The following is a 144,179-nucleotide window of genomic DNA, read 5'->3' as shown; positions in this document are numbered from 1 at the left end:
ATACACTAAATCTCTTTATTCTCTCATCAACAGGGAATCCAAGTTGTGTCTGCGAAATAAGATTCTGATCTACAAACAGGTGTTCCGACCAGCGATAATGTATGCAGTTCCGACAAGGAAAAAAGCCATCCAGAGGATTCAGAACAAGGTTCTGAAAATGGTTTTGCGGCTTTCACCTTGGCACAGCACCGAAGAACTTCATCGGATTGCGGGCATTGAATCGATCGAATAGATGGTCAACAAAATTATCTCCAATTTCAGAGGCAAATCGATGCAGTCTTCCATCGCAGAGATTCGTTCTCTTTATAATTAGTTTAATTTTAGGATAGTTTTTAGTTTTAAGTTTAAAATATTTTTGACACTACAGGATTTTCTCCTACATAAAATTGTTTGATTGCGCTCAGCAAATTTAAGTCGAATAAATAAAGTTTACTGATTAGTAAACTAGAGGGCTCTGAAAGTTCATTATTGAACTGAACACCTAATTAAATGTAATAATGTAACATAAATGTAATGATGAATTGATACAAATAAAGATATATTTGATACGGTCAAAATTTGGCCAAGGGAAAACGCGTGTAAATCGGTAAAATCGTTTATTTAAAATATTAAATTAAATTTGTTTTTCAAGTTTAATTAGTATAAAATTCAGGAAAAATATTCAGTTAGGCTTCTGCTTTTCCAAATCCGAATTGCCGGGCCTTACGCTTAACCCCTGCCATCAGATTTTGTACAGCCACCTTGTCCACCTTCTTCGCCGCAGAAAGTCAGTTTGCCTTGAACTGCTGCTCGTCCTTAGCAGTTTTTTTGGTCTTCTTTAGGTTTCGCTTGACAATAGCCCAGTATTTATCAATTGAGCGGAGCTCTGGCATGTTGGGAGGGTTCTTGTCCTTGGGAACCACCTGCAGGTTGTTGGCGGCGTACCACTCCATGGCCTTTTTACCGTAATGGCAAGATGCCAAATCCGGCCAAAACAGTACGAAACAACCGTGTTTCTTCAGGAAAGGCAGCAGACGTTTATTCAAACACTCTTTCACGTAAATTTCTTGGTTGACAGTCCCGGAAACTATGAAAATGCTGCTTTTCAAGCCACAGGTACAGATGGCTTGCCAAACCAGATATTTCTTCGCGAACTTTGACAGTTTCATGTGCTTGAAAATATCTGCTACCTTTCCCCTTCCTTTTGCCGTATAAAACTCCTGTCCGGGAAGCTGCTTGTAGTCGGCTTTGACGTAGGTTTCGTCGTCCATTACCACGCAGTCAAACTTCGTCAGCATCGTCGTGTACAGCCTCCGGGATCGCGCTTTGGCCGTCGTACTTTGTTTATCATCGCGATTTGGAGCCACTACCTTCTTGTAAGTCGATAGTCCGGCTCGTTTTTTGGTGGGTTTCCCTTGAAACTACCGGAAACTCTCTATGTCGTCTCAGCGGCTTCCGGTTTTCGATTTCTCCCCGATCCAGACTTCCTGGCTGTCGAAAAACGTTCCCCAAACACTTTAATTACATTTGTTACGGTTGATTTGGCAACTTTTAGCGATCTTGCCAGCTTTGTGTGCGAGTAGCTCGGATTTTGGCGATGCGCGAGTGAAATTTTGATACGCTGCTCTTCTTCCTTGGACGGCATTTTGACAACTGAAGAGTGAATTCCAAAATCAAAATAGAAGTAACATTCTACACACACATACACCTTCAAAATGAGTGGTGTTTAGGTTTTTTAAAAGCAAAATTGAAAGAAATACGTCAAGTTGATATTGACCAAATTTTGACCGTATCACCCTTTAATTCTGAATTGAAGCGAGTGAGATTTTCTATATTTAATTCTTCCTATACTATAATTAGTACACTGCGGTTCGTTAAATTATTCAAAAATGCAAATATACTATTATGGAAAAGTAACCATAACTTCTTCAATTTTCAACCGATTTTGATAAATAACTACTTAAAATCTTTGTTTTGGATGGACATTTAAGGCCAATAGAAAATCCATCCATCCAAACATCCGCTAAAACAAAATTTTCTCTAAAAAAAATGCGATTTTAATAATTTTTTTCTACCATAAAGTTACGAAAATCAACAATACTGTTGATTATACACAAAAATGAAGTTTAATGATCGATAGAAAATTTATTCACCTTTAATATGCAAAAAAAACTCAAACACTGTTCTACTGAGAATGTTTTGAATTTCATTTTCGGATTCCTCGCCCAATTTCACATTAAAAATGACCTTCAGTTCCAAAGTTCAAAAATGCTGTAGACTAGTGTTATTTATGTAACAAGTTATAAGTAAACAATTGTTTCAGCAGGAGTCCCACATTTATCCGATGAAGCTTTTACACCAATACATGAAAGTTCATGGACAACAGGTATTTTGCCTGGGCGACAAATAAAGCTTAAATTAAGAAATTGCATGTCTGCTAACATACATATCTTTTGAGCCGAAAGAAATAGGATCAGAGCAGAGGTATGATAAACAAGAATTATTATCAGATTTCTTCGTTAGATCTTGATTTATTTTGCTGGTATCTGGATTATGGTGACCGAGGACAGGACAGAGAGTGGCAAAAGTAGTCAAATTTATGTCTGGCCCGGGAAAACTTCGGCTGGCTCCGTCAGGCATCGGGGAAACATCAGATATACCTATGGGAATACTTCACAGAGGACATGTCCGAAGCCAGTGCCAAAAATTCCATCCAATCCGTATCCTCACATTGTTGTCGACATTCTTGATTGAAGTTCACATACACCCGACAACATTATTCAATAAAGAAAAATGAGAAAATACGGAATGGCCCTATTTCCAGGAGCAAGAATTATATAACACTTCTGCAATAGATAGATACCGAGCATTCGACGATTTGGTGGAGCGAAGAGAGAAATCCCATTTGGACATACCTTTGAACTTTTGCTGCACACGTGTCAATCCCTTGCCTTACCGAGATCTGTGAAGCGTCCTACCTATAACGGATGGAATTTTGTGACCTGTCAGGAAGAAAAACGCCAACAAATATCGGCAGCAAACGTCTTGAGGCGCCATGTCCTCAGATCGAGCGGTGAATCGGAGAAAGCCCTGCGTCTCATTCATTCCTAGCTTCCACATAGGACAACACCTTTCGCAATGAACACACCATCCATATGTAGGGCGGAAATATTTCTTTGCACCATCCAGTACCTTACTAGAGTTTACCTTTCACATTCTGTTAAAGATGAAATGGTTTCCAGGAATTTACTCCAGTCGTCAGACCATCGTTGGATTCAAATGAAAGAAAACTTTTATCAAAGAAAATATTGTTTCTTGTTTTTTTTTTTGTTTGAGAGACTAACCAAGGAAGTTGACCCTTGACGAAAATTCAGGAGACGAAAACTTTGTATAAACTTTTCAACTTTGATTCATTCCACATACCTCAAGGTGCTTGGGAAATATTTGCGAGAAGTTTCCATATCCTAGTTTAACGAAAGACTTGTAGCACATTGAAAATCAGAGCTAGCATGTCTTTGTTTCCATCAAACATTATAATTTCATTTTGAAAAACACAACTTTCTGGAAAATGTTGTGCAGTAATAAGCCTACATTACTGATAGAGGTCAATGCCAAGCATAAGCTCCATAATTCATTTCCATATAAATGGGTGAATTTCTTTTGAAACCAGTATGCCTATAATGAAGAACCGATACCGGGAAATGGCATAATGTTAACTTATCGCATTATTAATCATGAAAGGCGATTCAATTAGCGTATGCAGATTCGCAAAAGTAAATTAGGTATGGACTTACTAATTAGCGGAAACGATTCATCTTAAGCACCAGGAAGCATTGATCTCCCTTCCCATGAGTGGACGCCTATTTCAATGAGACTTTCAAAATTGAAGCAGCAACGCTTCAAGAGATGAAAATTTATTGCGAAGTTGTAGAGTTTGAAAAAAACAGACTGTATTTTATTTAAACGAGTTTATTCATGAAAACAATTTAATTAACGACAAAACAGCGAAGAAAATATGATCAAAAATAAAAATTCAAAACTTAATCCAGACACAAATTTAAAGTCAAAATTCGACATAAAATCTCTAAATCAAAATGTTTCTCAAATAAACAAGCAAAAATAACAAAAATTTCATAATCCAGTATGATTAGAAGCAAGCAAGCAGACAGAAAAGCGAGCAGACAGAAAAGCAAGCAGACAGAAAAGCGAAAAAAATTCTTAAAAGGATGTTTCAAAGTCGGAATTGATATTCATTATTGAAAATAAAATTATAAACATCTCAAAAATGACAAAAATGAGGATAATTAAAATATGACAGAAATAAAGAAAAAAATGACAAATAAAACCAAAACGACAAAAATAACACTAATGAAAAAAGTAACATGAGCTATAGAAATGACAATGATTACAAAACCGAAAATACGAAATCGGCAAACCGATGAAAGGCAAAAATTATAAATGATTTTCCGTGACACTTTTATAACAAAAGACAATAAATCAAATTTAATAATTTTTTAAATTTTTATTTCTAATAACTTTATGATTTTTGTGATTCTCTTTTTTTTCATCCTTGTCATTTTTTTTTCACTTTATTCAATTCTGTCATTTTTATCACCTGTATTTTTAATTGTCATTTTTATCATTTTTATCATTTCTATCACTTTTATAATTTTTGTCATTTTTATCATGGAAAAAAACACAAATGATAACAATGATCAAAAAACAAAATTTTCAATAATAAAAAAATAGACAAAAAGAGCTAAATAAACAAAAAAAAAGTTACTACAATAAGGCAAATGATTCAAAAAAATCATATTTTCTCATAAATTTCAACGACAAAAATGACAAAAATATCAATAAAAACAATACTTCAAAATCGAACAAAAACAATAAAAAACAATATTTCGAAAATAATAAAAACCACAAAAATGACAAATACATTTTAAAAAAACATCAATGATGGTGGATAAAAATGATAGTGAATAAAAAAATAAAAACAAAAAAAAAACAAAATCGTAAAAAAGACAAAAATAAAAATAATAAAATGAATAACAGAATAAGAAAAAAAATTGACAAAAAAAAAACAGAAAAAAACGACCAAAATAAAGAAAAAGATAAAAATGACAAAATTGATCAAAATTGATTAAAAATGACAAAAAAACACAAAACAGAAAAATCTCAAAAATGATAATTAATATGAAAATGAATATGAAAAATGTAAAAATCGAAAAAAAGGTACAAAATTTTTGACAAATCCAACAAAAACAACGAACATGACAATATATGCTAAATACAATCTTTGTTATTCTTCATTTTTGTCATATTCATCACTTTTGTCATTTCTGTAATGTCGAAAATAACATGAATGACAAACATGGCACAAATGACAAAAATGTTAAAATTTACAGAATAACAGAATGGACAAAAATTGCAAAATTGTCAAAAAGTCAAAAAAATGACTAAATTTAGGCTTTTTGCCTGTCACATTTTTTAAAACAAAAATGCCAAAATGTCAATAAATATTTTTATTTTGCATTTTAGACAATTTTGTACTTTTGTCTTTCTTAAAATTTTGATATCCTTACCATTTTTATCCTTTTTGTCATTTTTGACACTTTGGCATTTTCGTCATTTTCATTGCTTGTTTCAATCTTTTTGATTGTTGTCATTTATGTAAGTTTTGTCCATTTTAAATTATTTTGTTTTTTTGTCAATTTCATTTTTTTTTTCATTTTTGTTATGTTTGTCTTTATTTCATTAGTTGTTTTTTAGTTTTTGGTCATTTGTATTTTTTTTTCATTTTCATACCCCGTTCGATTTCGATTCGACATTCGATTTTGAGTCAAGTGACCTACATATTCTCTACAAACATCATAGCATTGTTTTAATGTTCTTGAATTATGATAAAATATAACAAATTCAATTAAAATTTAAAAAAAATTAAAGTGCTCAAAAATGATGAAAATCATTTTTTTTATATTTTTGACATTTTTGTCTTTATATCATTACTAGCTGACCCGGTAAACTTCGTCTTACCATGTTTAACTTGGCGTCTCGCTTTCGTGAACATGTCCTAGTTTTTTTTACATACCCTTCTTCTCACGCTTAATTCTATCGGAATCAAACCTAAAAATTTAAACTCAATTCTACGGGTCTTTACATAGATTATCAAAACATTACCCTCAATCAATCTTACATGCATCTTACAGGAAAACTTTTAATCTACTTTTCTTTGATTCGGATGCTTTGAATATTGCCGAATGGTGTCAGGTATCAGCTTCCCGTTGAAAATTTGAGTTTTTCAGCACTCAACGTGACCATCAAACTTGGCAAGCCTCATGCAGCATGCTTAAAAAATCCACTCTTTGTAGCTTGTTCCATAAAAACTTTATGTTGATAATATCTATGTTTCATTTATTAAATACCATTTAGTTGATTTCAGAATGGGGGTGCCCAATATTATGCCTAACGCAGTACTTTCAACTCCCGAGTTTCTTCGGAGAGGAGATTTTTTACTAACCATTTTCAAGCAGCTTTTTGTTCACTTTTTTAACCCTTGGAAGCAGTGATAATTAAATAATATCCATATTTTCAACCAATGTCAAAAAAAAGTTCACCGTTTTATTATTAATTTCAGCAAAAAATGCTAATTAAATTCCTTTGAACATTTACCCAATTAATAAAAAAAAAAACAATCGGTTTTGAAAGGAGGAAAAAATATGTTTTATTTTTTTATATTCAACCAAATTCCAGCAATTTTATTTTCATTTTTATACTAATGGACATATCTGCCAGTTTGAACCATTGTTTTTTTTAGATTCTAACTGAAAAGGTTATTTAATTTTTAAAAACCGAAAAGAGCTAATCTGTTTAGGCTACAATGATTCCACGAGTTCATTCGTTTTTTCTGTATGTTTTCATGTAAATATACCTCGAAACCTTTCAAAACATATAAGTGTCTTTCGGCTATCATCACAATTCAACTTTCATATTCTTTCAAAAAGAAATATTTAAGTAAAGGTACATTTGTCCCATTTACTGATGCAAGTGAAAACACATTGCTCTTTTTCAGATGCGTCAGCGTAAAGACTTTGAAATAAATTTAATACTTTTTGTCTGTTTGTCTATTTTATCAACTTTCATTGATATATCTGCAGTTTTTTCCAGAATAAAATAATGCTTGGTACTTCAACTTCGCTGAACACTGTTTTATCATAAGACCTTCATTTACATAGACATTTAATAATTTTGAATATCCGCTTCAGATTTAACATTCAGCATACCTTTTCTGATCATTTTGGAGAAATAATTCTTAAAAGGTATATGTTTCATGACTAAAAGGCGCGTTGCCACCGTTGGTTTCACCGTGTGAAATGACAGGAGTTAATATCATTTTCGACACTTTCAGGTCATAATAAAAACTTATCAAAAAAAAATCTGCTTCTGCTATCAAAAAAATAATGCTTCTGGAATATCAATCACAGAAAAACTTTTCAACAAAAAAGCGGATCTAAAGTCTCTTCTGTAGCCAAAATATGTTAAACATAAACACACTTTCATGTTAAGTACGTACTTGAATACTGTGTAAACAAATAGGAACCTGTAAACAGTTTTTCGGTGAATGATTTAAAAAAAAAGTTGAGTTTATTTAGTCAGATTGTTTAATTGGGCTCAACGGTTTATAGATAAGGAAATAATGTGAACATGTATATATGAATAACGTATAAATTTTTTGTAAATGTTGAACGTTTGCACTTGCTTTAGTGTATTTTTTTACTGAAAATTCTCTCATTTTTATTGATAACTTTCACTTATGCTTGCAGAAAATCAAAAAGTTCTTTGCATTAGGCCTTAAAATAAACATCAATCCTATATAATCCTTTTTAAAGGACAGACTCTTGTTCAGTTCATATGTCTGTTCATCTTCAATGGATTTTGTTGTAGTTCTGTAAATTTAAAGGGACCCGAAACATTTTCAGTTAGACACATTTGTACATGTTCGAAAAATGTTTCTAGGGGTATTGGATTATAAAATTGTATGTAAATCTTCTCACTTTCTTTTTTTCAAATGTCCGCAAAAGTCATACCATAATTTTATATGCATCAGTACTAAGTTCATATTTTTCAGACAACAATTTCTGCTGAACTTAAAATAGTTTTTTTTTTAATCGTTGAAATGGTATTGATTTGATTGGCAAAATATCAAACTGGGCGTCATTCATTACTATGTGCTGTACAAATGATCTAGGAATCAAGAAGAAAAAAACACATCTAGGCTTCATATCGCTACCACATGCATTGAAATTATGCTTGGTTTAGAAATGCGCGCCCAAATATTTCAACTAATCAGTATGCTATGCCATCGTTACCATCCTCTCTCGACGTTTGTTTGCGACGCCTTGGACGACCATGGAGACGAAAAACAAATCGCCCGGCGCCCGAAGTAAAGAAAATCTCCAAAAATGGATGTCATGACTTTAATTTCATTCAAAAACTACAAATTTAATTATTACGGACAATTTATGCGACTTTCTGTTAATTTTATTCGATATAAACCGATTCGCATACCTACAGAATATTCTAAAAATAATTTCATTTCAATCGTTTGGGTAATTTCGGAGGAGTAGTACTACAAACACCGTTACAAGAGAATTTTATATAATAGAAGATTATTAATATTATACTTTTTCCATGTGTTTTGGGTTTTTAGTCGTATTTAATTTTTTTTTCATTATCAAATCCCGTTCGATTTTGGCAACATTCATTTTTGGCAACATTCGGTTTTGGCACAAGTGACCTACATAATTTTTACAAACACCATAATATTTTTTAAACGTTCTTCAATGTTCATAAAATATAACAACAATAAAAAAAATGGTAATAAATACCAAGAACTCAAAAATAATGATAATCGAAAAATATCATAGACGAAAAAAAACAGAAAAATAATATCCAAAAAAGATGTGAGATGACAAAAATTACAAGAATGATAAACATAACGAACTATCTAAATATAGCAAAATATGTTCTTATGTGTCTTATATATAATAAAAAATGTCTTATATATAATTAAGAAAAATATCCAAAAATGTCAAAAAATATCAAAAATTGATGAAAAAATGACGTTTATAACAATGGTATATTTTTAAAACAAATTGCAAAAAAAAATTGAAGAAAACTCGTTCGAAAACTCGTTCGAAACTCGATCGAGCATAAAGTTTTCAAGCGTGTTACTCATAGTTGGTCGGCACCTCCCAAACAACAAGAGCTGGGAGAAATCAACAAATTTCCCTGATTTTTGAAAATATGCCTTATTTTGCCTGATTTTTGCGAATGTGAAAAAAAATGGGTAGTAAGGAACTGGATTAGGTACCATTGCTGAAGTTAAAAATTGAAAATGTGGCTGAATCAAAGCAATCGAAAGATTCTCTTTAATTCTTATTTTAAAAAGGGAATTAAAGGGAATCTTTCGATTGCTTTGATTCAGTAGAATTATTAAACCAAGAAAGCTCACAACACATATTAGAGTGAAAATGTGTCCAAAAAAAAAGGTCATCACTTTGCATGAAATTTCCGCTAATTTAACGTAGCCTGATTTTTATTTCACCAGTTTTATGATTTTTGAAAAAAAAATTTGGCAACTCAGTTTTCAGTTCGGCTTTCGATCCGAGTGCAATCCTCTTTCGCTGATCGTGCTCCACTCGTTATCCGAGTTTACACGAGCTGTACGCATGGTTGCCACATGTACAGATTAATCTAGAAAGGTACAGATTTTTTTGGTACAGATTGTATATGTACGTACAGATGACATATTTTTAAAATTTGGTACAGATTTGTACAGATTTTGGCATTTGGTGTAATGTATAGCAGTGCGGCTTTAAATAAACCATGTAAGTGATAATGACTCAATGAAACATTTATAGTTTATAAGAGATATTGGTTTCAGACACTATAAAGGGTCAAAAATATTCGAAATTATATCTATTACAAACAATAGAGTTGTAAAACTGAAAAAAAATGTTTTCAAAGCACTAAGTTTTTATATATCGTTGATACAGATTTTGGTACAGATTTTTGTCAAAAAAAATACAGATGAAAAAGATTTTTTTGCTCGAAAGTACAGATTTGGATGTGGTAACACTAGCTGTAAGTGATTCGGACGGAAAGTGTAAGAGCTTTCGCATCTGAGTGGAAAAAAAAAAAGAATTCTTAAGCGGGCCATACAAATGGCAAGTGCAAATTCGATGATTCCACGATGATTGTTTTAATTTTATGCTCGCCCACACACGATACAAACATATTCACGCAAACACAAACAATTGCTGGCTAAAACAGCAACAAAAAAAACCACCTCAACCCCGGCTGGGACTGAGTAAATGGCTTGGATTTTGTACAAGTAGCACCATACACCATGCCACAGAGGGTGGTTTGTACAAAATATTTCGATCCCGACCGATTTTATTCAAACCGTTTGCGCGCCATGCAAATCGTATTCAAGGCGCCAGAATTTCATCGAATTTCATCGCATTTGCCCACATGTGGTGTAGTCTATGGCCCGCATTAAATCATTACTCATATTTAAAAAAATATAGACAATCAACTAAATGTGCACCAACAAAGAAAAACAACATCAGTGGAAAATGTTAGGAAAATCTGTAGTTATTTTTTAATTTTGTTTAACTGTTGATATCTTTTCTGTTCTCCCAATTTTTCAATAATCAAAATTATTTATTTTAACTAAAAGGTTTTTTAAAATCCCGAAGCTACTTTCAACTGTGTTATTATTTCTCATAATTTACGAATTTCACCTGAATTTGAATTCTGTCTTTATCTTAATGAAATGTTCAATCGATATAATTTCGTTTGTCTATTTCTAAACGTTTTTCTTGGTTTATTATTTGAAAAGGTAAATGAATCTTAACCAAATCCTTAAAATCTGTCTTCTATGCAGACAAAATCTGTGCCAAAAAATAATTAAAAAATAGTACTTTTTAAGATAAATCTTTATTTGTGGCTTCCACGCCAACTGTTGTTTGTTGTTTTGGATTTTTTTTCTCGCAAACATAACTGTCAATGGTGGCGTTCGAAGCAGAGCTGGCTGGTGATTTTGTCAAAAATCTCGACACCGCGAAGAAAAAAAACAAGATTTTTTAGGAGATTGGTAGTTTGGTGGAAATGAAATACAGCTATTATTAGATTGCATAAATGAAGTTGAAATAACGGTGCTGTATACGTCTTAATTTATGCAACAGATGAGATAGAAGAGATAAGAAGTTGGCTGTTCAAATATCACCTGAACCGAAGATTACCATCGGTTGAAGAGGTTAAAGTGTTTTATTACAAATTCAATTATAACTAAGATTTTTTTTCTTCCAAAAATCAGGACAATTCGAGAGTTCTTCAGGACGGCTTCTCAAAAATCAGGACAAATCCTAAAAAATCAGGACACCTCTGGTACCATTGGTTCCGAGAGCAGCTTCTTTTTTCGTGAACGTACGAAACTATGTTAGCTCTCTATTTAATTTCTCCTCAACACAATGCGCAATAGATTTCTTCGGAGAAGGGAATTCACTTCATCAGCGGATGTGAATGCTCTAGCTCACTCTTATGTCTTTACAATATCACTCTTGATTTCAGTGCGATTTATCTCTCCCCGCTCAGCTTGGGGGAGCACGAAAAAATAGCACTCTCTTTCACTGGACAAGCCGATCTGAGGAGTTTTGCCATCCATGGTGTTAATGAAATCGAAAGGTGAGTGTATTTCTTTTAACAGCACGATTTGTTTTCAGAATCAAAAATGAAATGTTGTAAAAATATTAATCTGAATTTGAATAGAAGCGATCATTCTAGTTATGACTGAATAAAGCAATTCAATCATAATTTGGAACTTACATTTAAAAATTGTTTCTTCAAAAATTCACATATTTCTAGTATGAATTCAGCTAGAAAAGACGAAAAAAAATGTCACAGTTTTCCATAGTCTGAGACCATCGACATCAAAACGTATGCTGGCTGGTGGATTAAAATTAATTAATTCCTTAGAATCCCCCCTCAGTGTCTACAGATCTCTTTCAAGCAAGCCAGGAAAGACGTGTTACCAGCAGTTATTTCTACCCTTGGAAGCTCTTCCATCCTTGACTCGGTGAATAAATTTACCCAGATGAAAGATAAGAAAGAAATTTGATGTTTCTTTTTGAGCCACTACTGTCTCGAGCATTTTTCTTTTTTCTTTCTCATTTTTTTAGTTGAAAAAAAAATAAGCGTACGTAACCAAGCCTGGAAGTGACGTTCGTCCGCCTATCAGGAATCAGATTATCCACCGGGTTTGAGTCGGAACGATTTGCTTATTTACCGAGAAAGTGGCTCGATTGCTGGACGGAAATTGACATCGTCTCTGAATTATGTTATCAGATAATGGGGCCTTTTTCACCAAATGGCAAATATTTTTCATCGGAATTGCCGGCGAATGCCGGGGAAAGATTTAGATACCTTCCTTTTCCAACTGGATTATTATCTGGACACTGGAATTGATTACCAAGACAAACAAAACAACAGCGCGCAACATTCCTGGATTCCTTTCCCCATTAGTTGTCCTTTTAAGTAATCCTAATTAAAAAGGGCAAATTAGATCAGTTCGACCAGTGGCATGTTTCATCGCTTTCGAAAGAGGGAAAATTTAAATAATTATTCATCTCTCAACCATTCTGGCTCGAATTCTTCAGGTAGTTCAAGATAAGAAGCGAAAAAAACCGCCCCAATCCAGAAATAACACGAAAAGCTACTCTGTAAATAATTTGCATAATTTCGAAAACCATCTGGGCCAATTTGGCTCATCGCGTTCTGTTGACTTTTGTGAAAGAGTTGTGCGAAAAAGCTAGCTCGTTGATGCTTACCTATACTGACAACAAGAAGCTGACTACCGGTTCCATTTCCCATCTGAATCTTTTGGCCCGGGAGGTCGTCCGGAGGAAAAGAAAAAGTAAGCAAGCCTTAGTCAGTAATTACCGCACCGCCCCGCGTTACCCCTCCCCCTTCCTTTTTCGAGCTCATCATCATCCTGGCATGGCGGGGCAGCGCGTTGAAGGTGGACTAATCTTCATTAATGCATCTCACCGCTCCGCAGATTATGAGTACCTACGCTCGGTATTTTGTCTGTAGCCACTTTTTCGGTTTGCTGAAGTTTATTCAACGATCGGACACCGCAGCACAACTACCCTGTTCAAGATTTAGGGGGGCCATTCGTAGATGATGTCATGAATATCTTGACGTCCATTATTTGGAGCACTTATTTTTCTCCCCCCGAATCTAGCATCAAACTTCTGAATATCAGCCAACCTATGTGACGAATAGAATTTTCATTTTCTGTTTACCCTCCCTATCTAATAAAAGCAATCCACCATCTATGAATGACATTGTAGCTAAACTGGGAAAGATTTGATGGAATAGATGCGACCAGCTGGCTCGAGCAGAAATGATAGGATTAAAACTATAAAGAAAATTTGCGTCGAAAAGTAAGGACTCTGAACACTTCTGCCCCAGTTCTTCTGTGCGTTTTCGGTATCATTCGGAGAATTTTGTTGCGTTACTGGAAGAAGTAATTTAAATTCATGGTTTTTCTGGCAGAAATCTCGTTGAGCATTTAGGGCTATTTAAGGTTTGAAAAAAAAAACCTTCGTAATAATGACTGCTTACCAAGAAGTGTGTAACAGTGCACAAAAATGAAGGTTTTTCTTGAAATTGCAAAATGGAAGTTTATTTCTACCTTTATTGACTCTTCTTGAGTGTCTCGAAAATAAGTTATAAACACATTTTATTTTCATTGTATTGATTTTATTGATGATTCAAACAAAGAAACAGTTCGGTAGTGTTTTAAAAAGCTTATTCTTACAGTTTTAAAGAAATACAAGTAAAAAAGTAATTATTGGTAATATTCTCGGACTTTCGACTTGACGCGTTTCATTAGGTTTTGTACAGCTGATTGATCATACTTTTTGGTCGCAGCATTTCAATTTTTCTTGAAGACCGTTATGGTCCTGTTGGCCTTACCATCCTTCTAGTTGCTTATGAAATTACCAATTGGTAAATTTTACGTTACATGAAAAACGGTGGCTCTAGAGAGTATATTCATTCTATTCTAGTGATTCTTTAAAACAAGAAAAAAATCGTCTATCAGATTTCAAATAATAAACATGAACATAAGTAATGAACTGGATAACACGTTTGTCACCATGAAACCCATATTCGGGTGACGGGTGTATTTCCTGGGAGGTGGAGAGGCTTGGCGTCACATACAAAACAGGTGACGCATTCTTACTCCAGTAGGAAGCTCAGTTTTGCCACGCGTTTTAAATCTTTAAGATTTTTATTTCAGTACTCTCCAGCTCCGGGAGTTTCTTGACCAAAATTCGCTTGGCGATCTTGTTAAATGCGTTAATTTTTTAAATTATGCAAATACTGATTAATTGTGGCTTTAAAGAGTACTTATTCCAGCAATGTTTTAAGTTCTTAAAATACATTTTAAGTTATGGCTCAGTTTAAAAAAACTTACACGCTTAGCTTAAGAGATTTGAATATTACACCTGCACAATGTTTATTCAAAAGAAAAATAACAAAGGTGGCTCCAGAGAGTGGGAAAAGTTGGAAAAGACGGACACTTTCAATATTTCGAAAATTACAATGTTTGGCATTAATCTGATGATGGGATTTTTTTTCTTGATTGTATCGATACTTCCAGGACCCATGCAGGGCTCGCAATAGTAAACAAAACAAACAAAAATTTACACCATTTGATGATGTGTCTATACTTAGAAAATTGTCCATAACTCGCATCCTTTTTCGCATAACCAGCGGGTTTTCGACGATGGTATTAAGCAATAAACGTTTAGAAAAATTGTTGCTAGGTCGGGTAAAAAGAACACATATGTTTCTCCAGGAATTTTAAATTTTCCATTGGTTTGATCCTTCAGATGCTTTCAAAAGACTTTGGCACGAGCAATTGTCGGTCGAAAAGCACTCAACATCTCGAAACCGCCTCTAACAGCCTGTTGAAAGAGGATCCCCGATGAAGGCATCGCCTATAAAAATGGGTTTCAAAACCACACTGTTTCGCACCTGGACCTTTTACCTTGGGGTGCCTGTCTTTCCCGACTTTCCCTGCTTATTCTTGTTTTTATTCGAAAGTTTACACTGAATGAGTCAAAATTATTCAACTTCAGATAAAAAAAAAAGCCGTCTGTAAGTAGAATACTGATTGACGTTATCCAGTTAGTTTCTCAAATGCATAAATGCATTACAAATAGAACCTATAAGCCGTACGACAGTCATCTTCTTCCATTGAACTCTTTGCATATGCAATGATTCTGTAAATTCATCTTGATCACATCATTCATTTTGCATAACCGCTTAATAAAGTTCCCCAATGAAAAGTGCACGAGGTGGATATTGGCTATAGCCAGCAGAAGGCTCCGGTTATTTTGATTCGCCAAGAACGAACCCGACGGCTAAAAGACCATCAAATCGGTACCAATTCGCTCCATTTTGTTTCATGCAGAATTCAGGTAAATCTCCCAATCGTCGATCGTTCGCGCCAAGCAGGGAAGGTGCCACTCACTGGTGAAAATGCATTACATAATGAATTTTTAAATCACTTCATTCTTCGAATCATTCGTGTTTCTTTCTGCAAGCTTTGCCGAACACTATCGTCATTGGCATATTTTCCCGCCGGCGAAGATGCTGTCGAGTGGGATGAAATTGAGTTGTATTCGACAAATCCGCGTTCGTTTTCATTCTTGGGCTATGGATGGGGTTCTTCGCCTTCTCCAAAACATACAGCCCCGATGACGATGAGCCATATACGGACGGATGTAGTTAGAGGAATGAGCAGAGAGGCCATCGAAACGTGAAAAAATAGAACGCCAACCGCCTCCAAACCGATTGAAACAGATTTGCGCCTTACTCGATTTTTCCATTATTAAATTCAATTTTCTTGCCACGGGTCCCAATGGGAAAAAAATACCAGTGGTTATTGAGAAAATCACTTCTTCTGCTGCACGTCCTTATTGGTTTTCGTGATTTCCGTGGACGCTGCCTCCATACATACGTATACCAGTCCAACGGTTTATTTTTAACTGGCTAAAATAGGTTGGAGATTTTCTTGGAAACGAGACAGTAATAAAAACGTATCCATAATGCTACCAGTGATATGATGTTATATAGAATATTTATCCACTTTACCAAATATTTATTTCGGTTTCGATTGAATGGTGAAAATTATATATTCAAACTAGCTCAGTTTACACGGTCTTTGCTCGAGTTCGCATATTTAAAATAACAAAGAAGCGCTTCTTATCTTCAAGTTTGTGAAATTTTTCACCTCATCCACAGAAAAATTTGATTATTGGAAGCATATGTTACCATGTCTGTTAGCAGTATAGACCAAACTAATAACACTAGTTTACAAAATTTAAAAAAAATCGTGAACTTGATTAACTGACCAAAATTTTTAATGTAAAATCGGGCGCTGAATCCGAAAATTAAATTCAAAAAAATCTCAGTAGAACCGTTTTTGAGTTATGCTCCAAATATGAAATTTTGGAAAAATAAAAAAAGTTCTTGTACTTAGATGAAAATATCTCAGACGGCATAACAGTAATTTGAAATCCCTCTTTTGCATATCGAAGGTGAATAAATTTTCTATCGATCATCTGAACACTGTTTTTGCGTATGATCAACAGTATTGTTGATATTAGAGACTTTATGATAGAAAAAATTAAAAAAAACGCATTTTTTTAGAGAAAATTTTGTTTCAGCGGAAGTTTTAGACTCGATGGTAACATTTAAAAAATTTGTTTTTATTCTGCGCCTAAATGTCAGTTAAAAACAAAGATTTCAAGTGGTTATTTATCGAAATCGGTTGAAAATTGAAGAAGTTATGGCTACTTTACCATAACAGTATTTTTGTAGTTTTTAATAATTTAACGAACCGCAGTACACTTATCATAGTATAGGAAGAATGAAACATGATAAATCTCACTCGCTCCAAGTCAAAATTATTTATTAGCTTACCAAAAGGTCACATGCCAAATTTCAGGAAGATCTGACCATAGGGAGGGGTTGCTTGAGTCTCAAACGTGAATAAAGTTTTAAGGTATTTTGCCCGGGAGGAACGAAAAATACTGGTTTTTCATCAATAACTTTTTTCATCACAAGCCGATTGCTTTTGAAGGTTGATTTTCTTACAGCCTAAGTTGAGACAAATATTTCACCCGAAGACTGCAACACGATTGGACTTGAAGTAATAAAGTTATTGCAATTCAAAGGCCGCAAATTTTGTCCAATGAGTACTTTTTACCCATTGCGTTTTATACGAGAATTTTCGACCAAAATACAATCTTGGAACCACAATAACTTCCCTGTTTCAAACCCAATCGAGTTACAGTCTTCGGGTGAAATATTTGTCTCAATTTAGGCTTTAATAAAATTAACCATAAAAAACAATCGGCTAGGGATGAAAAAAGTTATTGATGAAAAACCAGTATTTTTCGTTCCTCCCGGGCAAAATACCATAAAATTTTATTCACGTTTGAGACTCAAGCAACCCTTCCCTATGGTCAGATCTTCCTGAAATTTGGCATGTGGCCTTTTGGTAAGCTAATAAATAATTTTGGCTTGGAGCGAGTGAGATTTATCATGTTTCATTCTTCCTATACTATGATAAGTGTACTGCGGTTTGTTAAATTATTAAAAACTACAAAAATACTGTTATGGTAAAGTAGCCATAACTTCTTCAATGTTCAACCAATTTCGATAAATAACCACTTGAAATCTTTGTTTTTAACTGACATTTAGGCGCAAAAGAAAATCAGATTTTTTAAATGTTACCATCGAGTCTAAAACTTTCGCTGAAAAAAAAATTTCTCTAAAAAAATGCGTTTTTTACAATTTTTTCTATCTTAAAGTCACTAATATCAACAATACTGTTGATCATACGCAAAAACAATGTTCAAATGATCGATAGAAAATTTATTCACCTTCAATATGCAAAAGAGGGATTTCAAATTACTGTTATGCCGTCCGAGATATTTTAATCTAAGTACAAGAACTTTTTTTATTTTTCCAAAATTTCATATTTGGAGCATAACTCAAAAATGGTTCTACTGAGATTTTTTTGAATTTCATTTTCGGATTCAGCGCCCGATTTTACATTAAAAATGACCTTCAGTTTACTAAGTTCAAAAATGCTGTAAACTAGTGTAATTTATCAAGAGTATAAAGCGTTAGAATGCTCGAGTTGTAAAACTTTAGCGTGAACTTCGAAGTCTTCGATATCTTTCCACGGATTGAAATTTTTCTTAAAGCAAAAAAAACCTTTAATATGGCAGAGATAATCATGGAGTTGCTCCTAAATTTAGAAATTTATTTAATAATATTTTTAGTTTAATATTTTATTCGTGTCTTATACATTTTAAATTAGGAATCACTCAAGCATCAAAAAAGTTCTTTGCTCTTAGACCATAACACAATTTCATTGTAAATAAAAAAAAACATCGAAATTTTAAAAGTTCAATATGTTTTTGTTTGTTGAAATTTCTGTAACTTTTGTTAGAGTAAACTCCTTTTCTTTGTGATTAGTTGACAATCACTTTCTCTGGAAAAATTGCCTTAGCAACTTGAGGTTTTGGAGGTTTTATTAAACCACCTTAATATCTCGAAAGTATGTTGACATAAAATCTGATTATTTCATCGTCGTCTCTAAGCATAAGAATGTTTTTTTATTCGTTTTTAGTTTCAAGAATATTTGGAACCACTTTTGTAGAAAATAAATGGACCACCCTAGCGAAAATTAAATTTATGGTGCCTTATGAACATTTAAATGGTTTACATGCGGTTAGTTTATTTTCTGGGATCAATCAATCAGATGTATTAAGTCGTTATTTAACAAAAATAAAAGGTGGCTCCAGAGAGTGAACTCATCATTCAGAAAAATCATGTGTATCTTATTATTTCCCAATTCAACCACCATTTATTTTTTGGGTTTTATTGTATCCTGATTCAAACGTTCTACGTTCTGTAGTTAGTTTAAGTTCCTCCAGAAAAAAAGAATGAGCAAATGTAAGTTCATAGTCCGGCAAGAGTTCAACGTTCATCTTTCTCCTGTTTAAAGAAAAGTTTAATGATCATCTTTAGAATTCAATTAGCTGAAATGCCAAATACCTGCGCTGCAACCCGAAAAATAATCGGTATGCTCATAAAAAACCAACAATCAGGGTGGCCCCATCAAATTATACGACAAGCGTGGAGGGAAAAAACAGTTAGCAGAACCATCCCGTCGCATCGCATCGCATCGGGATTGGTTTTCAACTTTTCCAATTTAGCTACACACTTCCTGTGCTGCTGCTTCTGCACACTATTTTCTCGCTTTTATTTCACCTCTTGAGTTTGTTGAAATTGGTATGGCAGTGGCAGCACCTGGTGGATAATTTTAATTTCATTTGAAGTAACTGCATAAAGTCTCGCAGCTGCCGAGATATTAGAAGATATTATAGATGTGGGACTTTATTGGGTCGGGTTGAGTACCAATAGCAGCGTGGATTAGATGACTTTGTTTTCGCTACGCATATGCTTGTATTCTTCTGAGGGTATCTATTTTTCTACTAGGTATTTAAATTTTTTTGTGTTTTTTTTTAGTTTAGACGTATTATTCCAAAATAAAAATGTGTTTCAATATGTTGCAGAAATGTTTTTTTTAACTTACCATCAAACATTCAATCGGGTTATCAAAGATCCTATACCCGATTTTCGAATAACATAAAAAATAAAAAATTTTATGACCAAATAAGAATTAAAAAAAAAATTGTGCATTTTGTTAATTTAAATGCTGTTTGAGAAATCATTAAGTTTAAATCCTCTATGATTGTGTGTGCTTTTTTTGTTAAAAAAAATCCTTTTTATCACACAAATTTTGTAAACCAGACAGAACTGTATATCGATTATCATAAACAGAGTCAAGAGTCATCCCAGAATCATAATCTTGCACCAGAAATTTATTCTTTAACTTATGTTTGGAAAATAAAATCAAAATTCTAAGCTCAGCAGCTCAATAAATTAAATAGAATAAAAGAAATGAGTCCCAACAATATCTGAACTCATATTGAGAATTCAAAATAAAATCCAAATGTCAGGATTCATAACAATAGACCAAATCTTCAATTATTAGACATAACATTTTTTGGTAACGTAGTTCCAAATTCTTTTAAATATGCACTTAGTGAAAGTTTAATGTTATCATTTTAAGCTTTATTTTCGCAAACAATATGTTTTTTAAAGTGTGTTGGTGTTCCTAATTTGGCACTTATTGTAACTAAATATTAACATAGGGGGAAGCGCATATTGGGTAATATGCGCATTAGACTGAGTCGATTTTGGGTCATTTTTGAATTTCTCAAACCCTGGGGTCTAAAAAGCTGCGTCTTGGTCAAAAACTCATCCATGATTTTTTGCAGAATTTTTAAGTAACGTTTACATGAGTAAATTTGAACTTTTAGGTTTGTATGGGAAAATTGGATATTTTGTACTGAAAAATCAACATCGTTTTTGTTTCGTTTGTGGAACCGAGCCAGCTGATAGTTTTTGTGCCAATTTATAAAATTCCTAAGGGAAATTTTCCGCTGAACAACTTTGTCGAAGACCTTAACTTCGTATCTTATTAGGCAAAAAAAGTTATTGGCAGTTTAATAGGGGTATGTCTTTTCGCATTGATAAACATGAAATTGAATTGACATCACTGCAGGGTGCCTATCGAGGTATTGCATGACTACTTTTCTTGCAATACTTTGCGAGGCTCCAGCAGTGATGTCAATTGAATTTATGGTTTATCAATGCGAAAAGACATTTCCCTGTTAAACAGCTTATAACTTTGTTGCCCAATGAGATACCATCAAGCCACCATTCACCGCCCAGACACCATTTACCGCCCAAAATCACCCTTTTGTGTGTATTTCGAAAAAACTGGAATTTTTTCTCCAAAAATAAGACCTGTGTTCTGTGCGGCATCATTGTTCGACCATTTCACTGAAAAATCATCACTTAATTATGCTAACTATAGCCAGAAATAAAATATTTGGTTTTTCGTTTCCGGTCAAATTATTCAATTCGACGCTTGTTAGCGAACTAAGCATAACTGTGCTCCTAGGGAAAAAGGGGTTTTGTTTACTAAATAGTACCTATCTGTCCTACAATCGACTTGCAAACGGTAGTTTGATTTTTGTAGAATAGATTTGCATCGGAAAATTTTCGATTTTTTCAATAGTTGTTGTTTTTTGAAGCGTTTAGTGATGGGCGGTAATTGGTGTATAAATAAAAGTGTGGGTTCCTAATTACCGGTCACGCACAATTTCTTTGTTTTTAACGCATGTATTGTGTCAAAAGTGTAAATTGTAAGAAGCATTTAGTTTGATTACGTTAGAAAATGATGTTTTATCGCTGAAAGTAACCGATTACTTGAGGCTATTTGCCGGTAATCATCATTTTGTCAGTCAACGCACTTTGTTAAAATTTGTACAAAATTTGCGGGAAAGATTTCACAAAATGTATTCTCTCAAGATCCAAAATATGGTTTTGACAGCTCGTTACATGGACAATATTAAAAAGAACAGTTTCCGTGTTGTTAGATAGTTTTTCCTTAAGAAAACATTATCGATACCCGAAAAAGTCGAGTGGGCGGTAATAAGGCCAGTTGAACACCTCAACGTTTAGTTAATTATTTTTAAAAGCGTACATTTTTCGCATTCCACTAAATTTTTTATTTAAAGTAGAGCAGTTTTGAGATGTATTGGAAAAGAAAGCGAATAAAAATCTGCCGTCGTTTTCTTATTACACATGTTTGAAGTTGAAAAACCGCTTAACTGGGCGGTAGATGGTGACATGATGGTACGAATCGAAGTTATAGTCTTCCACAAAGTTGTTCACCGGAAAATTTCCCTTAGGAATTTTATAAATTGGCACAAAAACCATCAGCTGGCTTGGCTTCACAGAAGAAACAAAAACGATGTGGGTTTTTCAGTACAAAATATTCAATTTTCCCATACAAACCTAAAAGTTCGAATTTACTCATGTAAACGTTACTTAAAAATTCTGCAAAAAATCATGGATGAGTTTTGGACCAAGACGAAGCTTTTAAGACCCCAGGGTTTGGGAAATTCAAAAATGACCCCAAATCGACTCAGTCTAATGCGCATACAGCCGATTGACGATATGCCTTCATATTCAACATATCTAATCAGAGTAGATTGAGGTTAATACGCTTTTAACACATGGCATGAAAAAATTAAATTGTTATATAAAGTTGAAAAAATTTAAAAATTCGAACAAGATTTTTGTCAGTTTTGTTATAATTTATCGAACTTTAATTATTGTGCGTACAGATTCTGTGAACAAAAAAATTAATGGTTTTTCTTTCTTATTCATCTGGAAATCGGAAATTCAACAAATTGAAGCTTTTGGCAAAGTTGTAAATGATAAGATATTGGAATGAGAGACAGGTTCTGAATGCCCATATCAAGGCAGGTAAAATGCCTATGTCAAGAAAAATATATTAGTCTTATATTTTTTTTTTACTTTTTATCATTTAAACATTAAATCTACGCTCAAATCATGATCTTACAGCGAAAAAAGAAGAACTTCATACTGATCCGATAAAAATACGATATGACCAAAATATTGCCATGAAATATGGCCATATGGCATACCTAACTATGTTTCATGCAAAGGAACGAGTGATAACTAAAATTTCGACAAAATTTCAACCTTGACGTCTGCTTAACATCCGTTTCTACCATTTTCAATTCATTAATATCAAAATATTGCAAGCGTAAATGAAATATGGCTAAAAGCATAAATATGCGCATTTAGCCCGCCGTTTTCGGAAATCGGCTATTCTGACTTCTTTTATTATAAAACTAGCTGACCCGTTGTGCTTTGCTACACCTTCAGGAAATAAATGTAATTTGTAAAAATTTATTAAAATTTAGATTTTAGAGAGCATTTTTATAAATCAAACCTCATCATACTTCAGAACCAACAACTTTGAAATGAAAGCTGCAGCTGCAGTTCTGAATAGCAATTCAAAGATGGTATATATTATTTACAGAAACTTGATCTCTAAACTCGTTTTTCAAGATCTGAAATTTGTACTCTGTACCCAAAAAAACCTTTTAAAATATGGTCCCTTCTTTGAAAAGCTCTCTATCTTAAATTTACATGGGAGCTCTCCCATCTTTTTCAATTTTGTCCCTCACTGCTTGAAGAAGGTAGGCAAATTTAACCGGCTGAAAAATATAATAAATTAGTTATGTACCTAGTAAATACAGTGCAAATTTCTTTTTTTATTAATAAATTTACTACGGTAAACATACAAATATTTAAAAAAATATCATTTGCATCACTAAATAAGTTCTCAGCGGTTTTTTTTATTTTCTCTTTGAAAGTCAAATATTCAAAAATGTAGGCAAAAACAAATATCTAAGTTTACATTTGTCCCGTATATTGGGGCAAGTGTCAATGCAAAGCTTATTTACAGATGCGTCAGAGTAATGGCTTTAAAATGGATTTAATACGAATTCCTGTTTTTTGTTCTATCAAGTTTCACTGATATATTTGCAGTATTCCTGCAATATAAATTTATGTTTGTTACTCCACTTTTAACGAATGCTGTTCAAAGGGAATGACCTTCAAAGACATTTAAGATTTTTTAATATCCGCTGCAGTTTCAACATTCGGAATACCCCTTCTGGTCTTTCCAACATATTGAATCATTTTGAAGATGAATTTCTTAAAAGTTCGACGTTTGCCCTTGCCCCACCGTGTAAGTTGACAGAAGGGAATATTGTTTTTAACAATTTAAGGGTAAACTAAAAGTTTCCCTTAAAAATTTTGCGTCCAGTTAAATATCAGTTCTAAAGTCTCGCTTTTCAAAAACGAAGCGGATCAAAGGTCTCTTTTATGCAGCCATGTAACACAAAAACACTTTTCATGTTAGGTGCGTACTTGAATTGGTATGTAAGCAAAAAGTACGATGGTTTTTTCAGAATTATTTAAAATAAAAAGCTCCCATTTTCATTTCTAAATTCGTTTCACTTGTGTATTTGAACCGAAGTAACAATTTCTAGAAGAAAACATAATTTTTAATTTTGTTTAACAGAAAAAGTTGAACGTTTTAACATGTTCTAATGTTCCTTGAATGAAAAGTCGAATGCTACCTATATTAACACGAACTAAATATGGAAGTATTTTTGCCAATCTTTCAATTGGTTTTGATTCGATTGATAAAATACCAATCCGTGTCAAATCTAGGCGTCATATATTACCACGTGCTGTGTACAAATCAAATAAGCAAGAAAAAAACACATCTAGGTTGCATATCGCCCCACGTGTTTGAGAAACAGGCGCCTTATTGTGAAATTTCCAGCAATCAATGAACAGTGTGCTTTGGTTACTATCCTCTTGCGACGACGTTTGCTCGCCCATGGAGACGAAAAACAAACCCCAGGTTGAAAAATACGCGCCAAAATATTCCTACTGATCAGTATGCTATGCCTGGGTTACTTTCCTTTTGCGTCGTTGGCTCGCGACGCCTCGGCCATAGAGACGAAAAACAAACCGCCCAAAGGAAAAAAAATCTCAAGAAAATGGATGTCATGACTTTAATTTGTTTCGAAAAACTACAAATTTAGTATGGAAGCCTCTCCTTCCTTAAGTCGGATGGAGTTTTGACTATTACAGAAACCATCCCTGGCCTCAAAAACCCTCAGATGCCAGTTTTGACGATGATCGGTTCAGTAGTTTCCGAGTCTATAGGGAACAGACAGACAGACAAACATTCATTTTTATATATATAGATTATTTTCACAAAAACTGTAAGAGATTTTAACAGAAAAATTGCTCTAAGGCGTTGTACACAAATTACGTAACGCGAAAAATCTAGAATTTAGACCCCCTCCCTCCCCTATGTAACAATAAGTAACGTTTGATAGAACCCCCCTTCTACAGTTACGTGACGCTAAATACCCCCCCCCCCCTTTATTCAATTTTGAAATAAAAAGTAAAAGTACACAAAGTAACGGGGGTTCTCAACTGGGCCCCCGTCAACGGTAATAATAACAATGGGCTTGATCTCTCCTTAATAACGCATGATTTCATCGAACTCTGATAGTTCACACACCCTGTTGAAATCCAGTCCATGGTAAAAAGCTGTTGATGAACAGTGTTTCCTTGAACGCACCTACTTAACCATCATGAAAATGAGATTTCAAGGAGAACTTGCATTATGGTTATTTTTTAACCGATTTCCAAAAGTAGGATAACGGTTGAAAAATAACCGTTTTCTGGGAAAAAAACGAAAAGAGGTTCATGGGGTTCAATCCTTTAGGAACAAAAAGCAAATTTCGGAAGGAATTTCAATTTAATTGTTTAAACATGCTGCAACAAACATTATCTATAAAACAAACACGTAAAAAATAGAACATTTTATTGCTTTGATTTATCAATAAAGTTTAAATCCAGCCGGAAGTGGAGAAGTATCTGCATACTCTGACCATTTTGCATTTGTCATCTACCTTGACTGGAGCTAGCTTGGATTTGTACTTCGGTCAGTAAGAAAACCCGAATGTTTCGGAAAAAATTTGTACGTCTCGCACCATCCGATTAATTCCGTGATGACTTCCCGAGTACCGTAGCAGTTTGGGAGTCAAAAACTAGCTCGTTTTAAATCCACCGTCTTCGGAAGTTTTGCGGAAAACTGCCAGGTCGTTTCCTGAAATCTGGATCCAGTATCATCGTTCCTGAAATTAGAGCAAAAAAGTTTCTACTTTGAATCCGACAGTAATCTTTCCATTGCCTCCGGCCAACCGACCTACCTTGTACGCTCCGGAAACATCCTTAAATTATTATCCCGCATCCAGGTCGTCTCTATCCGTATCCGGGTCTTATTTTTAAGGTAACTAGACTTTCGTGTTACCTTCTTTCAATAACTTCTGTGCCGCGGAGGAGGAAATAACGCGATATTTTTCTTTCGAATCTCCATAGAAATCAGTTGCTCAGAATCGCTGTAAGCAGCTTTCGCCTGAGTGTCCAATTGCAAATAATTTTCCATCCAGTGATCGGAAGGTTCCTCTTGGATTTGTCCGGAACAACACTGAAAATACGGATCATAAATATTGCAAAACAGTTGAAGACAAAAATGTAAAAAGTTTCAATTTACCTGTTCTTGGCTACTGTTTTAGAGATTCTTTTTAGTCCTCGCAGTATCCCGGAGCATATTGCGGAAATTGCACCTATTTAGACTCCTGTGCAAATAATTTCCACGCAGAAATATTTTCGCACTGACGCACACATAGACAATCGATGACAGTTATTCAAATCAGCCGTTGCTCGCTTCTGATTTTCAAATCTCATTTCATAACAGCATAATCGTTGTTGTTTCAAATGAAATTAATTATGAATTGTGAACCAAAAAGTTTCATTATTTTTAATGCAATTTCATCTTAAGATGTAAAGCATATCGATATGCGTCTTTGTTTAGTGTCAGTGTCAGTAAGCAGAAAATATTAATTCGGAAGCAAGCAACTGAACTATTTATGACAAGAACGCATCAGCTGTTTTTAACATTGTCAACATTGATTGCAAGTTTGTTATTGTTTGAACGCGGACTCTTTTTTCGAGCCAAGTGAGTATTGAAATACGATTAGATTAAAAAGAAAATATTAATGTTCGCTATTGATGTTTCTAGGAGTTATAATGAGTGCCACGAATTTCAATGAACACTCCGATGAAATTGATTTCGAGGCGGCGGAATATCTCATGTCCGACGAAGATCCGGATGAATCCCAGGAAGTAGAATATGATGTGGACCTTCCTGACACCCAAGAAGAGCTTCCCGGACCATCCAATAAAGAAACGAGATACTCCCAGGAACACCTTCCGGTTGGAAGGTTCGGATGTTGGCTCTTGGTAGGTGAGAGAAATTTTAAAGGGCACAGTTCCGGGCGTGACCTTGGGAAATGGGGTGTTGCAGGAGACTCTGTCGAAGATTTCGTCCATAATTGTTGGCTGCTGTCTAAACCCTTCCTAAAGCGCGAAATTGAATTTTCGCATGACGGAAGCGGTTTAGGCAAGCCCATTTGGAGCAACGCAGCGGAACCGCAAGAAACGGACTTCATTAAATTTGCGTTATTTAACGACAAATCTAGCCATAGGACGTACACTCTCGATAAGTTATCCGAAATATTACTACAAAAATGGAGAACCAAAGAAATCAACTTATTTTTGCATGTTTTTTCCCTATCCGTGAGCAACAGAGCAGTTTATGCCATGGTTAAGGAAATGCTGTTACAGCCGAATGAGCGGGACAAATCTGGAGCAGCCACCAATAAAACAATAGTTGAATTGGCAGATAAACTACGTCAATCACATGGCCATTATTTGGAGGCTAAAGATGTTGCTTGGATGATGTGGGCGAACGCAATATATATCGTTGAACCACACTTACGTGACGACTTGATAAACGATTCCCCACCAACCCATTTAATCAAATTGTTTAGAGCAAAAGAGCAACGTCGAGTACAAACCATTAGGAGGAATTTTTCGATGGCCCATAACGTTAACACGGGATACCAAAGCGAAGTGGCACAACTCAGAAAAAATTTCGATCAAATGGAGAAAACTATCAAAGATTTGATGAGTCAAATGCAATTGGTGAAGAAGAATATCGAATCTCTAGAGACGCGCAGCCTCCTAGGAGAATCGTTCCTCTCAGCTGCTGAGGAAGCTGTTGGTGTCGAAGAAAATCCCTTCCAAGAGGAGTTGGCGAACCGAGTTTCGGATATGGATGATATAGACCATGTTTGAGTCACTTGTAAATAAGGTATAGATTGAGTGTAATTTATTTCGTATTGTTTTATGTTTATAACTTTTATGATCGTTAATTTGCCTTTTACAACGTGTTTTCATTAGAATTTATTTGAATTTGAAATCGTTTTTCTCTGTATCAATTTTAAAACAAATATACTTCTGTTTTTTCTTTAAACACAACTAAAGGCGTAGCATTAATTTAACTAAAACTGTCCGAATTACCTGTTTCGATTATATCAATTGAATTCTTTTTAAATTAACCAATAATCCTGGGGACTGTTACATTTTGATTCCTACCAGCTAGTGGGGTTCTTCTTAATTGACGATAGTCTTTTGTTTCTTTTGCTTGCAATGATTGCAACAATAGCCAGAAAATATTGGTTCGATGTTGCAGTGCAATTCAACGGGATACAGCTTCACGATCCACGGGTCTATGTTATTTCATTCTTCTTTTTTAAGTAAGAAAACTTCATGAAATATTTCAAGAATTAAATTAAATTTATTGAAATGAAAAACAAAAGTATTCTCCTAAAGGAAAAAAACAAACGTGAAAGTGTACAACACTTTTTTCCTTTTCGATTCTTATTCATATTTCTTGTCAGGATTTTTAGATTACTGTTGAGAATCCATTCCAGAGGCACTAGCATCTCAATTAATAAAATATGGTTGAAGTCGAATTTGTGATCCAAATAAACTCAGCAAAAGTTAATGAGAAGCGAATAGAGTGTTCGGTTGCAAAAAGCGAAAACTCACTTTCTCGAATCTCAAACTATTTGTAATACGATACGCTCGCTTTTCGCAGCGAATGAGAATTTCGCTGATTTAAGTCACCAAGAACTTTAGCTGTGACCAGTATCCGGCAAAGTATTTTCTGCACCATAGTTTCCGCATATCCAGCATACGAGTAGCTTCGTCTAGAACTGAAAATAGGACATCTTCGAAACTTATAATCCGTTGGGCAAGGACATCGAGGACCAACAAATGTTATAATGAGAACGAGGCATACCGTGATAATTTCTGTTCTATTCGGTTCGGCTCAGCAAAATCCGTTATACACAGCTAAAAACATAGAAAATTGGATTAATTTTAAATCACAAAGTAATCACATCGACTTACCCATAACAAGAAAAGATGTATTTTCTTTCTCACTCTTTTCCCATGTTTTGATTCTGGCCAATGCTCTATCATACCTACAGTAACAACGTTCCAATGGATAGTCATCGCCGTCATCTCAGAAGATTTCTCGTTTGGTTCTCTTCCTCACCGTTCACAACCTGGCAACTTTGAAGGCTTCACGAAGGCCAGGCGGTTCCGAAGAATCTTATTCAGCCAGCAATTCCGTATCCGGTTCTTCACTATTGGACAGAAAATGTCTCCTTAAATTGAAGAAAGCAAGCGTTGTAGATTCGACAGTTTTGTGTTGAAAATCGTTCATTATTTACCTGGTTTCACCGCTGCCGTTTACCACCGTTTGTTTATTTGTTTTGGTTTCGTTGATAAGTTGCGCCTACACGGTGGTGCATCGATACTTATTTTGATTTTTAATTAAGATTATCGTATTCATTTCAAAAATAAGTATTTGATAATCAAACAAAAGGGAATAAATTAACAAAGATAAATATTAAAAAATATGCATAAAACCACTCGATCACCATAACAAATAAGAAAAAATGGAAAGTCCTGAAAAAAAAATTTAATTAAAAATTTAATATTGATAAACAAAGTATTTATCTATTGAGAAAATTTTAGAGCTAGAATAAAAATATTTACCACTGAAGTGAAAATACTTGTACATTAATAAAAATTCGGAGTAACATGATGTATTCTGTAACGACTACGAGGCTTCTTACAGGTGGTATCTTTTCTCGCTATTTTCTTCGAATCCAAGCCTTATTACGTCATTTTCCAATGCAATTGTAGGATCAAAAAAGCCTCCTTTTATATATCCGCATTTTTTAAAAAGGTTATCCATCCGATAGTTTGTATAGCGGTCAATTGCCTCCATAACCAGTAATTGGAAGTTTTTGGAATTATCTTCCTTGTATGAAAACTTCATATATTGCTTGACTAAACCGAATACAAACTCTATTGGCATGAAAAACGGACAATAGGCAGGGAGAAATATTGGAATTATGCCCATAGATCTGAGGTACGAAACGATCATTGGATCACAATGAATACGAGCCCCATCAAGAATCCATATTGAATTGCGTCCAGGGTATTGAAAAACTTCTTTCCGAGTACAGAACTTTCGACAACAATCAAAAAACTTCGCTCTGTTAAATGTTCCTTCTGTACTGAATGTTTCTTCCATTCCTTCTTGTGATATGAAACATAGTAACGACATTCTGGGTTTTCGTACGTACTCACCTCGGCAAACCAATCTTTTACCCTTCATTCCATAACCACGACTTCTTAACATCGCTTTATTGTCGAAGCTTACTTCATCTAAGAAGATAAGATTGTGATAATCCCATCGAAAAGAGTTTATTTCTTCGTAGAATCTTATAATATCTTCCGTTCTGATCTGTATAGCCCTTCTTTCAAGAGTTTTCCAAGAGAATCCTTCTTGGTGAAGTATACGGCATATTGAGGCACATGATATTGGCATTCTGAAGTTTTTTTCGAATAGGTTTTTGGCTTCATTGAGATACAGAGTGGGTCTGCCCGAATAGAATTGTATGATGAAAAAACCATGAATTCCATATTCACAAACCATTAATTTCATGGTCTACACAATGCTTATTATCGTCCACGATACCGTGAATGCACATAGGAATTCATAGTTTCCGACCATACATTTCACTGTTTTGGCGAAAATAACCATGAAAAAGGGGTATTGTTATGCAGCGTGACCATGAAAAAAATGGCGATTTCCCATACATTCGGAAGCTCAAAAATATGAAATTCATGGTGATAACAGCTTCCACTTTTTCATAGTAAAACCATGGAAATCCGTTTATTTACATTGTTTTAACTAAGATGAAAATCAAGGTTTTTCTATGGTCTGTAAGCATTGTTTAACCGTGAAATTTCATGGTTTTCTTAAGTAAGATTATTTCTTTTTAATATTTTTTACACTTAAAAAATCAACTTGTTTTACTTTTATGGCACATTTTTTTTATTAATTTAAGGAAGTTTCGAAAAAGTTTTAAATAACTCGTCACTTTCCTCGTCACGGGAAGCACCCGCACTACAATAGCAGCAACTCGGCGAGCCCATCTGTCCATCAACCCATTTCCTAGGACACGGCTAGATTCCTGTCAGCACCAGATCCCGCAAATACCAAAACATCCGTTACGGGTTATTCCTTGGACCATCATTTTGTCCATTGTCATTTTGTGCGGCTCTCACTTGAAACAGGAGTAGGGGAATTATGCATATTCCGGTAGCTGCTGGAAAAAAGTGAGAATTCTTAATCAGTTTATTTGTCAGCAAATCAACCAATATGTACAATAAAAGTACTCACCATCATCCCAAAAGTTCGCCTTTCGCCTTCCAATCCGCATCTGGCCAGTTTAATAGCGAATTTTGTCAGGATTCACGGATTTTTAACGTGAAAACTGAAGCAAAATATTTATCCCGGAGAAAATGGCGCGCGCGTTGACACGAAAAATTTTCGCTACACGAAAAATTTCAAATGTGTAAAAAGAGCAAAAATTTACCAATTAGTTTTTTGGTTTGGATTTACATTTAACCATGAAGTACACTGTAACAATAATAATCACAAGAAAATTATTGTGATACCGTACTTCTGTCATTTTCGGCAACTATGAAATATTTTGAATTTACGATATACTTCACGGTGACTTTGAAAATTATGGTGATTTCATAATATAATGCGGTTGAAAGATATTTAGAAACTACGATGAAATTGATTGTTAAATTGAAAATCATTGTTCAGTTATCTTAATACCATGGTCTTTGCTATTCGGGTGGTCTGGTATAAACTCACAATCCATGACCGTTTCTCGGATCCAAATTTTTTCATATCTCTTGTATACTCCTGTCGCGAAAAAAACCCGTTTTTTTCGTAGGTAGATATCCAATTTGATATTGTCGATTTATGCTTATTGTAAATTTGACTAAGCTTAGCCTTTGGAATTCCCAAAAAGTAGTAACCGTAAATCGTGTGGTAGATAGTATTTTCAGAAGCGCGTTTGCATTTGATTTGCTGAAGAATATCAGCCATCCTGTAACAGAAACGGTTCAGTTTACATAAAAATATTGATTCAGTTTCTGTAAATGAAAAAAATTAACCTTTCTTTGTTTGTTCTGCTTTCACGGAAGTAATATATGTTGACAAGTAAACAGTTCTCACACTTTTTCTGATAAATCCTTCCTAAACTTGATATCAATTAAGGATATGAATTGCCTAAGTTATTCAAGTTTTTCATTTAAATACCGTTGCAAAATGTTGGAAAATGCTCAGCTCACAAAATTTTCGTTTGTTTATGTTATTTTTGCTTCACGTCTAAATAATTTTACGTAGGTATGATAGTATTAGTGAGTGCGAGATTTTAATCTGTCAAATCAGATTTTCGCAAGAGTCTAGAAATTAATGCAAAACGCAATATCTTTACACTTTTTTTTATACGAAAAACACTCGTTTCTGAACTGCAACAACTGAATATCTAGCACCGAAAAATGTATCAAACTTCGAGTCGGATTGAGAAAAAAACAATGGCGGTACATCACCAAATCATTTTTGAACGCTTGAATTTTTAACCATTTTTTCGGTTTTCCACCAGAACTTTGAAAATGGTTGAAATTTACAATTCATTCTGGTTGAAAAACAACAATAATCGAACTTATCGCAAGAAAACCATAAAACGGTTGAAAAAAACTCGAAAATGGTTATAAAAAAATTAGCGTGCAAGTCCTGTCAGTTCACTCACGGAACTCATGCGCCACTCAAATTACACACTCCAATCACGTTACAAAGTTTGCAATATCTTTAAATCATTTTACGCTGCCTTCTAGAATTAGCTGCACGCTAACTTTTGTTTTTACACATCTGAAAATTCAAGTGAAATGCATATCCTTCAAAAGATTATTCCCGGATATTTTACTGAGGTATGAAAGGTGTTGATTCTCTAATTGATTAATTTTTTTCAACATAAGTCTTTTCTCAGGACTTACCTACCACATTTAGGATATTTTTTATTTAATTTATCAAATTTGTCTTAATAAACTTTAACTTTAAAATCAAAATACCTACTTGCAAAAAAAGACTTGAATGGTTGAAGGAAGTCATCAGAAGGCTATATGCCAAATTTGAGCGGAATCGGACAACAGGAAAGGGTTGCACTGAATCTCAAGTGTGAAAGAGATTCTGAGACATAGTGTTCTAAAGAAGCATAAAAAACTGGTTTTTCATCATAAATTTTTTTTTCTTTACCAATCAATTGCTTGATTATTTAAATTTTATTAAAATTTAAATTAAGACTAACATTTCATCCGAAGACTGCAACTCGATTGGACTTATAACAAAAAAGTTATGGCTGTTCAAAGATTGTATTTTTGTGGCAAATTGTCCTGTAAAACGCAATGAGTAAAATGCACTCATTGTGTGTTGAACGACAATTTGCCACAAAAATACAATCTTTGAACAGCCATAACTTTTTTGTTATAAGTCCAATCGAGTTGCAGTCTTCAGATAAAATGTTAGTCTTAATTGAAATTTTAATAAAATTTAAATAATCAAGCGATCGATTGGTAAAGAAAAAAATTTATGATGAAAAACCAGTTTTTTATGCTTCTTTAGAACACTATGTCTCAGAATCCCTTTCACACTTGAGATTCAGTGCAACCTCTTCCTGTTGTCCGATTCCGCTCAAATTTGGCATATAGCCTTCTGATGACTTCCTTAAAACATCCAAGTCTTTTTTTGCAAGTATTTTGATTTTAAAGTAGGTATTTATTAAGACAAATTTGATAAATTAAATAAAAAATATCCTAAATTGTGATTTTTAGTACGGATTAAACCGTGAATAGCTCTTCACACGATGATACAAACAACATATTTTGTTCAGCAAAGCTTAAGTGCACAAAAATCCGCATCTTTTGATGGCATTGGTATCAAAAATATTTTACGCTTTGTACACATTTTGGTCAGTTGAATACAAAATTTTTGGATCAAAAAAATTTTTTTTCTTGGAAATAGCTTGCTTGTTTTACGTTTTGATTCAAATTTGGTAATTTTTTTTATTTTTTACGTGTAGTATTTAACCCTTTCCTTCCCACGAGGTTTTTCACGTTTTAAAAATAGAAATATTGCTTCACAGCTGAAGTTATAGAACAAAAGATGCATAATTTAAACCTACTTTAATGATCCATTTGATAAATTTGGGTTTTGAGGTGGATCATATGTGCTCCATTGGGAAGATAACAACACATAGGGTGCAAATGAAAAACAGGAAATAATTGCAAAAAAACATGGAATTTCATCACTTCATTGATCACAAACTAAAACGATCCTATTTGATAAAAAACTTCTTTGGTATACGCATCCCTCGAAAGTCTATTTATTGAAATATTTGACATTTTCATTTTTGCCTTGAACAATGGCCGCCATGACAGTTTGCGCAAGGAAAACAAAACATGCCGTTTTTCGAGAATATCACGAACTTTTACAAATATTTCGAGACATGTGGTCATTTAAGCAGATGAAATAACTATCCTGAAGCGATTTTTTTGTTGACGAAATGATTTTCATGAGTCTTGTGAGCTTCTTATCGAAGCTTCACAAGAAGAAAAGTACGTTTTGTTCCCAGTGTATCACCAGTAATCCACTTTACTTACTCAAAAATTTATATGTTTTAGTTGAAATCTAAGTAAACCATAATTTGATTCTGCTTGCATAAGCAACCTTCTTCACGTCAGTATTTTTATTTGAAGGAAATTATGAAAACTTATCAAGTTATTGAACAACAAATTCGAAAAAAAATCCGACTTTTATGCAGTTTTTGATCAGCCAAGCAAAACCTAGCGAACCGATTTTCTCCAAATTTTGTGCAATGTTTCTTCACTCATATCTACACATTCGGTTAAAAAATGGTGTTGATCCAACGCGCCCAGTTCAAATGCGAGCTGTGCAAAGTTGTGGATCACCTGTGCTACCATGGGAAGGAAAGGGTTAACTCAAACAAAAAAAAAAAAAAAATATAAATTTTATGAAAATTTTTGGACCCAGAATTTATTTTAAATCACATCTTTTGAAAGTGGACTTTTTTCAAAGATCGCGCTTGCGGAACCTCTAAACATAAATTTTTTTAGTCGGCCCCATACAAAAGTTTGTTCTGCACATCCTAATCTACCATTTGGAGGGTGAGCCCCCAGATTCTCAGAAGTTATGCAATTTTGGGACACCCTAATGCGCATATAGCCCGCCTCTCCACTATGTGTTTCTTATAACGGACACATAAAGGAAATGTGTATCGGCGTACCCTATATTATATTATCTGTTCCTGATTCTGCATTTGGTTATGCTTCTTGTTAGTTTGATGAGAAAATTCTTAAAACTCACCTCTTCATCAAAACTTTTAAAATATTTTTATTTTTTGGAATAATATCAGAAAAAACAGGCCTATTAAGATTCTACACGAAATTCGCTTATGTCAATTTTTAAGAAATAAGTGGATATTGAGCTTATTAAAAATGAAACTTTCAATTTTTCAATGAGGACTGTTGAAACTTGTTTTATTTTTTCTCAACTATTTTTTTTTTTTTTCATTTAAAATTTATGATATTTCAATAAGTAGAAAATTCAAAGTAATGGTCACAAATAAGTATGTAACGTATTTTATTCAGATTTTTTTTCAATGTTTCACTTCGATTCTGTTCTCGTTGAGAAGCTCTCTGTAACTTGATGGGCTGTTCTTATTTTGTTTTGAATCTTTCTTCAACTCATTGTTTTTCCCCTTTAAAACTCTTTGTTTTTCATCCTTTGCTTTTGTGATATCGTCTATGCGGGTCTCAGCTGTTACACGGAAAAATTGCGTTATTCATTAAATGTGTTGTGATTACACCTTCATCATAACTAATCGGTTGTTGCTCAAAAATTGTATATCCCGAATTCAATTTTGGGTAGTTTTGGGTTGCCAATATACAGATGTGAACTTAAATTCGATTAGTCATGCTCTGTATAAAAAGTTTGCTGTTGTTGGAAAGCTTTCGACGGGGATGTCAAAGCATTCAAGTTTTTCAATTTCGCTACGGGTGTCACGATAGTTTCAATGTTTCATCGTTAGAAAGTCGAAATCATCATAAGAATCTCACAAAAGGTATGTATTCTCACTATATAGCATCATTGTTTAACTTTGCTTTGCGATTTCAGAAATATTGTCCACACAATTGCTGAATAAGGGTGTTTCCCATAATCGGTCTTTACCGCAGCCGGAAAAAGCCATTGATTGGATTCGAAGGTAGCTAGTGCTTGAAAACGCCTGGATATGCTATTCCGGAAAGCTGAAATAGTGCTTCGGAAGGTGCGAGATTTTTTTTTAATTACTTAGAACCACTATATCCAACATTTTTTCATTTCAGGTTAGCATTTCCTTTGATCGGAATGATGCTCTGAAGAACCTATTGCTGCGTATTTCTTCAAAGCCCCTATCCGACAGAATGTAGTCAACGAAATTTTGCAGTTGATGAGCCGTCGCCGGAAAACGCATCTACAGAATTCCAGCTCTCCGGAAGTCAATAAGCTGAAGGTTAAAAGCTAGAGGGTTGATTTATTCACCGGCATAAAGGTTTGTTTTATTTTTCATCATATATTATCCTATTCGGTCGAAACCCTGAATTTAAGGTCTTCAGTTATAGTCTTAAATTTTAATTCTATCTTTCCTTTTCTGATCTCCTTTTTAAACTGATTCTATGATGCACCCTAATTCAAGTTATGGGTCTACTGTTCCACATTTTTTAAAAAGCTTTATCTTATTACTTTCAATCGACTTAAATATCTCATGCTATGGATAATATCACCTTTTAATGCAATATATGCGTTTTTATTTTATCAACAGGTGAATGTACTTTCTATGGACACAATTCGTCAGGTACACCCATCCAGGGTCACTCGAGAGGATGCCAGTAGAAGTACATGCGGAATGCCATTCAAATCTGCAGGCTTAAATCTGTTCAAAAGGTAGCTTGAAAAAGTAAGACAAAATGCTTTATTTTCCAAAACTCTGTTAATCTGGCAAAGTCATAGATAATAACGAAGACTGCTCTACTTATTTTGACTTGAAGTAAAGATTCAAATTTTGGATTATGATTGAATTATTTTAAATGTTGCGTTCAAATTTTTTTTTTCGAATTTACATTGAGTTATTGCAAATATCAAAATTCAATCCTTTTTTTCAGATATACTACATTCTCAGGTGACTGGATCGTACCGAAGCAATTCCGTGTCGGATGTTGGGACTGATGAGCTCCACTTTCAAATTAACAGCAGAATATGGCAACCGAATTTGGCAAACGGTGAAAAATTTCCCGAAACTTTGAGGAACAATCTTCGACGACGATCGCCTCAAAGAACTGCAAATGACGGCCAAACAGAAGCGCCTTCTTATACCGCACGTTAGATTGTATATAGTTACTGTGTTCTTAGATTGTTAATTTTATTGCCTTGAACGATATAAATAAAGAATTTTTTGTTAAAAAGATACTTTTTTTCGAAGAAATTTCTTGGACCTTTACTTTTTCAAAGAAATTTCCAAAACGCATGGGCATCCCCATGTCAAAATATACAGAATTGACTAACAGGCTGAAAGCTCAAAATGAATAAAAGCTTTTTGCTCACGCTCTGCGTAAAGCGACCAAACATAAAACTAAGTGGAGACACTTTTCCTGAAATTGTGTGGAATTTTATACAGAATAGAGTAACTTTGGTTACCGTGTAGAACAAGAATATTTTTTTTCTGCTGTTTCTATTTTTTTTTTCTTTGTGATGTCGAAGGTAACTTCGACTGTTTTGCAAGTTTGTTACTATTTAATGATTTAACAAAATGTTTTTAAAATGCGGAATAAGATATTTTGTTTTTGGATAAAAGAATTACCTTTGAGTGGTTTTTTATCGCGTGGAGGTTTCTTAAATTGCTTTTCGATTTGATGATGAGTTGAGGAGCTTTGGACTATCATCGCTCATTACATGTAACGAATTTTTATTTTCCTAGTTTGTGGCAGACTCCAAGAAATTTTCCTGTGGTTATGCAATTTAGGTCGTATGCAAGTTTGTTGTATGCAAGCTTTTGTTTAATTTGTTCCAATTTATTGAAAGTTTGTATAATTTTTTTTGTAGAGAAATGAATCCAACTTAGATGAAATTTCAGGGACTAGATAAGGGAAAATTGATGTTGAAAAAGTTTCGCTGACTGAATGTTAGAGTCAAGACCCATCTTTGGGTCACAGTTTAAAAATAGAAAATAAGGCGGTGCCAAACACCGAATTTGGTTGGATATCCAAATACGGCAAACGCATCATTTCTCATCATAACTGACAACCCGTGCAGTATATGAGAACCCGCATGGAGCAGTATCATACAATAACGATCACCATTATCTTCTTCCCAAGACACCCAAAAGATTCCCTCTATAGTTTTTGGATTATAAATGAACGATTATACTAATCGTTTTTTCATCAAATGGAATCGTTTAGACACAAATAACGATACAGGGAACGGGTTGTTAAGTAAATAAACGATTCATTTTTTTGATTTTTTCTAAAGAAATTTTTATAGAAATTGTAGCAAAACGATAGATATAATCGTTGTTATATCATCCATTTCAACTGTTTAGAACGATACAATGTATCTTTAGTAGATCTTTTTACGATTTATACAGCAAAAGAAAACGATTCGTGCTGAAATTCATTAAATATTATTTTATTTCTTAAAGTATGGCATTTTATACATTATTTCACTGTTACATTATTTTACTGTTACAGGCCCTAATTCCTCGCAGGTCAAAATATTGTGCATTTTGTTATTTCAACACATATTTCTCGATTTGATACATAAAAGTACATCAATCAACCAAGCAGATTGTTTGACTACATTCTTTCAATTTTAAGGTAAATCTATAAATGGTATAATGTGGTATTATTGTTATTAATATTATAAAAATATCTTGTTTTAGATCTTCTAAGATTCTGACGGAAAACAGATCTTGGAATTGATCCCTAAGGGGTCCTTTTTTCTTTTCTAAAAGTAGTTTGAATGCTAACAGTTGAGTCACCACGACTATAACGGTTCCTCGTCTTCCTAACATAGCATAATCACAGAGAAGAATAGAGTGGTATAATGAAATGGATAATAATTAGCAAAATTAAACTTTCAAAGTAAAATGCCTTAGTAAATAAACATATGAATAAAGAAAAATCTTCTAAAATGCACAGAATTAGGACTGTTGACAGTATGTCTTTTTTCACGTTCCTACATTGAAAAATTCCATGGCCCCATCCAATAGGATTCGTTTTCGTCATCCTGGTTGAAGTAGGTAATATGTTCGATCATAGATTCGGATCACATCTGCAAAAAAAAAGTTTTGTTATAAAATAATGGAATAATGTACTTATTATGTTTGATAGCTTACCCTAAAATCAGCCAACAAAGCTAGGTATACATAATCAGAATTTTCCATTTCGCTGAGTAATTTTGGTGCGCCATCAGGCGATGTTGACCGACGTCCCCTGACGTGATACCTGAAGCTCAAACGGAGTAATTGGTATGCGGAACATTTCCGGAAACATGTGTCCGACGTGTCTCTCAAGGTGTCGGGTTCACTGCTCAGTTTGATCATCATATCCCTTTTCTTCACCGTCATCATTTTTAACGCTGCGTTACGTTTCTTCTATTTATTGCTAGTTTAGAGGATTTTTCGTAAACGCTTACAAACTAAATTCGCGCACACCATTTTTTTCCAAAGTTGTCAGTGAAGACACACTCAGAGTTTTGTTTGAAGGATTATTACTCGTATCTTTTAAAAATATTTTTTTATCATTTCAAGCGAAGACGCATGAAAAATAAAAAAATTAGTTAAAAATTAGAAGATTTAAGGACGATTACAGGAATAATCACTATTTGTGTAATCAGATCAGAATAATATCAACGATAACGGGTATGATATTTGATTATGCGGGTTAAGGCAATGCAAATCTTGCCGTGCCTAAAATATCCAAATTTGAGTCCAACTACCGTAAGATGAAAAGATGGGAATAGAAATAGACCAAGAAAAATGATTATGATCACATGGGAGAACTATTCCCTTCATTCCGATAGACATCGACACTCAACCAGTATAATATTCATACGCCAGGTTGGTCTCCTGTAGTAGAATGTTAATACATGGGCGTCGGAGAGGCGCAAGATGTGGGTTCAAGTCTCACCGGGAGACAAGGCGAATTTTTTTCACATGTTTTTCAACATCAATTTTCCCTTATCTAGTCCCTGAAATTTCATCTAAGGTGGATTCATTTCTCTACAAAAAAAAAAGTTTCGCTGACTGAATGTTTGAGTCAAGACCCATCTTTGGGTCACTGTTTAAAAAAAAAGTTTGTATAATTTTTTATTATCAAAGCCCGCAAAATCTTTGTTTTTTATAATATTATAGAAAAATATTAAAAATTATAAAAAAATACAAAATAAACCTGTCCGTTTGAAAAAACTTAATCAAATCTGTTTTGAGGTATTTAAGTCGCTTTTCAGATTTAGATTCAAAGTTTAAATGATAAATCTATTCAAAAATATGTATTCAAAAACATGATACAACTTTGATACAGTGTCGTGTCCTGTAATACGTCGTGTGTTACTTGTGTAGTTAAAAGTTCTTACGTTGGCACAACCCACTAAAATGAGTGATCAGGTATCAGGTATCAGAAAAGGGTTAGGCTTAAAAGCGGCACGTTATCCAAACAAACGGGAAAATTGTGCCTAGCCTTTTTTGTAGATTGAATCATGTACTTGAGATATCTGAAAACCTATAAAAAGGATAAGAAAATTAATTCAATGTATTAAACATGAATGATTAAAAAAAAATTAAGTTTACATAGTCAGATTGTTTATTTCGGCCAAACGATTTATATATGAAGTAAAAATTTCTATAATTTTTGTATATGTTGAACATTTGCACTTGCTCTAATGTACCAACTCAACTCCCAAAATGTCGCGAATTAAAAAAGAAGTTAAAATTCGTGTGTTGGACACTTGGATGTGAAAAAAGAACGAAGTGGCGAAACGTTTTGGCATTCATCCGGCGAGCGTGAAATCTATCATCCAAAAGTTCGGGGAACCGGAATTCAACCGGAATCGATCGATGTCCATACGGGATTTGGCGAAAAAAGCTGGGACATCGATCGGAATGGTACAGCGGATCAAGAAGCGGAACAACCTGAAGACATACAAGAAGTAGAAAGTGTCCAAACAAACGGCTGAACAAAAATCACGAGCTAAAACAAGAGCCCGGAAGCTGTATCATCGGATTTTGCAGAAGCCAGATGCGTGCATTCTCATGGACGATGAAACTTATGTAAAAGAGGATTCCAGTACTCTTCCGTGACCACAATTCTACACTGCAGCTATTGGGGAGGATGTGAGTGACAACGAGAAGTCGATTGAGTTGGAAAAATTTGGCCAGAAAGTGCTTGTGTGGCAGCAAAGATATTATATTAAATTGGCAGGCAATCTTCTCCTGAGGATTGAAGTCGACGAGTTTCTTTACAAAAGGAACAATAAATGCCGATATCTACCAAAAGTAGTGTTTGCAGAAAAGGTTGCTACTATTATATGAGAAACATACGACTCCACCATTGTTCAGGCCGGATTTGGCGTCAGCTCACTACGCTAAATCCACTCTTAGATGGTTTGAGGATAACGATGTAGATTTCGTTGAGAAAGATATTAACCCACCAAACTGCCCCCAGCTTCGCCCCGTAGAACGAAACTGGGCTATTGTCAAGAGAGTTTTCAAGAAGGATGGTAAGGCCAACAGGACCATGGCGGTTTTCAAGAAAAATTGGAATGCTGCAACCAAGAAGTATGATCAATCAGCCGTACAAAACCTAATGAAACGCGTCAAGTCGAAAGTCCGAGAATATTACCAATAATTACTTTTTTACTTGTATTTCTTTATAAACTGTAAGAATAAGCTTTTTAAAACAATTCCGAACTGTTTCTTTGTTTGAATCATCGATAAAATCAATACAATAAAAAAAAATGTGTTTATAACTTATTATTAATGCTTTTTTTTTATTTTCATCATATGTGATGTAATTTTACAAAAAATTTTCGAAGTGTGTAGAGGATAACGTTCGTGTCTTTTAAGCCAACGGTCATGATATCGAAAATGGTCACAGTGGACTCTCTCCCCAACAGTAAAAAAGTGCTCTCTAGAGCCACCATTTATCATTTGTTTACTACTTGGAAGAATCATGAAGTCGAAGGTTTGAAAAAGGAATAAGTCGATAAATACCATTTTATTATCTTAGTTTTTCACTAGGCCTATGTCTTATACAGTGAGCGGCAGGTTGCTTCAGTCGTGCGATATTTAACCGAGGCGGGCGTCGGTTTCGTATGTTGTTCACTACGGAGAGTATTGGGCACATCTTCACCATCGCCAGATAGTGGTCTGACTCGATGTTGGCGCCTCGACTTGATCTGACGTCGATTATGTCCGAGAAGTGCCGGCTGTCTATCAAAACGTGGTAGATCTGTGATTGCGTTTGATACGGTAATCTCCAGGTGTACTTGTGTGGGAGGCGGTGCTGGAAAAAGGTTCTACGTACGGCTATTCGTTTAGAGGCGGCGAAATCTATGAGTCTTGGAGACACTGATTGTGGCCAGTTCAAAGCATCATTGAAATTCTCTTCTGCTTACTTTTGAATTTCTTTCTTTCACCCGAAAGGGATGAATCATCCGCGAGGATAAAAATCCCGGAAAAAAGAAAAAAAAGAAAACAATTCTTTCACCCGAGCAGTGAATAATGGATTCACTTTCATTCTAGTAATGATAGTAAACTCTTCAATAGTGAAATTTGTTGACTTGAGACGAATAAAACGAAATTTCCTTTTAATTCATTCCTTTCGACGATTCCATTGTTCGAGTGCGTTCGTAGGAATTGCATCGCAAACCTCGGGAGAAATAAAGCGTTTTGAGATTCGAGACTCCCCATCGATTTCGGACTCAATAAATTATATCTATTTAATCGAGAACAATTTATATTTGTGTTCCTAATCTAAACGTTATAAGAAATGCATATCTGTCGTCAACGGTCTAGCCCGAGTTTTTCCTACTACAGACATCCTTTTCGTGCCGGCGCAAAGAACTCTGATCCTGGAAGACCCGGCCACAGTGACAGGTAAAGGTTCGCCCGAAATGCCCGGCCGCCATGTGCCGGCTGAGTCCGGACGAGTATTTGAACGATTTGTCACAGAGATTACACTTGAAGGGTACCAGCGTGGTGTTCGGATTGTGTTCCTTCTCGATGTGCAGCTTTAGCGCGTTTTTCTGCCCGAACCGGCGATTGCAGTGCTCGCAGGGAAACGGTTTGTACTGTAAGACAGTTTTGTTATTACTATAGTTTTTTGGAAAACCGAAAGGTGTGAAAAGTGAGTCCGGATTTAGAGGGGAAGGGAATGGGAGGGTGAGAGAGGGTCCTGGAGGAAAACACGCTAAGATGTTAGAGCAAATCAAAACCAAAAATTCTGAATCAAAATTGAACTGTTCAGTTCAGGGAGGTTGCACAAGTCAACAAAGATAACATTTATTTTTCACTAGGTGTCAAGATTCTAATTATTTTTTAAAGGCGTTGAAAAGAAGGGAAAAAATCATTTTTTTTCGGCATCACTATAAACAATTACTAAAATATTAAAAATGTTGGTAAGTATAAAGTCAATGATCAACTTTTAAGACTAGTGAGAAAAAAAATTGTTTTATTTTTTTGTCAATATTTCCCTATGCTATAAAAAACGAAATTTTGATAAAATATGAAATGAATTTAAAAAAAAAATGGATCTTTGTTATTTTTCAAAGAATTAATCAAAACGTTAAAAATTGTCAAAAGATGTTAAACAAAAAAATTAAAGTCTTAAAAACCTTCCTTCTCGGTCCCTAACTGCACCTTTTAGATACGATATTCCAGAAAAGATAAAAGCATAACTATTTACACTTTTCCTGAAATGAGAAACTCTACAATCCTTTATTTTTCTATTTTTGAATAAGGTTTCTAGAGTCACTTAGCATGAAAAGAATAATCATCCGGTTATGGTCAATTAGACCAGGATTACTATATAGGTTTTGAAATCAAAACAAATCAACCAATGAATAAAAAAAGTAACAAATTTACAGGGAGCTTTTATTATTTTTGTACAAATTCAAAAAGATTGATTTATTTTGAAAATTTGTCATTTTTTGCTAAGTAATTTTGGGCATAAATCGATGTTTTTATAAGTCTGTTAGTTATTTTTGCATTTATAATACACGAGAGTTTGACTAACGAATAGTAACAAAAATTGTAAGAGCTTACAATACATGAAAACCATTATTGATCGGTTATAACTGAAAATATCATTGATTAGGATTAACAAGATATTTTGATGTAAGATCAAAAGAAAGCCCTATTAGACAAGGATATTTTTAAATGCTTACCCAACTCATAACTTTTCGTTTAATTTATTTCTATTCAAAACTTCAAAAACATTTAAAGTTAACAACTTGAGTTTTCAATAAAATATAAATTGAAAATGTTTTCACCAATAATTCAACGATTTTTGTTACAGTATGAAAGTTTACATATAATGGGTTAATGAGGTCTTTAAATTTAGGATTCTGTTAGTAGAATTTTGGATCAACTAACTTACTGATCACCGGTTACGCTCTGTTTCAATAAATTAATTCAAAACATAACAACAGGAAATTTTCAAGAGCTTACCCCAGTATGAATCATCATGTGTCGTTTGAGAACCTCCTTTTGGATAAAACCTCGGCCGCACTCTCCACAGAGGAACGGTTTTTCTCCGGTGTGAATCCTATAGTGGCGATCGATAGAGCTCTTGGTGGGGCACCATTTTCCGCATATATTGCAGATATGTCCACTAACCGGATGAGTGCTAGCGTGAGTCTTCAGCTGTTCGATAGTCTCGAAAACCTGCTCACAGTGTCGGCATCGGAAGGTTCCATCAGCTTTGAGGGCTGCCATAGATTCACGGCGTTTATTGGTACTTTCAGTGTTAAACTCCATACAAATGATGGACCCATCCTTACCCTGAACTTCAACCTTCGTTCGGTCCCTATCTTTTTCCACCTTCATGACACATTTGTCATCGATGTCAAATCCCGGTTGCTCAGCCAATTCTGCTTTAACTGCATTAGTAACTGCCTCTAGCACATCGTCGGAATCGTCGGATTGTCCGTACAGGTGCTGCTCTTCTAGATCTAACTCTTCATCCATTCCGTACGCATCTGGATCCGAAACCTCAGATATGATGTACTGATTGCTGTGATCTGGCTGGGACGTGTTGTATTTATTTTCCTCGTCTTCGTCCACTTCTAACATTTCCTCATCGTAATCGGGATATTCGGATCCTTCAGTCGCTTCTATTGTGAAAGAAGTGGAAGACTGACTGGACAAATGATTGGGAGGTTCAGAAATGAATTCTACAGAAATCAGTGATTTGCTTCCAGCAGCACTGTGCTGTTCGTTGAAATCATCTATATCATGTGTATTAGTTGCAACATTTCTGAGATTACGTTTGCGGTAAATTTCATTTCTTACTGAAGCTTCCAGGTTTCTCATTTCATCTTTAAGGGTTACAATTTTCTGCTCCCAAGGTTCTTGATTACGTTTCTGCTCGATTGCATCGATCTTACGAATGTAGCTGAGACTGGCTTCGTAATCATCATCGTCATCTTCCAGTTCGTCCAGAACTGAACTATTTTTCCCGGCTGCCAAAAGTTTAACGTGTCGTTTTAACCTGGATTCATTAACCCGACATCGATTACGGAAGACGTACGTTTTCTCCAGCTGGTAGTGACATGCTTGACACACTTTCTTGGGCAGATTATCCGAACGGTGAATCTGCACGGGCAAAAGAACATTCCAGTTAAAAGTCTTAACATTTAACATTTTGAAAAAAAAAACTTACCTCGAGCGATACGCTGGCCATAATCCGCATCACCAGCGAATTATCTTCGGAGGAATCGAAGATTTCATCGAGCACATCGGAGCTTTTCAGACACAACCGACAAAGATTCGAACAGCTCTCCTGCTTTATCATGTTGGCTGAATGTTTCTGGTTACCTGGATCAATAAGTTTTAACTTGAAAAACCGATGAAAATGAGAAATTCAAAAAATCCAAAAATTTTCTCGAAAGCAACAGCGAAATGCGATTTTTCTTCTTCTTCTTCTTCTCTTTCTGCTTACACGCTCGTTTTCATTTAACCAATTATGTTTATAGAATAACCATTTTATGGTGTTTGCTCTAAAACTATCAATATGGTTATTTTTTAAGAATTTTTCTATGTTAAAATTCAACCATTTATCAAGTTCTCGTGTATGAACCACAAAATGGTTGAAAAACTTGACGTTTTTTCTTCGCCATATTGGAAGCTACCGTGGAGCGAACCGAACGTGTTTTGTTTTTCATTTTGTCCGTACGAATAAAACAAGGCTGGAGAGATTCTAAAGGTAATTGTTTTATCATTTTGAATATCCAATTAAAAACCCAACCAATCAACAAAAAAATTAAATTGCAGTGCATCAAGTGGACGACTGCGGCAGTCCGGATTCAGTTCCAGTGAAACAACAGCACCGAACGCGGAACTACTTACTTCCGGAACGAGCAAACATGAAGTGCTTCAAAAACTGGCCACCCCGACCATTCTCCATAATATAAGGATGGACCTAAGATTGGTATACAGCCCAAAAAGCTCCACCCACCGGAGTGGAATTGCGGTCAGCAAAGATTCTGTGCTACAGCTGCCTCCCAGTTGCCTTTAGCACAAAGCGGCAGAAACGGAACCGGTAACTTTTTTTTGCGGACCGTTTTTGTTTTTCATTTATGCAATAATTTCATTTTTTCAGCCTGTCCAAATGCCGATTTTGGTTCTCTAGAAACATTCTCTGCACTAGAGACACTTTTCAAGGTTAACTTTGAAGCCACAGCTGAGGAGGTCTTGAAGTTGGCTATACACATTGTTGTTCCGGCGACCGAGATGAGCTATTTCCCTTGTTGCAGCTATTTCCTAGACAATGCTCATCTGTTCCTGACGAGCGAAATCGGCTTTTTGATTTTTCTGAATCACTAGCATCAGAGCCAAAAGATCGGAACTTTCATCGGGAAAGTGAAAGTAAGTAGCTCGATGCTGTTCCGATAGGCCCACACAACAAAAATCGTTGAAATTTCCCCCTGTATTTATCATCAAGAAAGCAGAACATCTAAAAAATAAATAAAAAGATGTAAAAACACAAAATTGTTTAAATTTTATTTTTTCTTCTCCCTCATTTTGCATTATGGTTTGAAAACATCCATATTTCAACTTCTCCTCGAGAATCTCATTCGGTTAAAAAATAACCATATTCGAACTTCTCCCCTAGAAGTCATTTTATGGCTTCTCATAGAGAACTCATAAAATGGCATTTCCCGGGAAAAGGTCAAAAATGGTTATTTTTGAATCGTAAATGGTTTAATAATTTCTAGCGTGTATGGCCAGTCTGTGTATTTTGGCTTTACAGACTATGTTGCCAAGTCTTGTCGATTTTGTGAAACCGTGAAGCTTCTGTACTGTGGGCTCAAGTGCCTCTTTAGTCTACTAATTCGATCGACTATAGTTGTTGTAATTTTTAATTAGTGCTCTGACAGTTTATGAATTTATTGTTTGACTCTTTTACGAAAAAGGAAAAGATTGTAGTATTATAATATTTTAATTAAATCTGGATTTTGTTTTGTTCCAAAAACTTTGATATTGCTTTGTACGTTTTTTCTTTGGAGTTTAAAAGTAGTGTTTCTATGTTGTCGTTTAAAATAAGGCAAGGAAAGTTGTTTCGAGATATAGTATATTTGTAGCATTTAAAAAGTAGATGGTCAATATTTTCTGTAGTTCCGCATATTTCACATTTGTCGTCTTCTATTAGTTTCCATTTGTACAGTTTTTCTTTAGTTATAGTGTGAAATGTTCTTAGGCCGATGACATAGTGAATACGATGCGATGCGATGCGGTGAATGCGGTTCAATGCGGTGAACCACATTTGATGAAAATGTATGTGAATCGCTTAAACCTGACATACTCAACGCGGCGAAGCAGATGTCAATTTGTTCCGCCGCTCGAGTTCGCGTAGGCTGCGTCCGTAAATTTTCCGCCAATTCGCATCGCATCGCTCTCACTATGTCATCGGCCTTAGTCTTCCTATTGTGATTGCTTGTTGTGTGTTGAGATTCATGTTAACGAACCAAGGTTTTAGTGTTGGTTTCTTGTATATTTTAAAGTGCAGTTTGCCTTTTTGTGTAGAGATATATTTGTATTCTTCCTGCCAGTGTTTAATAAATTCTGTTTTAGCTAGGTGGATTGAATCGTTTATAGGTATTTTTGTATCAAAGATTTCTAGATTTTCACAGCCTTTTTTTGAGAGTTCATCTGCAATTTCGTTGCCTAATACTCCTGCATGTCCAGGGACCCATTGCATTTTAATATTTTTGTTTGAATTCTGTATTTTATTTAGTAATTCTTGTACTATAAAATTATCTTTCCATTTTCTGTTTTTCAGCGTTATTAATCCAGATTTTGAATCTGAGTATATAACAAAATTTGTTTCGTTTTTAGACATTATTGTATCTATTGCGACACTAATGGCTAGTAATTCAACGTTCATAATAGATAGGTTTTTATTTACTTGATGGCATATTTTCTCTTCACTTGATTCAAAATAAATTCCTATTCCACAGTTCTTTTCTGTTTTTGATCCGTCCGTGAATACTTTTTCGTAATTTTCGTATTTTATCTTCATTATATCTTCTACCTTTTCTTTGATTTTTCTCTTATTTTTTTCTTTTTTGTTCAGGTTTTCGATTTTCTCTTCTATTTCCAGTGATTTCTCACATAGAATAATTTCTTCCTGATTTTTAATCGTATCCGTTTGATTTATAATGCTTTTTTGCGAGAAGCATGTAAGTTCTAAAAGTGTATATTGTTTTGGAAGTACCTCGATTTCCAAAAATTTTTCTATTATATCGGTTATAGGTTTTTGATTATTAAAGGCTTTAATAACTTCTTTTGTTGCTAGCCATTTCGCTCTAATTTTTATAGGCATCTCGCCTGCTTCAGCATAGAGGACGTTGATGGGTGTCGATTTCAATAGCCTTAGTGATGTTCTTAAAGAGTCATTAAATGTTGTATTGAGTTTATTTAAATTTGATTTTGCTGTGATACCATACAAAGTAATCCCATAATCGATTTGGGATCTTATTATTGCTTTGTTTATTTTTAAAGCTGTTTTTGGATTTGCTCCATTCTTCCTCTTACAAATAACTTTCATGACATTCAGTCTTTTTTTTATTTTTTGATTTAGATGGTTAATATGACTTTTATGGTTTAGTTTTTCATCGATAATGTATCCTAAGTATTTATGTTTTTCGACTTGTTTTATAATCGTATTTTTTATCTTTACTTCAATCTTGTCATTGATTTTCCTATTATACAAGATAGCTGCTGTTTTTTCAGCATTTATTTCAATTTTCAATATTTTTAGCTGTTCAACTAATTCATCAATTGCTATGTTACATTTTTCTTCTGCCTCTTGAATCGATTCTCCTGATACAGTTAGAACGAAATCGTCCGCAAATTGTAATAAGCTGATATTTTCTAAGTTGTTATTATGTAGTTGTCTCGTGTACATATTAAATAATGTTGGTGACAAGGGGCAACCTTGTGGTAAACCTTGGTTATTATCTTTTGAGATGAATTTGTCAGTTAGTTGGAGTGATACTTTTCTTTTAGTTAGATACTGTTCCAGCCAATTCAAAATTTTATTCGGAAATTTCATTTTATCTAATATTTCAAAAAGGATGTTAACTTCTACTGAATCAAACGCCTTGGTTAAGTCAATAAAGACAGAAATAGTTTTCATTTTATTTCTTTTCGCTTCTGTTACTATCGAGTTGAGATTGTTAATACAGTCGATTGATGAAAAATTAGCTCTGAAACCATATGAATGATTTGGCATAAGATTATTTTCATCTATAAATTTTTGAATTCTATTTTTTAATTCACAGTTAATAATTTTCAGGTTTGTGTTTATTAGCGCTATGGGTCTATATGATGATTCTAGGGTTTTGTCTTTGTTTGGTTTGCAGATCGGGATTATTTTTATATTTAGCCATTTTTCCGGAATGATTCCAGTCATCCAGACTTTATTTGTGATTTCTAATATTTTTATTTGTAGATCCGTTTTAATATTTTTTAACATGTAATAGGATAATTTGTTCTCTCCTGGAGCTGATCTATCTTTTTTTCCTTTCAGAATTTTTATCATATTATTGATGGGAATATTTCCAGAATATTTTTCCTGAGATACTTCATAATTGTTTGATACAAATTCCGGAATATTTCTTTTTTGAAAATTTAATTCCATGAACTTATTGGCGAGATTTTCATTTGATATTAATTCTAAATTTTCCTTATTTTTATAGTTTCCTTCAATTTTTTTAACAATTTGCCACATTTGAACTACATTTGTATCTTCATTTATTTGTTCTAACATGTTTGTTCGATATTCCTTAATTGCTTTATTTAGCGCTTTTTTAAATTTGTATTCTGCAGTTTTAAATTCTTTTTTATTCTCTAAAGTGAGGTTTTTTCTAAATTCAATGTGTTTTTTATTTTTAATTTTGTAAAGATTTTTTAAGTTTTCGTTCCAGTAAGGTTTAATTTTCTTATTGTGATTTGGATTTATTATGTAACTTGCACTATGAATTGCTTTCTCTATTTTTTCATCTAAGTCATTGACATCTACTATTTCCTTACATTCTATTTCATTTAGTTTTTGTATTGCTTTTGCTTTGTTTACTAATTCAATTGTAGCGTTTATATCAAATTTATTGTAATTAAATATTTCACATTCGATAAGTTTATGATCTGATCCTAAGTCTTTATCACTTATGTTCCAATTTACTTTACCTGCTAATTCCGGTGTTGTCAATGTTAAATCTAAAGCTGCAGGTGTTTGATTTATTTCTGGCCATGTAGTGGCACCCCCTGTGTTTAAGAATATAAGGTCATTATTATCTAAAAGGTCGCAAATATATTCCCCTCTACTGTCTTTTTTATTGGAGACGTTATCCCATATGGGATGGTGTGCATTTAGATCACCCCCAAGTAATACTGGTGATCTATTATTTTGTATGAAATCAAAAAGATTTTTCAAAGGCTGTTTTATACTATGAAGGTTTTCGTTTGGTGCTATATATATCGATATAAAAATGATTGGGGTTTTTATGTTTTTAATTTTAATTGCAATCATTTCCAAATCTACATTCGGAATATTTATTTCTTCAAAAATTAGAGTAGGGTGGACAAGAATGCATACCCCTCCATACCCTTCAGGTCTACATTTTTTAATGATTTTATAATTATCAAATTTATATTGTTCGGTTTGTTTTATCCAGATTTCTTGAAGCAGAAATATGTGTATAACATTTTGCTTGATATAATGTTTAATTGCTTCTCTTTTGTGAATTGCTCTTAAGCTCCTAATGTTCAATTGTGATATTTTTAAGTTGAATTTGAAATTATCCATGACGTTATATTTTATACTTGTTGTGTTGACTATTTGAGTAATGTTTCTATCTGAGTTATAAGAGCTCTTGTTTTATTTGTTTATGTTGTTTTTGTTAGTTTTTCAATAGCCTCATTTATAGTAGAGCCTATTTCAATTTCTATTAGGTCAGATGTTATTTCAGAAGTCTTGTTTTCATTGTTATTTTTTGTAAAAATACTCATAATTTGTTTTGTTAATGCTTGTATATACTCGATGTTCGTTTTTTCATTTTCTGTGGTTCTATGAGGATTGTATTCTATTGGTTTTTCTTTAATCTTGATAGGTTCCCCTATTACAAGTTGTTTTGAATTTATCTTCGTTTTTTGTTCGTTTTTGTTTGTTTTTTTGTAACTGTTTATTATATTATTGTATTGTAATACTTTTTGTTGTTGGGTTGGTCTGTAACCTGTATTTTTTAATATTGGAGGTTCCAGTGTCGGAAATTCTTCATGTGATTCTAATGCCGAAAAACGATTTTGTGTTTTTGGGTATAATCCCTTAGCTTCCGCAAATGTCAATTTATTGAGAACCATTGATTTGTTTATACTTTGTCTCCTGGCTCGTTCAGGACAATCTTTAAAATTGGAGAGATGATCTCCTTTACAGTTAATACATTTTGGTTTATTATTCGAACAATCTTTGTGGTCATCATTTAGTAACAAACCACAGTGATTGCAATTTTTCTTTCCGTTACATGCTGTCGCTTTGTGTCCAAAGCGCCAGCAGTTTTGGCAAATTCTTACTGGGTACACATACATTTCAGGGTTCGTAAAAACTCCGAAAATTTGCAAGGTCCTTGGGAGTTCAGGCCCTTCAAAAGTAATTTTTACTGATCTTGTATCTATCAATTTATTACCATCTTTTCTTTTAATTCTTTCCGCTTTTAGTATTTTCTTTTCCGAGAGAGCATATCTGAAAATTTCATCTTCAGAAATTGATATTGGTATTTCTTTGATTACTCCAATTGTTTCTTTAAAGATTTTAGGAATAAAGGCTATGTAGTTATTTGATTTTAAAATTTGTGTCGCATTTAGAATTTTTTCAGAGTCCTGTGGTTTTTTGTAAGTTAATTTATATCTAAACTGGCCTGCCCTTTTGATTTCGGCAAATTGGTTCAATTTTAGCTCAAATAAAAATTTCCCTACTTCCATAGGTTCTAGAAGCTTGTCCTCGTTTTTGGTAGAAATTGGTTCTAAGAAAATCACATTATATGAATCGTTTTTGATCCAAATTTCTTTTTTGGCAGCACTGCTACTTGCGGGGGTGTTTGTATCATCTGTGTAATTATTTACCTTTTTGGTTTGCGATCTAGTGTTATGTGCACGGTAAACAAAGTTACTCTATTCTGTATAAAAATCCATACAGTTTCAAGAAAAGTGTCTCCACATACTTTTAATTTTGGGCGTTTTAGGCAGAACGTGTCTAAGAAGCTTTTATACATTTGCGAGCTTTCGGTCAGTTGCTCAATTCTGTATATTTTGACATGGGGATGCCCATGCATTTCCAAGTTTTCTTCAGAAAAGTAAAAGTAAATGAATTTTTCGAAAAAAAAATCAAGAAAATAAATTCTTAATCGTAGCAATAAAATATTTATTGTCAATCCAATACAATCCTGGTTCCGAAATGTAGTTTTTCATTGCAGTTGGCAACAAATTCAATACCTCAATAATTCTTCTAAGAGGGCATCCGTCTCAACATCCGGTACTGATTCGTGCCTATATGACCAACCTGGATGTCAGGAGGGTACAAAGCATCTGCAAAAAGGATTATAGAACAATAATCAGTAATGAAAATGAAAATTATTCACAAATATGTTTAAGATACCTGTTGGAACAGTTTCGATGAGGTGACCAAAATAAAACATTCGTTCTCTCAAGCTTGCAAGGAATTTCCTGAAAATTAAAGTGAAGTCAATATTTCATCTAATAAGAAAAAATTGAAAAAGGCTTAAAATCTACGATTAAGAATATTGAGACGCAATAGCTGACCTACCCGTTTCGGCAGAAGTATCCGATGCACATCCGCCGAGGTTCTAAAGAAGGCGACCTCTTCGATGAGGTCTTCTGGGTTGATTTTTTAACCTGTTTCGATTGTCGGATTAACCATCCCGAACAATGAGTATGATCCGGGTAAAGTAATTTTGTTTCTCCACTCTGCTCAACAACACCGGTTCCTGATCAACGACACTAAGACTAGCTTCCAACCGTTTCCAGAAAACCTGATATGGAAATTTTCTCCAATGCCGATCTGTCCAGCTTGTCCAGTTTATCTAAACGGATGCAGTAGCGTCAATTAAAACGTAACGGATAGTTATGATTTCTCATTTCAATTGAGTTCCAAATATGTACCTAATCAACGGAAGTAGCCCATGCAGAACAAGATAACAGTAGCTCCTTTTCCGCCTTTTCCGTCGGTTATTTCCATATGCAAATCAGACAGCTCCACCATCCTGATGTGATTTTTATTTTGACGAACCTTTAACGTGCCGTGAGAATTAAACAAAAAGATCAAACAAACAAAAAATGCACATTAACTTACCAATTTCCGAAGCTCATACGACATATTCTACATCAAAAAGTTTCAGTTTATATCTCATTTTAATGGATTTCAATATAAATTGTTTGATTAATTTTTTTTTCTATTAGCAAAAAGTTTTTAATTTTTTTTCTTTTTCGCTTCCACATCCCTTGCAATAAAATTCCAACAACAGCAAACTTTTTACACAGAGTAGAGTAATTGAGTTTTAGTTCAATTCTGTATATTGGGAGCCCAAAATTACCCAAAATTGAATTGGGGATATACAAGTTTTGAGCAACAATCGAATAGTTGTGATGAAGGTATATTCGCAACACATTTTGAGACTAACTCAAATTTTCCGTGTGTTGTGTCTGATAATGTGATTTGTTTGTTTTTTTCGTTTGATGTTAGTGAGTTTTCCTCGATTTGTGTATCTGTGTTTTCGTTTTCTGTTGGTGTTTGTGTGTTATCCGGCTTGGTTTTTTTGTTGGCGTTTTCGATTTTTTCCATTGTACGTTTTCGAGAAAGTTCCGATGGCGTCGGATTTAGATTTTCCGGAAAACCATGAAATGTCTCCTCGTCCATGTCCTCATCAGTCGAAGGAATGTCAGGCAATTGGTCCGTCTCGTCCTTGTCCGGTGGGTCATTTGGAGGTCTTTTTTTCGTGGTATCGTCCATTTTAAAGAAACATTAATAAAAACTTAAACTTAAACTTACCTTACTTTAAACGAAATTTTTCTCTATGTCACTAAAAACTAATTCTTAATGCTATTTGATAATACTACTTCTCTATTTCTCTTTTTCTCTATTTAATATTATTATCTAAAATTGAAGAAACTGTCAGCACACTATATTAAAAATCAAAAAAACTATATTTTCCCAAATCTCGCGTCGCGTGTTAAAAGAAGCTTCACTACGTTCCACTTTAGAGACACTTGGTATTGTGGCCGTTTCGGATCACGGTTGAAAGCAGAATGAAATGCACGCTGGGCCACATTGAACCATTAATGTTTGAAAAATAACCATAATGGCAGTTTTGTGGATCAAGTCGTTTTATGAGTTTTTTGGGAAAACTCATAAAATGAGATAAGACTTAAAGACTAAAAGAGAAACGTCGTTCTTTAATGGTTTTTTTTTTCATTGTATTTAATTATAAGTTACAACATAATATATTTCTATTGAATACGTCAACCTAAAGATATTTTTCATCGGCCAAGTTGCGTGTTTGAATGAAATTATTAGAACTATTCTATCGTTCCAGAGTCAGGAAGGCTGGATGATGACATGCAGTGGTTGACGGAGCATTGAAAATCAAATAAGTGACAAGATTCGGAACCGCCATCGCATAAGCATCATAGCCATTTGGTTGAATTCGATGGGATGAAATAAAAATTGTCCACAATGTCCAGTCTGAACATTTTGGATCAGAGACGGTTCCTTGGAGCCCGAGACATTATGTTGGAGCACCACCAGAACTATTTCCTCTACGCTTTCGATAATGACATGCATGTTCGAATCTAAAACAAAAGATAAATAAACTGTTTGTATTACAGGCATTATGTTACTTAGATTCTAGCTAATGCTTGCAGAAATCCTACCTGTGTGTGCTGATAAATTTTGGTCTGATGAACAATCTTCCGGATAAATTAAATAACATTTTGTAGCCACGATATGTGCGTAAACTTCTTCTGAAAGTTTCGAATATTTTTTCTGGAATCAGCAAAGAAAACTCATTAAATTTCGTGTTAAAATCAGTGGTTTTAAATTTTTACCTATTCCGCCGTCCGGAAGAAAGATGAAATCAACTTGCACATCGCTCATTGCGGATTTTGCTTCAGAAAGATCATTATCGGCCCACCCAGCTGTATTTTTTTGATGCGGTCATATAGGTTCTCAGGAGGCAGCTTCCACCAGATAGTCTTCCCCCATTCGCCGGAATTGTCCATGGGATTACCATCATTGATACTGAAAAAACGAATTGAAAATTATCGCGAATGAATGGAGCACAACAATATTGAAAATGCAAATTATACTTACTCGTGGCGATTGTATTTAAAGTTTAATTTGCACCAAAAAATTATCGAACTATCGAATCGAAAATAAAACAATGGCGGAACAGTGAACACAAAAAACATTCGAGTCATCTCTGATTGTACTAAATTTTTAACCATTTTTTTGGTTTTCAACAAGAACTTAGAAAATGGTTAAATTTTAATAGTTGATGCTGGTTGAAAAACAACAATAATCGAAGTTTTCGAAAGAAAACCAAAAAACGGTTGAAAAAAACTCTAAATTGGTTATAAAAAAATGAGCGTGTGCGATTTTTGTTTTGGTTTTGCTACACGCTAAAAATGTTATACCAATTATACCAAATAAAATTCAACGTAGATTTTCAAAAAGTCCTAAATAGGGAAACAAAATGAAAATTTAATGAATATTTTAAAAATATTGAAATTTGATTTAATTTGTAATTTGTAATTTATTGATTATCAACTTCAACGGAGCCTGTTAGTTACAATTAACTTGATAGTCAGGTTAAGGAAAACAATTCTTGAAAACATTCTACTTATTGAGTGTTAATAATAAAATTATATCATTTTGGTAAATTTCGATTATGGATTTAAATCGCATACTACGCACATACTATACGCACTCATCTTTGAAAAATATTAAAATGGCTTGGTTTAGCGTTTTAAATGCAAAAGAAACGCACTATACGTTGATAACGATTAAATTTAATATCTTTGTAGGGGAGATGAGGGCATAATGGGCACCTTAAGGAAAATGCTTATTTAACCATAGAGAACAGCTGTAATATGTGAATTACATCATTGATTCGTGTTCCGACACTCAAATAGCCTATTGTCTAATTGGATGAAACTTGAAAAAGTAGATAAAAACGTTTAAAGATGCATTTTAAAAAAATTTGCCGAAAGCTGAAAACCAGTCACTGTAGAGGCATAATGAGAAACCCCCCGAGGCAGTATGAGCACCATTAGAGCAAACGCACCAATGAGTGAGTATACGCGGCCCGGTTTTGCTCATTTCAGCGGCCCGGTTTTAGGATACACACTCTTTCGCGCACCAGTTGGGTGAGCATCGCGGGCCAGTCTTAACTGTTACACTGAAAAAGGGAATTAAAAAATCATTCATATTAATAAATTCAAAGCGGCAGTTATTTATTCATTCGAAAATAAATTATTTTTTTCAATTGTATTCAAATATTGCACTGTGTTATGGTTAAAAGATACATTGAATGCTATGCATTGAATTTTTTTCATAGTTTAAAAAAAATTTTAAACAGTTGCCTGATAAATTTTTAAATTAGATTCTTACGAACTCGTTCTGTTTATTTTTAAGAAATTGTACAATATCGTACGTGGAATAATCATGAAATTCAACCTTATATCGATACTCCCTTCGGGCCCTAGAAAAAACCACCCTATGTTTCAGTGAGGGATGTGCTGGCCGTGACTTGGGCCCCATTTTCGAAATATACCTTTTCCTCTTCTAAAAAAAGTGATGAATAAAGAAGTTCCAAAAAACCTTATATCGATATACGTTCACAAATGGTTATAGTATTTTATAAACTGTTTAGGAAATCTTAACTGTTCTTAACTGTTAAGAGATCTTTTAAAAAATAATTCGCATATGGTGCCACCCAGACAGTCATCAAAAATCCCAAAGCACATTTCCAGTTAAGTTACCATGCGATCATTACTATTTTGTTATTTTAAATTGAATTTATCATGCATTTTATTCAACATTTTGTAAAATAAAGAATATCATCAATAAGCATTTAGTAGTCTATAATTTTTCAGTGCATGTTTGCTCTCGCCCCTTTCTTGTGAGCAAATTTGGTGACTTTGTCGGTCCCGACGGCAACGGCCCTATTTTGCTCACCCATATACTAACCCCCGGTGCGGTATAAAAGTGATTAAACTCGTGAGCATTTTCACTTTGCTCGCGATTGCTGCGGATGCTCTTAATGAAGGCATAATGAGCATTTTCTGCAGGGAATCTAGCAGCGAATTCGACTCGATGAAGTCAATTGAGCAATAGAGCTACAGCTCAACTTGTATCGTCTGACGATTTGGCCTATTGGTTAGATGTCGGAGAGATAATCAGTAGGCTCGAGTTCGATTCCTGGTGGAGGTGTTTTTTTTTCTTCTTTTATCATTTATGATCATGATTGCACTAAACGGTGAGGCGTAGATTCATCAAACAAAGCAAAAACAAAATAATCTAGGTCTGTTTGTAGAATTCAAAGAATTAACACATGTTCATACATTATGTTTCTGGTGTTTTGTTTGACGGATGATGCTTGGATGCTATTAGCCGTATAATGTAACAATAAAAAAAATCAATCATGAATGGTATGTGCAAAAAAAATCCCCTCGAACAGGAATCGAACTCGAGTCTACTGATTACCTCTCCGACATCTTACCAATAGGCCAAATCGTCAGACGATACAAGTTAAGCTGTAGCTCTATTACTCAATTGACTTCATCGAGTCGAATTCGCTGCTAGATTCCCCGGCAGAAAATGCTCAATATGCCTTCATTGAAAGTGCTCTGTTCGCCTCTAGTGAACAAATTAAAGTAAAAACGCGTTTTACAATTGATTAAAGTGAAAAATCAAAAATTTTATGATGCTGAAAATTGAAAAACAATGTGTAGATCATGTTGCAGTGCGTACATTTCAGATCAAGATGATTTAAAGGTCATAAAAGCTTATTTGGTGGTGCTCAAAAATTATAATATTTTCGTCACTTGAGAACCTTGCTGGTTATTATTTAATATTTCTGTAAATATGAAAAGGATATTTCTTTTTTGGTGAAAAATTAATACTATAGGTAGTACGAAACAAGTCCTCATGAAAATTTGTTTAAGAAAATACGTACTTATGTAGAAAAATGGACTTCTCATTATGCCTCGGCTGCTCGTTATGCCCTCATCTCCCCTACATTGAAAATAAACTTCAACTCTGTGACACATCCTATAAGGATTTTGCTTTTTCTATAGGTTTAAAAAGACAAAGCAACTGTTTTTTTTATCCTCAGCGTGTAAAACTTTCAAAATATTTTGGATTGTGTTGTTCCGTTCCGTTCTTCGATGCTTTTTTATATACGTAGTTTTCCGGTTCCAAGTGAATAAAAATGAGCTATCCAAGACCCAATACCGGTTACAGCAATCCGAATTATCGTCCCCGACCAATGTTTCCAGCCAACAGTCAGCGAGCGCCGTACTCTGATCCACTTCCGCCGGGAACGGAACCACCCGGAGTAGGTGAATACTATCCTGCTCCCGATTGGCAGGGAACTAGGCCACCGCATCCTGCTCCCACGATTAATCTATATCCTATGTCACCTGTCCCCTACGATGGCTATGGTTATCCCCGCTATCCACCTGTACCTTACGGAGGTGACCCGTACTATACACATTCCAGTTATTCTTCCGCGCCCTCGCGGTACTACGATTATCCCAGCAGAAACCCGGTTCCGAACGATCGTCGGGACATGAGGTATGGCTCGGAAGCTCGATACACCGAGAGTAATCGTAGAGACCCAACATATCGCAGTCGTTCTTCGCCACCGCCTGGGGAACGTGTTCCAAGTCATGGTGGCCGGGGATATTCGGTTCCAAGGCCTCGCAGTCGCGAAAAAGAACGCACCCGGGAACCAGATCGTGATCGTTCTGTGCGATCGTCTTCGGTTCGATCGGAATCTCGAAAACCGGATTCCACGAACACCGGAACCGAATCTCAAAAGGAGCGATTGCCCAGAAGTTCGCGATTCAAACCGGTAAGGATTTTTGGTCTTAGTTTTATAAAGAAAAAAATTCATTTGATTGCCCTTTTAGGATTCCGAGCGTGAGGCAATTCTGTCCAACTGGAGAAAGAATTACTGCGAAACCCCGGAAGACATCAGCAGGAAATTGGCTGAGCTTATGAACTCGGAGGAAAAAATAAGCTGGGTCAGATCATCACCGGCTGATCTGTACTATCGGCGTGTATCGGATAAAGTTGTAGAGGCCACTCCACGTTCCGAGGCTTTATGCACCCTCTTCGAGAGTGAATTAATCAATCGGGCGGAAAAGGTTCGCGCCACCCAACCACCCTATCAGCCACCGCCCAGAAAGCACAAAGTTCGCGTCTGTCGGCACAAGAACGACAAGTGTTCTTCGTCCGATTCCTCAGACGATGAACCGAACTTCGAAGAGGAGTGCAGCATGGAGGAGTTGACGGCCAAAATTAAGCATCCCTACCGGCTGCATGTGGATCTGTGGTTCAACGACCCCGGGGAGATGAACGATGGGCCGCTCTGTCGATGTTCGGCACGGTCCAGACGCACCGGAATCCGGCATGGTAAATACCCTGGGGAAACAGGTTTCACCCGGTGCTTACCCAGTAGCAACAATGCCGATAAACTGTACCATTACCGGTGAGTTGCACTTTAGAATTGGGACCTTAGAAACGAGGAAATATTGTTGATAATCACACAGCCCTTCTGTACCCAAAAGTTTTCATCGCGAGGAAAATCTAGGAGAATTGAAAAGAAGTGGCTCGAAATCCTAGTCGAATAGAAGATTAGAAAAAAATGACAGGTTGCTAAAAAGCCACCAGAATCGAAATTCTGAGTTTTTTCTGTTTTTATTTATACATTGTAAATCCGAATTGCCCTTTAGTATTTCTAATCGCAATTCTGAACTGTACTAAGGCCTGTTTAACAATAATTGATGTTTATGTTTTTATAAAACGTGCTATGTACCTCCACACACAGTTCTTCATAAAGTTGACTTAATCTATTCGTTTCAGCATAACGATTTCACCGCCGACAAATTTCCTTACGAAAACTCCAACAATCATCAAGCACGATCAGCACGAGTTTTTGTTCGAGGGTTTCTCGCTGCTGTCGCATCAGCCCATTGGGGAGCTGCCCACCTGTAAGGTGATCCGGTTTAACATCGAGTACACCATTCTGTACATCGAGGAGCAGCTGCCGGAGAATTTCACTATCAGGGAGCTGGATTTGTTCGAGCGGTTTTTGTTCCGAGAACTGCTGGAACTGGTGGATTTTAGCGTGTATCCATCGGGTGCCAGCATCGAGGACAGCTGTCCGTGCTACCATTTTTTGCCTCGGTTTGTGAGGGATTTGCCGGACAATGGAAAAGAGGTACTGGCGATGTGTGAGGTGTTGCGATATTTGTTGGATAATTCTGGTCCACTGGTGGCACCGGATATTTTGGCGGAAATGCCTGATATGAGTCAGATCGAGTGGCAGGACTACGTGGATTACGTGAAGGGAATGGTCGTGACAAATCCCGGTATGAAACCTTGCTCGGTGCGGGTTGATCAGTTGGATAGGAATGTGGGCGATGTTCCAACGGCTAACTTGAAGGACGATGACGGGCTGGTTCATCCAGTTATAGTACATTTTGGGATAAGACCACCTCAGTTGAGCTATGCAGGAAATCCGGAATATCAGAAGGCTTGGCGAGAGTACGTCAAGTTTCGACACTTGATTGCCAACATGTCGAAGCCTTCGTTTGACGATAAGCGAAAATTGGAGGTGAAGGAGAATCGATTGTTGGAAATGCGCACCCAAGGAAGAATGAAGCGAAACGTAACGGTGGCTGTCAGTGCGAAAGGTTTCCATCGAACCGGAATCATGTGCGATATGGTTCAGCACGCTATGGTTATTCCGGTGTTGACCGGGCATTTGCGATTCCACCGGTCATTGGATGTTTTGGAAAGTTTTATCGAGTACAAGTTTACCAACCGTTACACACTGCAGCTGGCATTGACTCATCCTTCGTATAAGGAAAATTTTGGAACCAATCCGGATCATGCTCGAAACAGTTTGACCAATTGTGGCATTCGGCAGCCGGAGTACGGAGATAGAAAGATACATTTCATGAACACTCGCAAGCGGGGTATTAATACTTTGATCAGTATTATGTCTCGTTTTGGCAAGGAACATGAAACTGACAGTAAAATAACTCACAACGAACGTTTGGAATTTCTGGGGGATGCAGTTGTTGAGTTCATCACGTCGATTCATTTGTTTCACATGTTTCCGGACTTGGAAGAAGGTGGTCTCGCAACATATCGTGCAGCGATTGTTCAGAATCAACATTTGGCGGTGCTGGCAAAGACTTTGCATTTAGAAGAGTTCATGTTGTATGCTCACGGATCTGATTTGTGCCACGAGCTGGAGTTGCGACACGCATTGGCCAATTGTTTCGAAGCTTTGATGGGAGCTTTACTACTAGACGGTGCCATTGAAACTGCTGATCGAGTCTTTGCCTATGCTCTGTTCCATGAGGATTTAAATTTGCGTAATATCTGGGTAAACTATCCACCACACCCACTGCAGGAACAGGAACCAACCGGCGATAGGCACCACATTGACTCGTACGAAATGCTGAAGACTTTAACCAAATTTGAGGAATCGATCGGAGTTACATTCAATCACATACGGCTGCTAGCGAGAGCATTTACCGATAGATCGATTGGATTCACCAACCTTACCTTGGGATCTAACCAAAGGTTGGAATTTCTTGGTGATACAGTTCTCCAGCTGATATGTTCCGAATATCTCTATCGGCATTTTCCAGAACATCATGAAGGTCATTTGTCTCTGCTGAGAAGTTCCCTAGTCAACAATCGAACTCAAGCGGTGGTTTGTGATGATTTGGGTATGACAGGTTATGCTGTATATTCAAATCCGAAAGCAGATTTGAAAACCAAGGACCGTGCTGATCTGCTGGAAGCTTTCCTTGGAGCGCTTTACGTCGACAAAGGTCTCGAGCATTGCGAAATGTTCTGTCATGTATGCCTATTCCCAAGGTTGCAGGACTTTATCATGAATCAAGACTGGAACGATCCGAAATCGAAACTTCAACAGTGCTGTCTGACACTTCGTACAATGGATGGTGGTGAACCGGACATTCCGATCTACAAAGTGATTGAATGCAATGGACCGACCAATACTCGAGTTTATACGGTGGCCGTCTATTTCCGCGGGAAGCGATTGGCTTGTTCTAGTGGACATAGCATTCAGCAGGCCGAAATGAACGCAGCTAAAAAGGCGCTAGAAAATTCCAAAGATCTGTTCCCTCAGTTAGATCATCAGAAGCGAGTCATAGCCCAAAGTTTGAAGAGACAAAAAGTGCGTCGATCTTCTGCAGATCCTGGAGACGATCAGTCACGTTATGGCCATTCCAGCGATTCTGAATCTTCCTCTAACAATGATTCCTCAAATCGTCGTCGGCGAAGGTGCGTTCCTGAATCGCCTAAACTCCCGAAACAATACCAGCAAGTGAAAAATGATTCCGATGACGAAGTTGAGTCAGTGAAATCATCGCGGACAAAAAAACTTGTCAAGAAGGAAAATACTGAAAAGTCAAAACCCGTTACCAGTTTGGTGGCTCAGTATGACTCTCTGTCGGATGAAGATGGTGATGATGACGATGTCGAAACTGGCGGCGACAATAAATTGCAGCTGGAAACCATCTCAGAATCCGAAGAAGATTTCAACGATAAACCAGTAGAAATCAAAACTGAAGCTGATAACCTTATGTCTGATGTGAGTGATGAAGAAAGTACCTTAGCTTCAATCAATGTTTCAAATGCCATCAAAATTGAAGGTGCCGATGATTTCTCTTCGGACCTGGAATCTGGCAAGACAGAGTAATCTTAAGGAATTGTGAAAAGTTCTTGAAAGTAAATTTGTTTAGTGAGTTATCAGAAAAGTATATTAAAACTAAGGCTTAGTAAAGAATGTTTTGTCAACACATTAACAAATCACATACCACTGTTAATTTGAATTTAAAAACTTACTATCGACGAGAGTTTTTCTGTTCACGATACATCGCGGAGCCTTCCCGTGCCAAAGCATCGGCCCTCTCGTTTCCTAGAATGCCACAATGTGCGTCGACGTGGTTCCACTTAACCTCTATCTTATTGTCTGCCAGCTCCCGGTCTAGTTCCTTGAAGTCAATCTCATTTTTCACCGGCTTTCCCGTGGCCAGTTTCCAGTTGTTCCTCTTCCAGCCTTTGACCCATTTGGTGATGGAATCGATCAGAAATTTGGAATCGGTATTGATCATCAGTCTTTTAACACCGTTTTCTTTGGCCAAACGAACTGCAAGCGACGCGGCTTGAATTTCACCACAATTATTGGTTGGTCTCCCGCTAACCGGTTTTGAAACGTTTCTGAAAAGTCAGAAGAGAAAAACTGTTTTTTGTGAAAGCTTTTAATTTAGTGGTCACTTACAGAGCATGTCCTTCGCCGAAGTAAACTCCCAAACCGGCACAAGCTGCTGCCGTTCCGTTTCCCTCACATGAACCGTCTGTATAGACATGAACGTATCCTTCATCGTCCTCCAGGAAGCTGTACCTACCGTATTTCTGCATTTTGGTGACTGGTTTTGGAAGACTTTCCCCCTTTAATCTTTTCGCCGGTCTAGGGCCGCTATTGCTTGTACCAGCCGCTACCGAAGATCCTCGTAGCTCGTCTAGTTCCCGCTTTAAACTTTCAATTCTGGAGCATGCTGCATTTATTTCGTCGTAATTGTCAATCTGGAAAAAGTTTGAAATGATTAAATAATTTAAATAACCGTTCGAGTCAGGCATTTCTCACCAACACCCTAACGGAATCTACGGGCGGAATCGAGGGATGTGAGTCCTGTGAATCAACCGATGAGTTGCTGGCACTGTCAGAGGATGCGGAAGTTAAACTGCTGCTGCTACTTCCGTCTTCCGAATCCCCATTATGAGTTCGTATAAAACCCTCGGCCTGCTGTCTGGTAGCAAATTTCTTAAACTTTGCACCATGAAATCCATTTACCTGTCGTTGGCATTCGGGCCTACGAAATAACAAATAATCAATATTTGGAAGTTTTTTTAGAGGGTAAAATTTTGTTTGGGATCAAGTTTTGTTTTGCTTACCATGTTAGGAAAACACCAACCGTTCTACCTTTGGCAACGGCATAGAAAGGCATATTTCGGAATAGCTGACGGAAAGCTGAGATCATGAGCGATCAACCGACCACGAAATGGAAACCAACCGACGAAATTAGAAAGCACAAAAATGAAATTCTTTCTGATCGAACTTTTATTCGATTCTGCACCCACACGGAAAATAATAAAAAGGTAAAATTTACCGAGACAGCAAAGGTGAACGCTCGCAAAAGCCAAAAAGGTAACTTCTACCTTTTCGAGGTGAAACTCACCTCACAGCGAGGTAAAATATACCTGAAACGAAGAATGAAAAAAGGTACAATTCACCGAGAAAAAATGTGAATCCAAAAAAGGTAAATTTTACCTCGTAGCGAGGTGAAGTTCACCTGAATTGAGCTGAATCAAAAAGTATAATCCACCTAGAAAGAAAGGTAAATCCAAATAAGGTAAAACTTACCTCGTAGCGAGGTGAAGTTGACCTGGATTGAGCTAAACAAATCGGTACAAATCATCTCGAAAAAAAGTAACTATTTGACGAATCCGTTTATTGAGGTTAAGCTGTTTTGCCGTTTAGGAACAAGTTTTGCTTCGTTCACAATATGTGAAAATCGGAACAAAATGGTAAGTGTTTTCTAAGATTTCATTTAGTTGTGCTGGTTCTCTTCATAATACTTTGCTTTTGTTTCAGATCGGCCCAAAGAGCTTCGTGTTGTATTCCCGTCAGCCTTCAGATATTATTCCGGAAAAGCCGGACCTGACAAGCTTGGCGAACAAAGGACTTGCCTCAACAATTTTTGAAGAACACGGTGATATATTTCAAAAATAAATATTAGGTAACAGTCCTTATTTATTTCAAATAAATACCATTTTTCATGAATTGTGTTTTTTTTTAAATTAATTTAATTGAAGAAACCAATCAAACAAACTAGCATTTACCTTTTAAATCAGTGAATGGGAAAACGGTATTATTTACTATTTAGCTAGGTGAATGAGAAAATGGTAAAATCTACCTTTTTGCTAGGTGAATGAAAAAAAGGTAAAATTTACCTCGAAAGAGGGGTGGAAAAAATTCACCTCGCAAAAAGGTAAATTTTACCTTTTTTTTATTTTCCGTGCAGCTGATGTATACACTTTATAAAGTGTATATTCATATATTAGATATTTTGAACAAAGTTAAACGATGACTGAAGAAAACTCAAATTTGAATAGTTTTTAAACACGTTGAAAAAGGAATTCAAAAGTATTCAGCGAGCTCTGCAATCAAAATGACTATTTAAAACCCATCGATTGGGTAAAGAAACATAATATAAAATAATGGGCAACTGCCTGGGTTTTTTGAGACATGGAAAAAAATGTCTTTTTGAGTAATTATAACATCTTGTTATGATCCAATTATTTGTTATTATTAAATAAATTTATTAAAGAATTATCATTAAAGAAATTTTCTTTATTATTGATCTAAAATGGGTAAACGTATTGTTGTTATTTTAAAGCCATTACAGACTAAATAAACGGCAGCGTGTATTAATACGATGAGAGAAACGTCAAAAATTTTCTTTTTCAATCGCGGAGCGCGTTCATAGCAGATTTGCTTTTTAATCAGTGCGGACGTATGCTACGCGTATTCGATCGGAAATCTTTAGCGGAGTGATTTTATTCGATTATTTCGTGATGTCGTGCCCCGTAAAATAAAAGAAATTTACTGTTCAAAATCAGCTGCAATATTAGTGTAATTCGCCAGACGTTCGGATGGCGTGCTTCCGGCAATCGATGTAATTGTCCGTGATAAGTTGTGTAAAGAGAAGAAAAAAATTACGGAAGGGAACGGTGCGGAGCTTTATTTTTTCTTGTGCACGGGTTGAAGGTGAAGGTGTTTTTTGCTCCGGCGAATGTTCAGGGAAGGGATCCGTCTTGTTAAATGCGTTAAGCTATAGTTTAGTGCTATCAGTTCGCTGGGAAACGCGGATTAAACAAAGGTTTTTACGGCGCTGAAGAGGAATGTCCATTGGAAACAATGGTGTCGATCATCAAAAATCAATTGCTGAAGCATCTCTCACGGTAAGTGACAGAAAAAGTCCTCACGATTCACGATGGGGGCTGCTCCCTTTAATGGAATGTCATATTATTTTTTCCTCCTCGAAAGAGTAGACACACATGAAACAGGAAGGAGAGGTGGCTAGTTGAGTGTTCTTAACATCTGGCAGGTTAATTTAGTAGCAACAAGCGGTCAAAATTACTGATAAGATGTCTCCTGTTATCATGTGTAAGAGTAACATTTAAAAGAAAAGTCTAGGCTCATGATTCAAGCGACATATACATGCTTGAAACTTGGATTTTGCACTCCATCGATTCCTCAGTCTTTGCACCCACTCACCATTCATGCTCATTGAAGCGAATCGTGTCGCGATTAGTTTACAGATATCCCAAGTACCCAAGGCTCAGATAATGTTCATAGGAAGTAATTAAATGAATTTGCTAGAGTGATCGTGAGTCATATTTTTAATAATGTAATCGTATAATTTTTTATGTCAGTAATTTTAAAAAAATTGACGATATACATATATAAGTAATGCTGTTAGTATGTATGTGAACCCACCAGTGGCTTATAATGTCCTTTAACACTGGCTTGGGACAGGTTTGATTCATCTTATTCCCTTCCAACTGTTATAAACATATTGAGATTCCTGAGAAAGTACCTACTCATGATTCCAAAATTGCCACGATACTCTGGCTGGCTTGAACACACAATCTATTGTATATCAGTTATCCGCTCGTTTGGTACCCTGTCCTACCCCAACTAATCGAAAAAAATAGAGTTAAGCTATTTTATGGATCAATTGAATTTCCATTGCTTAAATAAGTTCTCCTGTTGGCAAAAAAAACTTGAATGGGAGCCTCCCTCCTCTCTTCCTATATCTCCAATGGAAGAATGAAGGGATTTCAAATAATTACATAGACATTTCTCGTATCACATTATCTTCTATTCTGAATTTGGTTCCATTTGCTTAACTAGTTCTCAAGTTATACAAAAAATTCTAAAGGAGCCTTTCTGCTTTCCTATCTCCTCACTGGAAGAAGAGAGTGGAACCAAATATCAAAAGAAACCTTTTTCGCACTCAAATACCCTTCCATGCCAAATTTGGTTCCATTTTCTCCAATAGTACTCGAGTTATGCAATAAAATTGTATGAGAGCCTCATTAGATATTTCTCGTATTCACGCTTCTGTACCATATTATTTGGTTCCATTTGCTTGCGAATAGTGTTCGAGTTATGTTAAAAATGGTGAAGCCGGGAAAAAGGGTGCTAAACATTCATAGAAACATTTATGGTACCCAAGTACACTGCCGCTGCCGGCAAGTCTGTCCCATATGCAAAAACAACGAACCGAGAAAAACGGATTTGAAGATTTTTATAAACTTTCGTGGATTTCTCGGTTGAAACTTTCTTCTATTTCTTTCTTCACAGATATTAATATAATTGTTGTAGAATTTCGTCCAATGCTTTTTTGCTTTTGAAGTTGTTGATGCAGAGGAGTAAATAATGATGTGAAAGCCTTGCGAGTATATTCCGCATGCGTATTAAATGTACACCTAGGTTTTTTTTACACGGTTTTTTTTACGCGGTTTTTTTTTACACGGCTTTTTTTACACGGTTTTCGGGAATTAACACGGTTTTTTTTTACACGGTTTTCGCGAATTAACACGGTTTTTGAGAGAAAATATTCTAAGTCCTTTTCAAAGGAAAACACTTAGAATCTTTTTGAAGTTGGGAAAATCTTATCTCTTAGACTAAGAACATGATACATGAGACCTAAGGCCTGGGACCTGAGACCTGAGACCTGAGACTTGAGACCTGAGACCTGAGACCTGAGACCTGAGACATGAGACATGAGACCTGAGACATGAAACATTAGAAATTAGACATGAGACCTGAGACCTGGAAGCTGCGACAAGGGATATTAGACTTGAGACATGAGACTTGAGACATGAGACCTGAGACCTGAGACCTGAGGCATGAGACAAGAGCCATGAAACATGAGACTTTAGACCTGAGACATGAGACATGAGACATGAGACTTGAGACATGAGACATGACACATGAGACCTGAGGCAAGAGACAAGAGCCATGAAACATGAGACCTGAGACCTGAGACATGAGACTTTGGACCTGAGACCGGAGACAAGCTACTAGAATTAGTACCGCGAGAAACAAGTTTAGCTCCGATTTCTACATGCGACCCCTCTAATGAAAGGTTTTGACTTGTAGATGACGAAAAATAGTGTCGCGACTTCGCTAGTACAAGCTACTAGTGTTAGTACCGCGAAAACTAGTTAAACTCCGATTTATACTTGCGACCCCTCTAATGAAAGGGTTTGACTTGCAGATGACGAAAAACAATGTCACGACTTCGCTAGTACAAGCTACTAGGATTAGTACCGCGAGAAATTAGTTAAGCTCTGATTTCAACCTGCGACCCCTCTAGTAAAAGGGTTTGACTTGTAGATGACGAAAAATAGTGTCGCGACTTCGCTAGTACAAGCTACTAGTGTTAGTACCACGAGAAATTAGTTTAGCTCCGATTTCAGCTTTCGACCGGTCAAATGAAAGGGTTTGACTTGTAGTTGACGAAAAATAGTGTCGTGACTTCGCTAGTACAAGCTACTAGTGTTAGTACCACGAGAAATTAGTTTAGCTCCGATTTCAACTTTCGACAGGTCAAATGAAAGGGTTTGACTTGTAGATGACGAAAAATAGTGTCGCGACTTCGCTAGTACAAGCTACTAGTGTTAGTACCACGAGAAATTAGTCTAGCTCCGATTTCAACTTTCGACCGGTCAAATGAAAGGGTTTGACTTTTAGGTGATGAAAAATAGTGTCGCGAGTTCGCTAGTACAAGCTACTAGTGTTATTACCGGTAGAAAGAAGTTTCATTTCCGATTTCAATCTGCGACCAATCAAGTTAAAGTGTTTGAAGCAAACAGAACTCAAGGTTAGTTGTGAGATACGTCTCGCTGGTCGAGTGGTTAGCGTGGTAAGACGGTAATCGCTGGTCCACTGATGGCATGGGTTCGATTCCCATCTCGGTATTGGAGTTAAATGTTAATCTTAAATTTTCAACGTAATTAATTCAGTCTACAAAGCCTAAATCGGCATAGACAACGTATGTCTTTTAAACAGGGATACCGTCTGGTGCATCTGGTGCATCATGCAACAGTTTTCAACTTCAATGGCCTTTAAACACATTATTTCCGCAGATAATCATACCGTTTGTACAAAAAAGTTTTAAAGTTGATTGCACATAAAATTGAGGTAGTCAGAAAAAATATTGGTTCCACCAGTTGTGATGTATTTGTAATGTCGTAATGCATGAAGCACCAATTGCAGTAGTTTTTGGCTTTGTTCGAATTAAATTTTATATGTTTTGAACCATAAATGTTTTTATGGAAAAAAGCATGAGGGTTCAAGAAACATTTAGGGGTGAAAAACACTGTACCAAATTCTACTAGCTGAAATCATAAAAATTCATGATTGGATGGATAAAAATTTTGAAGTTATATTTTCATTAACCGCAAATTTTTCAAAGAATGCGATGTTTGATAAAAATTTTCGATAATTTGTAGCATCTTGTTCAAGTTTTCAAACAATCAAAAAACGCACGGGCTCACAGCTCTCAGAGCTCTCTAGAATGATGATTTTACTCAATTTTCAGCTGGGTGCTGCAGCTTCTGCTTGCGCTTTTTGATTTATTTTGCCAGTTATTAAAACAAAACGTGATACCAAATATAAAAAATACACTTTAAATACTATTCAATTCCCCGGATTCTCAAGATTACCCCCTGTAACCAACATCACCAAGAAGTCAATCCCTTTCACTTGACGGGTCGAAAGTTGAAATCGGAGCTTAACTAATTTCTCGCGGTACTAACACTAGTAGCTTGTACTAGCGAAATCGCAACTCTATTTTTCATCATCTACAAGTCAAACCCTTTCACTAGAGGGGTCGCAAGTCTAAATCGGAGCTTAACTAATTTCTCGCGATACTAATCCTAGTAGCTTGTACTAGCGAAGTCGCGACACTATTTTTCGTCATCTACAAGTGAAACCCTTTCACTTGACTGGTCGAAAGTTGAAATTGGAGCTAAACTAATTTTTCGCGATACTAACACTAGTAGCTTGGACTAGCGATTTCGCGACACTGTTTTTCGTCACCTACAAGTCAAACCCTTTCACTAGAGGGGTCGCAAGTTGTAATCGAAGCTTATATAATTTTTCGCGGTAATAACACTAGTAGCTTGTCTCAGGTCTAAAGTCTCATGTCTCAGGTCTAATCTTTCATGGCTCTTGTCTCATACCTCAGGTCTCATGTCTTATGTCTCATGTCTCATGTCTCAGGTCTCAGGTCTCATATCTCATGTCTCATGCCTCTTGTCTCATGTCTCAGGTCTCAGGTCTCAGGTGTCATGTCTTAAGTCTCAAGTCTCATGTCTCAGGTCTCATGTCCCATGTCTCAGGTATCAGGTCTCGTGTTTTATGTCTTAGGTTTCTAGTCTCAGGTCTCAGGTCTAATGTCCCATGTCTATGGTCTCATTCTTCAAGTCTCAGGTTTCATGTCTCAGATCTCAGGTCCCTGGACTTAGGTCTCAGGTGTCATGTCTAAAGTCTCAGGTCTCATGTCTCTAGTCTACATTTTCAAGTCCAGGTCTTATGTCTCAAGTCTCAGGTCTCAGGTCTTAAGTGTCAGAACTTCAAAGCTGCAGAATTCGAATGGTCTTTTTTTACACGGTTTTCGGGAATTAACACGGTTTTTTTTTACACGGTTTTCGGGAATTAACACGGTTGTTTTTACGCGGTACGTATATCAGTGTAAAAAAAAACCTTACTGTACCCGTAAAGCTGTCCCATATTTGGCTTTTCTTCAGTTGATCATTTGATTCTCTTTATCTGCGCTGTATTTTTTACTTTACTGGTTGTTTACTGATGAAAATAAATTACGTATCCGGACAGAACAAATACGAGCAAATTTATATAAAAACCTGGCTAAATCCGGGCCTTGATTTCAAAATTGACGACCCAAAATTCGGGAAATATCCGGGCAAATTTTGTTAAAACCCAAAAAATACTCAAAAAAAAAACTAGAAACAAAATTTAAACAAAAATTTGTTTATCAAAATTCATCGACAAATTTTAAATAGTAGGAGAAAGTGGGGTAACGTGGGCCATGGGGAAACTTGAACCACTCTAAATATCTCAGCTGTGTCTTGAGATAAAATTCTCAATCCAACTGTCATCGTCGTCACTTTGAGTAAGCATATTTTTCTATATGTTGTTGACTTATGCATGCATCATATGCTTCTTTTGTGTAACTAGCTAAATTTAATTTACTTACCTAAATAAACAAGCACCAAAAAATTGCATCGGTGGGAAACCTGTACTTCATAACAAAAATGTGCTCATATGCTTATTATCTCAGTTTTGTCTTGCTCTTTCACGTGGAAAAGGAATTTGTCATGAATAATCAAAAAGTCATTCAAACGCAACATCTGTAATGTTTTCTTACGTCAAATGAAAAGTTATGTAAAATATTATGTCAATTTTTCTATTTTCGAAACTTTTGAATCATACCCAACTGTCTTCTCTATTTCATCATATGAAATTGTTTAAAATAACGATATGAGTTATGAAACTACCCTTTTGGGTCAACTCATAAGCTTTCCATGTTATTTTGTCAATTTGGGTTTGGTGGCCACGATTCCCCTTGATTTTTTAAAATCCAAAAAATTTTCCTTTTTTAAAACAGTCAGAACTGACTCAGAAAATGACTTAATAAAAATTAAAAAAAAAGCCTAGTGATAATCCTAAATGAAATCTCAGATCACTGTTATGTCCTCTTTATCGTTCACAATTTAATAAAACACTTGTTATAAAACCAATGGAATCAGAGTTTTCGGCAGAGAATAAAACACGCGTATAAATCGGCTCCATATCTAGTCACGGCTGAGATCAGAATGATCGGATCTGTAGAAGATCTCATCTTAAATGAGAATTTATAATAATTCATTTACAGTGTGTTATGCATTTATCGGGACATGACAATCACCACCAACAATGCTCAGGAAATTTTGAAAATCCCTATTTTTCAATTAGAATCTTTAAAATAATGGGTGAATATATCTTAACATAGGTTTTCCTCTTTTTAAAACCTATCGTTTCTTTGATTCATTGGGTTAAAGTTCAAAGGAATTAATTTGCATTTTTTGCTTGAATAAAAAAAGAAGGAATTTGCAGTATACAAAATCGTCAGATTTAATGCCATGACAAGTGCTGTTTGGGAACATTTTATGTTGAAATGTGTAAAGTCTATAACTTAAGTATCGGGTTAAACTTTTTGGAAATGATTTTGATGAAAATATGGATTTTAATTCAAACTGCTTCGAAGAATGAGGATGGTGAATAAAAAGCTGTTTGAAATTTTTTCTTATATGATTCATTTCTTCAGCTCTAAAAATACACCATCCAAAGCTAATGGGGAACTGAAAGCGCTGCGTTAGGCAAAATATTCGGCGAATACTCCAAAAATTGACCCGATATTAAAAATGCTATTTTTAAAAAGATTCATAAGCAATATATTCCAATAAATTATAATCTTTTAATTTCGGTTTAAACCTTAATGTGAACTCGAAGAAAACGGAATAAATCTACTAAATGGAATACAGCAAATGAAACACACATATTATCAACATACAGTTATTTATGGAACAAGTTACAAAAATTGGATTTTAAAGACCCGTTGAGTTAAAATTCTTAGGTTCAATTTTAATAGAATTAAGCGGGACGATTCGAGTAAAAGGAAAGAAGGGAAATGTAAAGAAAACTAGGAAAAATGGAATATGGACGCCAAGTAGAACATGGTAGGACGAAGTTTACCAGGCTTGCTAGTGACTTAATAAAAATTTTAAAAAATTGCCTCGTGATACATTTGAAATGTAGAAAATCGTACCATTTATTTTTTTCATTTTATCTTTTATGATAAACAAGTTATGGAGCATTGAAAAAAGTGGCCCATGATTCCCAACTCTCCCATATTTAATGCTTAATAATACCTTTCATGATTATTTTTATAAAACTTGCTCAAAACATATTGTTTTGGAGGCATAAATTAGAAAAATAGGTACAACACAATTTGTTTTTTTTTTTTTTTTTCAAATAAAGTGAAAAAATTAAGGCAAAACTCGGGCATTTTTCGATAAAATCCGGGCAACGGGGCCGGGTCAGACTGTTCCAAAATTTAGTGTTGATATCCGGGCAAACCCGGATAAAACTAGGCAATCTTAATGTAGATATAAATGTTTACTGTAAATCGAGATGTTGTTAAAAATTTATTGCTGAATTTAACGATGCCTCCATGCATGATAACAACAAACTAGCTATGAAGTCGATTCTAAAAAGGTTTGTGTGATGAAAATTGGTCCAGTAGTTTTGCAGATGGGGCCAAAACTGAATCCGCTTTGTAGTTTCCCGAGCGACGTATTGAGATTCTGCCTTGCAGCAAGAATACTATTTGTTTTCGAAAGTCTCTTTGAAAGAATTGAGCATTTTTCTGAAGATTAATAAATAAATTTGCCCCATTGCTGACTCTATTTTTTAAATACAAAAAATAGACACTTTCAGCTATCTTTCTGGAAATTTTCAAGTAAAAATACCCAATGAGTGATTTTCTACAGCATTTACAAAGTGATCTAATTTGATGTGGAACACCCTTTAGCTTATTTTTTTTAAATTTTATTAATAACCTTTTAAACTTTGGTTGTTCATTCGGGTCTTTTTAGCTAAATTTGTTTGAAAGTTTTAATTAATGCGCTGTTTAATTTCTTAATTCCAACACAGTACATCAATTCCATCCTTCCATCCTCCTTATAAAGAAATTTAGAGTATTTTTCTGACAGTTTTCTAATTACAATTGTGGGCCCATGGCCCACAGCGTTTTTTTTTAAAATGAGTTGATTGATTGTATGATTTTAATTTTAAGTGATGCACACATTCAACGGAGCATAACTTTTTACCATTGGGTAAACATCAATCAAATTTGGCACACTTTCTCATTGATGCGTATTGTTTCCATGCTGTCAAACTCGAAATCAAATAAATTGGAGGTGAACCAACGCGAGTCGAGAGAACTAATTCTTCCCAAACACTTGGAATTTCCTAACCTATCGCACTGGTACTTGGAAAAAATGTTGAACATTCACAAATTCAACCGTCAACAGAGTGTTGAAGCGGTTCCAGGAGCGGTTGAAGTTGGACCACGGCAAAGGAACTGGAAGAAAACCGGGACCGGAGAACAAAAAGACGGAGGGAAAGGTGAAACGGATGATTAAAGCAAATCCCAACGTCTCAAGCCGTGATTTGGCTAAAAAGATCGGCATGTCGCAGAGCTACGTCCAGAATGCAAAGAAAAGAGCTGGACTACATACATACAAGATAGAGAACTTCCCAAACCGCGATGAGCGGCAACAATCGACGGCTAAAACTCTGGCACGGAAGCTCTACGAGAAGATGCCGACAAAATATGGCTGCTGTGTGATGGACGACGAAACGTATATAAAAGCCGATTTTAAGCCAATTCAGGAGTTCAAGTTTTTCACCGGCAAGAGCCAGTTCGATGTGGACGACAAATTTAAAAAGAAGAAAATATCCAAGTACAGAGGAATGAGCCTTTCGTGACAAAGGGCACAGTAAATGGCGAGGTCTACAAATCTGAGTGCCTCGAGAAGCGCCTTCTGCCGTTCTTGCAGCAGCACGACGAAGCTCCGCTATTTTTGCCAGATTTGGCATTGTGCCACTATTCTAAAAGTGTCCTTGAGTGGTATGAGGCCAATTCTGCCCATTTTGTTTCAAAGGACATGAACCCGCCAAACTGTCCGGAGCTGCGCCCGGTGGAGCAGTACTGGGCAATAATATAGCGGGAACTTCGGAAGAGTAAGAATACAGTCAAAGACGAAGAGGACATGTTAGGAAAATGAAAAAAAAAACTGAGAAACTAGTACCATATGGCACTGTAAAGGCTTTGAAGCGAATATGCGTTCAGTTTTACACTCAGGGCTCCATCCATTTAGATTTTTGAAGTAAATATATGTATAAAACTACCCCAAAATGTTGGTTGGTTTCTAAATATTATAAGAAAATTGGTATGACATTTTCGGTGTCGCAATAATTTCGCGTTCGCTCTTTATCTAATAAAAATATAATTTGCTCATGCACTTAAATTCCTTCTTTTTCAATGAGTAAAAGGAGTTTGTGTAAAACGATACCATATACCTACTATACACAAAGAGAGCAAAACAGATTTCTTATTGCGCCATTATTGTCAAGCAATCGGAGCCGACATGTTTTGGTCAATTATAGTTGCCCTCAACCCTTCGTCAATTTCATTGTAACCGTGTTCCGTTGCGTGTTTACGCCTGAGAGTTGTAAAATTGAATTTACTGACCGTCGTTACTGCTTTGCATTTTTCAACTGATACCTACTGACTTTAAATGTGTTGAACGTTAGTGAGCACTTGTTGTGAATTATCATTTAAAAAATAAATTATAATAGTAGGTACGTACTAAGTTTTTTAAATCTAAAAAATAGCTTCATGTTTTGCTTTATTTAGCAAAATTTGGAAAATTCAAACTTTTGAATAAACTAGTTTTCGGCAAAAATTTCTTAGTTAGAAGTTTATTAAGTTATTTCCATCGACACTTTTTTTTTCAAATACTTTAATGACTTATGCAGTTGCCAACTTGACAACCAAATTGTCAAGTCTTAAAAAAAATGCCAACTCCACTATTAGCATTTCTGTTGACGCGACACTTTAACTAGGTTAAAATATCATACGTCACATTTGTAGAAGCAAGAGTAAAAAAAAAAACACCGTCACGAACAGTAAGAAGGTGGAAAAAGTTGCAATAATTTATCGTTTTCTGGGTAGGTACATTCTCTGTTTCATAGTGTAGGAAAGCTTTGCCTGAGATTTACCTGTCCGCATACAGTAGGTCGATTTGAATGCTAGCTTCTAGTGAGGACTTTATTATAGATATTAAAGGGAGGTACTTTTTACATTTACCGCCGGATCATAAAGAAAAACGAGGGTTACCTGACAGGTATAAATACTCGTTAGTTAGGAGCAACACTTTTTGTTATCCGCTTAAAGCAACTTTCCAAAAAATTGGTGATAATTTTTTTTAAAAAACTTACAAACGTGGAAACTCAGAAAAATTAGCGTATCATAGGAACTAACTATTTTGAATAAAATCGATTTCACGGACATTACAATGTATGTACATGTTAGAATTCATTTGCCCGCTGCTTGATGGGACTGTTTATGTTTCATTTGAAAGTAGAAACACATTATGCTGGTAGCTCGAAGGCAATCCACTTACCACATGCTCAATTCGATTGATTTTTTAGGATTGAACTTTATGATTAGGATAAAATAGGATGTTTTCCCTTGCAATGTTTAGACGATGCTATCACATTGGTAAGAAATTGTCAGTTTGAAAATTTATCAGTTGGAAAGAAAAAGCTTCCTGTTCCACGTTTTATTGATAAGATTGATTATGAATTCCTTTTTGCTTTGCTTGGGTACGTTGTGTCTATAGATGTCTGGCACTTGAATTGATTATCTAAGACTTAGTGTTTGAACAAGATTGTTTCTAATGTTAATCAATTTATCGGCCTCTTATCGGAGATGTTGCCACGGATTAAACCATCGGTTGGTTTTAGAAGCTGAGCGTGTAGGAGGTGAAATGATTAAGAAGAGGAAGTAAAAGATAGAAAGGAAAATGTAAAGTAGATTGTCAGATATAGAAGAAGGAAGTAGATAGTCAGAAGAGTTGAGAAGAAAACTGCTTTATTAAAAATCAACGTGGTTCAGCCGGAGTTTTATATTCCTCGAGAATTATAATTTTTAGTTAAGTTTGAAGTGGTGAATTGCCTTTAAAAACGATTTGTTTTCAACAGTTACAGCAACTGGAAAAAATCGTTAGATTTCGTTGGCAATATCGCATTGTGAAATTACTTAAAATTTGCAGAATTGTAATCGCTAAAGCAATTGTTTGCCAAAGCATAAATTCAACCACGTTGAAGTTTCGAGTTTGATTGTTGTGCGCCAAGAATTTATATTCTCGCCACTGATAATTTTTTGTAGCCTAAATAAACCATTTTCGCTGACGGAACGGTGGTGTATTTTCTCGCGGCAACAACAAACTACAAAAAATTATCAACATTCCGGATTCGGGAGGAGCAAAATGTCCTGCAACCGAATCGCAAACGTTGATGGAAACGATGAGACGCATCATAACTGCATGATGTGCTCGAAACCTGACGAAGAGCAGACCATGGTGGCCTGTGACGTGTGTTCCAGGTGGGGACATTTTTCGTGCGTCGGAGTGGATTCGTCCATTAAAGATCATCCATGGACGTGCGCGGATTGTAGCGCTGCAGCTAAAAAGGGAACGTCATCTCGTTCGAGCAAGTCCGGAATGTCATCAGCTTCACGACTCACTCTTCGAATGAGAAAGTTGGACGAGGAGAAGATCGTGCAAATGCAAATACTGGAGGAGAAAGAAAAAGTGCAGCTAAACAACGTCGCCAAAAAATATGCCTTGCTGGCACAAGAAGCTGCAGCTGAAGACGGTGATGTGAGTGTTCGGAGTAGGAGAAGCTTGAAGAGCACCGACAGTAAGGTACAGCAGTGGTTATACCAAAACCCGGTTCTGCAGATGGGTACGGCGGTGGCAGAAACAACTCAAGCACCATCTGGCATCCATGCAGGTATTGGTACACAAGCTGGGACCCAGCTGCCAGCAGTCACTTCAACGAACAACGCCGTTTACACTGGAACAGTGAAGAAGAATAGGCCAGGTATGTTGCCAACGACGCAAGTGAACCCCGCTAGTGCCGAAGCTTTGCAGTTCCCTGCATATTCACAGTTTTTGCCACCAAATTCCTTTGTCCCACAAATGACATCCACACTCCACCAACCAGTTGTAACGGGAAACAATTACCCGGCTTTTCCCATGGTGTCATATTGTACGGGAGCTCCGATAGTATCGAGTTTGCCAACCATTGGGACCAAAGTCAAACAACCGAACATTCCCGCCGGCTACAATCAACGATGGGAACCAGTGCCCCCGCCATTGAATGCCGTGCCATTCCCTGTTGCCCATCCGATCACGTCGATGGCTCACAATCAACCGATGGAATATCAACCGAGATATGAGCATCCGACGAACAACGACCAACCAGCAGGAGAACATGACGGGAACTGGAATCGATTTCAACGTCAGCTAGCGGCCAGGCAAGTGGGTTATAAGGAGTTACCAGTTTTCAATGGCAATCCCGAAGATTGGTCGCAGTTTATTTCCAGCTATAGGAATTCAACCAGTGTTTGTGGCTTTTCGGATTCGGAGAATCTGCTGCGGTTGCAGAAGTCGCTCAAGGGAAGCGCACTCGACGCGGTTCGGAGTAATTTATACGAACCTGCATCGGTTCCACTGGTGATGTCGATGTTGGAGAATTTATTTGGAAACCCGGAACGACTAGTACAAGTCTTGCTGCAGAAAGTCAGGAGCACGCCCGCGCCTAAACCCGATCGGCTGGAAACACTCATCAATTTTGGTGTAGCGGTTCAGAACCTGGTGGGCCATATGAGGTCTGCGAATCTACGGTCACATCTAACCAACCCCAGCCTGATGCACGAGCTTGTGCTAATTATCGTCTTGACTGGTCTTTGCACATGAGAAGAATGGACAAAGTGGATTTGGAAGTTTTTTGCGACTACATCTCGGTTCTTGTCTCAGCTGCCAACGATGTTACGTTCACGTATGAAGCTCCATCGAATAGACCAACGAAACCGGAAAAGAAAGATCGAGACACGGCCTTCATCCACACTCATGTTCAACCGCAGGAGGTACGTAGTGATCGTTTCACCAAAAAGGAACAACCTCGGCCGCAGAACGAATCAAAACCGTGTTTTGTCTGCCGTAGTACTACGCATCGAATTCGAGACTGCCTGGACTATAAATCATTGACAGTCCCCGATCGTTGGAAGCTAGTGTCTGAGCACAAGTTGTGTCACAAGTGCCTGATTCCTCATGGGAAGTGGATTTGCAAATCGAAGCGCAGGTGTGAGATCGCTGGTTGCGATCTGGAACACCATACCCTACTACACCCAGGCCAACCGAAGGAGAGCTCTTCAGCGACGATTGCATTTCATCAGCAGACGAAATCATCTACATTATTTCGAATTGTGCCGGTTATTTTGTACAACGGAGCAGCCAAACTGCATACATTCGCCTTCCTCGACGATGGCTCGTCGACGACGCTTTTGGAACAATCCGTGGCGGATCAGTTAGGTATTGATGGTGTTCATCTTCCGCTCTGTATGATCTGGACAGCGAACGTGACTCGGAGTGAAAAAAGCTCAAGAAAAGTGAATCTGGAGATCTCTGGATTGCGCAGTGACAAGCGTGTACCACTTCAAGGCGTACGCACGGTCAAAAAACTCGATCTGCCGGTGCAATCGCTTTGTTATGATTATTTGGTTCGACGATATCCTTACTTGGAAAAACTGCCAGTGGATAGTTACCAGGACGCAATCCCGAAAATACTGATTGGACTGGACAACTTCAAGGCTGCAGTTCCAGTAAACAGACGTGAAGGTCAAGCACACGAGCCGGTGGCGTTGAAATCCAGAATAGGGTGGACGATTTGTGGCAATGTTAGTGGTTCCAGTAAGTGTTCGCAAGAACTGAAGATTTCTCCGTCTTTGCACATCTCTGAGTGTCCAGAGGATAAAAATGAGCATAATTTGCACGATCTCGTGAAAGGATTTTTCGCTGTTGAACGCCTGGGCATTTCGGCGACGCCAGTCGCGCAATCAGGAAACGATCGACGGGCTGTGGATATTTTGAACAGAACCACTCGTCTTCGTGAAGACGGGCATTACGAAACGGGCCTACTTTGGCGCTACGAAAAGTTTAACTTTCCTCCAAGCCGTGGTATGGCTGAAAGGCGGAATCAATGTCTGCAGCGAAAATTGAGTAAGGATCCCGAGCTACGTCTGAAGGTGAATAAGCAGATACAAGACTACTTGGCCAAAGGGTACGCTCATAAAGCTAGCGATCAGGAGCTAAATGAGTCAGACCCCTACAGAACATGGTACCTCCCGATTAGTGTGGTCACCAACCCTAAGAAGCCTGGGAAACTACGCATCGTCTGGGATGCGGCAGCGAAATCCGGAAACGTTTGTTTGAATGATATGCTCCTGAAAGGTCCGGACATGTTAACTGCGTTGCCGACTGTTTTGTACCGTTTCCGGCAAAGACAAGTGTGTGTTACTGGGGACATTCGAGAAATGTACCACCAGGTGAAAATTCGACGGGAGGATCAGCAAGCGCAAAGATTTTTGTGGTCCGAGGAACCGAATTCGCTACCGGAAGTGTACGTGATGGACGTGGCCACGTTCGGTGCTACGTGCTCACCCTGCTCGGCGCAGCACGTGAAGAATTCTAACGCTAAACGATGGGAGGAGCAGTATCCGGATGCAGTCGAGGCCATAATCGAGGGCCACTATGTGGACGACTACGCGGATAGCAGGGACACCCTGGAAGAAGTCGTTGAACTTACCCAAACGGTTCGTATGATACACTCGTCAGCAGGTATGGAGTTAAGGAATTTTCTATCGAATTCGAGTCAAGTTCTTTCCCAACTTGGACAAGAATGTGTTACGGAACCGAAGCAATTTAGCGACAACACAGTGTACCAAAGCGAACGCGTACTTGGTATGACTTGGTATCCAGACAGCGATCAGTTCGGCTACAGAGTTCTGCTACGGGATGACTTGCAACAATTAATTGCCGGAAAAGTAGTTCTCTCGAAAAGAATGATATTGAAATTCGTCATGAGTCTGTTTGACCCTTTAGGCTTACTTGCGCATTTTTTGATACAGGCCAAGGTGTTGATCCAAGCGTTGTGGAGAAACTCTGTGGGCTGGGATGATCCAGTCCCACCGGAGATCGAATCACTATGGACGAGATGGTTAGATGTGTTCCGAGAGATGGATGTAGTTAGAATCCCTCGTTGCTACTTTCCTAAATATGCGAAAGATAGTTATCAAACGTTGCAGATGCACGTATTTGTTGATGCAGGAGAGAACGCGTATTCTGCGGTGGCATACTTCCGGATAGTTGACTGTGGACAGCCTCGATGTGTTTTAGTATCTTCCAAGGCTAGAGTGGCTCCATTGAAGCCGTTATCAATGCCCCGCTTGGAGCTGGAAGCAGCAGTAATCGGTAGCCGATTGTCTAAATCAATTGCCCAAGGACACTCTATTCCAATCAAGCAAAAGTTCTTTTGGAGCGATTCCAGCACAGTATTGTCATGGATCAAGTCGGATGCCATGAAGTATCGGCCGTACGTGGCGTTTCGAGTGGGTGAAATCCAAGAACTGACCAACGTTGATGAGTGGCGCTGGGTCCCTACCAAAGAAAACGTAGCGGACGAGGCGACAAAATGGGGAAAAGGTCCCTGTTTGAAATCGGATAGTAGGTGGTTCATCGGGCCAGAGTTCCTGTACCTTGCCGAAGCGGAATGGCCACAGAAGGTGGTTAAGCCAGTTGAGATCGTCGAGGAACTGCGACCAGTACATGCGCATCGAGAAGTGGAGGACCAGTTGTACGATCTAGGAAAGTTTTCCAAGTGGGAACGTCTTTTGCGGACCGTATCGTTTATGTTCAGTTGGAGGAATCACGTTAGAAAAACTGGCCAGGTGGAAAAATCAACTACGGTGGGCGAACTGAGTCAGATTGACTTCCAGTGCGCTGAAAGAGCTCTATGGCGTCTTGCTCAAAGTGAGGCGTACCCGGATGAAATCATCATATTGAAAAAACTCAAGTCGGATCCCAAAAACTTAAGCTGCAAGCTAGGGAAAACCAGTCCTCTTCGTAAGCTGTCGCCGTTTGTAGACGAAACGGGAATAGTTAGAATGCAGAGCAGAACCGAGTATTCGCCGTTTGCCGCGTTTGACGCCAAGTACCCCATCATTTTGCCCAAAGGTCATCGTGTAACGGAGTTGCTAGTAGATTGGTACCACAGGAAATATGCGCATAGTTACGGTGAGACCGTTGTGAACGAGTTGCGGCAAAAGTTCTACATTTCCGAACTCAGAGCCGTTGTACGTCGGGTGGCGAAAGGATGCTGTTGGTGTAAGGTGTACAAGGCGAAACAGGAAGCACCACGAATGGCGCCTCTTCCGGAAGAACGAGTGACACCGGGAGGAAGGCCGTTTTCCATAGTAGGCATCGATTACTTCGGTCCGTATTCTATCAAGATTGGGCGATCCAACGTCAAGAGGTGGGTGGCCTTATTCACCTGTCTGGTGGTGAGAGCGGTGCACCTAGAAGCGGTCACATCTTTGTCAACTGAGGCCTGTAAACTTGCTATACGCCGATTCATCGCACGCCGTGGACCCCCACTGAAGGTATTCAGTGACAATGACACGAACTTTGTCGGCGCGAGTCGCGAGCTCCGGAACGAAATTAAGATGCTGAATGAAGGGTTAGCTTCGACGTTCACGAACGCGGAAACCGAATGGTTCTTCAATCCCCCCTCCTCTCCGCACATGGGCGGTGCGTGGGAGAGGATGGTGCGCACGGTGAAGGTGGCAATGAATGCACTACATGAATCACGTTCTCCGACCGACGAAGTCTTTGTCACTGTTCTTTGTGAAGCAGAATCCATAGTCAACTCCAGGCCTTTGACACACCTCCCCTTGGAAACAGCTGACCAGGAATCTTTGACACCCAACCATTTTTTGCTGCTTGATTCCCATGGTGCCAAACAATCCGAAAAGCGTCCAACCAGCGAACGAGAAGCATTGACCAGCGGTTGGAATCAGTGTCAGAAGTTGCTGGATACATTCTGGCAAAGATGGGTGAAAGAATATCTCCCAACACTCAATCGAAGGACAAAATGGTACGATGACGTGAAGCCTATAGTACCCGGTGACCTTGTGTTCATAGCTGATGATGGTATTCGTAACCGTTGGATCCGTGGCAAGGTCGTACGTACAGTTCCAGGGAAAGATGGAAGGACGCGTCAGGCATATGTTCAAACTGGAAACATGGGAATCCTGAAAAGACCGGTGGCGAAGCTGGCAATCGTGGACGTGAGAGAATCGGGTAAAGCTGCAGATCCGGAGCATCTTTACGGGGCGGAGGATGTTGCCACGGATTAAACCATCGGTTGGTTTTAGAAGCTGAGCGTGTAGGAGGTGAAATGATTAAGAAGAGGAAGTAAAAGATAGAAAGGAAAATGTAAAGTAGATTGTCAGATATAGAAGAAGGAAGTAGATAGTCAGAAGAGTTGAGAAGAAAACTGCTTTATTAAAAATCAACGTGGTTCAGCCGGAGTTTTATATTCCTCGAGAATTATAATTTTTAGTTAAGTTTGAAGTGGTGAATTGCCTTTAAAAACGATTTGTTTTCAACAGTTACAGCAACTGGAAAAAATCGTTAGATTTCGTTGGCAATATCGCATTGTGAAATTACTTAAAATTTGCAGAATTGTAATCGCTAAAGCAATTGTTTGCCAAAGCATAAATTCAACCACGTTGAAGTTTCGAGTTTGATTGTTGTGCGCCAAGAATTTATATTCTCGCCACTGATAATTTTTTGTAGCCTAAATAAACCATTTTCGCTGACGGAACGGTGGTGTATTTTCTCGCGGCAACAACAGGAGAAAATGATGTCCTTTTTTAATAAGAACATTTCAAGATTATGAAATTTTTTAGACGGATAGAAAGTTTGAAGAAATTAAAGATGATGGAAATGAGCGAGTAAAACTTTATTAGGAAGCAATTTCTAAGCAGCACTTAAAGATTTTTTTTTAATTTGTTTCGATTATAGTCGTTTTACTATTTTTTATGGAATTCGCGACTTAATGTCAACGTTGCAGTTGGCAGAAAGTTATTGAAAAACTTATCCGGTACAGCTGACTCTTGGACTCGAACTCGTGGATATCAGATCAGGAGGCAACTGACTTGCCAACTGAGCTATATCACATTTCACAAGCCTATTTAAATATTGTGAAAATTATAGACGGATAGAAAGTTAGAAGAAATGAATTTTATTTTAATTCAAAAGAAAATTAATTACTTTACTTGTTTTGTTTTTTAACTATAATTTTAAGTAATCATTTGGATCAACATGCGATCCGTTGATCAGAAATAAATAACAAATTACAAACCAAGAAAAAAATTGGTAATTTTTTTTTCTAACTTTTTATTCATAGATTTATCGTTTAATATTCCAAAAGAATGTCCAACGTAGCAATTTTTTTTCTCTTTCTTTAAGCATCAGGGAGATATAATTTTAAATATCAACTATTCGCTGTTTCCGGAATTTCAGCAGTTGAAAATACAGAAAAAAAACCGTCAGGCTTGAGAACAATCAATAAGTCTAAAATGACGTTTCAACAAAATCGAAACCATTCAATTTTAAAATTGTTATAAAATTCCAATTTGAATCGGAATTTGAATATCTTTATAGTTTAAGCTAAAATCTTCAACGCTTACAATTTTACAATGAAAAAAACTGAATTACGGTAATTTTCGATGAATTGTTTTCAAAATTTAATTTATATTTATATTTATATATCCAGAACAAAATCTTGATTTACTTGCCTGATATTTACATGAAATTGATTCCGTTGATTAGAGCGAAATGGAAAAATCTGATATCTTCTCTCTTCAAAAATTTGTAATAAAATCTGTGATGCCTTAATTTGAAGAACATTCGAAAGCCGTTTCAAAATTTATTTAGAACTAGCGGACCCGGTGTGCTTTGCAACACCTTCCAAAAATAAATGTAATTTGTAAAAATTTATTCAAATTTAGATTTTTGTAAGCATTTTTTTTTAATTAAACCTTATCATAGTTCAGAACCAACAACTTTGAAATAAGAGCGGCAGCTGGAGTTCCGAATTGCAATTCAAAGATGGTATACATTATATACTGAAACTTGATCTCTAATTTGTTTTTCAAGATTTGAAATTTGTACTCTGTTTTAAAAGCTGCATAATGACTTAAATAATGTCAAAATTTATGGATTCTCAACCTTGTTTTTCCCAAAGTGGGAAGTTAGGAACTTCCATAAAAACATTTGTCACATCACATAACTCATGAATAAGTTATGCCAAATATCCGTACGCAAAACAAATCCTTTCATAAAATATGGCTCCTTCTTTGAAAAGCTCTTTATCTTAAACTTACATGGGAGCTCCCCGATCTTTTCCAATTTTGTCCCCCACTGCTTGAAGAAGATAGGCTGATTTACCCGGCTCGAGTTTCATTTCAAATTGAAAGAAAAAGATTCGCATGTTGGAATTTATTGCATATTGTACTTTATGGAAATAGAATTTCTAAAATCGATCAAAAATCGGTTTCCCAAACAGCTCTTGTCATGGTATGAAAATTATCGATTTTATGCAATGCAAATTTCTTTTTTTTAAATAAATTTATTAAAGCAAACAATTTAAATATTTAAAAAAAAACATCAGTTGCAACACGAAATAGATTTTCAGCGTTTTTTATTTTCTCTTTGAAAGTCAAATATTCAAAAATGTTGGCAAAAACAAATTTCTATGTTAACATTTTCCCCGTTTATTGGGGCAAGTATAATGCAAAGCTTATTTTCAGATGCGTCAGAGTAATGGCTTTAAAATGGATTTGATACGTATATCTGTTTGTTTGTTTTGTCAAATTTCATTGAGTTTTATATCTGCACTAGCTGATCCCATACGAACTCCGTTTCGCTTTAAACTTGGAATATGTTATGAACAGTTTGTATGGAAGTCAATTGCCAAGCATTTTCCAGATGCACTTCCGAATACATTGTTAGGTAATAATCGCCAAAATATTAGACGATCACTTTTCTGAAGTCTGCTACTTCATTTGAAATCATGAATCAATTGACCGTGGCGAAAACCCCCGTGTATAAATTTCGACTCGATCGTTGCATAGCAATGCAATTATTGCCAAAAAATAAACCCCTTTTGATGACCTCTTATACAATCTTTGATATCTGAAATCGATTACCCTTCCCTCAAAACTCCCGTGTGCAAATTTCCTAAGCAATTCAATGCATAATAACGTCAATATTGCCAAAAACAGTGGGAAATTTAATTAATGTGTACGACCCCTTTCGACGACCCCTGGCAAAACATCTGACATCTGAAATCGATTCCCCGTCCCTGAAAACTACCGTGTGCATATTTTCATCCCAATCCTATGAATAATAACGACGATTTTGCAAAAATATAGAAAGGTTAATATGGACGAGCCTCTTCGCCGACCCCTTACACTGAATTTGGTACCTGAAATCGATTACCCGTCCCTCAAAACTCTCGTGTACCGTAAAACGGGGTAACATTGATCACCGGGGTAGCTTTGATCAACATGAAATTGTGCCAAATAATCATCAATAACTAAGTCTATAGTCTGAATTTTTGAAAACTGTTTTCTACGTTTGAAAGCCTATTAATTGAGTATCAAATAGGCAAAATTTGGTTTGTATTTGAAATTTGTTCTCTGCTAGTAAAAATGTTATTTCAAAATCTTAAAATATCTATCTTTTCCAAGGCTCGCAAACAAACAGCTCTCCTGATGATACCAAAAAGCATTTAGAAGCAAACGAGTTGTTGAATATGAAAGAACAACTTTTTTTCTTTGTATTTGTGTAGTTGTAGTGCTTTTTTTTTTATAGGCATTTAGTGATAAACTTTTTATATTTAAAAATAAAGGACGTTTTCCAAGAGTAAGCCCGTATTGGAAAAATGGCTATGAACCCTATCAAATGGTTAACTTTGAAGAAAAAATGAAAATGGTAATAGTGGGTGAGCCTAGAAGAACGTGTGAAGGTAAAATTTCATTTGTATTTTGAAGCTAAAACTATTTAGCAATTGTTATAACTTTTGCCCCTAAATGTATGTAGCATCAGAGTTCTTTTTTCGATTATAAATGTTTTTAAAAGAAAACGTTAAAAACTAGGTCAAATTAATGAACAAGCATTTAAAATTTCATTTTTATGGTTTTTTGTATTCTTTATGATCAAGAAAACTCGATAAAACCGTCAAAATAGAGACTGATCAATGTCACCCCAAAGCATCAAATTCTGAACAGAGACTAAATCGATTTTTAAATAAAATTTAAAGAAGTCTAATAAATTTCTGCAACCATGTTTTACGTTCATAGGAGCCCAGTACTGGTTTTAAAAATATGAAACATGCGACATTCCCCCTAACAGAAAAAATAATTGAAAAATATTGAAAAAAGTGATCAATCTTACCTCGGATTACGGTACCAATTTTCATCTGAATCCGATGTATAATAACGGCAATATCGCATTAACAGTGAATATTTAATATGGACGACCCCTTTGGCCGACCCCTGATTTTCATTTGGATCAGTTAAATCTATTGTTTGTCCCTAATAACTCCTATGTGCAAATTTTCATCCCAATTCGATGTACGAAATCGTCATTAACATTTTTCATCATTCCTGGTCCTAATCAACATACATGTCAAATTTCAGCTCTCTAGCACTTAAGACGGCTGAGTCTATAGAGGACAAACAAACAAACAAACAAACAAACAAACCCACAGAAATTGCTTTTTATATACATAGATTATTGCTGTAGTATAAATTTATGTTTGATACTCCACTTTTAACGAATGCTGTTCAAAGTAAATGACCTTCATTACCAAAGACATTTAAGAATTTTAAATATCCGCTTCAGTTTTCAGAATCGACGCTTCAACATTCGGAATACCCCTTCTGGTCTTTCCAACATATTGAATCATAGGATGAATTTCTTAAAAGTTCGATGTTTGCTCTTGCCCCACCGTGTGAGTTGTCAGGAGGGAATATTTTTTTTAAAACTGTAGGGGTTTACTAAAAATTTCTCATAAAAATTTAGCTTCCAGTTGAATATCAGTTCTAATGTCTCACTTTTCAAAAAAGATGTGGATCAAAAGTCTCTTTTACGCAGCCATGTAACACAAAAACACTTTTCATGTTAAGTACGTACTGGAATTGGTATGTTAACAAAAAGTACGATATTTTTTTAAAGAATTATTTAAAATAAAAAGCTCCCATTTTCATTTCTAAATTCGTTTCAGTTGTGTATTTAGGCTGAAGTAACCATTTCTAGAAGAAAACATTTTTTTTTGTAACAAAGAAAAGTTGGACATGCTCTAGTGTTCCTTGAATGAAAATTCTTTCGGAAAATGAATTCCCTCACTTTTGTTCAATGAAAATTAGTTTATTTCACTGATACCTTTCTCTTATGCACACGTCAGTTCTATCTTATCTAATTTAAAGAAGAGGCTCTTGATCAGCTCATGTGTCGGATCGGAGTTTTTTTTATCTTCTTTAAATTTGAATAGCGCTTGATAAAATTTCAGTTAAGTACTTTTTTTTCATGTTCAACAAAATGTTTGCGATTAACCTCTGTAAAAAACATCTTATTCATATTTCTGTTATCAATATGATTGAAAAATAACTTTGTAGGCGAAATGGGTTAAAAGATTGTATCTACGTAAATTCTTTACTTTCTGTATTTTTTTTTTTTCAATTGTCCCCAAAGTGTCCTACCATTATTTCATTAGAATCAGAACTAAATTTATATTTTTAGACAACAAATGCTTCCTACATTAACACGATCTAAATTGGCAAAAAAAATTTATATGTTTTATTCGATCTTCAAAATGACAATCTGGGTCACATCTAGGCGTCATTCATAACCATGTGCTGTACAAATGAGCTATGAATTAAGTTGAAAAAAAATACATCAAGGTTTCATATCGCCACCCCTTGCATTGAGAAAATGCTTGGTTGAGAAATACGCGCCAAAATATTCCCACTGATCAGTATGCTATGCCATGGTTACTATCCTCTCGCGACGCCTTGACCATGGAGACGAAAAACAAACTGCCCCAAGGTAAAAAAATAGAGAAAATGGATGCCATGACTTTAATTTGTTTCGAAAAACTACAAATTTAGTATTGGAGCCCCCTCTCCCTTAAGTCGGAGCGGTTTATAACTATTACAGAAACCATCTCCGGGCCCAAAAACCCTCAGATGCCAAGTTTCACGATGAACGGTTCAGTAGTTTCCGAGTCTATAGGGAACAGACAGACAGACACACATTCATTTTTATATATATAGATTACTAGCAGACCCGGTAAACTTCGTCTTACCATGTTAAACTTGGCGTCAATTTAATTTTTTTTTTCGCTGTTTGACTTAAAAACAACATCAAGTCTTGAGTTGTTAATCGTATCGCTTTCTTGAACATGTCCTAGTTTTTTAACATATCCATCTTTTCCGTTTGCTCGAATTGTCCCGCTCAATTATATCGGAATCAAATCTAAGAATTTTAACTCAATTCCACGGGTCTTTTCATAAATTATTAAAAAATTCTCTCCTATCAATTTTACATGCATATTACATGAATCCTTTTCGTTTACTTTTCTTTGATTCGGATGCTTTGAATATTGGCGAATGAAATCAGGTAACAGCTTCCCGTTGCAAATTCGATTTTTTCAGCACTCAACGCGTTGCAACGTTACCATCAAACTTGGCAAGCCTCTTGTTTAAAAAAAATCTACTCTTTATAACTTGTTCCATAAATAACATATGTGATTATATCTATGTTTTAATTATTGTATACCATTTAGTTGATTTTCTCCGCTTTGCTCGAGTTCACTTTAAGGTTTAAATCAAAATCAAAAGTTGCTCATTTATTGGAATTCATTGCATATGAAACTTTATGGAAGAAGAATTTTTAATATCGGGACAATTTATGGAGTTTTGCCCAATATTCTGCCTAGCGCAGCACTTTTAGCTCCCGAGTAGCTTTTGATGGTATATTTTTTTTAGAACTGAAGAAATAAAAACATTAGATAAGTTTTTTTACAAACCATTTTCAAGCAGCTTCGCTTTCCTCGCCTTTGGAAGCAGTGGTTTTTTATTTCCATATTTTCATCAAAATCATGTTCAAAAAAAAAGTTCCCCCTTTTTTTTTATTTGTTCGAGCAAAAAATGTAAATTAAATAAAGAAGACTTCAGCACTAACACGAGAAAAGGGTCTATGTTCATATATGACGTTTCGAGAAAAACGCGTTTGAAAATTTTGCAATCTTTTTTAATCGCTAATTAAAATTCACGAGGAATCTTCAAAGCCTATATGGTCAAAACGATGCGTAGGATCATTCTAAATATGTTTTATCGGTAAGACGGTATTATCATGGAAAAATAGCTCGAAATTGTTTATAGACCCTAGCTGGAGTATGAAATTCGTCTAATTGTTTTTACACCCTTTGCTTTGTACGGTTTGTCTCATATGTGTGAGTGAGATGGAAATAAAATTTCCCCTATTTTTTGACAAAGGATTATGGTTCTCGCTACAGGAGTGAGTGAATAGCTTTCCGCATTTTTCCCCTTTTAATGTTTTGCATCTATAGACCGTTTGCTTTGTTGTGGAGTAAAGGGTGTAAAAGACAATCTGTGTGAGGATAATGTCATTTTATGGCTCTAAATTTTATAGATCCTTTCCCAAGTAACACAGATTATGCCAACTAGCATTAGGAAGTTTTATTATGGTTTAATTATGGAATTTTTTTGTGCAGCTCGTTTTATGACGGTTTCATTATGGTCATGCAGAATGCTTATATTTTTTTTCGACCATATGTTTTCAGATGGTTTTGAAAACGCTAATAAAACTTTTATTAAACTTACTGTTTTAGTTATTTTGAAAGAGTTATGAATGCTTTTTTAAAACTATAATAAAACACAAACTTAGAAGTTTGCTTCAAGCTTTCTTTTGCATGTTCTATAATAGCACTCAGTGCCTGATTATTAAACCGCCATAAAACTTAGTGACAGTTCTCGATCAAAATGTCAAAACAGGACACGCTCAGATTAGATAGCACATATTTGAATTGGAACTCCCATTTTTACACATTTTTGGTAAGTTATGCGTGTTGGTTTTGAGTTAAAATTAAAAAAATACATCTTTGAAAACTTGAAATCACCGAAAGTGGTATGAATATCTTTACAATATGAGTATTGAGTGAAAGGGCCCAAATAGTAGGAAAAAAATGCTTGACGCCATCATTAATTCAAGATGGCGGTTTCCGCTTTTATTTTCAAAGCTGTAAATTACTGAAAATATCGTGAAACCTTCACAATATGGTTATCAGGTGAAAGTAATAAACGAGTAGAAGTCAAATTTCGTTGCCCGTCGCCATCTTAAATCCAAGATGGCTGCTACCACTCAACTTAAAAATACTGTAAATTTCTGAAAATCGCATAAAACCTATATTATAGGGGTATAAGTTAAAAGAAATCAACCGGTAGAAGTTGAATTACGCTATCTTACGCCATCTTGAAATCCAAGATGGCAGCTTCCGCTAAACTTTAAAATGTAGTGAATGACTTAAAATGACATGAAACCCAAATTGGTAGTGGGTGAAAGGGCTTAACGAGTAGAAGTCGAATATTGCTATCTTACGCCATCTTGAAATCCAAGATGGCAGCTTTCTATAAACTTAAAAAAATGCTCTAAATTATTGAATATCGCATGAAACCTCCAAAATATGGGTATTTGTCAATTGGGATAAGCTATAAAAAGTTTATTTTTGCATTCTGACGCTATCTTGAAATCCAGGATGGTGGCTTCAGCTGAACTTAAAAATACTGTAAATGAATGAAAATAGCATGAAACTCCCAAATATATTGTATTGGGTGCTAAGGCTAAATGATAGAAGTCAAATATCTCTTTTCGCGTTTCTCTGAAAATCTGTAAGTGACTGAAAATCCCACAAAAACCACCACAATACAGACCTCGTTCGTTTTTGGCAACATCGAATTTATCATCATCATCGGTTTACAGAAACAACATAACCTTATAGTTTTCGCTAGAATAAGACCAATACAATTTAGACGTAATAGAATGATAGGAATAAAAGAATTACATAAATGGCTAAAAAAAATCAAAAACTATAAACAAAACAAGAAAAGTTCTAAAGGCATTAGAAACATAATGAAAAAATAATAAAAGTGATTTAAAATGATATAAATTGTTTTAAAATAGTAGTTTTAATGTAGTATTACGTGAAAAAAGTTGTGTTCAAGCGATTTTCATTGATTAACAGCATTTTAAATTCAGTGGAAGCTGCCATCTTGGATTCCAAGATGGCGTCGGAAAGAAAAAAATCGACATCTCCTAGCTTAGCCTTTTCATTCAATACTCGTATAGTGGTGGTTTAATGTGACTTTTTGTCAGCATTAAGCATTAAAAGTTGAGCGGATGCCGCCATCTTGGATTTCAAGATGGCGTCGGATAGCGAAATTCGACTTCTACTCGTTTAGCCCTTTCACCCGATACCCAGTTTGTTGGGGTTTCATGCGATTTCAAGTAATTTACACCGTTTTAAAGTTCAGCGGAAGCCGCCATCTTGGATTTCAAGATGGCGTCAGACAACGAAATTTGACTTCAACTCATGATTTATTCCACGGGTCATTTAAAACCAATCCCTTTTCATTCAAAAAGTCTGTCCTCATTTACTGTACTAATGATCAACAACTCAGAAATGAGGAACTCAACCTTAGCGTGTAAATGGTTGGCTTGTGAGAGAAACGTCAAATCGTAGCTTTTTTTGGGGTCATCATTAAACCATAATAAAACTATGAATTGACTCACGCCATGTTGGTTGCAAAATCGAAGGGTACAAAATGACGCCATGTTGATGGATTCACAATGCAAGCATTGGAAAATATTTTTTCAGGCCTTTTTTCCATCAATCCCATCATGATTGACCATCAGATTTGACGAGGCGCATTTATTTTAAGATACTATATCATACACATTTTACCTAAAATCTTGACTGGCAGTAGAAAAGACGCTCATTATATGGGTAAAACATTGGTTTTTTAGCTATTAATTTTAGCAGATCATATCTGAATAATGCAATCATCATTCATCAACCATTACGGTTGCTGGAAAAAATTAAAAAAAAATCCGAGAACTCACAGAACCGAAAAAAACAAAAATTTCTAACATGTTTTATAATAGCTTTTTAAAAGCTTTAGTGACCAATATTGATGACTAACAATTATATGTCTTGATGACGTTTCTAGGGTAGGGCCAAATAGCCTGATTTTGGCTTTATTAGAGTCCAGGTGATGTTCTAGAATGCGCTTTAGCTTTTTATGAAGATTAATGCGATAGTCCAAACGATATTTTGCTGACCATAATAAAGCTTAAATTGTTACTTGGGTTGCTCAAACTGCATTATAAATCTTACGAAAACTGAAAAGTTAAAAACGGTTTTTGTGTTAAGTAGAGCTCCTATTGGGCTATTTGAATCCACTGAAAACGGGTTTTGTTTATTTTGTCTTTTATACCCTTTTCTCATGTTGGTGCTGACTTCATTTATTGGGTTAATGTTCAAAGGAATTTAATTTGGTTTTGAAAGGAGAAAATTTATGTTTAATTTTTTTGTTATTCAACCGTATTAAAGCATTTTTATTTTCATTTTTTCCTTAAAGATATACCTGCCAATTTAAACCATTGTTGTCTGATTTAAAATTTTGCTAAACAGTGTTGAAGGTGATTTGCGATTCTATTTAAGATTATGTGATATTTTCAAGATTCAATAACATTTAATTGGAATGCAGGTTTTGAAAATTTAAATACATAAAAAAGAACTAATCTTTTAAGGCTACGATCATTTCATTCTTTTTTCTGGAAATTTTCATGTACATTTACCACATTTAAAAATTTTAAATATCCACTTCAAATTTAACACTCGGGATACCCTATCCGACTATTTTAGAGAAAAATTGGTATATGTTTCATGGCTAAAAGGCGTGTTGCCACTTGTTTCACCGTGTGAAATGACAGGAGTTAATATTATTTTCAACACTTTTAGGTGATAATAAAAACTTATCAAAAAAAAAAAAAATTCTGCTTCTGCTATCAAAAAAATTATGCTTCTGAAAAATCAATCACAAAAAAAAATTACAACAAACAATCGGATCTAAAGTCTCTTCTATGTAGTCAAAATTTGCTAAACAAAAACACACATTTATGTTAAGTACGTACTTAGCGTAAGCGTCATTCTTTACTGTGTGCTGTACAAATGATCTAGGAATCAAGAAGAAAAAACACATCTAGGCTTCATATGGCCACCACATGCATTGAAATTATACTTGGTTGAGAAAAACGCGCCCAAATATTCTCACTAAACAGTATGCTATGCCATGGTTACTAACCTCCTACGACGCTTGCTCGCGACGCCTCGACCATGGAGACGAAAAACAAACCGCCCGGCGCCGAAAAGAAAGAAAATCTCGATAAAATTGAAGGCCATGACTTTAATTTGATTCAATTTATTACAAATTTAATGATTACGGACAATTGATGCGACTTTTTGTTGTTTTTGTTCGATATAAACCGATTCGCATGCCCACAGAATATTCTAAAAATAATTTCATTTGAATCGGTTGGATAATTTCGGAGGAGTAGTACTACAAACACCGTTACAAGAGAATTTTATATAATAGATACTAGCAGACCCGGTAAACTTCGTCTTACCAAGTTCAACTTGGCGTCCATTTTCTATTTTTCCTAGTTTTCTTTACATTTCCCTTCTTTCCCTTTACTCGAATCGTCCCGCTCAATTTTATCAAAATTAAACCAAAGAATTTAAACTCAACGGGTCTTTTAAAATCCAATTTTGTAACTTGTTCAATAAATAACTGTATGTTGATAATATTTATGTTTCATTTGCTGTATTCCATTCAGTAGATTTATTCCGTTTTGCTATATTGTTTTTAATATCGGGACAATTTTTGGAGCATTTGCCGAATATTTTGCTAAACGCAGCGCTTTCAGCCCCAATTAGCTTTGGATGGTGTATTTTTTTAGAGCTGAAGAATTAAAAACATAAGAAAAGATTTTTTACTAACCATTTTCAAACAGCTTTTTATTCACCATCCTCATGCTTCGAAGCAGTTTGAATTAAAATCCATATTTTCACCAAAATCATTTCCAAAAAGTTTCGCCTGATACTTAAGTTATAGACTTTACACATTTCAACTTAAATTGTTCCCAAACAGCACTTGTCATGGCAGTAAATCTGACGATTTTGTGTATTGCAAATTCCTTTTTTTTATTCAAGCAAAAAAACCAAATTAATTCTTTTGAACTTTAACCCAATGAATCAAAGAAACGATTGGTTTTGAAAAGAGGAAAACATATGTTTAGATATATTCATCCATTATTTTAATGATTTCAATTGAAGAAGTTCTGATTTCAAAATTTCCTGAACATTGTTGGTGGTGATCTGCAATTTCATTAAGGATTATGTTATATTATTAAGATTTAGTAACATTTAATTGAAAAGCAATTTTTTTTTTAAATTTAATAGATTGAAAAGAAATAATCTGTTCAGGCTTCGATGGTTTCATGAGTTCATTTTGTTTCCTGGAATTTATCATATAAACAAAACCTTAGTAAAAATTATGTGTCTTTTTTACTGTAAATCTTAATTTTCAGAAATGAAACACCGGTCAAATCCTAATCACCGCAGTTCAACTTTCTTTCTCTGAAAAAAGTAATATTTTCAAAAAAAAATATTAGTTATGTTGACGAAAAGAAATATCGAAGTATACATTTGTCCCATTTATTGGGGCAAGTGAAAACACATAGGTTTTTTTTTCAGATGCGTCAGTGAAAAGAATTTTAAATGAATTTAATACTTGTTCGTATGTGTCTGTTTTATCAACTTTCATTGCTGTATCCTAAGTTTTTTTCCGGAATAAATTAATGCTTGGTACTTCTATTTTACTGAATGCTGTTCAACCAAAAGACTTTGATTTACAAAGACCTTTATAATAATTTTGAATATCCGCTTCACGTTCAACACTCGGGATATCCTTTCTGGCCATTTTGGAGATAAAATTCTTAAATTTTACATGTTTCATTGCTAAATGGCGCGTTTTCACTTATTCCACCTAAAAAATTACAGGAATTAATATTATTTTTAACACTTTCAGGTCATATTAAAAGTTCATCATAAAAATCTGCTGCCCCTGGAATATCAATCACAAAAAACTGTTCAACAAAAAAGTGAATCAAAAGTCTCTTCTATATAGCCAAAATATGTAAAAGAAAAACACACTTTTCATGTTAAGTTTGTACTTGAATTGTGTGTAAACAAACAGAAAACGTGTAAGCAGTTTTTTTAGTGAATGATTTTAAAAAAAGAGTTAAGTTTATTTAATCAAATTTTTTTGGACCCAACAATTTTTAGATGAAGAAATAATGTAAGGTACACCGGGGCAAGTGCAAACGGTTTTCACCATAGTTCAACTTTCACATGTCCTAGAAAAATATGTATATGTTCAAAAATTATCAATTATCGTTCGTTGCATCACTAAAATAGTTCTAAACAAATTCCCAATGAAAGTGAAAAATGAAAAAATGTTGGTAAAAAGTAACGGTGCTTTTGTGAAAAAATTTCAAAATTTGCACTTGCCCCGTTTATGGGGGCAAGTGCAAACACAATACTTTTTCCTAACTAATTCACAGATGAGTCAATGTATCGGTCCTAAAATGAATTGAATACATGTTCCGGTACGTTTTATCAACTTTTATTCAAATATTTGTTGTTTTTTTTGCAATATTGATAACTTTTTGGAACTCCATTTTTGGTGACTGTTGTTTTAAGCAAAAAACCTTAATTTACTAAGGCATTACGGAACTTTGAACATCCGCTTTAGATACAACCCTTTGGTACCCTTCTGACCATTTTAATATAATGCTGAACCATTTTGATGATGAATTTTCTGAAATGGCTGATGTTACAAGGCTTAAAGGTGCGTTTGCACTTACCCCGGTAGTGTCGTTTGCACTTGCCCCGCAGTGTGGGTTAACAAGAGCGAATATTATTTTCACAACTTTCGGGGTGTATTGAAAATTTATCATAAATTTTCTGCTTTCACTTGAATATCGGTCCCAAACACTCACCTTTTAACGGAAATTCGGATTTGAATGCCCTTTTTTGTAGCCAAAATATGCAAAACAAAAACACACTGTTCATGTCTAGTACGTACTAGAATTCGTGTGTGATCAAACAGTGCCGTGTTTTTAGTGAAAATTTTAAAGAAAGTTTAGTTTATCTATGTCAGATTGTTTGTTTGGGTCTAAACAACAATTTCTAGAAGAAGAAATATTTTTTACTTTTTTTGTAACAGAGAAAAGTTGAGCGTTTGCACTTGCCCCGAGTTTGCACTTGCCCCGGTGTACCTTATACATTTTTTTGTAAAAGTTGATAGCTTGCACTTGCTCTAGTCTACTTTCTTAATTGAAAATTCTTCCAAAAAATGCAAATCCTCACTTTTTGTTATTAAAAAGTAGATTATTTTATTGATAACTTCAATTTACGTTTGCAAAAAAATCAAATAGTTTATTCGGCTTTTTAAAACTTCAATCCTATCTTATCTATTTCAAAGAAAAGATTCTTGTTGAGAGGACGAATGAAAAAGTTGGTTAAAATCCTCTATAATTAAACAAAATAGAATAGAATAGACTCTTGTTCAGTTAATGTGTCTAGCGTTCTAGGCGTATTGGATTATACGAAATTTATTGTAAAGCTTCCCAATTTCTTATTTTCAAACGTCCGCAAAGTGTCATAACATTATTTCATATTTATCTTTACCAAATTCATATTTTTTGGACAACAATTCACTACTTAAATTAACACGAATTAAAAATGGTTTTAATATTTGAAATCGTTTATATGGTTTTAATTCGATCGATAAACTATCAATCCGTGTCACATTTAGGCGTCATTTATTACCATGTGCTGTGTACAAATAAGCAAGAAAAAAAACACATCTAGGTTGCATATCGCATCACCGTGCATATGAAATATAGGTACTTGGTTGAGAAATAGGCGCCTAATTTTTAATTTTTTCCAGCGATCAATGAACAGTATGCTTTGGTTACTATTATCTTGCACGTTTGCTAGCGACGCCTCGCCCATGGAGACGAAAAACAAACCCCTCGAAGAAAAGAAAATCTATAAAAATGGAAGCCTGACTTCTCAATTTCAGCTTTTGGCAAAACAAATATTATATGTTTTATTCGATCAGCAAAATGTCAACCTGAGTCACATCTAGGCGTCATTCATAACCATGTGCTGTAGAAATGAGCTAGGAATCAAGAACAAAAAAAAAATCACATCAAGGCATCATATCGCCACCACTTGCATTGAAAATATGCTTGGTAGAGAAATACGCGCCAAAATATTCTCACTGATCAGCATGCTATGCCATAGTTACTATCTTCTGACGACGTCAGGTCGCGACGCCTCGACCTTGGAGACGAAAAACAAACCGCCCAAAGGAAAAAAAAATCTCGAAAAAATGGAAGCCATGACTTTCATTTTATTCAAAAAACTACAAATTTAATAATTACGGACAATTGATGCGACTTTGTGTTGTTTTTATTCGATATAAACCGATTCGCATGGCTACAGAATATTCTAAAAATAATTTCATTCGGATCGTTTGGGTCGTTTCGGAGGAGTAGTACTACAAACACCGTTACAAGAGAATTTTATATAATATAGATATGAAATATCAAGTTAAATCTTATTACAGAAGTCTACTATGAATTCCGAACCGGTTCTCTTATTACTAATTTTGATTTCTCATAAAAAAAATCTGTTTTATAGAATTGGTTTTCAAATTATAAAAATTTGAGTTCAGATTCTCAATTTTATTAAAATCGTAACTATTTCGAGTAATTTCTTCTAGATTTTAATTCAATCTTCAATATAATGTCTAAACCTCTCAAATGGATTTAGGATTCTTTGGAATTTGAATCCCGAATTCATTTTTTAAATTTCAATGCAAACCGTGGTCTGATTCTGAATATTGCTTACGATGTTAAAATGTTATTAATAAAGCTTATCGAATAAAATTCACATTTTAATAGTTAAGTTGCCCTACACTATAAAAAAAACTATGAAGATTCCTTAGTTAAATCCAGCGCTAAGTTTTGAGTTTACCGCATATAATATTTGTATCCTAAACTTGAAAATTGTGAACCAGAGAAGTCCGAATTAGAAGAGTTCCAAATTCATGTTCAAAATTAGAACGAAAATGAAGAACTGGATTTTTTAAAATGTGATCAAGGATACTAAAAGAAACATGGAGAGATGGAATTCAAATTTAAAAAATTGAAAAACAAAAAATATTATACCTATCCGTATCCGTAAAAATGTATTTTTATTCAATTTTTTTTTAGAAATTTTTCAAAGAAAACATGCCCCAAGCTCTCGAAGGCCATATCACTCTTTTAGTGAAAAACGTTAACTGATTTCCAAATTTCATATTGGTTTCCAAATTGGTGCAGTGTATTTGATAAGTAGCTATTAATTTGTTCTATAGTAGTTCTTTTAGTTTTTTTTAATCCTGATGAAATCTACCTATGTCTGACCTGAAGTAAAACTTATGTATGTTATGTCTGTTTATTATAGAAAATTATAAAAAAAAATCAAAATTTTCTCACACTGAGCTACTTCAACTTCACATTTAAAGAGCCGCAGTCTGCCGACCACTGTGATAGCAGATTGAATTTTTCATATAAGATATGTATTATTTCAAGCCATTTGATCTGCGGCTTCGATTTTTTTGGGATTTTAGGTCCAAATTTTCCCATGCAATTTAAGCTTATAGAGTATTTCCTGAGACAGATGGTGGTAAGGTAGCTTTTTGTTTTTGTTTTGAAAAATGTAAACACCTATTGGCGTTATTTTGAGCTTGGGAGATTAGCACTGGTCAATTATTTCTTCAAAAGAAATTTTTTTTTAATTTAACATTACATAACATCAACATTACCTTCAAAGTATTTGATGTCTACAATTATTTAATTTTGGGTAGTTTAAAAAATGCAAAATTTTGCATAACCATTGCATTTGCACCGCCAATTTGGTTTCGTTATTATCCGGCCATTGAACATGCGTAGTGTTGTTGTTATTTTTACCCTTTTTACCCTACCACCAGGTGCAGAAAATTGTAAACATGAGAAATCAGCTGTTCGTTTGACAAGTGGGGAAATGCCTTATAGAGTTGTTTTTGACAATTCTTACGCACACTAGCTGAGCGTGTACAGATGAGACAGGACAATTAACCTCAAAAACTCTCGGTACAAAAAACGAACAGCCAATCGACACACATCATCGTTTTTTAGGTTAATTGTCCCAAAACTTAAAAGGCTTGGTGAAACAACCAGCATAATATCACGAACACTACCAGCGGTAAATAGGACTATTCTGGGAGCCAGGTGACGTCAATTTTAAGCTCGGATGAACAGCTGTCGTCGGTCTTCGGCGCTCATCCGAATTTACGTTTCTCTCCTAAAAGCATTTCCTTGAGTCATTAGACAGTGGTGAAATTTCGCGTGTCACGTCACTCGACCCGCAGAATAAGCCACATTGTCAGTTCATTGTCAGGTCGATCGAAAGTATAGAACTCGAGAAAAAAATAGAACCCGTCAAAAAATCTATTATCAGGTCCTATCGGCTTCCACGAAATTTAGGCGACATTCACACTAGCGCCAAGTAAGGATCGACGTGATGGGGTTCAACCTCTAGTTCAAACACTTGTCACGCACACTCGTGCACTAGTGCAACTTACATTGCCGTAAATAATATAAACATAATTATTGTGTGAGTGAAGTGACATTTCTTACGAACATTAACTGGCGTGTACAGACGATAACGGGGAAATTAACCTCCAAAAATTTCAATGCAAAAATTAAGCAGCTAGCCGATGAACACGGTCTTTTTAAGGTTAATGTTCCCAAAATTAAAAGTGGAAGTGTCAGTGGAACGCCCTGAGTTATAACACGAATACTACACCCATAGAAGAGGTTGCAAAAATCAAATGCCCATTTAGCAAATCTTTGTGCCGAAAATACGCTGAAAAGTGTACCAAAGATGGATGATATGATTGGAAAAGTACTACTGGCATTAAGACTCGATCTCACAAGCAAAATGATGCACTACATTTTGTGGGATTTTCATCCTATTGAATAATCACAAAAAATATAGTGGGAATCGAACTCACTGTAACATCTCATCTCGGTTTGCCAGTCCGATATCTTACCCAGTGTACCATATGAGTTGGCTATCAAACGAAAGCATTGGCCGTCAGCCGTTTGGCCGGTATCCCCTACTTCAATTTCACTGAACAAAATCAGATGAATTTCGAAAAATATGAAATAAGAGAAGAATAATGAAATCTTATAACAAACTTTTTCAATATTAATAGAACAACCAGCAAATCTATAACATTCACTGCAAAAAAAAAGTTAATAAAAAGAAAATTGTCATATTTTGTATATCTGGTAGTTTGGAATTTTCATTTTCAAAGATCTTTAAAGAATTTTTTGTTATAAATGTCATTTTACAAATGAAGCGTTATTGAGCTTCTGAATATTAGTGTTAGGTCAAACAAAAAGTATAGTTTTGAAATAAGTTTTAGTTTATTATTGCTATAAAATTCAAACTGATTAACGGTGATTAAATTTTTTTATTGGAGTAATTTATTGAATAGTGATTTGGAAATTTAGTAATATTATTTATAATTTGGAACACAATCCTCGTTCAAAATTCTGGTTTCGATTTATCAAATTCTCAATATAAAAAATCAGCACTTTCAATTTCAATTTAGTTGAAAATAAGTTTATCAAAATCAGATACTGAAGTATGAAGCTTCTGGAACTTAATTTTAATTGATTTGCTCTTGAATTTCAGTTTATAACACAAAATTTTCAATTTTCATTGTACTGAAACAAATGAAATAGCAACAAATAAATTATAAAGTAAGTGAAAAATCGTTTTTTGTATGTAGGTACCTATTTATTATTCCAAATTCTTGAAATAATATTGATTTACAATAAAAAAAAAACATGGAATTAAGTTTTGAAGGATTAATTTAGTGAAGTAAATTTATCAATTGCAATTGAAAGAGCCAAACTTTCAGATGTAGAGTATGAAACCTTAAACTGGATTTTAACTTAAAATTTAAAAATTATAATGTGGATGAGGTGAAAGCAGTTTCGGCGATATAATTGGTGTAGATCTTGAAATCCAACAGTATTAGTCAAAATTTACGAACAGCTCCTTCGAATGTTAGCATGACGGATTGTCATGTTGCCGAAAAAATAATCGACTGATAACGGGAAAGATTTAATCCACAAGGGGAAAAAATAAAACATAAGCAATCTGATTTTGCAAAAATTTTGCACCCTTAACGCGATTTTTTTTATCAAATTTTTTGTCAGAAAACTAATTAGTTTAGAGTTTAATCGATCAATGATAACTGATGAAGCAACTGACCTACATGAATAACAAATAATTATTTAGAATCTATAAATTATCTTTTATACATTCATCGATGCAGATTTTAGGGAAGAATGCCACTAAGTGGCCAATTTCCAAAAAAACGATACAGATTTGTTCCTAAAACAACGATTTGAAAATAATAAATTGACCATTTTTTTTAAATTCTACTATTTTGTCGTCCAGAAGTCACGATAAATTACTCACAGTTTTCAGAAAAATTGATCATGATGTTAGAATCTTTTTTTTAATCTTTTTTATACTGTACACTTTTGCTAAAAAGTGCACAATGTTTTTCAATGAATTTAAACCTTGTATTTTCAAAAGTTGTACCGAAAAACAGAGCATATAGATAACTACAAATTTGCATTTAGTACCTCTAAATAAGTCAAAGTCAGTTTTCAAATTCTTTGCACCTCGGAAAATGTGAATTTTGTTTCCTTGTGTTATAATTGTGAAGCAGATTTTGAGTTTTGAAGATGAATGTAAATCTCTTTCTCAAAATACCAATTCCTCTATATTAAAACAGCTTTTATACACAGTAAATTTTTGCCCGGTTTCCAGCAAAAAAAATTGCTAGAAAAGTCCAGCAATCCATTTTTTTTTAAATTTTAATAGATGTAGCTCAAGAAAAATGAAATAACCAATTGCTCATTATACATATGACTGCCTTGAGAGATTAATATTGATATTTAAATTTGAAAATCTGATTTAGAATCCCAAAAATTCAATTAAAATTAAAGCAATTAAAATTGCTTAAAATTTTGCTGGAAAGTCAGTGGGACAAAAATCAGTTAAATTTTACTGGTTTCTAGCAAAAAAAAATTTGCTGTGTAAATAGTTTTTATTCTTTATTGGATTCCATGCGGCCTCAACATGTTGTACGATTGAATTTATTTTGTTAAATATTGGTGTCAAACAGAAAGATTAGAAGGTACCAAAGACTGTAGATTGAAGTCACACGTTTCTAAACCGACTTTTCTTCAATCTTGAGCCTTTAAGTGATAAACAAACTTTTCCTTTGATTAAACACCCCCACGGAGTGGAAAATTTTTGAAAATTCAAAAGCACATCTACTAGGGGAAGTTCAAAGTTTTTATAGAAATTCGAGCATTTACGAGTATTTTGTAACGGTTTTTTGCCGCTTGGGGGGGTGATCACCCCGATCACCCCCCCCCCCCCCCCATAGGACCGCGCCTGCCCACAGCTCATCTTGGCTGGTGGGTTTTTGCCGTCGATTGGAAACAAAAAATGTTTTTTTCTAATGCCGGTTTACACACACACATCGCTCGATACATCATTCGACAATATCCTTGCTGGCTGATTGTTTCTATCCTGCTTTGTCTTGTGATAGGATATGGGATATGTTTTATTTGGTTTCTTTCAAACAATGCCAGTTTTTTAAAAAGCTTGTTAATACCGGTCCGGCATAGAATCTTATACCGATAATTCTATTTCCAAGAAAGTTCATTATTGGTGTAGAGTCCGATTTGTGAGTGTTCTAGCAGAAAAAAGGACTTTTGCTGCGATGTGATTTTACTCAAAGCTTGAGTGCAAAGTTGCAGTGCTTGAGAAGAGAGAGCTGTAAAGCTTAGATCCCATCTCGCGGAGCGATAGCATCATTGTGTTGGCGTCACCAACGATTTTTTTTCGAAAGAACAACAGCCCAACTATCTTGATGCTAAGATATCTCCGCTATTACTCTACTGAATAACTCTCTCAGGTTTACTTGTAAATTGCCAATTTCTTAAAGTTTCTTGTTCCCTTCCGTTGCAGCTACACCAAAAATCTATCGCCGGACAAGGTGAACCTGAGTGCGTTCCGAGGCGAGGGTGAGCTCTCGAACCTGCAGCTGGACGAGAATGTGCTCACCGATCTGCTGGAGCTGCCCGGATGGCTGCGCCTTACCTCGGCCTGGTGCAATCACGTGTCTTTCCGAATATCGTGGACCAAGCTGAAAAGCACCCCCATCACCCTGGTAAGTGTTTTTTTTATTTGTTGTATTTTTCTTGGTTTTAATGATTATACCTCGGGAAAATTAGAGATTGAGTGGTCATCAAATTGTTTGTTTAGAAAGATTGGGAATTTAAGGCGTATGTATTGTTTCAGACACTCGATGAAGTGAATATCACAATCGAAACATGTGAAACAGCACGCAGTGGTACCCCAACGACTGGATTTTCCAGTTTAGCAGTACCCCAAGGGAAGTACAGCTACATACACAAAATTATCGATGGGATTACAATCGTTGTGAATACGGTCAATGTGAACCTGAAAAGCCCTGCCTTCACCGCCTCTGTTCAGATGTCAAGGATCAGGGTTGAGTCCCGCACGCCGAAATGGCTACTGGGTGATCTAAGAGTGACGCGGCTGAAAGATCCGACTCGCGGTTTGATATTGATATTCAAGGAACTATCCTGGCAAACCGTACGTATAGAAGCTAGCTCTACTCAGGACCAAAATTTAACACCGTTGCGTTTGATAACGAATCAAGCGCGCTGTAGGATTATTATCAAGAAAAAGTTGTCGGATTGTAGTATAGTAGCTAGTAGATTAATTTTAATATTAGACGATTTGTTGTGGGTTCTGACCGATTCCCAGCTTAAGGCAGCGCTTCATTTTGTTGACTCCTTGACCGGACTAATAAAAGCCTCGACCAATGTGGTGCAAAGAGTGAAAGCCCAGAAAAAACTTGAGACACTTCCGGAGTACCAGGCTCAACTTGCACAGTCATCGAAGGTTCCGGACGTGCAACAATTGACGGCAGCCCAGCGATATTTCAATATTTACGACGTTCGGGAGACATCTTATCATTTCTTTAGTCAGCGGATTGATCTGCATCTTTGTGACGATCCTGGCATCGGTCGGTCTAGTCATCCTAATCTGAAGGACGGTGGAGCTCTTCAAATATCGGTCCATGGATTCCAAGTTGACTACTATCCGTATCACCTAGCCAAAGCCGACAGATCCCATTGGCCCAAGTGAGTTAATTCTTAAACACTTTTGTCGCATTTTGGTGATTTTTCTCTCCTCTTGTCCGAAAGGTATAAAGAAGCTTCAGTTCCACCGGCTCTTTGGCTGGAACAATCTCTCAACGCCTTCCGTGAATCGATTCTAAACTTGTGTGAACCGAATAGACCGTCACCGCACCCCAGTTTGGAAAGGTAGCTATGAATGGGAACCGTAGATTATTGTATAACTTAGCCTTTTCGTCTCTATTCAGAACCACAAATTTCAGTCAGCAAACCTCTCCTAGTCAGCCACGTAATCCTGGGGCGTCGGGTTCTAGCGTTCCGAACACACCCGGCTCTCAACCGGAACCGGGAATATCCTCCGTGAACAAACTTGTGCTAGACAATCTGACAAAACTAATGTGCGTTTGTGTAATCATGAAGGTCGAGGAATTTTCCTTGTATCGCGTAACTACATCCGGTAATAAGCAAATGCCCAAAGAGTTCATCACAGGTAAGCTGGATTAATGTCACGTGTTTTATCAACTGTTTATCAACCGAATGCGTGAATTGTAATACGAATTAAATTGATGGTTCGCTTTCTTTATTTTTCTGCACGCTATGCCTTACAAATTGACGCAAAAGCACTGGGCAAAAGGAAAAAAGGTATTAAACATTTATAGGGTTGAAAAATCACGCACGCACTGTTCTGTTTCAAAGTTTATTGGGGACAACCGTTTTTAAAATGTGGGCTCCTTCGTTGTTTCTCCAATAGCCTGTTTGTTAATAAAGTATGTTGTAGAGATAATGCGCACCGTGAAAAAGTAAATCAACTCCACTAAACTGAAAATGCTTGCACCCATGAACAATCCCAATATACCGCCGATGGACACAACCACATCTAAATTTTCACGTACAATTTGTCTTCTGTAACGTTGCCTTGGCATTGACATCAGTTTAAACAAAATTGACCGACTATCGCGGTTTTCGATCACGGATTGCTTGCCGACAACATTGATCTCATGCTCATTACAAGACGGCAAACACGGACAAACCAAACCGTTTGTACGCCACGGTTGCATGATCGTAGTTTTCGGAAACATCAAATCACTCTGATCCAGACACAGCAATCCATCGTAGTTGCAAATGGGACTGGTGTCGTCATCTGAAATATGTTTAAGGGTTTGAAGACCATTAACCTAATTTTTCGTCAGCTCATTGCCTTATTACCTAGTTCTTGCCTTTTTGAACAATTTTTGTAACTTACCACTCGTTATCAGATTGTGGTGACAGCAGTTGCAGACACGAATTTGTGCATTCTTCAGACACTCAGTAACACATACGCTGTAACTGTAGCGTGGGTAGTTGGCGTATCGAATTTCATCCGGAAATACACACCGCCGAATTTCCGGTTCCACAGTACGCACCAAGGGATCGTTGACTACATTTTGAAGCGTAAAGTAAACCGTACCGGCATATCCTTCCGGAACCTGAGCGAATTGCAGCGTCGTGAGCAGCATGTGCGGAATGTCTTCTTCGTTCAAAATGTATGCCTTGAAAATTTAAATGCATCAGTTACGAGGTGTCGAAATTCATAATTATATTCCCATTTACCGAACTAGCTTTGGTTACATTTAGAAGTAATTCTCCCATTCCATCGTCACTAGAAACTTCCATGTTCAGCCAGTTGGGACCCCCTCTTCAAAGAAAAATTATTACATCATAAAAGGTGCAAAACCATTAACTACATACCACTTACTTCTCCGTGAACTGAATCGAGTTCATCACATAGCAGGAACCCATGGTGGTTTGAATAACTTGAAAGTACTGGCAACAATCAAACTTTTTCCCATTCCAAGAGCACTCTTCGAAAAGATCCTCACACGAGGCACGCACTCTGGCCGCCAATCGGTTATAACCGGAAATAGGACACTCGATACAGCCATCCGTACAATCCTTGTAAGGGGCACAGTAAGACATGATCGACCCGTAGTTGTACAAGTTATGAAATATGATTCGCAGCATAAAGTCTTCCACGTCGAAGTTATATTCGGTGTCCTCATTCTTTTTCATACCGGACACAACCTTTTCCAGATTTGAGTAAACCTCTTTGGCGTATCCCATCTCACAAACTCCGACCGAAGGAAAATTTAACGTATCCCTTGTATGAACATTTTCAATCACCATACTGACGGCGTTGTTGTGAAACGTTTCCATGTAGGACGCTATCAAATAGTAGGACCCGGTCCATGATAGCAGTACACATACAAGCCAGAACAACCTTTCCGAGAAGTGGTATTTCTTATCGGCGATGTAACCAACACCCACCAACGAACAGTTGTTGCAATAGTCCACAAATATGTCCGCCAAAGTTTTGAAGAAATTCCTGGTCTTCATTTTGTCGTTCCCGTAAAGAAGTGTCTAAATGTGTTCCAATGTTCTCATTCGCACTTTATTTATTAGCTTGAAAATGTTTTAGCGTGTGTTCAGAGATTTATCAAGTCATATTTTATTCAACTGTTCCTGTAGACTTGAAGTAATTTTCTTGTAGACAACTGTTGGTTGTACGTAGCTTATTAAAAATTCATCGACGTTGTACTTATTTTATCAGCAGTATCATGTGTACATTATACATAGTTTGTGTTTACATGATTGTTTTGCATTCATTCGCCTCTGAATATCGAGAAATGTGAAAGAAAAAAGTAACTGTTGAAGTTGTTTTATGATTTTCACTGAATTGTATAACAAACATCCTATGCACGACCAATTGTAATTATTCTATTGATTATTTCTACACCCAATGATATAGAAAATGTATTGCTAAATTAAGCACGCGATTCGTTCTTCCAGGACGATTAAGTTCAATTATGTGGATGGGTTTACATGTATGTTATAGCTTTTCAAAAATTTAATTAAGAAATAACAGTTGACCAGGTGGTACCCCTTGTAGTATAAACACAGAAAACAGACGTACAAGCTAGCCCACGAAACTTGTGTAAAAATCCCCACACCCTTTTTGAACTATGTAATTTTCATTATTTTGCCTGGGCCACCAGATGTCTCCTAACGCACCAAATAGAACTGTCAGAACAAAGCTGAGAAAAAATAACTAATTTTCAGTCAGTTTTCAATAGGTCGTATGAGCTACTTGGCAAGCTTCAAGAAAATCGCTGTTGGAGTTCCGTAATACGTTCATCATGTTGCATCTATATATATAAAAATGAATTTCTGTCTGTCTGTGCCCTATAGACTCAGAAACTACTGAACCGATTTAAGTGAAACTTGGCTGGTGGGGGTATTGGAGGCCGGGAAAGGTTCCTATTATGGTTTGGGACCCCGCCCCCTAACAAAAAAGGGGGAAGGGCCTCCCAAACAAAAGACAATTTTTTGCATAGCTCGAGAACCAATCAAGTAAATGGTATCAAATTTGGCATGGGGTGGTATTTGGGAACGGGGAATATTAGGTACCCCTCCCTCCTCTTAGTGAGGTGATAGGAAGGGGGTAGGAAGCAGGCCCGTGCGAAGGACCCGTCCATGGGGGGGGTTTTCAAAATTCAAATTTAGCTAAAAATAATAACAATACCAAAATACACAATTAACATGCAAATGCATTTCTAACATCATTTTCTTACTCATTAATAAAAAAATCAAAATTCCCGAACAAATCATAATGACAGTTTCAAATCAATATTTTCGGGAAGTCTTTGATAACTTTTTGAAAATGATCTGAACTAGGAATTTGCGTCAACATAATTTTTAAGCAGTCTAGTTTTAAAATTTTAACTCAATTTTTCCAAAACACAGATTCTGAAAAAAATTGAATTCTATAATAAATGTCTGATCAGGTAAAACATTAACCATGACAAATTGTTAGGAAATTGATAATAATTGTTATTTACTATTCATATTAATTTACAGTTCTTTTCATCATTTTTAATTGGAGCGTCAAATAAAAGAATTCTTTGTAGTGTTTTGAATTTGAAAAAAAAAATCGCGATTTGAAATGTGAATTTTTGATTATCAAAAAATTTAAAGATTTATGCTTTTAGAACGAAAAAATTAAGAATTTAAAATCATAGCCAAACTTATCAAAAAAATTTCTTAAAATTTAAATAGCTCGTCTTAAAAATTCGGTAATTTTATTTCAAAATTTAAAAGACTGTACTAGAAAATTCGGTTAACTTAATTGAAAATTCAAACAAAATAAGTTTTTAAACATTAATGAATAATTTTTTTTCAATACACACGTCTAGCTATTATAACCTTTAGAGTTTAATTGATAACTCAAGGGAACAGCATTTTAGTGCTTGTGTTTTAATGATTGATTAGATAGATTTTAACGTCCTGAACTCAGATCTTTTGTCAAATTTGAACAATCACATTTAGTTTTGCCTCAATGGAGTTTTAAAATGTGTCAGTTCTAAGTGAAATCAATCATTGATAACTGAATAACTTTTAAACATACATTTATGAAAAAATCTGATTCTGATTTCGTTTATTAAACTTCATTCAAATATAGAATGATATTTATATGATGAAGATGTTACATGTTCTAAAAAAGTAAAATTCAACAGTTTTTTTTCAAATTAGGAAATCTATCATTACATGTATTTTTGACCTCACTGGCAGAAAGTTTAAAAAAAACTTCGATTTCATTCACAAATTTGTTGGAACTTGCAAAACGGTTATTAGATCTATGCTTTTAAAAGTATCTTAAACTCCATTTGGTTTAAAACTTCTTTCAAATTCGTTCAATGAGAGAATGTAAACAAACAAAAAACTTGTATTACTTTTTTCTCAACACTCAAAGTGACTTAAAGTGTTGACAAAAATTGATAATTGATTTAAAACTTTTATTTCAAAATGTTGTATTTTTTTTCAAGATTGTCAAAAAAAGCAAAATTAAATAGTTTTAACTATTTCAATAACAAAAGCTGATAGAAAAATTGTATATTTAGATTCAGGGCACTCTTTTTAGTCAAAATCAGGTGAAATTCATTGCACCTCGAAAAAATGAAATTTTTTGGCCCTGTGTAATTTATCAAAAAAATTTCAAATGTGATGCTGAGAGGAACAAGAACAATCTAAAATTTAGACTGAAATTGGTTTCTTGAAGAATATTTCATATCAACATAACATTTTTAATGACATAAATTGTTTTATTTAATTCCAAATTTTCAGCAATATGGTAAAGGGTATAAGATTTAGGTTTTTTTTTGCTTGTTCTTTTAGATTTAAATGCCTGTTTCTTGGTATTCAAATTGTTGATGTATAAACTAAGTATTCAATTTATTAGTTTTGAATTTAAAATGGTTTGCTTCAAACTCTGTATTAGTTTAGTTACATTTCTACACTAAAGACGAGGTAGCGTTTTTGTAAGTCAAGTTTAGAGTTTCAATACAAAAGGTTTATTGAATTGCAAATCAAATTTACAATTAAAAATAAGTTTCAATTCGTGAACGTTATATAGTGTTGTAAAATGAAATGTCTGGGCTTGAGATTTAAGAGTAAATTCCGCCGGAGGCGAGCCAAATTTCTGACTTGCTTGTTAACACTTATTTTTAAACACCTCTTAAGGAAATTTTCCGATACTACGGTAAAAATTTTACTTGAAAAAATTCTCCATGGGGGGGGTTAAACCCCTAAAACCCCCCCCCCCCCCCGTTCGCACGGCCTTGGTAGGAAGGCTACCTTAAAAAAATTTCATATAACTCGAAAACTAATCAAGATATTGGAACCAAATTTGGCATGAGAAGGTATTTTGATAAGAAAAATATTTCAATGGTTAACTCAAAAACGAATAAAGCAAATGGATTCAAATTTGGCATGGGAAGGTATTTGGATACGAAAAATATATCTATGATTATTTGAGACCCCTCCCTCTTTCCAATAGGGAGATATAAAAGGGGGAGGGGCCCTCTTTTGTATTTTTTACATAACTCAAAAACTAATCAAGCAAACGGAGCCAAATTTGGCATGGGCGGATATTTGGGAACGTGACATGTTCTAATGATTGTTTGAGACTCCTTCCTTCTTCCAGTGGGGAGAAATGAAAGAGGAAGTTTCATACTGCATAACTCGAGAACTACAACAGGAAATGGAACCAAATTTGGCATGGAACGATATTTGGGTACGAGAAATGCTTCTATGACTATTTGGTATCCACTCCTTCAAAAAGGTGGATGAAAAGGGGGAGAAGAGGTCTCCCTTACAATTTTCATTATATCTGTCGCGTCTCTGCTTAGGGGAACTGGGGGTATAATGCCCAGTGTGGGCAAAACGCCCCACTGCGATATCTAGCTAGATATACACTTATTTTAAGAATTCGGTACGCTATTCCCTTCTAATTAACAGTAGAAACCTTTTGTACAAAAAATTAGCATCAAATATGCGATAAATCCTTGCAAAAATCCAAAAATACTTTTCAAGCCATATTCCTTGCAATTTGTGCCTTGTCTTTCGTAAGGAATTACGGCATCTATCGACAAAAAAAATTACCTGACATCTGTTACAATGATGAACATTGGTCTTGAAAATCATCACAAAACGAAAAATTTCCATATTCAATTATTTTTTCTGTTATTTTGAACGAGTTTTAATAAACATGTCTAGGTGGGGCAAAACGCGCCATGTCCGTTTATCTTTAAGCATGTTTCATATTTGTTTAAATTTATATGCAGTTTCATCACAACAATTTTAAAGATATTTATAAGTTGTATTGGAAAACATAACTTGAATATAAACGTATATATTTAAAATTCCTAAATTTAATATAGATTTAATTAACTATTCACAAGAATTTCAGTATATCTGGCAGCACTGCGCGTAGCAATACATTTTTCCACCTGTGAAGTAGGATAGAAGTGTTTTTACCTGGCAAACACTTTCGGAGGCACTTGGATCAATAAACACTTATTAAACGTTAAATGGCGCGATTGGGTACACACATATGCGCATTATGCCCCTACTGAATCTGAAATCCAGTTTTCAATCTACTCTTTAAACTTCATTAAATTTGTGGTCTTTTTTGACCTTCCAGTTATTCTAACTATCAGATTTAGACAAAAAATAAACCAAACTTCCAAACACAATCGAAAATTAAAGTTAATCTTTTCAAATGTATTCTAAAACAAGGCTTTCTTCTTAACGTGGGCATTATGCCCCCTCTTCCCCTAAGTACTCTAGCGGGCGAAAATTGTGGATGACAGAATTGTGGTAGAAGTAGATGATTGTCATAGTATGATAAGAAAAAGGAGGCAACAATCGCCATCGCTATTTGAGAACACGTTGACCAGTATCATTATCGTTAGTTTTCTAACAGTGAATAATCTCCTGATAGCTTTATAGCGATAAAAGTTGAGCTGCGTAGCCGTAGTTGATTTAGTGCCAAGTGCCATCATAAAACCGCTCGCAACCAAAAACATTTCCATCATATACTCACCTTAAACCGTGAACTGCATCTTCCGTGCTAAGGAGAATACTAACCTTCTCGAACATACTCACCTGGAATACACCTCTTAGATACTCCTGCTAGTTAAATCAAAAGCTCCTAGAAAGAGTTGAGAAGTTGAGTGAAGTTGGAATAGCAGTAAAATCAGTAAACGATTTTTTAATACAACTGTTATTAAAAAAACGGAATCATCGCCCACCTCATTCAACATCGAAAACTCATAATATCGGAGAGCTTATCGATCAAATTGAACCATATTTGGCATGTGAGGGTATTTGGATACGAGAAATGTATCTATTATAAATTGAAGCCCCACCTTTTTTCAGCGGAAAGATATAAAGGGGGAAAGGAGGGCTTCCATATAATTTTTTTGCATAACTTGAGAATTAATAGAGCAAATGAAATAAAACTTGGTATCAAAAAGTATTTCAGTACAAAAAATACTTTTATGAATATTAAGTCCCCCCCCCCCCCTTTATTCAATGGGGAGAACGGAAGGGGGATGGTACTTCCTTTCAAGTTTACGCATAACTGAAGAATTTTCAACGCAAATAAAACCAAACTTGGCATGGGATGGTATTTCAATACTAGAATTTTTTTATGTCAAACAATTCCTTTTTTTGCAGTGGGATGATAGAATTGGGAATAAAGGAAGGGAAGAGGAAAGCTAAAATTTAACTTTTTTTTACAAAATCCGAGAAGTGGACAAAACTTAACATGGAAAATCATTTTGGTATGATTCTATGATTATCTCACACATCCTCCTTTCAGTGAGAAGGTACATAGGAGGAGGGAGGTGAGCCCAATACAATTTTGTTAGCATAAGTTCTCAATTTATGCTAACGAAGCCAACAAATGGAAACAAATATGACATGGAAAGGTACTTAGCTACGAGATATGTTTCTACGATTGTTATAGACCCTTACGCTTTACAATGTAGAGAGGAGAAGAAAGGATGGGGTTCCATGTAAATTTTGTTGTAAAGCTTAAAAACTTATCAACAAATGGAACTATATTTGATACAAGAAGATTTTTTGAAACGAAAAAAATGGGTATGAAATCGCGATCTCCGTTCAGCAGGGGAGGGGGGAGGGAAGGACAGGGGGGCTCTCTTATCAGTTTAAGCATATTTTATCAGTTGAATTGTTTGCTTACGATTAATTTTAGACCCTCCTTTTTAGGGTGAAGCTTAAACAAACATATTAAAATTATCAGATCCTTAACACAAATTTATAGATCAAGATTCATAATATTAGATTAAGTTATTTTTGTGTTGCAATCCGAAACTCCAGCTGCAGCTCTCATTTTATAGCGGTTGCTTATGAATTATGTTATAATTTGCTTCAAAATAATGCCAACAAAACAATAAAAATTTGAATAAATTCTGAAAATATTCGATTTTGAAAGGTGTAGCAAAGCACACCGGGTCAGCTAGTAACTAATAAAACAGATTCTTATAAGTTATTAGCTTTTCGCTTCGAATTTGTTAGAGATACAAAGTTTTTAGCAGTGGGATGCTAAAGTGATACGCGAAAGTAACTCGCTTTGAAATGCCTAGAATCAGTACTGCGGGGTGAGACTGATCGTCAAGAATGTTCCTATATTTGACTGGACATAGGCGATGTGTTTTCTAACTTTAAGTTCGAAAGTGAGGTATGAAAACTTATAAAAAAAGCTGTTAGTTATTTTAACTGTCTTAGTAGTGCCAAAATAAAGAAAGTGAAATTTAGCCTAGTTAAAAGTAACTTTGATCAATCTTTGATTGCATATATCTAGCAATAAATTGAGCCGTCCATTTTACTAAGACATGGGATTGATTATTTGTGGGCACTTTAAAGTTGATTTGTAACCTTTGAACGGTGCAATAGATGGCAATGTTTCCAGTTAATTTTCAACGTATATTTTGGCTGATGGCATTTGAAATTTTACACACTTTTCTGGAGATTTTTTGTTCGAGCCTGTACGTCTGCTATTTGTGGCATAAGGGAGTATAAGGGGAAATTGGTCAACCTTGTCCCTGCTTTGCAAAAATTAAAAAAAATTTAAATTATGTATTTGGTTCTAGCTTCTAGTTATTTTTTGAGCACTAGCTGCCCCGGTGTGCTTTACTACACCTTCCAAAAATAAATGAAGTGTTCTAAAAATTATTAAAATTTTAAATCAGACGCTTGGGATCAAAGAGGTGCAAATGCTTAAATGGTGGTTTCAAGAAATCACGCTTCAAAGTTGTCAAGGTGCTCTATTTTTCATGTTTTTTTTCGAATTCGAGCAGTTTTAATTCAATCGAAATAGTGTTCAACTGCTATAAAATGAGAACTGCAGTTGGAGTTTCGAATTGCCATACAAATATGACTTGAACAAATTTTCTGAAACTAGAGCTCTAAATTCGTTTTCCAAACATGAAAATTTGTATCTATTTTAATAAGCTTCAAAAGTTATTTGATTATCAAATTGATTTCCCAACCTCTCCCCCTTTAATTGCGGGGAGGCTCGCGAACTTTACCATAGAAACTGTAGGGATAAATAAATAAAAATAGGTAAAATAGGGATAAAACCTGCCTCTTTCTTCTCGACTTCGTCCTGAAAAGAGAGGATCTCAAACTATACGTACGCAAACAACCTATCCTATCGAATATGGTCCCTTTTGCTTGATATGTTCTTGATTTAATTAAAAAAACTGGTAAGGGAGACCCCCGGCTATTACTGACATTACAAGCCATTACAAGACATACATATGTTTCTCGTATTGAAATTCCTGCTCATGCCATTTTTTTCCATTTGCTTGGTTAGTTCTCGAGACATGCAATAACTTGTCAGGGAGTCCCATCCCCCCTTACTTACTTCCCATTGGATAGAGGGGTGAGTACCTATTTAATATTCTTAGAAATATTTCTCATACTCAATTACGTTGTGATGCGAAATTTGGTTTCATTTGATCCATAAGCCCTCGAGTTCTGAAAAAAAATTGTATGGAAGCCCCTTCATATCTCCTCGATGAAAGAAAGGAGGGGCCTAGTTTTATCAGAGAAACATTTTTCGTATTCAAATACCCTTACATCCCAAATTTAGATTCATTTGCTCGATCAGCTCTCCAGTAATGCTGAAAATTGTAGGAAGAGTAAGAGGGAGGGGTCTCAAACTTTTAGAGGAACCTACCCCGGCCTCCAATGTCCCCACCTGCCAAGTTTCACGTCAGACAGTCAGACAGATTTTTTATGGTTATATAAGCAAAAACAAGAGATTGAAAAAGCTTCAATAGCTGGGAGACGAAACAGTCCCACTATTGCTTATTTGATGGTTATAATTTTTCAGGCGTATTCTTGAAAAAAACATTCGGGAACCCCTAATGAATTCACGAAATGGACGCTCCTTTAAATCCTAGACCAAAAACACTCCCAGTTCTAGAATGTCAATTTGACACTTCTGGAAAAAATGAGTTGTACTCATCTCATAATCAATGTGTACAGAATTTTAATTCTTGGAAACCTTTTAACGTAACAAAAATATAATTTTCAGACAATATTCAGCTCCAATAATTTATTTCACGGTGTTAGAAGTCGATGGAAAAATTCTTGAAAAACCCGGTTTCGAAAAAAACTGTAAATCTGCTAAAATGCTCAATAAATCCACTTTGTGCATCAATAGTTGAAGTTAGATAAGGCTATGATCATTTAGAATCCGGGCAGTTACAAAAGTGTGTATTTTAAAAATTATTTATTTGATCTTAAAACTTTCTATGGAGGAAATGAAGGTGTTAATATGACATTTAATGTAAAAATATTAAAAAAAAAATTTATCATTGATTTCAAGAAATACTTTAACTTTTTCATAAAATCTCTTTTTTATCTTTGCAACCTTTTTTCAGTCATGTATTGATTTATTTTTTTACCACAGAAGCAAAACCTTTGCAAAATCATGATATTTTACACAAATCACCTGGAAAAAGCAATTGGAATCTGGTTGGAACGTTTTCATGAGTAGACATCTCGAAGAATTTGATCTCTTAAATCCGGTTTTAACATTAATTTTTTTTTTCCATCAGAACACATCTGTCATATTGCGTAAAAACCGGATGCACAGATTGGGATCTTTGGAACTGATCATTATTAGTTATTTACTTGGTGTCTACTAGTCAGGAAACACTTTTTGCCTGCCGGAAATGAATTTTTTGCATTATTTAAGGAGTCTGCATTCAGTTATCCCCAATAACCATAGACTTTTTACCATATTTAAGATCAAGGGTTGCACTCCGATGGTTGGTTTGAACTTCGTGTGGATCCTAGAGTGCCTCGTTATACTTCTTAACCATTTGGTCCAAAAAAAAAAAAAAATCAGAAAAAATCAACAGTTCATGAGCTTTCAAGTCAACAATGAAGAATTTTCGAGGCGCAAAATCCGTAAAAAGAGCAAATTTGTGCAAAATTATTTTTACCATATCTTTTTGCATCGTTAATATCTCCAACACACGTTAATTTAAAAATCTATCAAAAATAGGCAAGATAGTCCTTTTCATAACCAACACAACGCTACTAAAACTTTACATATCCGAGCTCTATTAACGTAGCTATCACCGAAATAAAGTGCCCGGATACTATATGATCATAGTCTTAGATACATTTTACACATATACATTTTTTTTAATTATAATAAACTAGATGCTCAAACTGATTGGTTGGGAAACAAGAAAGACGTTGGAACTAACTTCAACGGAAGAAAAATCTGGGGCGAATGACGGTAAATACTCTCTTTCCACGATGAGTCACGGAATATTTTTTGATATATTGTTTGAATTTAAAGTAAAATCTGGCTACAACTTTGCTGAAGACTGCAAAGCAGTCAGAATAGAGTTTAAAAAATAATTATAGCGTATAAAAGGTGTCCCACATCAGATTGCATAATACAGTAAAAAAGCTGTAAAAATTATCACTTGATCGATTCTTTCAAAACTTTCAATCATTTGCAATCTTTTAGTAAATTTACTTCATTCCAGTTAAATACCATATTCCTTCAATCGTGCATTCGGCCTAACTGTACCCAAAATATTTTGCACGTCATCTTAAAGCAGCTTCTTTTATACAGAGACCTCAATTAAGATGCTCACTAAGAGCAAGTTCACTGGTGTTGGGAAAAAGTGGTAGAAATTTTGACATTTTGAAAATTTTACCATGTAAAAATGTTTTCAAGATCTTTGGGCGTTGTATTTTTTTTACAGCACTGTTTCTATTTCAGCCGTATGTGTTAGAAATAATGCTATTTTTGCATCACAGCATGCGAAACTACAACACGTGTTGTTAAAAAACTTGAAGGCCACAGATCTTGAAAATGTTTTTGCATGACAACATTTTCAAAATGTGCTAAAAGTGACAAAATTTCTTTCACTTTTTCCCAACACCAGTGAACTTGCTCTGAGTGCCTACTCTATAATAGCATAATGTATTTCAATGGATCTTAGTTCACATGCGTTGGGAGAGTTTATGTTATTGGTTGCAAATGTGACTTTTTGGCTTCATATCACTTCAGGGTACGCTTTGAATAGTTGAACGCAGAGATAACTGTCAGAATGTCATTTGACATTTCTCCTATAGCGACATAGATCAGTTCGAAAACGACCGTCACAGTCATGTCCTTTTTGGATTTTGTGATTGTCATTGCTAAGACATTCCCTCGAAAAATGTCAAATAACTGAATGTCACAACTTGCATCGAAATTGTGATAGTCATGGAAAAAAATGTTAAGCTAAGCAGATGAAAGTCGGCCGTTTCTTCGATGATATTCATATAAACAAATATTATGGCGACATTTAACATTTTAAATGTCACAGAATCATAATCGTAACATTCATAGGAATCTCAATGAAATGTTAAAATTAATGTCGCGACAGTTAAAACGCTTCCTTGCTAGTTTTATTCAAGAGAATTTTGGAAGTTAGACTTTGCCCATGTGGACTGGACAATCTGGCCGGATCCGGAATCCAAAAAATCAAAATAATCAAAATTCAACTTGCGACACATGAAAAGAAAGCTCTTGATCTGTACATGATGAGAATTGATAGGAGAAGTGGTTCGGGAACATCTGGAACCTGGCCAATCTGGCCGGTTCCGGAATCCGAAAAATCAAAATGATCAGATTCTAACTTCCGGCACATGAAGAAAGCTCTTGATCTGTACATCAACTTGAACGAATAAAAATGAGTCGAAATGGTGCAGGATACCTCCCTATAGCTTAGTTTTTGGACTTTTAACTGACCAAAGAATGCAAATCCAGCTGCAGGGAGCTTTATAAGTAATTTTTACTGTAAATCGAGTTTTTGTTAAAAAGAAACATCATTATCGAATTATTTCGACTTTGTCTTGAATTTCACGATGCCCCCATGCATGGTGAAAACAAAGCAGCTATTAATAAGATTCTTAAAAGGTTTTTTTTTAATGAAAATCGGTCCTCTCAGAAGCCTTTAATTTGATAGTTCTTTATTCAGATTGAATAGCTAACGATTCGGAAAAAAGCTAGAAAGTATCGGGTATTAAATTCCATACCAAAATTATGGGCAAAACGGGAATGGAGCCAAAACTATAAATCGTGTTTTTGCGAATTTTTGATCCAGAAGTTTGTTAAAATCACTTTTAAATGCTAGTTATACGTAGGTGAGAGTGGGGTAACGTGGGCCATGGGGAAACGTGGACCATTCTAAATATCTCAGCTGTGTGATGAGATAAAAATCTCAATCCAACTGTCATCGTCGTCGCTTTGCCTAAGCATGTTTTTCTATATGTTGTTGTACATATCATATGCTTCTTTTATTTAACAAGCCTAGAAAAATGTACTTACATAATTCCGCTTATGATCTTAGTTTTGTCATGTACTTTCACGTGGAAAAGGAATTATTGATGAAACATCAATAAATCACACAAACGCAACCAATTTGCAAGTGTGGCCCACATTTTGTGGGGTATCTTAGGCCACCTATATTTTGGTGTTTTTTACACATTCAGCACTTAAAATACGTTATTACTTATCTGTAAAGTTTTCTTATGCCAGATGAACAGTTGGAAAAATGTTTTGTCCATCTTTTCTAATGCGATAGAGACGAACATAAATCGTATATAAGGAATTTTGCCGAAACGTTCGCGAGCCAGGTTTTAGGAACTTTCCGATCATACACAACTCTCTTTTTTATTTCCTCATCTGAAATTGCTTTAAAATAACTAAATGAATTATAAAATTTCAGTTTTGGGTCAACTCATCAATTTGGATTTGGTGGCCCACGTTTCCCCAAAGTTTTTCAAAATCCAAAAAAAAAATTACTTTTCTAAAAACAGTCAGAACTTGGGAAATTATTGTATTTAAAAAATAAAAAAATGGCTAATGATACCTTAAAAATGTTGAAATCCTTTCCATTTTTTTTTTAAATCTTTTAGAATAAAGAAGTTATGAGGCAAAGAAAGAAAATGGCCCATGATACCCCACTCTCCCCTACGAATAAAATCTCGATTCATGTCTAATCTATTAAACCAAGGCTTAAGGCTTACTGTTGGGATAGTCGAATGGAGCCACCGACCCAACTCATGTTCTCCTAACTGCGCTGCCAGTTAACAATAATTTCACCCGATTTTCCCTTCGTTTTTCATGAATAGCTGGATAAATGAGAATGGGCCATTTGCAAAAAACGTTCAGCTAGCGTTTGTACCACTCTTTTCTTCGAAATAGTAAAACTTCTTCAATCCACAACTGGTTCCTCCCACAGTAGATTTTCTTGACCTCACAAGAATTTTTTTTTGTCTCGTCAACATCATCTGAGCCATATATTGCTCATCCGTGTACATCCGAAAACCAAATTGCCAATTCTTCTTTAACACGTTCGTCGCCACGCTCATTTTGGTAGTTTTGCTAGCCGGGCCCAAAGAAATTTTCAGAGAGAGAAAGCAAAGAGGGAGAACTCCCATATTTGAAACGTGTTCGCCACACGCCACCAGCTGAGCGGTAAACTCAAGTAAGAGAGCGTCACCTGCTTTTTGATGTGACGGGGCCCCCCAGGAAATACACCCGTCTGCCGAATATGGGTGACGTGGCGACGAACGTGTTTCAGCTATTCATAAAAAATGTAGGGAAAATCGGATGAAATGATAGTAATGTGGTCTTAAAACGGTTTTAGTGCATTCGTTTGCTCGCAAATTTCTACATAAGAGATGATGGTTTAAAAGAATTTATCACACGTGGAGGGCTTGAAAACGAAATAGGTGTACGACGCTTCAAATTTTTACTAATGTTTCCCAAAAAACTAAAACAAAGCATAAAAACATAAAACATTTTTCGTGTGACTGAAATATAATTGTTCACTTATCTCGTGCTATAGTCCGAAGAGATTCGCTACTAAAGCGTCGATCGTTCGTTGGTTTCTGGCTACAGAATTTTAATTTGAAAATATTTTCAAGTGAGGAGGAAACCGTTCGACTATGTTTTGTACTCTGTTCTCTGATTAGCTCAAATCTGGAGTCGTGGTATTATACGAAAACTGTCGTGAAGTTACAAAAAGTCAACGCTGTCAATTTATCATAACTTCCATCAGAAAGAAGTTTTTAGTAGTCTTGAAAACCAAGCTCGAAGAAAGAGAAAATGTCTTCAAAAATAGACTTGATATGCAAATCGAAGTGAGGTGGAGGGAGGGGGCTTATCGTGCAATTATATGGCGTAATTGGAGCCCAAAAATAAAAGCTGCTGAACTTGTTCATTGGACGCAATCTCAAAAACCACTTGACAGATAGTCACAAAAGTTTGGTAAATTCTCTGAAACTTTCGAAAATTTTAATGTAGATATGCATTTTAAACTTATCCGCAAATGAATGTGTTGCTTTTTTTCTTTACAAATGAATGCGTTGCATTTTTTTCCAAATGAATGCAAGATTGAAAAAGATGATTTTGGAAATTTAGGTAATTTATCGTATTTGATAACTCTCTAATGAATAGCGAACGCCTGTATAATATGGCTGAAAATTATGATATTGAGGCTTTTTTAGTTTTTTTAGTAATTTAAAATGTTCAATTGCGTTCACAGAATGAAACATTTAAATAATAAAACTAAAATTAATGTAACCCCACACCGTTGTTTCTTTTAACTATTAGACGTAATAAGTAAAACGAAAATTACGGAACAGTACATAGGTTTTGTAAAGCGTTTTAAAATCATCATGCTTCAATCAACTCAGTGCCAACTGTGTGTTTATAATCATTTTGTAGGGTGTTGAATCAGATTCCTACCGATACTACTAACCAATGCATGCTGAATGTTTAGCATGCACTGTTAATCAAAAATTTCGAAAAACAAAATCCCGTTTAAAAACGTTTAACTTTTTCAGGGGATCGAGATCGTTACTCCCTGCCACCGGATATGCCAACATTGCATGCTGAGTTTACCTACTTTTACTATCCCGGAGACTTCGTATTCCCATGTATGTTTTCTGCGAAAAAGAAAACATCAAATTTTAGCATATCTTACCCTTATTTTTACTGTTACAGTGCCTCCATCCAAAGCATTCGTTCATATCAATCCTGTACAAATCAACTTCGATTTGGATAGCTGCCTTTGGTTTAGTTCCTTCGTACTCAACCTACACGAGAGTCTGCTGAGGACTAACAACGTTGTTAGTAGTTTAAGTTCCCCCTCAACGCCCTCGAGCGGCCACGCTGCAGAAAGGCAGCCGGATATGATGTACATGGATGTGAAAGTTGAAGTGATAATGCCCCGTGTGATTTTCGAAGCCTCGTCTTCTGCTCCTCAACAACGGGACAGACCAAAAGCAATGCATGTTCAGGTGTCGCGGTTTGCGCTAACCAATATTCGAGAAATGGGAGCATCCCGTGCGGACCTAGCTCAAGCCATATCGTCCTTGCAGGAGGGAAGTCTCGTTTTCGGATCGGGTTTCCCATCGAAACCCGGAGATTTATGTATAGTCACGGATCGAATACTTTCCCACATCGCAGCCACGGATGTCACGATGGCACCACCAATATCCCCAGAGATGCAAGGTTCGTTGAAATATCTGACGCGTTATGCGATGTGGAGAGAACCGCGAGATGTATGGTGTCTGAAGCTTGATCCAGTTTGGGTGGATTTTTATGGGGCTCGATCGGTGGGTCCCAATCGAGCGATTCCATTTGTGGACGCAGTCCCGGTGACCATTTGGCTTCATGGGAAATCCGTTTTCGATATACTTGAGACCAAAATGAATGACGAAACAATTGATGAGTTGAACAGTGAAGTCAGCGGCAGCAAACGACATAGCAATAACTCGTACTCAATCAAATCAAACGAAAGTCTTATTTTATCTATCAGTAATCTTAAACAATCACTAGATCTAGATCCGTTAAATAAAATTCGCTATCCACCGGATAGCAGTGATAGTAGTTCGTCTAATCGCAGCTCCACGTGTCATCCTTCCAACTTCGCCGACAATGTTAAAAAGAAACCGGCTGAAACGAATAGCGTCCTTCCTCCTGGCATACCCGTAGATAGCGAAGTTCAAAATTCAGACAAAACTGCTGACCTACACGTGATCGCACATGTTTCCAACCTAGTTAGCGTGCAAATAGATCATTACCAATACCTGTTTCTTCTACGATTGGCCGAAGAACTTACCGAACTGGCAACGTTCCTTTCGCTGGATTCTAAACGTATTCTGCAGGCGGTGAGCATATGCGGTGTTAAGGTTTTGTAACTAATGTAATATTTTAACCAATTCACTTCTAGGCAAATGTGGAGAAATCGATAGTTGTTGGCTGCGTGATACCACAGGTGGAAGTTTCACTGGTGATGCCTTCTCAAACACCCGGAAAGGAATCGAGCGGTGGAGATGGAGAAAGCGTTCTACCCGATTCCGCCAGTTTAGGTGACGATCTTTTAACTAATGGTAGTGTAGACTTAGACTGAACTCAGGTTTTTTGAATGCTGACATATCTGATTATTATTGTTTCGTTCGTTTTCAATTCTTCGGTCACAGGTTCCGGCTGGCCTAATTCTATGGATCAAACAAGAAATTCCAACATATTTAGCAGCACTGAATGTCCCTCCCCTCCACCGGAAGCTCAAATGGCAATACCCTTTAATCACCAACCGGTTCCAAATACGCACGGGTGAGTTTTTCCTTCTCTTTCCAACACGCCTCAAATTATCATGTTCTCTTTTGGTTCAGCCACAATGTTCAAATTCAAAGCGTTCCAACTACTTCATCCACTTCTGGCGTTATTTCGGCCGAGACACCTTCATCATCTTCGATTGCGCCATCGAAACCGTCGCAACAACAACAATCATCATCATCATCATCGCAACCGAAAAATCGTGGCTCCGGAACGGATTCGTCAACGTTTTCTAAGGAAATCAACTCGGGTTTGAGTTCCATGAAGAAAGGATTTTCCCATTTCATGACATCGATCGACTCTGCCCTAAAGTCCAACATGTCGGACGATGTGAGCGATACCCTTTCCGTCCAATCGGACCTAAGCTCTGATTCGGAGAACTATCTAATGATGCTGGGCGATTCGGAGAAAACGGCAGACTGTATGGACGTAATGTTTAAACTGAATCCGTTCAGCAATGATAACAGTATCAAAGTGGCACCGATTGAAGTGGCCAGCGAAGTTTGCGAAGATCCGTACTTAACGAACATGTCTTCACCGTCCGAACCCTCGGAGGCCAGTAGCCTTCGGAGAAGAGATTTAGTTTCGATGGTCACCTTTAGGTAATACAAGTTTAGTTTTTCTCTCGATTTGCTAGTTTAATCTCTCGATTTGCTCCCATACAGGCTAACAACGGTTGAAGTTATTCGGCAGAATGTGGGTAATCTGTCATCGATTCGACTTCAAGTTGCTGCTATCGGCTGCGATGAGTGTGGCGCAATTCCGTGGGACGAGTTTCAGGTTCGTGAATTGAGGCCAATTGAACGAATGTCATATTCCATACTTTTTTCTGATACATATATTTCATTTTATTTTCTTCAAAAATGTATGATCCAAAATACTTTTTGTCTCAAAACTATATTCCACACATGCTCCATGTGGCTTACGGCTTTTGTGATGAAAATGTGATTTCGTAACCTTTTGCGCAATTCGTTTTTTGAAAATCACTTCAGATCAAAGTTTTTTTTTCAAAACACTCCATTTCACTGTAAATAGCTCCATGGTTTTTTTTTTGCTTTAATTTATTCCGCCCAAAAATTTAATGTAGTTAGCAAGCGCAAGGTTTCGTGATGAACATGATTGTGCAAACGATACGAATTAAACGGTACATAACGAAAAGGTCAATATCATTGATGTTTATGCACTTTTCGCTAATCCAAACACCATTTTCGTTATGTTCCTATAAAGGAATACTGTCGCTACCCTCATAACTGTGCTGTGACGAAAACAGAAAATCGAGGCAATTACGCTTTTAGCCATTTGGATTGCTCAAGTGATGAAGGTATTGACAGTTGAAATCCTACCATTCACAAAGTGCTTTGGCATTGAAAAACGGAATCTGGATCATACTTTTAAGAAAATATGCATTTTAATTTCATTTCATGTTTCACTGTTTTCCAACTTTCTATACGTTTATCGAACATAATAATAATTTAATCAATATTACATACCCAAATGTTAATGTTTCGAAACATATTTACTCTTTTTTTGCATGCTTTCTCTATCTCCTACTTAAATCAATATTCAATAATTATCTACTAAACCATTGTAAAAACAACAACGGCCTTCAACGTAATACTCCAAACGCGAATTCATTGCTCCTGCCGACGAACTTCAATCTACCAAAACCAAAAAAAAACTGATTCAAATTCGTACACCCGCTAAAACCCCAATTGAACTGATCGTTTTTGTTTGTGTGTGTGTCGTGTCTATTATATCTCGTACATATATATATCCGATAAATGTCGTACAAAAATTGGTTCCGGAAACAAATTGGAACACTTCGTACCGATCGCAACTGGACCACCACCAATATCATTATATGTGGTTGCACGGAGGCGTTGTGTCATCGTATTATTTTTTTCAATTCTTTGGAATCAAACACACAAAACTTGCATTTGCTGTACACCGAATGGTTTCTGGCGGCTGTGATTGCGTGGGTGCGTGTACGGATGAACGAATGGCGCTACAATTATTGTGCTACGAAACGACCTCCTCGCAAAACCCTTTGGGATCTATACTACACAAACACGCATACACATTCACAGAATGGCCAGCATAAATCCAAGGTATTTACTATTTATTTTATTTGAGTTGATCCACGGGCAAACAGAGAGAACAGATGGTTTAAATTAAAGGTTTTGAATCACATCTATAGAGATGTGGTCCATTTTTTATGATTTTTTTTTTGGTTTAGTTAATGTTGTTTATACGCAATTGTAAATACAATATCCCTTTATATGTTTGTTGTGTAACACGGATCCAACGCAAAGGCGTGGGTTAATTATATATTTGTTTACATTTTTTTTTATTTCACTGTGATATTCAAACCACTGCGAACACTCATTTTAGGTTTTCAGACCATTTCATCTACTTTTTTCCCTTTTTCGTATTCCATCGTAATCTTGAAATGCCTTGAAAGCCTGCTTTTAATACTTAAAATCCACTTTTTTTCACTATTGAAACTTATCTGACTTGTTTTGCATTTGTCTTGCATTTGTACCACTTTTCCACATTGAATTGAAGACGAATTATGAAAATTTATAAGACTGTATCGTTGTCGTTCGTTGTTTTTTTCTCAACGGATTCATAATTTATGCAAGGGTCGAGCCCTTCTTTCAACGTCAGTCATTAGTATACCTACTCTTAAATTTGTTCGTAGCAGCGATGCCACAAAAATCTGTATCATAAGTGTGTCCTGTTCTCATCCATAAGAGTCCCAATGAAACAGAAAAAGATACATTGATGATACAGACAATAATATAACATACCAGGTTCGTAGGTACATTTACTTTAATTTTGGGCGATGAGTCCTCAAAACTACAACAAATTTATCATCAGATCACAGTCAAAATTACACTTGTGTTTTGAAATATTTATGACAAAATTACTCTGACTCACAGTAAATCGATGCCTGGACATTTATGAAACGCTCTTCTATGCCTGATTTTTGTCAGATTAAACAGAAAACCTGGTCAAGATTATATCTCAATACAAATTTTAGATGTCTGGAAAATCTTCAAACTATTCTGCCTAAAATATAACGAAGTTACGGTCTTCGGCAAAATTGTATCGCAGAAAATTTCCTATTTAGCTAATGACTGACTTCTTTAAACCACCTCGTGCACTTTTCATTGGGAAACTTTTTTAACCGGTTATTTATTCATTTTTTATGCAAAATAAATTATGTGATCAAGTTTAATTTACAGACTGACTGATTGCATATGCAAGAGATTCAGTAGAAGAAAAAAAGGTTCTGCGAATGAATTATTTAGATTTTTTGGAAGAATGGTTACAGAAAAACATATATTTACTCTCTTCAACCAACTTCGTTATGCTTCTCAAATTGAAGAAAAAAGACAGTTTACAAGTGCAATGAAATGTGAAGGTTTCTTCAAACTAAGCCAAAAGTTTGAATTTATTTTACGATTTCGAAAAAGGCTGAAATAAGTTTTACACTCTCTGGAGCCACTATTTGTCATAATTTGCATATTCGAAAAAATAAGCATTTTGAAATCTAGTTCAATAACTTTTGTTAATGTCTATCATCTCAATTTTGATAGTACACTTAAATTTTTCGAAGAATTGCTGAAACACTCTCTGGAGCCACCGTTTTTCATACATTTTGAAATTTGGTCAAATAAATGCTTCATAAGCCATTTCGATGTTGGTTTTTTAAAAAACTATCCAACTAAGCGAATCCATTTGAAATTTATTTGAATTTTTGAAACACTACCGTAAGCTCTCTAGAGCCACCATCTATATATATAAAAAGCAATTTCTGAATGTTTGTTTGTTTGTTTGTCCTCTATAGACTCAGCCGTCTTAAGAGCTAGAGGTCTGAAATTTGGCATGGATGCTCATTAGGACCAGGAAAGATGAAAAATGTTTTTAGATTTTCGGATGACCCCTTCTGAAGGGGGTCGTCCATACAAGACAAATATTGTTCTCGCGATATTGACGTTACTTTTCGTCGGATCGTGTTGCACATGAGTGTTTTGGAAGACGAGCAATCGATTTCAGGTGTCAAATTTTGTGTAAGGGGTCAGCCAAAGGGGTCGTCCATATTAACTGTTCGCTGTTTTTGCGATATTGACGTTATTATACATCGTATTCAGATAAAAATTGGTACACTATAGTTTTGAGTGACGTGCAATCGATTTGAGGTATCAAATTCAGTATGAGGGGCCGGCAAAAGGGGTTGTCCATATTAAATTTTCAGTATCTTAGTGATATTGATGTTTTTATACATCGGATTGGGGTTAAAATTTGCACATAGGAGTTATTAGGGACAAACAACTGATTTCACTTATCCAAACTAAAATTAGGGATCGGCCAAAGGGGTCGTCCATATTAACTATTCACTGTTGATGCGAAATTGCCGTTATTATACATCGGATTCAGACGAAAATTGGTACACGAGAGTTTTGAGAGATGAGCAATGGATTTCAGGTATTAAATTCAGTGCAAGGGGCCGGCGAAGGGGGTCGTCCATATAAACCTTTCCGTATTTTTGCAATATCGTCGTTATTATACATAGGATTTAAAAAAAAAAACGAACACACACATGTAGGATCTCAGTGAAACTTCATGTTTCTTTGAAGAGATCTAATTTACTTAACTCTAAGGCGTACATTTTTCAAGGAATTATGGCTAGCATCTTACAAATGCTAAAACCACCAGACCTCAGAAAGAGTACTATATGTGCCGTGATCGGGATTCGATCTCATGGACTCTGGCTTAGAAGACTGGAACGCTATCCTCTAGGCCACGACCGGCGGCAGGATTGGGATGAAAATTTGCACACGGTAGTTTTCAGGGACGAGCAATCGATTTCAGATGTCAAATGTTTTGCCAGAGGTCGACGGAAGGGGTCGTCCATATAAATTAACTTTTCACGGTTTTAGCAATATTGACATTATTTTACAATGGATTGCTTTGATAATTTGCATACGGGAGTTTTGAGGGAAGGCTATCGATTTCAGATATCAAAGATTGTATAAGAGACCACCGAAAGGGATTTAGATTTTTGGCAATAATTGCGTTGTTATGCAACGATTGAGTCGAAATTTAGACACGGGGTTTTTTTTGGCGCGGTCAATTGATTCCTGATTTCAAATTTAGTTGCAGACGACAGACAAAATGATCGTCCAATATTTTTTCAATTATTACTTAATAATGACTTCAGAAGTGCATCTGGAAAATGATTGCAATTGACTTTCATACAAACTGTTCATGACATATTCCAAGTTGAATGCGAAACGGAGTTCGTATGGGATCAGCTAGTTTTCTATAAATTTCGAATTTGGAATAAAAAGATAACATGAACCCGATTTAAGCATAAGTAGAGTAGGACCGAATACTGACCTTTTCAACTGTTCGGTGAAACGAATATTCGATCGAATAAAATGTTGAGTTTTTAAGAAAAAATATCATGATTTTGAGACGATTATTTTCAACCAGATGTGTAATGCATCAGATCTTCTTCAAGTATGGACCTCTCGTTTGTCCAAGATTTCAAGAGTTCAATTTCATTTGATCGGGCTCCATTGAAAAAGTGAATGATTTTCAAATTGTCACCACTTACTGAAAGGACATAAGATCACTTGTTGCTTCCAGGGCGTATGTATAAAAAAAAATGAACTCCAGAAGAAACTAGAACAAGGGATGAATCATCCTAAAGGATGAAAATCCCGGAAAAAAAAGAATCTAGAACAAAAAATATGTGTCAAAACAGGTTTTTTTTATGTATGAGAAGATCCACTGCGACCAACTGTGATCTTTTGTGGAAAAACCCAATTTATTATTTGTCTGATCACGCAATACTGTCATCATTGATAGAGATGGCAGTTGTAGTCGAAATCGAGACATTATTCCAGTTTGGGATGGTATTTCTTATGAATCCCACCACCTTACTGGTGGTGGTTATTTGATATCGAATTCAGGGTGGAAAGCGAACCGGAAAAAACCGAGAATTTAAAATGGAACCAGGAAAACCGGGAAAAAACCTGGAATCTCGAATCAAAATCGGGAAAATTCTGTAAGAATCGTTTTTCTCTGATGTGAATCTTTTGAATTCTATAGTTTATTCATTTCAACACGACTATTTTTTCCTAAAAGCTTCACATTTCAGAGTACACTTTACGTTCCGTGAGGAAAATGTAGAGAAAAATCGGGTATTTTTTAGAAAATCGATTTTTTTGTCTGCAGCGCTTACATTTTCAGTGTTTCTGTTCCAAAATATTCTTAACGTATTTTAAAATAACGAAACGTAGCCGAAAACTTCTCAAAAATAAACTATTTCTTAACTCACGGATATTGTGTGTGACTAGTAAAAAATGTGTATAAATAAAAAAAGAACCTCAATGAAATGTGAAGCTTGGATTATTTATTTAAAATTAGCTTTGCTAGCGTTAATTATTGTAAAAATTATATATTTCATACCTTAGTGCACTTTCTCTACGAATCGTTAGAAAAAAATAAAGAAATTTTCTTTCTGAATAAAGATTTTTTTAAAGGAAATCAAAAATTTTGATATCATTGCATTCATATGTTGATAGTTTTTTTTCTGATTTCTTACTTCAAAACTTGAGATTGATGCTTAACACCTTTCTTACAACTGGCATAGAATTTATCATGTTCGAAACTTCGCTATGCTATGCTACGCTATGCTGAATCAAAACTCAAAATAAGCAGACATGTAATGATATTATTTCAAATGAAGGTACGGGATACAATTTTCAATTGTCCGAGCAAAAAATCTTATGGATATGTTGAACAAATGAGGATGAATTTAAATTGACCAATTTTCGACTATTTTGAATTGGGAATACGAAAGTAAACGTTCACGTTTTTATCTTAATTATACTTCTCAAGTTTTCATTTCATTAATAACACTAGTTTACAAAATTTAAAAAAAAATCGTGAACTTGATTAACTGACCAATATTTTTAATGTAAAATCGAGCGCTGAATCCGAAAATGAAATCCAAAAAAATCTCAGTAGAACCGTTTTTGAGTTATGCTCCAATTTTGAAATTTCGGAAAAATTAAAAAAGTTATTGTACTTAGATTGAAATATCTCAGATGGCATAACAGTAATTTGAAATCCCTCTTTTGCATATTGAAGGTGAATATATTTTCTATCAATCATCCGAACATTGTTTTTGCGTTTGACCAACAGTATTGTTGATATTAGTGACTTTATGAGAAAAAAAATTATAAAAAACGCATTTTTTTAGAGAAAATTTTGCTTTAACAAAAGTTTTAGACTCAATAGTAGCATTTAAAAAATCTGATTTTCTTTTGCCCTTAAATGTCAATTTAAAACAAAGATTTCAAGTGGTTGTTTATCAAAATCGGTTGAAAATTGAAGAAGTTATGGCTACTTTACCATAACTGTAATTTTTGCAGTTTTTAATAATTTAACGAACCGCAGTATACTTATAATAGTATAGGAAGAATAACACATGGTATATTTAACTGAATTTTTTTGAATTTCAGTTTCGGATTCAGCGCCCGATTTCACATAAGAAATGACCTTCAGTTTACTGAGTTCAAAAATGCTGTAAACTAGTGTAATATATTTAAAAAAAATTGTAATAAAACTATTTTTTTTTTTGGATTTTGTTATTTACAAATTTTGCGCTTCGACTGAAAACCGCATTCTTCATTAGCAAGGAAATGTGAAAAAAAATTCTTATCATATGTGTATTAGTTTCGGAATCATGTTTATTAGGAACGCATTACAAAAAATCCAGATTTTTAAAATTTTACCCTCAGCACGCTTTTGAAAATTTGGATTCAAATTTCAAATTTAAAGTTTTCATTAATAAATTCCTAGATTTTTGATTAATATCGCAAATCCGGAATCAGGCATCCAGAGCTCCGACTCTATATACGCAATATTTTGAAAAATATTTTAAAGTTATCCAACGAAAAACTAAATTCTACCAAACATGAATCTTGAGCTTACATCAGAAGTTAAAATTTAAATTGAAACTCGAATCATAAATCCCAATTTAAAATTGAATTTTGATTTATGGATCAGTATCAGATCAATCCGAAATTAATTGATCATGATCATATTTCAAATATCAGAAGCCAGAGCTCAATGGTTATATTCAGGAAAAGGGCAGAAAAAGAATTTCATTGAAACTTCAACTTAAACTTTTCAGATCACATGGCATTACATCAAACTTATATTTTATGAAATCCAAACTATGAAAATAATTTAAAAAAAAAATGAGAAGAAGGTGGCAATATTCGACGAGATTTCGCAGGATACTAGAATAATTTTCTACTGAATTTTTTTTCTTGAAGCTTAGCATTTCAATTTGTTTAAATATTATTTTCTGTAAAATATCTACTTCTTTGGTTTGCACAGATATCTTTATGTTATTTAAAACCGGGGAAATCATAAAATATCTTACAGAAAACCGGGAATTTTAAAATGGAAACTCGCTGGCCACTGCGAATTACAAGTGGCAAATTTGAGCAAGGTATATTCAAAATACATAGTTGTTGGATATAACGATGATCCCCACGTATCCATACGGCCGATTAATTCAGGACGATTTTTGATAAAATTTGGAAAAAATAGGCCAAACCTTATTTCGAACACAAACACAAACAGGATCTCAATGAAACTAATGTTTCCTCGAAGAGATTCCTTTTTCTTAACTCTAAGCGTTCATCTTTCAAGGATATGATGCCTAGCATCTTACAAATGCTAAAACCATCAACCCACAGAAAATGTACTATGTATGCCGTGACCGGGATTCGATCTCATACCCACTGGCCTAGAAGACTTGAAGGCTACCTTCTAGGCCATGGGCGGCGGCTCAAAACATACAAGAGTAAAATGGAAGAAAATTACATGTGATTTGTATTTTTCGTCTAAATACATCAGCAGCGTTCAAGCTGTATCAAAGGATTAAACAAATTATGTTAATTTTTTATATTAACTTTTAAAATGCGTATAGCTAAGGACTCCCTAGAAAATAAACCAAAATTAATTTATGACGAAGCAGGGAAAATCCTAATTCGATTGTTAACACATTTTATTTTTACTTTCCTTGTTGTTTTTTGGAATTCATAAGAATTAAGAATACTCCAAAGTAGATAGTATAGTACGCATTTTACAAAAACACATAAAGGCACGCATGTCGTCAGTTAAAAAAAGCTCACAATTTTCTCACTTTAAAAACTGGAAACTTGTTTAAAGTCGACACCAGGATGACAATGGATGTATGAAAAAAAAATTCCTATGACCTATTCAAAATTTCAGCTCATTCGCACATGATTGAGGGATGCCTCAAAGCGCCCAAAGTTCCGTTTTTTGACCCTCAAAAATCATCAAAAGAAGGGACCCAAAGGAAACAGGAAAATTCGAAAATTTAGTTTTGGTGCCTGTGGTGATTTTTTAAATTTTAAAAAGTCGATTTTGACAAAACATTTTTTTCCCAGATAACACCAGATTTCGACGTTTTATGCATTCTGAAGTCATTTGACCTTCAAATTTAAATTTCGATTTTTCCGATTTCCTTTGGTTCCCCCCTTTGGTGATTTTTGAAGGTCAAATAACCGAAACTTTGAGCACTTTGAGGCAGCCCTAAATGAATTCCGATTAAGCTTAAATTTGGCACAGGTCAGTTTTTTGGGTAAATCTACAAAATTTATATGGTCGGTTTTCGAAATTTGACAGGACCCATTTGGCTGCCACGTTAGTCGACATTTATCAGGGTCATATGTAAAATGAAATTTCTGCTTGTTGACGAAAATCATCAGAAGGAAATAAAAAAAAAATAAGGAAGAATTACATTTGCATACAAAAGGTTTTGAAAATGCTCTAGAGTCCTGCCAAAAACTGATATGATTTTTTCAACAAAATATGTATATTAGACTGAGTCGATTTGGGGTCATTTTGGAATTTCTCAAACTTTGGGGTCTAAAAAGCTTCGTTTTGGTCCAAAACTCATCCATGATTTTTGCAGAATTTTTAAGTAATTTTTACATGATTAAAGTTTTTATGGGAAAATTGAATATTTTGTACTGAAAAATCCACATCATTTTTGTTTATTCTGTGGATTTGAACCTGCTAATGGTTTTTGTGGCAATTTATGAATTTCCAAAAGGAAATTTTCCGTTCAACAACTTTGTCCAAGACCATAACTTCGTATTTTATAAGGCAAAAAAGTTATTAGCTGTTTAACAGAGGTATGTCTTTTCGCTTTGATTAACAATAAATTCAATTGACCCCACTGGTGGAGCCTAGCGAAGTATTGCATGAAAAGTAGTTATGCAATACCTCGCTAGGCACCCAGCAGTGATGTCAATTGAATTTATAGTTTATCAATGCGAAAAGACATACCACTGTTAAACTGCTAATAACTTTGTTGCCTAATAAGATACTAAGAGCAAGTTCACTGGTGTTAAGAAAAAGTGGTAGAAATTTTGAATCTTACGGCACATTTTGAAAATTTTGCCGTGCAAAATCATTTTCAAGATCTGTGGCCTTCTAGTTTTTTTACAACACGTGTTGTATTTTCGCATGCTGTGATGCAAAAATAGCAATATTTCTATCACATACGGCTGAAATAGAAGAAGTGTTGTAAAAAAATACAACGCCCCAAGATCTTGAAAACATTTTTGCATGGTAAAATTTTCAAAATGTCAAAATTTCTACCACCTTTTTCCCAACACCAATGAACTTGCTCTAAGTTACGGACTTCTACAAAGTTTTTCAGCGAAAAATTTTATTTAGGAAATTTATAAATTAGCACAAAAACCATAAGCAGGCTCGGTTCCACAGAAGAAACAAAAATAATGTTGATTTTTCAGTACAAAAATTCAATTTTGCCATACAAAACTCAAAGTTCAAACTTACTCATGTAAACGTTACTTAAAAATTCTGCCATAAATCAAGGATGAGTTTTGGACCAAAACGGAGCTTTTTAGAACCCAGGGTTTGAGAAATTCAAAAATAACCCCAAATCGACTCAGTTTAATGTAGGATGTTGTTCGTTTTTTTTTATATAAATTTCTTTAAAAATATGTAAAGGCTTTCAAAGATTAAGTTAAAAGTTAGTTTTTTTTTTTAAATATTTTATCAATTAGAGAATGTAAATTGAAGCTTAAAATGTGAAATTCAAAATATTTTATTAAATTGGACAGAAAAACGATTAACTAGAATGAACAACTTAAAAAGTTTTCTTCTGGATCCCCCGATGAGTTTTTGTTCATGAAAAGTGCACTGAATAGGGTAGTGTGTTCTCATGATATCAAACATTTTCAGAGAAATCGGTGGGTAATAATTGGACATAACTTTTAAAATGTTTTGGTTATGTGAAGCAGAACGAAAATTGAAAACGATCATCGGATATAGTTTTGTCCGCTGTAATTAGAATATTATCTAGTCTTCTGAAGTTATTTAGCATAAGTTACATAATATTGTTTTTTTTTTATTTGCGGTTTCTTCAAATAAAAGATAATCCTTTTTTGTCTATGGTTCGCAAAAATTCGAGTAAGCAAGAACTCCTAAAAATGCATGAACACATTGCTACCTCCAATAAATTTATCTCGGATAAAGTGTATGTTTCACTTTTACTAGAATAGAAAAGTCACTTTACGAAATCTTCCACACAATCGATTGTTTTACAATTAAACCACCTTAAATATGAAATGTTTTCACAATTTTGCTTGTCTGACTTATTAACATTCTTCAACTAAATCTGTCTCGCTCTCTGTCTCTCTCTCTAAATTTACTCTCCGATAAATGCAAGAAGACAAACTGTGTTTTCAAAAGAGCCTTTGACTAATTTTTGTTTTTATTCCATTTTCTTTCGATTCATTGACTTTGTTTCTCTTCTTAATCTGCGGATCGGTAACATTGGGAACTCAATACTGAATGATTAAATTAAACCATTTTCAAAAACGTTGCAAAATCTGTTTCACTCGGGCGCACACACACATGTTCAAAACCAAAATTATAAACCTTCTAAAACTGAAACTAATATCAAATCGAACCGAAACCAACCCACCGTGTAGACGAAATTTGGAACTAGATGTAGAGCATGGAACGTAGCACCGCATAATCCGGAAGCACCGCCTAGTGTTGCGATTAGATTAGAGGAAGATCTCACCCTACCGGCAGACTCATTCAACATCACAGACAAGAAAGCTATTCAGAGGTAACGATTTTGAGGGAATGATAAAAAACTATCAAATCATTTTCGGTTTCCTTTTTACAATGAATTACGTGTGTTTCTTTCAAGCTGGTTTAAACGAAAGCTGAACGTCGAAGTGAAGAATATCAGTCTTCAACTGTCGATGAGCACCGTTGTCGGGCTAGGAGATCTAGCCGAGGATGAAGTCATTCCAACGCCGATTCCGATGGAAGTAATGGTGGAAAATGTTAGAATCAACCTTATCGAAGATAGACCACCGGTCAACATCACCTCACCGGGAACGCTTCCGATAAATGCCGTCATCGGTCGAATGTTCATTACCCGCGATGCGGCTGGCGTATTTTACTTGCAACCAATCGATAAGACTGGCACATCCGGTGCCGGTGGTACAGGTCAGAAACCGGAAACGGAAGGACGTAAAGAAAGGGACCGGGAAGTGCTGTCACTGCAGCTCGTAATGCAGCAGCTCAAGCTGGACAACGAAAATCTCCGTAAACAGATTGAGAACAAGTAAGTATATAATTTAGTCATGAAATGAAGTCAGGATTACCAACGTTTTATTTGTTTTTTTAGTATGAAGCTACGCCAGGAGAACGAAGTACTTCGAACTTATCTGAAGGCCGCCCAAGACGATGTTTCCACCTTGCTGGACGAAAAGCGGACGCAAATGGACACAATTCGATCGTTGCATAATCAGCTGCAGTCCTTGAATGCTTCGCAGCTTAATTTGAGTGATGGTAAAAGATAGCATAACTGCATGGACTGCATACAGTGCTGTGGCGAGAATCCTTTCTAGTTGGGAACACCGACGAAAATCGTCGCTCGGTTAAAACGGGGGGTGCGTTTTTCCTGGGAAGATTTCCCATCTTCCTCTGCAGACTATCATTCTGATTTGTTTAAATATGCTCTCTCCATCTGTCGATTGCTTTTTCTCCTCCATAATTTTGACAAAAACAGACTTTCTCCTGTTCCATCTATCCTCCTCTGCTCAAGCTACGATACACTGCGGTAATCATACGTAGACGAAGTTGGTGATATCGTCTCGTCTATAGAACGCCATCTCTCAGTAAAGCGAGTCAGGAAGTATGATCCTACAAAAGCACCGATAAAGCATATTGTGAACAAATCACCCACCGTTCGTAAGCCTGTATGAATAAGCAGTCCGTTGAAAATCATAGCTATTATAAGAAGCGTTGATGTGTTTATTATCGTAAATGTCATCCCTTTTTACTTGTCTAAAGATCATCATTCATAAATAGCAAAGCAAAAGGTTATGACGACAATAACCCATGTTTTAATTTTGTATAATCTACTTAATTGAAACAACATTTGCATTGTATAACATACGTAAGAAAACGGTTTAAACTCAGTTTGTTATATGCAACATGTTTCAGTGTTTTAAAACATAGGTACGTGCAATCCAATTCTGACCTGTTGTTGCATATAGATCCAAACTTTGTCAAAACTAAACATAATAAGCTCTGACTTTGATCACTTGCGCACTGTAAAAAAAAGCTGAAGTAATAGATAACAATTGATTACACGGTTAGCTATCTATTTTACCACGCTACAAACTAGTTCTGACTTTCCGCACCATCTACATGCCTATCTTTTCACAAAAGGACTACGTTCTACTTTCCAAAAGAGTTTTGCAAATAGTAATACAAAACTGTGTTCCCATTGGCAGTGCAAATATATTCTATTTAATATCTAAATGTAAATCGCAAAAGTATCACACATTCATTCCTTCCTTCCCAATCAAATATTCTTGAAACTGAATTGCTGTTTTAAAGACTTTCCTGCATCATTGAACAATGAAATATATATTGATCAACGACGAACCTGATTTCGTTGATTCCGTGCAAAACATAGCAGATAGTCATTTCTTGTGATATTAATTTTAGTTTGGATAGCAAAGGCGTTTGAAAAACTATGTCAGAACTTTAAAACGAACTGTAATCAAGAACAGAAAACCTTAACAAATAAAAAGTTAGTTAGAAGCATATCGCATTGATGAACGCTGTGGGATTCTGAAGCCCGTGCCGCACCTAAAGCGCGGGTCCAGAACGGTTGAGATGTTAAAATTCTGATATGTATATCGTAACCCCAAACTACTGTGAAAAATATCTTGTTGTAGCTAGTTGTTACTTAACAAAAAAAAAAAACAAACAAACAAATCTAGTTTGGCCATAAATTTCCAAGAAAAGTGATTAGCGTAGCACATTTGAATTATATGCGTATTATTTTTATTTGGGAAATGTTAATAAGGGTAATTTCTATTACATTGTAACATTGGTGGTACATTTAAAGCAAAAAATAAAAACAAAATCAACTGGAGCAAGCATGTACACGCAAAGCATATAACGATACTAAAGCAAACAAAAAAAGTGACGTTCAACGGATATTTGAAGAGATTTACCAAGATTTATATATTTACCTTAATTATTATCATTATACCAAAACAATCATAAAATAAACTATTGAAAGAGGTAGAGTGTTATGGTTTGTTTACTTAATATCACATGTCCTTAAAATATTTTATTTATCATATTTGCATTTACGGTTTTTGTTCCCGATTCTCCCGACTGGTAATTTTAATTTTCCCGGTATGAAATTACAGAAATACATATTTAACAGTGTATTTTTTTTATCAAACAAGACAGACATTTATATATGTTGGGATTTTTTACATCAAATAAAATATTACAGGTTGAAAAGCAAAGCTGCAAAAAAAATTCTAGTATTCCCTTAACTCTGCAAAATTTCATCAAAAATTGTCACCTTCTCTTGAATCGTTGATAACAACTTCGTACTCTGGCTTCTGAAATTTGGAATAAGATCATGAAAAATTATTTTCTGAATGAATTACTGATCCATAAATCAAAACTCGGTTTTAAATTGGAATTCTTAATTTGAATTTAAAATAATTTTTTTGAGCATAGCTCAAGATAGATATTCATTGCTACTGATTGATATTTTAATTGAAGTTTTCCTACGCAGTTTTCGAGAACAAATTCCGCTGAATCTTATCTTTTTTAAGCATTCTGAAACTCATACACATATGTTGAGGAATTATGGAATCAAATGGAGTAAACGCGCAAATTTTTCAAAGAACCTAAATCAAGAATTTTATTGGATTTTTCAAAAATATTAGATTAGCCAACGGGGGTCCGGGGCAATTTTTCTCGAGGGGACCCCTTTGAGTAATTTTTTTTTTTTCAATATGCCATCTCAGAGAATACATTTTTTTAACATACACAGGAACTGTAAATTAGTCCAACATATTGCTTTCACATAACCATTATGTCTGCGTAGAAGGCTGTTTCTGGTGTCTTCAAACAATAAATGTTAAATCATCACGTGCAAACATCGGGGAATAGTTATTCAACTAATCCAAAATGTAAACTCTGACATGAGCTGTTAAATGCAAAATTTAATTCAAAACTTATTTAAAGATAAACAAATAAATGTTTTTCATTTCATCGTTCATTTTGTGTATCGTAATAAGCGCTTCATGGAAAGCAGAATAAATATTTCCTTCATGACAATTGAGAAGTAACATTAATATTCCAGACTGAGAGTCCAGAATATAGAGAAAAAAAATAAACAAAAGAATTTTTTTTTTTTTTTTTTTTTTTTTATGGCGTTTAAATAGCTCGGGGAGCTGACGCTGGAAATGAAAATTAGAATAGTTTGGAGAAGAAAATTTAAAGTTTAGAGAAGGCAGCGTAGAATAGTAAGCGATCTTGAGACGTTGGTTAAACCATCAAGCACTTCATTATATCCATGGAATATGGATAAAATGCAGTTCAAGATAATAAACCAACCCCTCCCGATACCAGTTGGAGGAAGGACATGGGCGGGTTCGAGACTGGCCTCTACATACTCCCCACGCATCTAACTACATTTGATTTTTGTGTTATTAAAGGAATCATTTTAACTTATCTTATATGTTTTTCCTTCCTTCGTCGTCGTCTGTTGAACGTCTGCTTCGTGTCTCCGCCCCAATTCCACTTGTATGTGTGATGGGTTTCGTGATAGTTGTCTCGGGGTCAAGTCATCATATGACTCCGAATCGTATGCGCAGGGGTATATGAAAATAAAAGAAAGAGAAAAGGAGAGGAAAGAGAAATATAAAGGAAGGAATTAGTTCTTGCATGAAGTAATTGAAGTGTTATTTGCTGTTTTTCCCTAATTTTTTGCCTTTCATTTTCTAAATTTTGAAATTTTTGTTTTTCTTTTTAGAGTTTTTCCATTTCATTGCTAATCATACTATTTTACCAAAATATGGATGTGAGAGTTTGTTTTGCTTTTTGGAGCAAGCCTATTTCAAACTAATAAAAATTCTAGCTCAAATCAATAGTAGAAGTAAGCTACCTTATTCCTATCACAACATCACAAAATCATGAAAATTTACCAGAATATGGATATAAGAGCACATCTTACCGTACCCTACCTACCTCACATAGTTGAATGTTAAAATCCATCATAATTTACAAAAAATCTACATAGGGGTTCTATTAAAATATACCGCATGCCTATTGTAAAATGCCCGAAATCAGTAATTAGGACTACCTACTCATTGTTATTCTTCAAAACCGTACATTCTAATATATGCTTCCATAGATGAATTTCAAACTAAACCGAAAAACGTAAAGATTTGCTAAAAATTAATAATTAAATAAAAAGCAAAAAAAACGTCTTACCAAATGAAATATAACATTTTCCAACAACAGCATTCCCATCCAATGAGCCTCTAGTTCTTGTAAAATGCTTGATTTAAGAATAAGCCAACGAAATTCATAAACCGCAAATACACACTTACTAGAGCATTGGGGAGGCGAATACCATAACCTTTACCTAACATCGTAATACTTTTCACACGTTTTCTCTATTTTTAATTCTACAAGACTAAACCATCTAACTACCTAACCAAACGAATTATGCCCTATTGAAAGTATCAACTTTTATTATGGTAAATTGTGATACTTTCACTACCAAATGTTGCGATTGTTCTGCGGAAGGGAGGGCAAGTGTTTCAACTCCCATTCATCTTATCAACATGGATCATGAAAAAAAAAATAGACATCTTTGAACCTACTGCTGAATTTAAACTAAATAAAGATGTCCAGCTCCTCTTCTAATTTAGGCCATATTATGACACCATGTTTAACAAGATTGTGTGTAACGACACTGTCAGGAAAATGATGGGTTGATCCATCATTTTCACAAACATACACACCGCAGCCGTTAACCCATTGCAACTTAGGGTACGGAGAAAAAAAAATAAACAAAAGAATTCAACTTATATTCCATTGAGATCTATCTATATATATAAAAATGAATTTCTGTCTGTCTGTCTGTCTGTCTGTCTGTCTGTCTGTTCCCTATAGACTCAGAAACTACTGAACCAATTTACGTGAAACTTGGCAGGTAGGGGTATTGGAGGCCGGGGAAGGTTCCTATTATGGTTTGAGACCCCTCCCCCTAACAGTAAGGGGGGGAGGGGCCTCCCAAACAATAGACTTTTTTTTGCATAACTCGAGAACCAATCAAGCAAATGGTATCAAATTTGGCATGGGGTGGAATTTGGGGACGGGGAATATTTCTATGAATATAAGGTACCCCTCCCTCTTCTCAGTGGGATATTAGGAAGGGGAGAGGGGGGCTACCTTACAATTTTTCATATAACTCGAAGACTATTCAAGATATTGGAACCAAATTTGGCATGGGGAGGTATTTTGATACGAAAAATATTTCAATGATTATTTGAGACCCCTCCCTCTTTCCAGTAGAAAGGGGGGGGGCCTCTTTCATATTTTTATACATAACTCAAAAACTAATAAAGCAAATGGAACCAAATTTGGCATGGGAGGGTATTTGGATACAAAAAAAATATTTCTATGATTATCTAGGACCCCTCCTTCTTTCCAGTAGGGAGATATAAAGGAGGGAGGGGGCCTCTTTAATAATTTCTTCATAACTCAATAACTAATTAAGCTAATGGAACCAAATTTGGTATGAGCGGGTATTTGGGAACGTGACATATTCTTATGATTGTTTGAGACGCCTTCCTTTTTTCTAGCAGGGAGAAAGGAAAGAGGGAGGGAAGTTTCATACAGTTATTATTGCATATCTCAAGAACTACAACAGCAAATGGAACCAAATTTGAAATGGAACGATATTTGGCTACGAGAAATGCTTCTATGAATATTTGGTATCCCTACTCCTTCAAAGAGGTGGATGAAAAGGGGGGGGGGGGGGTAGAGGTCTCCCTTACAATTTTCAGTATAACTGGAGAGTTGATCGATCAAATTGAATTATATTTGGCATGTGAAGGTATTTGGATACGAGAAATGTTTCTATTGTAAATTGGGGCCCCATCTTTTTTAGCGGAAAGGGGGGCTTCAGTACAATTTTTTTTGCATAGCTCGAGAATAATCGAGAAAAAACCAAATTTGGCATCAAAAAGTATTTGAGTACGAAAAATACTTTTTCTATGTGAAACAATTCCTTTCTTGTAGTAGGATGATAGAATTAGGAATATGGGAAGGGAAGAGGAGGCTTACATTTAACTTTTTTTTTTACAAAATCCGAGAAATTGACAAAACTTAACATGGAAAATCATTTTGGTATGATTCTATGATTATCTGACACACTTTCAGTGAGTAGGTACAAAGGAGGAGGGAGGTGAGCCCAATACAATTGTGTTAGCACGAGTTCTCAACGAATAAG

The 144,179-nt window shown here is 35.5% G+C and overlaps 5 protein-coding genes and 4 long non-coding RNA genes across 11 annotated transcripts; 4 read left to right on the top strand and 5 right to left on the bottom strand.

Moving 5' to 3' along the window:
* Window positions 1-29,728: 29,728 nt before the first annotated feature.
* LOC129741636 (uncharacterized) lies at window positions 29,729-32,074 on the bottom strand. The gene is made up of 2 exons (XM_055733382.1): window positions 31,818-32,074; window positions 29,729-30,545 (listed from the first exon to the last, which is right to left on the bottom strand). Exons 1-2 carry the CDS (start codon window positions 32,072-32,074, stop codon window positions 29,729-29,731), a joined length of 1,074 nt encoding a protein of 357 aa, XP_055589357.1.
* Window positions 32,075-35,873: 3,799 nt separating this feature from the next.
* Window positions 35,874-37,322, top strand: LOC129747870 (uncharacterized). Its single transcript, XR_008737590.1, has 4 exons — window positions 35,874-36,371; window positions 36,430-36,635; window positions 36,906-37,027; window positions 37,246-37,322. It is a non-coding gene; the product is annotated as an uncharacterized LOC129747870 (long non-coding RNA).
* Window positions 37,323-43,108: 5,786 nt separating this feature from the next.
* Window positions 43,109-46,268, bottom strand: LOC129746175 (zinc finger protein 184-like). The gene is made up of 3 exons (XM_055739705.1): window positions 46,018-46,268; window positions 44,805-45,950; window positions 43,109-43,426 (listed from the first exon to the last, which is right to left on the bottom strand). Exons 1-3 carry the CDS (start codon window positions 46,147-46,149, stop codon window positions 43,148-43,150), a joined length of 1,557 nt encoding a protein of 518 aa, XP_055595680.1. The 5' UTR covers window positions 46,150-46,268; the 3' UTR covers window positions 43,109-43,147.
* A 210-nt stretch (window positions 46,269-46,478) lies between these two features.
* Window positions 46,479-47,299, top strand: LOC129743795 (uncharacterized). Its single transcript, XR_008736680.1, has 3 exons — window positions 46,479-46,560; window positions 46,629-46,896; window positions 46,957-47,299. It is a non-coding gene; the product is annotated as an uncharacterized LOC129743795 (long non-coding RNA).
* A 5,966-nt stretch (window positions 47,300-53,265) lies between these two features.
* On the bottom strand, window positions 53,266-54,141 carry LOC129747297 (uncharacterized). Its single transcript, XR_008737482.1, has 4 exons — window positions 54,033-54,141; window positions 53,677-53,953; window positions 53,509-53,576; window positions 53,266-53,438 (listed from the first exon to the last, which is right to left on the bottom strand). It is a non-coding gene; the product is annotated as an uncharacterized LOC129747297 (long non-coding RNA).
* A 1,275-nt stretch (window positions 54,142-55,416) lies between these two features.
* On the bottom strand, window positions 55,417-56,350 carry LOC129744043 (uncharacterized). The gene is made up of 4 exons (XR_008736788.1): window positions 56,239-56,350; window positions 55,974-56,166; window positions 55,800-55,911; window positions 55,417-55,718 (listed from the first exon to the last, which is right to left on the bottom strand). It is a non-coding gene; the product is annotated as an uncharacterized LOC129744043 (long non-coding RNA).
* Window positions 56,351-59,271: 2,921 nt separating this feature from the next.
* Window positions 59,272-63,979, top strand: LOC129747114 (ribonuclease 3-like). The gene is made up of 3 exons (XM_055741147.1): window positions 59,272-60,004; window positions 60,063-60,643; window positions 61,018-63,979. Exons 1-3 carry the CDS (start codon window positions 59,360-59,362, stop codon window positions 63,896-63,898), a joined length of 4,107 nt encoding a protein of 1,368 aa, XP_055597122.1. The 5' UTR covers window positions 59,272-59,359; the 3' UTR covers window positions 63,899-63,979.
* On the bottom strand, window positions 63,937-65,355 carry LOC129747115 (ribonuclease H1-like). Its single transcript, XM_055741149.1, has 4 exons — window positions 65,155-65,355; window positions 64,847-65,072; window positions 64,481-64,785; window positions 63,937-64,419 (listed from the first exon to the last, which is right to left on the bottom strand). The coding sequence occupies exons 1-4, from the start codon at window positions 65,238-65,240 to the stop codon at window positions 64,044-64,046; spliced, it is 993 nt and encodes a 330-aa protein (XP_055597124.1). The 5' UTR covers window positions 65,241-65,355; the 3' UTR covers window positions 63,937-64,043.
* A 1,418-nt stretch (window positions 65,356-66,773) lies between these two features.
* LOC129741143 (bridge-like lipid transfer protein family member 3B) lies at window positions 66,774-139,933 on the top strand. 3 transcript variants are annotated; one of them, XM_055732848.1, is made up of 16 exons: window positions 66,774-67,224; window positions 105,467-105,668; window positions 105,800-106,671; window positions 106,735-106,854; window positions 106,914-107,155; window positions 107,287-107,307; window positions 123,442-123,534; window positions 123,602-124,770; window positions 124,833-124,992; window positions 125,083-125,215; window positions 125,275-125,820; window positions 125,884-125,998; window positions 127,306-127,326; window positions 137,305-137,447; window positions 137,532-137,954; window positions 138,018-139,933. In XM_055732848.1, the coding sequence occupies exons 1-16, from the start codon at window positions 67,181-67,183 to the stop codon at window positions 138,190-138,192; spliced, it is 4,479 nt and encodes a 1,492-aa protein (XP_055588823.1). In that variant the 5' UTR covers window positions 66,774-67,180; the 3' UTR covers window positions 138,193-139,933. The 3 variants fall into 3 exon arrangements, with proteins under 3 accessions (XP_055588823.1, XP_055588824.1, XP_055588825.1); XM_055732849.1 differs by lacking the exon at window positions 107,287-107,307; XM_055732850.1 differs by lacking the exon at window positions 127,306-127,326.
* Window positions 139,934-144,179: the final 4,246 nt, after the last annotated feature.

The sequence above is a fragment of the Uranotaenia lowii genome, chromosome 2 (genome assembly GCF_029784155.1).
Source record: "Uranotaenia lowii strain MFRU-FL chromosome 2, ASM2978415v1, whole genome shotgun sequence".
In the NCBI taxonomy this organism is placed as follows: domain Eukaryota; kingdom Metazoa; phylum Arthropoda; class Insecta; order Diptera; family Culicidae; genus Uranotaenia; species Uranotaenia lowii.
The sequence above is the reverse complement of the archived record's forward strand: the minus strand, read 5'-3'. Positions and strand labels throughout refer to the sequence as shown.

Bases quoted from the DNA above. Each gene is read 5' to 3' on its own strand.
- LOC129747115 (XM_055741149.1), bottom strand. From the start codon at position 65,240: ATGATCTCAGCTTTCCGTCAGCTATTCCGAAATATGCCTTTCTATGCC. The intron at 65,073-65,154 runs GTAAGCAAAACA...GTTATTTCGTAG, and splicing joins GTTGGTGTTTTCCTAACATG to GCCCGAATGCCAACGACAGG. The intron at 64,420-64,480 runs GTAAGTGACCAC...CTGACTTTTCAG, and splicing joins TTCGGCGAAGGACATGCTCT to AAACGTTTCAAAACCGGTTA.
- LOC129746175 (XM_055739705.1), bottom strand. From the start codon at position 46,149: ATGATAAAGCAGGAGAGCTGTTCGAATCTTTGTCGGTTGTGTCTGAAA. The intron at 45,951-46,017 runs GTAAGTTTTTTT...TTGCCCGTGCAG, and splicing joins TGGCCAGCGTATCGCTCGAG to ATTCACCGTTCGGATAATCT. The intron at 43,427-44,804 runs GTAAGCTCTTGA...ACTGTCTTACAG, and splicing joins ACATGATGATTCATACTGGG to TACAAACCGTTTCCCTGCGA.
- LOC129741143 (XM_055732848.1), top strand. From the start codon at position 67,181: ATGGTGTCGATCATCAAAAATCAATTGCTGAAGCATCTCTCACG. The intron at 105,669-105,799 runs GTAAGTGTTTTT...GTATTGTTTCAG, and splicing joins AAAGCACCCCCATCACCCTG to ACACTCGATGAAGTGAATAT. The intron at 127,327-137,304 runs GTATTTACTATT...CCCACCGTGTAG, and splicing joins ATGGCCAGCATAAATCCAAG to ACGAAATTTGGAACTAGATG.
- LOC129741636 (XM_055733382.1), bottom strand. From the start codon at position 32,074: ATGGCTGATATTCTTCAGCAAATCAAATGCAAACGCGCTTCTGAAAAT. The intron at 30,546-31,817 runs CCGAATAGCAAA...CTATTCGGGCAG, and splicing joins GTGAGTTTATACCAGACCAC to ACCCACTCTGTATCTCAATG.
- LOC129747114 (XM_055741147.1), top strand. From the start codon at position 59,360: ATGAGCTATCCAAGACCCAATACCGGTTACAGCAATCCGAATTATCGT. The intron at 60,005-60,062 runs GTAAGGATTTTT...TTGCCCTTTTAG, and splicing joins GAAGTTCGCGATTCAAACCG to GATTCCGAGCGTGAGGCAAT. The intron at 60,644-61,017 runs GTGAGTTGCACT...TATTCGTTTCAG, and splicing joins GATAAACTGTACCATTACCG to CATAACGATTTCACCGCCGA.